Source organism: Loxodonta africana, chromosome 21, assembly GCF_030014295.1.
Source record: "Loxodonta africana isolate mLoxAfr1 chromosome 21, mLoxAfr1.hap2, whole genome shotgun sequence".
Taxonomy (NCBI): domain Eukaryota; kingdom Metazoa; phylum Chordata; class Mammalia; order Proboscidea; family Elephantidae; genus Loxodonta; species Loxodonta africana.
Window position 1 is genome coordinate 68,813,865 of NC_087362.1, and position 129,696 is coordinate 68,943,560.

Here is a 129,696-nt window from a genome sequence, read left to right on the forward strand (position 1 = left end):
ACCAGGGATATCATTGCTGATGTCGGATGGATCCTGGCTGAAAGCAGAGAATACCAGAAGGATGTTTACCTGTGTCTTATTGGCTATGCAAAGGCACGCAACTGTGTGGATCATAACAAACTATGGATAACATTGCAAAGAATGGGAATTCCAGAACATTTAATTGTGCTCATAAGGAACCTGTACATAGATTAAGAGGCAGTCGTTCAGACAGAACAAGGGAATACTGAGTGGTTTAAAGTCAGGAAAGAGGTGCATCAGGGTTGTATCCTTTCACCATACCTATTCAATCTGTATGCTGAGCAAATAACCTGAGAAGTTGGACTACATGAAGAAGAACGGGGCATCAGGGTTGGAGAAAGACTCATTAACAACCTGCATTATGCAGATGACACAACCTTGCTTGCTGCAAGTGAAGAGGACTTGAAGCACTTACTAATGAAGATCAAATACCGCAGCCTTCAGTATGGATTACACCTCAACATAAAGAAAACAAACTAGGAAGTAGAGCAGAAGCGCTAAACACGTTACTAGGCCAATTAACTGGGATGTCTTATAAAACCATGACCCTAAGCCTCCAAACCAAGGATCCAAATCCTTGGTTTGTACATAAGCAGCCCAGCAGCTAGTCTTTTTTTTTTTTTTTTTTCGGTAAATGTATCTATCACAAAACTTTTGCCAGTTTAACTTATTTGCAGCAGTTACAGTAATTGCCTGTGCAACCCTACCCTTAATCAGTGTGATTCTTCCATCACCATAAACCGAAACTCAGGACTCCATAAGCAATTACCCTCCCTTTCCCCCTCCTTCCTGCCCCTGATAACCACTAATAAGCTTTGGTTTCTATATATTTGTCTGTTCTTGTTTTTCTATAAAAGTGAAGTCATACAATATTTGTCATTTTGTAGTTGACTTATTACATTCAGCATAATGTCTTCAAGCTCCATCCATATCGTGGCATGTATCAAGACTTCATTCCTCTTACTGGCTGAGTAGTATTCCATTGTATGTATGTACCACATACCATGTATTGTTTATCTGTTCATCCATTGATGGACACTTAGGTTGTTTCTACCTTTTTGCTATTGTGCATAGTGCTGCAATGAACATTGGTATACAGGTCTCTGTTTGAATCTCTACTTTCAAGTCTTTTGGGTATATACCTAGGAGTAGAATTGCTGGCTCATATGGTAGTTCTATTTTTAGTTTTTTTGAGGAATCACTACACTGTTTTCCACAGTAAATATACCATTTTGCATTCCCACCAGCAAAGGATAAGGTTCCAATTTCCCCACATTCTCACCAAAATTCGTTATGTTCTGTTTTTGCTTTGAAATATGGGAGCTTCCTTAATTTGTACGAGCCGTGGTTTCCTCATCTGTAAAAGTCTTGCAAGCAGACATCTACTTCACTAAGTTGTGGTAAGAATTAAAGGAGTTAACACCCATAAGGCATTTACTACAGTGCCTGGCACAGAGTAAGCTCCCAGTAAATATTCAACTGCCTCACTCAGAGAAAACTCCTATTAGGTCTTTAGAACCCAATTCAGTTACCTCTTCCCTGCCCTCCCAGAGGGAGAGAATCACTTCCTCTGTCGTTGCTGCTGCTTCTGCACCTTGAACAAGCTTCTGGGGCTGCACTCATCACGTTCTTGCGATTTATAGGGTAATTTTCATAGCTGTTCATCCCCTTAATACCCTTGGCTCCTTCCTATAGCGTGGTAATAGGCCTTTCACATTCCCAGCACCCCAAAGCTCTGCCTGCACCCATATAAGTGGTGTCTTAGTTATCCAGTGCTTCCATAACAGAAATACCACAAGTGGATGGCTTTAACAAAGAGAAATTTATTTTCTCACGGTCTAGTAGGTTGCAAGTCCAAAGTCACAGTGTCGGCTCCAGGGGAAGGCTTTCTCTTTCTGTCAGCTCTGGAAGAAGGTCCTTGTCCTCTATCTTCCCATAGCCTATGAGCGTCTCAGGTACAGGGGTCCCATGTCCAAAGGACACACTCTGCTCCTGGTGCTGCTTTCTTGGTGGTATGAAGTCCCCACCTCTCTGCTTGCTTCCCTTTCATCTCTTGAGAGATAAAAGGTGGTGCAGGTTACACCCCAGGAAAACTCCCTTTACCTTGGGTCAGGGAGGTGACCTGAGTAAGGGTGGTATTACAATCCCACCCTAATCCTCTCAACATAAAATTACAATCACAGAATGGATGACAACCACACAACACTGGGAATCATGGCCTAACCAAGTTGACACATATTTTTGGAGGGACACAATTCAATCCATGACAGGTGGTGAGCAGGGGTTTACCAACTTAAATTGAGACAGATGACAGTGCATTGGAGAAAATAAAGCAGGGGACCAGGGTGGAGGAGACCAGGTGGCCTGGCAGAGGGATATGGCAGAATAGGCAAGGTCTGCTAGAGGTAGCCTTGAGTTGAGCCGTGAACGACGAGGAGCCAGCCAGGCAAACATTTGGAGACAGATCGCTGCAGGCAGAGGGAACAATTTGTGAAAAGGTCCTGAGGCCTGGAGGGCAACAATTGAGTGGCCAGGTGCAGGGATGAGACAGGTCTTCCTCCCTGGTTCCCATGACTCAGTTTCCTTTTGAGGACCCTCTGCCCCTCAGCTATTTTGAGAAGAGCCAGAGTCTGTCAATCAGCACTCTTTATTCTGTTCCCAGCAAGCACTGACATGCATGAGACCAAGATCGGCCAACCAGCACCTCTTTCAGGCCTTGGCTCCAGGGAGCAGGGCAGCAAGGGCAGAAAGCCTTGACACTGGTTTTTGGGATGCCACTCATTTTGCCAGGGGTCATTGGTGGTTCAGTGGTAGAATTCTCACCTTCCATGCAGAAGAGCCAAGCTAGATTTCCAGTCAATGTACCTCACGCACAGCCGCCAACCATCTGTCAGTGATGCTGAACAGGGTTCAGGGGAGCTTCCAGGCTAGGACAGACTAGAAAGAAAGGCCTGGTGATCTGCTTCCAAAAACCAGGCAGTAAAACCCTACGGATCACAACAGTCCGATCCTGTCACGCATGGACTCGCCACGAGTTGGAACTGATTCAATGGATGGCAGCTACAACAACTTGTTTTGCCAGTATGGGGCTGGTGCCCAGCTTTGCTGCCATTGGCTCCAGGAACTTCCCAGAGCACCCCACATTCTACACACAAATTCCCCTTGACCAGAAGAGGGGTGGTGCCAACTGTGGGTGCAAGTGACCTGCAGGGGCCGAGACTGAAGGTCCACCAGGCCATGTGCTCAGAGTTCATCCCTTCAGCCACTCTTGTAGGGAAGCCAGGGATGGGGCAAGAAGTAGACATTCGCTTCTAGGGGAAGATGTCACAGAAACACTGATGGGGGTAGGGGGATGGGTGGACTCTAAATCTATATAATAATATTTTTTCATTTTAAACTGGAGTACAGGTGTTCAATGAATCCATAGATCTGTGGCTGGCCAAGATGGGCTCCTGAATATAAAAATGGTGCAAATGGTTAATATGCTCGGCTGCTAACTGAAAGGTTGGCAGTTAAAGGCCATCCTAAAGCCCCTCGGAAGAAATGCCTGATGATCTACTTCTGAAAAAATGGTCACTGAAGACGTTATGGAGCGCAGTTCTACTCTGACACACAACGGGTCGCCACCAGTTGGAACTGACTAGATAAGAACGCTCACTGTAAAAAAAAAATCAGTGAAAATTTGAAAATTCCAAAGTAGGGTGGGCTGGGGTGGGGAGGCACAGACCAACCATCCGGAGAACAATGTTATTTTAGCAACTGTCCTTCCAGACTTCTTTTTTAAATGCACATGGACAGATTCCTTACAGAAATGGAATCTCAATACGCACAGTTTAATAACTTGTTTTACTGAAGTTAACAGGACATCCCTCCGCAATCCTGTATGAAGTTCTGCGCCATCTTATTAGTGCCTGCCCCACACACTTCCGTCACTTAATCTAGCCAGCCCCTGGTGGTAGATGTTAGGTTGCTCCTAGCCTTTCTCCTGAGCAACCCTTCAGTAAATGGCCTCAGGTACTCATCCCCACAAAGGAATCCAACTAAGTCCATAGGATGAGTGCCTCCAGGTACAGTCTCTGAGTCGATCAGTGTGCACATTTAAAGGCCTGCTAGTTCCCACTACCTTCAGTGGAATATTAAAAGAATATAAGAACCATTAAAATATTTCTCAGCAACTCTGAGTATTATCAGCCTTTATATAATTTTTCCCTATGTTAGGAAAAAAAAAAAAACTCATTGTTTCATTTCCATTTCTTTAATTAAGCGTCTGTTCACATGTTTATTGGCCATTTGCCTTTCTTCCTTTGTGAACTATTCCTACCGCTTGCCTTTTTTTTCAAAGAAAAAAAATATTCGTGAATAGAAAGGGTACTTGTACTGCCTTCAGGAACAAGATCGAATAAAATCATGCTTCCTTAAGCATGTCTAAAGGCACATTTGTCAGCATAATGAATGTACTTTGAAATCCCTCCTTTAGCAGAGGCTTTCCAGGATATTTTAATTTTTCAGTATGTGAATCATTAGCATCATGGCAGCTAAAATAATCAGTGCCAAGACACTTACAGTTCCTAAATCTAAAATAACAAAAGAAAAAAGCAAGCTATCTGGCATTGGAAATACAAAGTTACATTCCTGCAGTTAGCCAAAGCAAAGTTCAGCTTAACATTGTCCCTGGCCTCAAGTGAACTGTGTACAGACAAGGGGTCACGGAGGTCCTTCTTCCACACTTGAATTCCTATATTGTCAACAAAGGAAATTGGGCCAGAGACAAGCGACTAATGGGTTTTCTCCCAGAAAATGAACATCGGAAGTGTCCCTCCCAAAAGTTCATTCAACTATTCATTTCAATAACGTTCTGTGCCACGTAGAAAACCAACAGATAATGTTCCTTTCATTTTTTCTTTTCTTTTTTGTTCTGTAAGTAAAAGGAAGAAAATAACCACAGTTGCATTAATTTTGTCAGCAAGAGCAAAAGTCTAATTTGAGTCAGCTAAAGTGCGGCCACAGGTGGCCATGAAGTAGTAAAGTTTTAGAGGCTGAGAGAAAATGGGCACCCAGAACTATCGCATCTCGGAGTGCTCAGCGAAGTTGAGGTATAATGATAATGACAACAACAAGAGTAATAACAGCTCTTAAGGGAACTGTAACACCCTCAGGGCAATGAGTCTGATTTCTGCTCCTGGAAAGGCCAAAACCCCAAATCATTATCCCCAATGTCATTGGCACTTTTGAGCACCTTTCAGTCCAAGATTTAGGTCATTTCAGGCTAGTCTCAGCCTTCATCCATACAACATTCTTGCATGGCTGATAAATGTCCTTTGAGCACCCTCCCCATGCAAGATTCTTGAAGAAGTAAGTCAAGGAGAATGTCTCTCACTCTATGAAAGGTGAAACTAGTTGAGAAAGAGGAAGCTAGTTGAGCGGGAATGACAGGCGGCATGGGAGAAACTCTCCTTTCTCGGAGAAAGCAACAATCGTCCAAGGAAAGAGAGACTTAAGTGTTAGAACATTTTTGGTTGCAAGGAGTGGGAACCCAACACAACTCTTCCTGAGGAAAGGGTGGGGGAGGTGTGCAGGAGAGGGACCCAGATGCAGGGAAGGATGCGGGAGCAGTCTGGCATAGCCTGGATCTGTCACCTCAGCCCTTCTCTCTGTTCCTTCCTTTCTTCCGCCACACACCAGCATCTTCTGTTTCCTCCAACTACACGGCAGGAAACGTGGCTCCCCGCCCCCATCATCACCCACATCGCTTGGATGGCACGTTTCAGGCCAGTCACCCAAATCCCAAATTTTGCAGAAGGGCTGTGTTTGGTGCAGTCCGGCCTGGTGCCCTCCTGTGTGGGCCCGTCCTGGGTCAGGTGTCCAGCTGTGGCCAAAGGCGGGGGTTATCTGAATTTGGAACCTGAGGAATGGAGGGGCAGGAGCAATTTCTGGATGTTCCTATTGTGAGCCCTACAACTTGCTGTGGAACTTCTGAATTGAAAGTGCCTCAAGAAGATATTCATTCATCCTCCCAACAAACATTTGTCGAGTGCCTTCTATGCATCAGGCCCTGTGTTCGGCACTGTTCAGTATAAGGAAGAGAGCACCAAGCATCCCGCCCTCAAGGAATTTGCCACATATGGGGAAGGAGCATGTTGTCATTTTGACTCGCAGGGACCCACATGACAGAGTATAACCACCCCATAGGGTTTCCCAGGCTGTTACAGGAGCAGATCTCCAGGTCTTTTCTCCCTTGGAGCCACTGGGTGGGTTTGAACTGCCTACCTTTTGATTAGCAATCAAGTGCTTAACTGTTGCACCACCAGGGGGAGAACAGACAAGGGAAGATAACTTCAGGCCATCATAATGATGGAGGTATGTGCACAAAGTTGTAGGAATCCAGAAAGGAGAGTATATGAGGAGAGAGAAAGGATAGCCATGTAGAAGAAGGAGCCCCCAGTTCTGTGTGTCTGGCTCTTCAGAACCAATTGTAGGCATCAGGGCTGTTCCCTGAGGAGGCCATTCCCATGACCGAGTTCTTCTAAGTCTTTCTTTCACACCATCTTTACATTCCCGTGCCTGGCGACCCCACGCAGATATTCATTTCTCCCCTTGTAGCCTCAAGGAGTCCATGAGCTTTTACCAAGCCCATGGATGCATGTCCACACTCCCCATAGAGGCTTCTGTTCATGTCCCTGAAACGTCTATTTCCATTGCAAGTGACAGAAAACCTGAGCCTAAATGGGTAAGACAAAAGGGAATTTGGGTCCCCGTATCTGAAATGCTCAGTAGCGCAAGTGCAGGCTGATTCAGGGGCACAAAGGATGCCAGAGGGATGTTCTTTCTCCCTCTGTCTTTCCTTCACTCTGTCCCCTCCTGCACAGTGGCATCATTCCCAAGCATCATCTGTGGACAAGATGGTGTCCAGCAGCTTCAGCGCCTAAATGCTCCCAGGTTCATGTTCAGCATGAAAGACCTCACAGCTTTCTCAACAGCGTCAACAAAAGTTTCATTTTGTCTCATTGTCTCCAGTGAGATCACAACCCAACCCCATCCTTAAAACCAATTATGGCAGTCCAAAAAAGTAAGGATGTGCTGATTGGCTTGGATGTGAACCACGCTGTCCACCGCTGGAGCCTGCAGAAGGATGGGCACTGCCCAGAGCACAGGGGCTGAGAGTGAGAGAACTTGCTAAAAGATGGTGAACAGGCAGGGTGCTAGGCAGGCAAAATGGCAGCAATGTCCTCTCACCTACCTATCCAGGACCCTTCCTCCCTGATATCCTGCACTCTTGGCCCTGACTTTCCTGCCTGGGGCTGTGGCTTCTTACAGCTCTCAGCCTTTCCTACATGGTACCGGCTTCCTGACCAGACAAAAAATAGAAAACGTGGAGACAACAGGAGAAAAATCCTGTGTGAAAACGAAATTTAAAAATTTTCCCCATATTGATTATTAAATATTACACACCTAGTACATAAATTCATTTTCCTCTTAAAATTAGTCCATCACAGACTTTCAGTGCTGGTCAAGATAAAATAAGCCCAGTACAGCCTACCTCTCCCACGGATTACGAAGTAAAAACTCGAACAAAATACAAAAAGCAACTACCTGAAGACTGAAGCAAAGGAATACAGATTGGGGGAAAAGAGTCAAAAACTGGAGAAACAAATAATATGAGAATAAGTTCTTTCCCCCTATTTTCTCACCAAGCATTGACCCAAGGGGAGTGCCGAATGGAGGTGCAGTGGATGAGGCAAGCAGCAAAATAATTGAGAAAACCGTATCATTCTGGCCAGAGGGCCAGGAAAATGGGTGCTTAGGAGTGCGAATGCGTGGAAAGAATCCCCACATTTTTTTTTTCCTCTCTTTTCATTCCTGCCCTACACCAAAGGCTGACTTCACTCAGGCACGTGCAGCTGTTGCGGCAATACAACCAGCTCAACAGCAAGACACATACAGTTTTTCTTGTCAGGTAGCTGGGAAAGGAGCCCCTATGAGCCACAGAGCATGAAGGGACCTCAGAGAAGAGAGAACATGGGAACAATTTCCTTTAATTCTGTGTATGAACCAGCACAAATCTTGTGCTTAATCCTGTACTTCCCATATATAGGTCAGACCCAAAGCAACACAGCAAATGTTTTGAGAACTAAATTAAAATATAAATCACCACCCAAGTCTCAGACTAACCCATAAGTGGTATATACATGGGAGAAACCCAAAGAAGCATAATAAATGGCTTGAAAACTGAACTGATATTGGAACCATCACCAACAGAATGTGAAATAGAACTTATGGTGTGAACCCAATCACAGTGACTGCTTGCTAAAGCAACAACAACAAAATCCAGCATTCTCCAGAGAATTTTAACAGGACCCAGAGTCTCACAGCTTAATATTAAAAATGTCGAGGATACAATCCAAAATTACTCAACTCATGAAGAACCAGAAAAATGTGACCATCGATCAAAGGAAAAGACAATCCCAAGATTACCTAAACCCACCAAAAAAAACCCAGTGCCGTCGATTCGATTCCTAGATGTTGTAAATATCAGACAAAGACTATAAAGCGCTGTTATACTATGCTACATGACATGAAGGTAAACACTCTTGAAATGGGTTGAAAGATGGAAGTTAACTGAGGAATAGAAACTATAAAAAATAACCAAATGGAAATTATAAAAATATCTGAAATAGAAAATCAATTGTAGGGCCTCAATAGCAGAATAAAGATAATAGAGGAAGGAGTCAGTAAACTTGAAGATAAATCAATAGAAATTATCCAAGCTGAACAATCAAGAGAAAAAAAATTGAAAATAAGTGAATGGAGGCTCACAGACTTATGGGAAAATATCAAAGCATCTAACATTCAGGTCATTGGAGAATCACACGAAGAGGAAAAGAGACTGGTGCACAAAAGCATTTGAAGAAATAATAGCCAAAAACTTTCCAAATTTGGTGAAAAACATAGATTCGCAGACTTGAGATGCTCAGAGACCCCCAGATAAAATAAGCACAAAAAACCATAGTCAGATATAGCATAACGAAAGCAGCCACAGAAAAATGACATTTACATATAGATGAACAGTTATTTGAATAACAGCCAACTAGTCATCCGTGGAGGTCAGAGGACAGTGAAAACAGCATCTTAAAGTGCTAATAGATCAGAGAATTCTAAATCTAGTGAAACCATCCTTCAGGAATAAAAGCAAAATAAAGATTTTCTTAGGTGTACGAAAACTACGAGGATTTGTAGCCAGTAAATTTCCTCTAAAAGAAATGCTAAAGGAAATTCTTTGGTTTGAAGGGTAATAATAGTAAAGGGAAAATTTAAACTTCTGGAAAGAAGGAAGAGCAAGATAAATTGTAAATATCTGAGTAAACATAAAAAATATTATTTTCCCCTCTTAAATTGATCAAAATATGTATAACTATTGAAAACAAAAATTATAACAGTCTGGCAGAATTTTGATACGTGTAGATGTAATGCATATAAAAAGTATAACACAAAGGGAAAAAGGCAAAAGAACATATACGGTTTGTAAGGTTTCTACATTTTACTTCAAGTGGTAAAATATTAACTCTAAATAGACTGTGAAAGATTAATATGCACATTTGAATTGCTATAAAACCACTAACAAAGTACAAAGAGATACAGCAAAAAAAAAAAAAAAAGCCCACAGATAAATTAGAATGGAAAACTAAAAAAAAATAGTAATAATAATCCAAAAGTAGGCAGGAAAGGGGGAATAGAGGAACAAAAAACAGAAGGGACCAATACAAAACAAATATAACTGTAGACCTAAATCAAAAAATATTAATAATTACATAAATGTAAATGGCCTAAATATACCAATTAAAAGAAAGAGATTTTCAGATTGGACTAAAACAAACCACTTTAAGCATAAAGACGTAAATAGGTAAAAGTAAAAGGATGAAAAATACAAACTTGAACAGAAAGGAAGCTGGAGTCACTATGCTAATATCATATAAGGAAACTTCAGAACACAGAATATTAACAGAGACAAAAGGACATTACATAATGATAAAGGGCCCAATTCTCCAAGAAGTCATAACAATTTTAAATGTGTATGCACTTAACAACCAGCAGAGTTCAAAATACATGAGGCAAAAAAATAACAGAACTGAAAGGAGAAGTAGACAAATGCAAAATCATAGTTGGAGATTTTAACACCCTTCTCTCAATAATCAACAGAACAAGAAAATAGAAAATCAACAAGGATATAGAAGAACTAAACAACAATATCAACAAAATTGATTAATTGATATTTACACAACACTCCACCCATGGAACATTAACCAAGATAGACCATAATCTAGGCCACAAAATGAATTTAACTAATTTAAAAGAATTGAAGTCATACAGCGTATGCCCTCTAACCATAACAGAAACAAAGTAGAAATCACTAAGAGAAAGATACCTGTAAAATCCCCAAATATCTGAAAATTAAACAACACATTTTTAAATTGATAAATGTATCTGTAAGCACCATAAGCAAGGATACAGAAGAGTCACATCACCCCAAGATCTCCTTGTGCTTGTAGCATCTGAAGTCTTAAAAGTCTGAGAGCGGCCATGTAAGACATTCCACTGGTCTCACCCTTTCGGGTGCAAGGGAGAATGAAGAAAACTAAAGATAAAAAGGAAAGATTAGTCCAAAGGACTCATGGACCGCATCTACCACGGCTTCCACCAGACTGGGTCCAGTACAACTAGATGGTGCCTGGCTACCACCCCTGACTGCTCTGACAGGGATCACAATAGAGGGTCCCCAACAAAGCTGGAGAAAAATGTAGAACGAATTCTAACTCACAAAAAAAGGTCAGACTTACTGACCTGACAGAGACTGGAGAAACCCAAGAGTATGGCCCCCAGACACCCTTTTAGCTCAGTAATGAAGTCACTCCTGAGGTTCACCCTTCAGCCAAAGATTAGACAGGCCCATAAAACAAAACGAGACTAAAGGGACTTAAGAGCTCAGGGGCAAGGACTAGAAGGCAGGAGGGGACAGGAAAGCTAGTAATAGGGAACCCAGGGTTGAGGAGGGAGAGTGTTGACATGTTGTGGGGTTGTTAACCAACGTCATAAAACAGTATGTGTACTAACTGTTTAACGAGAAGCTAGTTTGTTCTGTAAACCTTCATCTGAAGTATAATAAAAAAAAATTTTTTTTTAATCTCCTTGAGCTGCCCCCTTTGTAGTCAGTGCCTCCCCCTACCCCAATCCCTAGCAACGACTGATTTGTTTTCTGTCCCTGTAGTTTTGCCTTCTCCAGAATATCATATAAATGGCATCATACAGCATGTAGATCTGAGTTCTTTCACTTTGCAAAATGCATTTAAAATTCTTCTGTGTGAATCAATAATTTGTTCCTTTTCATACAATAGTTTGGTAATCCATTCACTTGTTGAAGGACGTCTGGGCTGCTTCCTGTTTATTACTATTCTGAACAAAACCGTGACATATACTCACATACAGGTTTTTGCAAACATAGTTTTCAGTTCACTTGAGTAAATGCCTAGGAGTGGGATTGCTGGGTTTTATGATAAATGTGAGTCCCTAGGTCGTACAAATGGTTGATGCACTCAGTTGCTAATCAAAAGGTTGGAGATTTGAGTCCACCCAGAGGTACCTTGGAAGAAAGGCCTGGTGATTCAATTATGAAAAATCAGCCATTGAAACCCCTATGGAGCACAGTTCTATTCAGACACACGTGGGGTCACCATGAGTTGAGATGGTAAATGTATTTTTAACTTTATAAGAAGCTACCACTCAAGAAGAAACAAATAATGTGAATAACACTATAGCTACTAAACAAATTAAACCTGTAATTAAAAACCTCCCAACAAAGAAATCTTCCTGTCCAGATGGTTTTATTGGTGAATCCTATCAAACATTTAAGGAAGAAATAACTCCAATTCTGTACACTTTTTCCAAGAAAATAAAACAGGAGAGAATACTTCCCAACTCAGTTTTATCCTAATACCCAAACCAGAGAAAGTCTTTGGAAGAAAACTTCAGACCACTATATCACATAAGCATGGATGTAAAATTTCTCAACAAACTATTAGCAAATTTAATCCATCAATATATTAAAAGGGTAATACGTCACAACCGAGTAGAGTTTAAACAGAGGCAGATTACCCAAAAAGCAAGGTAAACGCAGGCTTACTTGTGCTTATTTACTAATCTGTAGTGAACAATTTCACCACACCGAATCCCTGTCTATCAGTTTGTCATACTGTGGTGGCTTGGGTGTCGCTGTGATGCTGGAATCCATACCACCAGTATTTCAAAAACAGCAGGGTCACCCATGGTGGACAGGTCTCAGCAGAGCTTCCATACTAAGACAGACTGGAACGAAGGACCTGGCAATCTATTTCTTAAAAAAAAAAAAAAAAAAATTGGCATTGTAAACCTTAAATCCCTGTCAAGGGTTGTAAATTTGAAAACAGGCTTTGATTCTGTAGGAAGGTGCTGTGCAGTTGGGAGATGCCAGCCATATCTAGAAGCAGAATGTTTGATGTGGTGAAAAAATGTGAAATTGTTCACTACAGATGATCTGGTAAGCAAGGTAAGCACTGTGTTTACCTCACCTACTGGATAATCCGCCCCTGAGTTTATGCAAGGAATCTCAGAAGCCAGTGATCATAATTTGTCAAAACCCATAGAACTCTGTACACCACAAAGTGAGAATTTTACTGCATGAAAATTTTTAGAAAACAACCAGAATGTCAGCACGTTGGGGAACCTTAGAAGGAATGTACAAGTAAATCTAACTGTATCACAAGTAGGTAAATTAACCACACTGAAGCTGGTGAAGAAGAAAGGAGCTAAGGCTGTTTTGTCCAGATTCTGTAAAGCTAAAGAAAAAAAGAACTGTATATAAACAAACTGTGCTCTAGAAGGTGACATTGTGTCTTAAAGTGATAAAATCAAAACCCGCTGCCATTAAGTCGATCCCAGTTCATAGCTACCATATCAGACAGAACAGAACTGCCCCGTAGGGTTCCCAAGGCTATAATCTTTATGGAAGCAGACTGCCACATCTTCCTCCCTTGGAGCAGCTGGTAGGTTTGAATCACCAACCGTTCGGTTAACCACTGTGCCACAAGGGCTCCTTTCAAAAAGGGGTGTAGGTCATGAGCTCTGAAACTACGTGTACAGTACGGTTGAACAAATAAGTAAATATACTGACACATTTTTTACTGCCTGATAAAAAAAGTTACAAACAAGCAAGGGGGAATGCGAGAAAGAATTTTGGGGTGTGGAATTGGAGTCACAGAGAGTATGAACTCATTTTTTAAAGCAGAAGATAGACAATAGATAGAGACACAGAGATATAGACAGCTAATGTATACACACACACACACGTGTCTGTCAGTTTGTCGTACTGTGGGGGCTTGTGTGTTGCTGTGATGCTGGAAGCTATGCCACCGGTATTCAGATACCAGCAGGGTCACCCATGGAGGACAGGTTTCAGCTGAGCTTCCAGACTAAGACAGACTAGGAAGAAGGACCCGGCAGTCTACTTCTGAAAAGCATTAGCCAGTGAAAACCTTATGAATAGCAGCGGAACATTGTCTGATATAGTTCTGGAAGATGAGCCCCCCAGATTGGAAGACACTCAAAAGATGACTGGGGAAGAGCTGTCTCCTCAAAGTAGAGTTGACCTTAATGACGTGGATGGAGTAAAGCTTCCGGGACCTTCATTTGCTGATGTGGTGTGACTCAAAATGAGAAGAAACAGCTGCAAACATCCATTAATGATCGGAACCTGGAATGTATGAAGTATGAATCTGGGAAAATTGGAAATCGTCAAAAATGAAATGGAATGCATAAACATCGATATCCTAGGCATTTCTGAGCTGAAATGGACCGGTATTGGCCATTTTGAATCCGACAATCATATGGTCTACTATGCTGGGAATGACAACTTGAGGAGGAATGGTGTTGCATTCATCCTCAAAAAGAACATTTCAAGATCTATCCTGAAGTACAATGCTGTCAGTAATAGGATAATATCCGTATGCCTACAAGAAAGACCAGTTAATATGACTATTATTCAAATTTACGCACCAACCACTAGGGCCAAAGATGAAGAAATACAAGATTTTTATCAACTGCTGCAGTCTGAAATTGATCAAACATGCAATCAAGATGCATTGATAATTACTGGCGATTGGAATGCGAAAGTTGGAAACAAAGAAGCATCAGTAGTTGGAAAATACAGCCTTGGTGATAGAAACAATGCCAGAGATTGAATGACAGAATTTTGCAAGACCAACGACTTCTTCATTGCAAATGCCTTCTTTAACCAACATAAACGGTGATTATACACATGGACCTCACCAGAGGAACACACAGTAATCAAACTGACTACATCTGTGGAAACAGGCCATGGAAAAGCTCAATATCATCAGTCAGAACAAGGCCAGGGGCCGACTATGGAACAGACCATCAATTGCTCATATACAAGTTCAAGCTGAAACTGAAGAAAATCAGAACAAGTCCATGAGAGCCAAAATATGACCTTGAGTACACCGCACCTGAATTTAGAGACCATCTCAAGAATAGATTTGACACATTGAACACTAGTGACTATACACCAGACGAATTGTGGAATGACTTCAAGGACATCATGCATGAAGAAAGCAAGAGGTCATTGAAAAGACAGGGAAGAAAGAAAAGACCAGGGTGGATGTCAGAGGAGACGCTGAAACTTGCTCTAGAACATTGAGCAGCTAAAGCAAAAGGAAGAATTGATGAAGTAAAAGAACTGAACAGAAGATTTCAAAGCGCATCTCAAGAAGACAAAGTAAAGTATTATAATGACATGTGCAAAGAGCTGGAGATGGAAAACCAAAAGGGAAGAACACCCTTGGTGTTTCTCAAGCTGAAGGAACTGAAGAAAAAATTCAAGCCTCGAGTTGCAATAGTGAAGGATTCTATGGGGGAAATCTTAAATGACACAGGAAGCACCAAAAGAAGATGGAAGGAATACACAGAGTCATTATACCAAAAAGAATTAGTCGATGTGCAACCATTTGAAGAGGTAGCATATGATCAGGAACCGATGGTACTGAAGGAAGAAGTCCAAGCTGCTCTGAAGGCATTGGCGAAAAATAAGGCTCCAGGAATTGATGGAATATCAATTGAGATGTTTTCAGCAAACAGATGCAGCGCTGGAGGTGCTCACTCGTCTATGCCAAGAAATATGGAAGACAGCTACCTGGACAACCAACCGGAAGAGATCCATATTTATGCCTATTCCCAAGAAAGGTGATCCAACTGAATGCGGAAATTATAGAACAATATCATTAATATCACACACAAGCAAAATTTTGCTGAAGATCATTCAGAAACGGCTGCAGCAGTATATCGACAGGGAACTGCCAGAAATTCAGGCTGGTTTCGGAAGAGGACGTGGAACCAGGGATATCATTGCTAATGTCAGATGGATCCTGGCTGAAAGCAGAGAATACCAGAAAGATGTTTACCTGTGTTTTATTGACTATGCAAAGGCATTTGACTGTGTGGATCATAACAAATTATGGATAACATTGCGAAGAATGGGAATTCCAGAACACTTAATTGTGCTCATGAGGAACCTTCACATAGATCAAGAGGCAGTTGTTTGGACAGAACAAGGGGATACTGATTGGTTTAAAGTCAGGAAAGGTGTGCCTCAGGGTCGTATTCTTTCAGCATACCTATTCAATCTGTATGGTAAGCAGATAATACGAGAAGCTGGACTATATGAAGAAGAACACAGCATCAGGATTGAGGGAAGACTCATTAACAACCTGCGTTATGCAGATGACACAACCTTTCTTGCTGAAAGTGAAGAGGACTTGAAACACTTACTGATGAAGATCAAAGACCACAGCCTTCGGTATGGATTGCACCTCAACATAAAGAAAACAAGAACCCTCACAACTAGACCAATGAGCAACATCATGATAAACGGAGAAAAGATTGAAGTTTTGCTTGGATCCACAATCAACAGCCATGGAAGCAGCAGTCAAGACATCAAAAGACACATTGCACTGGGTAAATCTGCTGCAAAGGACCTCTTTAAAGTGTTGAAAAGCAAAGACGTCACCTTGAAAACTAAGGTGCGCCTGACCCAAGGCATGGTATTTTCAATCACATCATATGCATGTGAAAGCTGGACAATGAATAAGGAAGACCAAAGAAGAATTGACACCTTTGAATTGTGGTGTTGGCGAAGAATATTGAATATACCACGGACTGCCAAAAGAATGAACAAATCTGTCTTAGAAGAAGTACAACCAGAATGCTCCTTAGAGGCAAGGATGGCAAGACTGCATCTTACATACTTTGGACATGTTGTCAGGAGGGATGAGTCCCTGGAGAAGGACATCATGCTTGGCAGAGTACAGGGTCAGCAGAAAAGAGGAAGACCCTCAACGCGGTAGATTGACACATTGGCTGCAACAATGAGCTCAAGCATAACAACGATTGTAAGGATGGCTCAGGAACGGGCAGTGTTTCGTTCTGTTGTGCATAGGGTTGGTATGAGTTGGAACCGACTCGACGGCATCTGACAACAACAATGTGTATATACATGGCTTAGAATACACGCATAAATTGCCTACCTCTGTCTGTTGACAGAGCCTAGAAGCAATAACACCCCGGTAGCAGCGGTGTTGATTTCTAAATACCATCCACTAATATTTTAGTCATCCCTGGAGAAAAGGTTGACTCTAGGGCTAGGGCAGGGAATACACAAGATGAGCCAGTGGAGTGGGAAAACAAGAAAGTGCTAAAAACAAACGACAAAAAACCCCCTGTGCATGACTATTCAATGCAATGTGGTATCCTGGATTTGATCCTGGGATCAAAATTGTTGCTGTTAGGTGTCATTTAGTCAGTTCTGCCTCAGAGCAACCCGAAGTACAACAGAATGAAACCCTGCCCGGCCCTGTGCCATCCTCACAATTGTTGTTATGCTTGAGCCCATTGTTGCAACCTCTGTGTCAGTCCATCTCATTGGGGGTTTTCCTCTCTTTCGCTCACACTCTACCAGGGATGATGTCCATTTCCAGGGACTGGTCCCTTCTGACAACATATCCAAAGTACATGAGATGAAGTCTCACCATCCTGGCTTCTAAGGAGTGTTCTGGCTATACTTTTTCTAGGACATATTTGTTCGTTCTTCTGGCACTCCACGGTATATACAACATTCTTTGCCAACACCACAATTCAAAAGCATCAGTTCTTCTTTTGTCTTCCTTATTCATTGTCCATCTTTCACATTCACATGAGGTGATTGAAAATACCATGGCTTGGCAGGGCAGTTCAACTCTGTCCTATAGGGTCGCTATGAGTTGGAATCGACTCGACGGCAGTGGGTTTGGGTATTTTTTTTTTTTTTTTGGCTGGGTCAGGCGCACCTTAGTCCTCAAAGTGACATCTTTGCTTTTCAACTCTTTAAAAAGGTCTTTTGCGGGAGATTTGCCCAATGCAATAAGTCTTTTGATTTCTTGACTGCTGCTTCCATGGGGGTTGATCGTGGGTTCAAGTAAAATGAAGTCCTTGACAACGTCTATCTTTTCTCCGTTTATCATGATGTTGCTTATTGGTCTAGTGAGGATTTTTGTTTTATGTTGAGGTGTAATCCATACTGAATACTGTAGTATTTGATCTTCACCAGTAAATGCATCAAGTCATCTTCACTTTCAGCAAGCAAGGTTGTGTCATCTGCATATCGCAGGTTGTTAATGAGTCTTCCTCTAATCCTAATGCTGCGTTCTTCTTCATATAGTCCAGCTTTTCAGACTATTTGCTTCGCATACAGATTGAATAAGTATGGTGAAATGATACAACACTGACACACACCTTTCCTGATTTTCAACCACACAATATCCCCTCATTCTGTTCAAACGACTGCTTCTTGGTCTATGTACAGGTTCCTCATGAGCACAATTAAGTGTTCTGGAATTCCCATTCTTTGCAATGCTATCCATAATTGGTTATGATCCACACAGTCAAATGCTTTTGCATAGTCAATAAAACACAGGTAAACATCTTTCTGGTATTCTCTGCTTTTAGCCGAGATCCATCTCACATCAGCAATGATATCCCTGGTTCCATGTCCTCTTCTGAATCCAGCTTGAATTTCTGGCAATTCTCAATCAATGTACTGCTACAACCACTTTTGAATGATCTTCAGCAATATTTTACTTGCATGTGATATTAATGATATTGTTCTATAATTTCCACATTCTGTTGGATCACCCTTTTTTGGAATGTGCACAAATATGGATCTCTTCCAGTCTGTTGGCCAGGTAGCTATCTTCCATATTTCTTGCCATAGACGAGTGAATACTTCAGCGCCGCACCTGTTTGTTGAAACTTCTCGATTGGTGTGCCATCAATTCCTGGAGGCTTGTTTTTTGCCAATTCCTTCTGTGCAACTTGGACTTCTTTCAATACCATCAGTTTTTGATCATATGCTACCTCCTGAAATGGTTGAATGTCCATCAGTTCTTCTTGGTACAGTGACTCTGTGTATTCCTTCCGTCTTCTTTTGATGCTTCCTGCATTGTTCAATATTTAGTCCATAAAAAAAAAAAAAAATTAGTCCATAGAATCCCTCAATATTGAAACTCAAGCTTGGCATTTTTTCTTCAGCTCTTTCAGCTGAGCATGTTCTTCCCTTTTGGTTTTCTAACTCCAGGTCTTTGCACTTCTTGAGCCACCCTTTGAAATCTTCCATTCAGCTCCTTTATCTCATCATTTCTTCCAATCACTTTAGACGCTCTGTGTTCAAGACCAACTTTCAGAGTCTCTTTCAACATCCATTTGGTTCTTTTCTTTCTTTCCTGTCTCTTTTTTGACCTCTTGCTTTCTTCATGTATGATGTCCTTGATGTCATCCCACAATTTATCCGGTCTTTGATCATCAGTGTTCAATGTGTCAAATCTATCCTTGAGATAGTCTCTAAATTCAGGTAGGATATACTCAATGTCATACTTTGGCTCTTGTGGACTTGTTCTAATTTTCTTCAGTTTCAACTTGAACTTGCATATAAGCAATTGATGGTCCATTCTGCAGTCAGCCCCTGGCCTTGTCCTGACTGATGATATTGAGCTTTTCTATTGTTTATTTACTCATATGTAGTTGATTTGATTCCTGTGTATTGCGTCCAGCAAGGTCCACATGTATAGTTGCCATTTATTTTCTTGAAAAAAGGTATTTGCAATGATAGGTTGTTGGTCTTGCAAAATTCTATCATGGGAAAATCTGAATAAAGCCTGTAGTTAAGTTAATAGTATTGCGCCACTGATAATTTCTTTGTTTTTATAAACATACCCTGGTTATATATGTTCTTATTAGTGAAGCTGAGTGAAGGGTGCATGGGAACTCTGTATTATTTTTGCAACTCTTCTGTAAGTCTAAAATCACTCCAAAATAAAACATTTAAACACACACACACGTAATCAAATACCACTAACACTTATTGGAATGACTAAAATAAAAAAAATAGTGACAATGCCAAGTGTTGGTGAGGTTGTGGAGCAACTTGAACTCTCATACATTGCTACTGGGAATGCAAAATGGAACATTCACTTTGGAAAACACTGTGGTCATTTCTCATAATGTTAAACATACTTTCCACATGCCCCGGAAATCCAACCCTTGGGTATTTACCCTAGAGAAACATATCGAATGTATGTTTACACAATAATATGTACATGAATGTTTATATAGTGGTTTTATTCATAATTGCCAAGAACTGGAAATAATTCGAATGTCCTTCAACAGGATAAATGCACTGTGGTCCATCCAAACAATGGAGTACTACTCAGCTAAAAACAAGGAAAAACTACCAATACACTTGACAACACGGATGAATGTTAAATGCATTAAGCTAAGTGAAAGAAACCAGACTCAAAAGGCTACAGGCTGCATGCCATTTACATGACATTCTGGAAAAGGCAAAACTTTAGGGATAGAGTAGAGATCACTGGTTGCCAGAGGTTGGGGTTTGCAGAGGGTCTAACCAAAGAGTTAGCTCAGAGGGATTTTGGGGGACGATGGAACCGTTCTGTATCCTGACTGTGGCAGGGGTTGTTTGACTCCATGTATTTGTCAAAACTCATAAAACTATACACCAAAAAGAGTGAATTCTACTATATAAAAATTATTTTTATAAATTAACTTTATTATTTGTAAATTAAATTTAAAAACCGGTCCACTATATATAAAAAATAAAGCCAAAGCCCTCTTGATTCTGCACCTTATTCTCCTCCTCTCTTCCCAAAGATAACCACTGAGATGAATTTAACATCTCTTCTTCTGATCTTTAAAACAAAAAACGTTTATGTACCTATATGGGTACCCATAGAAAATACACCATTTGGGCGCTTTTTTTTTTTTTTTTCCGCTTAAGTACTATCGTGTTGCACGTCTCTCCTGCCTCTGGGTTTTTTCACTTAGCAATAGAGGGGGTTTCAAGGGTCCCTTCAGAAGGTCTCTTTAGTATTCAGAAGCAGAGGCTAAGGTGTTGCCAGGACCCTGGTGACAGTATCTTTAGTTTTCTTTGGGCCCATGCCTTACACACACACACACACACACACACACACACACACCCCAGTTTCAGGGACCAACCAGCCTGTGACTCAGACCTAAGCTGATCACAGCACATTTTATATCCTACCCCCTGGCCTCAGGCATGGGGATAGGAAAGGCCTGAGACCCAATTCTAGCAACAAGGATCAGGCCCGAGATTGCAAGGCAGCTGGAAACTCTACACACTCCCAAGCTGGCGGGGCAGTAGGATGTCAGTCTGGAGCCACTGGCAGGGACCTCCTGCCTGAAATGGAGACAATCCCAAAGAAAGGAAAGCCAAGGGATGGAGAATGAGTGGGTCCTGAAGACATTGTGGGACTCAGGAGCCACCTCAACCAGAAGCCAGAGCCACCCTTAGGCTGCCTGGTATCACAAGCCAATGAACATCTCATTTTCTTTAGCCAAAGAAGTCGTGAGGAACACACGGGTCCTTGTCCCAGCTGCACAGCCAGGAACCAGGAGTTTGCTGCAGGTCAGCCATTCCCATCTGAACTGCCACCTCCCTCCCTATTGGTTCTGTGAGCGGCCTTCTCCCTCCATGTGCCTCAACACCCTGTCCTTGGGTTGAGCCCACCTCCAAAAGGCACTGATGAAAATACCATGAAACGCAAGTCATACTCCAGGACAGCCCATAGCACAAGCTTTGTTTACTTCTACTTTATTTGTCCAAATCCTTTGGCCTCTTGTCAAGGACTGGTACCTGTGCTTGCATGTTCTATAGGAAACATTGCTTTTGTTACTGAACTCTAGAAGGTGGATCATTGTCCAGGGAGCTCTGACTTGCCTATCACTTTGACACCAGTCTTTGAGAAAGACAGAGTAACTTTATTGCAATGTGCGAGCAAGGAGCTGGGAGGAAGTCCCTCAGATCTGGCTCCTGCGATTTGGGCAGCAAGATGGCAGCTGTGCAGGTGTTCTGGAGAGGGAAAACTCTAGAAGACAGCCAGGAAACAGGAGGCAATGAGGTTCTTGTTGGACTTCTCACTGCGAAATGGGATCCGGATGATGATTTTCCTTCCTCCAATTGCTTCATCCTCTGTTGAGGTCAATTAGCGGTCACAGCTGGCCCTTCCGTGCATGCGGGGTGGGTTAAATCTGATTTGGACTAGTTTAAGAACTAACGGAAATTTACTGGCATTTGTAGGGTCAGAGTACAGCTTCATGTTTAGCATTTAGGTGGTGGTAGTACATTTAAAGAGTTATACTATTATTTTTAAATTGTTATTGTCTTCGTTATCTGCTATAACAGAAATACCACAAGTGGATCGCTTTAACAATGAGAAATTTATTCTGTCGCAGTTTAGGAGGCTAAAAGTCTGAATTCAGGATTCCAGCTCCAGCGGGAGGTTTTCTTTCTCTGTTGGCTCTGGGGGAAGGTCCTCGTCTCCTTTCAACATCTGTGGGCCCAGCTTCCCTTGGAAATCTCCATATATCTTGGCATCGATATTCCCCCGGGTCTAGGAGGTTCTCAGGGCAGGGGCACCAGATCCAAAGGACACACTCTGCTCCTGGCACTTCTTTCTTGGTGGTAGTAGGTCTCTCTCTCTCTGCTTGCTTCTCTCTCCTTTTATCTCTTCTAAGATAGAAGGTGATGCAGGCCGCACCCCAAGGAAACTCCATTTACATTGGATCAGGGCTGTGACCTGAGTAAGGGTGTTGCATCCCATCCTAATACTCTAACATAACCTAATCTTGCCTCATTAACCACAGGCAGAGATTAGGATTTACAACACATAGGATAATTACATCAAATCACAAAATGGAGGACCACCACACAATACTGGGAATCATGGCCTAGCCAAGTTGACATACATTTTGTGTCAATCCATGACACTTATAAAAACTAGATTAGAAGACACAACAATTAATGTATGTATGACATATTGTTGTGGTTGTTTGTGTAATATAAAATATAGCATAACTTTTAAATTATCTGGAGAAATTGTGTATATTTATATAGCAAATAGATTGTTGTTGTGTGCCGTGGAGTTGATTCTGACTCACAGTGACCCTATAGGACAGAGTAGAACTGCCCCATACGGTTTCCTATGCTGAAATCCTTACGGGAGCAGGTTACCAGGTTTTTTCTCCCACAGAGCGGCTGGCAAATTCAAACTGTCGACCTTTTGGTTAGCAGCCAAGCTCTTAACCATTGCACCACCAGGGCTCCTATAGCAAATAGATTTAAAAAAAAAAATTACAATTTTTTTTATATTCTATAATCTATATTCTCCTAAATTCTTCATTCTATATTTTGCATTCTATATTCTGTATTCTACATTGTACATTTTATATTCTTCTGTATTCTGTATTCTAAACTTATATTCTATTTTCTTCTATAATGTATATTCTATATTAATTTTAGAATGTAAAGAATAAAGACTATAATAATAATTGCATATTTCTTCACTAGTTTATATTAAATCTCTGTAATCTAGAATAAGGGTCCTGGTTGCACAGTGGTTAAGAGCTCGGCTGCTAACCAAAAAGTAGTTTGAATCCACCAGCTGCTCCTTGGAAACCCTATGGGGCAGTTCAACTCTGTCCTACAGGGTTGCTATGAGTCAGATCGACTTGAAGGTAATGGGTTTTTTAATCTAGAATAAATTCTTAGCTCAACAATAAGGATAGCTGATAAATTTAGAGGAGGGAAGTGGTGGTTCTGTGGTAGAATTCTTGCCTTCCATGTGGGAGGCCCGGATTTGATTCCTGCCCAATGCAACTCAAACACTGGTGAGACACTTCTGAGAATCAGCCAGTGAAAGCCTAATGGATCACAACAGTCTGATCTCGTGCATGGGGTCTCCATGAGTCTGGGGCCAACTCAATGGGAGCTAACAATAACAACATAAACGTAGAAAACGTGGTCTAGAGAAATCTTTGGTTGATGAAATGGAGTTGTATAATTCTTTTTGCACCGTAAGTTCTGGTTATTAAAACAACATCCTTTGAATACCCCGCATAAAAACAAGCTTCAGGATTCACAGAAAGAGGAAACGCGGAGGTGCGCATTCCAGCAGTAGATGAACCGTATCAGCCTGGCCACCTCCAGGGCTTGAATCTCACAGGTGTGCATTCTACTGAATGTCAACTGCTTGGCAGCCATCCCAGGCGCTGCCCCCACCGGGGCCACCTGTGGCTCTGTGCCCTAGGGGCTGAGCCTCAGAAGCTCTGCTGAGGCGTTCAGAAGCAGACTCAATCCCTGGAGCATCAACCAGCCTCCAGATCCCTCATAAAAGCCTGGTTCCCAAGCTCCTTCATGCCCCTCAGTCCCAGATACACCAGGTAACCTGCCACACAGGTGCTGACTTGATAGCATTTTGTTTTTTAAAACAACAGATTGCAGCAGCCTTCTAAAGAGCTACTCTCTTGAGAGGGAAGTAACCCAGTATCTCAGGGGCACAGATCAATGAGGAAGCAAAATGTGAAATCAGGAAACCAGTCCACACACATTTGTACACCTGTTCCTCACTCCCCATCTCAAGGCCTGCCCAGCCTAGATTTGCCCTTCCTGGGCTTGCTGAGCATGGAGCCCTGAGGGCACAGTAGTTAAGAGGTCAGTCTGCTAACTAAAACGTCAGCCACTTGAATCCACCAGCCACTCCTGAGGCAGTTCTACTTGTCCTATAAGGTCGTTGTGAGTCAGAGGGCAACAGGTTTGGTTTTGGTTTTAGCCTACAGCCTTCTACTGTGTCCTAGAGGGTAACTGTGAGTCAGAATCTACTCGATGCAACGGGTTTGGTTCTTTTTGTGGGGGGGGCGGGGAGTGGAGGTTAGGCCTTCCTAACTCTTGTTTATAGCACCCAGAGCACGTACAAAGTTCTCCTACGGTCAGTAGACACTCCATGTTTGCTTAATTTAAATTAGATTTTGATGAGTTTTTTGGTATTAAAGTATAATCCAATTAGTCGTAAAAAATAAAACGTGGTGTGAAATTGTTTTCTGTTTCTACACCAGTTAACCTATTAAATTAGGTAGTAAAATCTTATAAATATCATTTGTACACATCATTCCACATTAATTTTGATTTGTAGATATAACTGCATGATTAAACAGAGGTAGGGTTAGAGGAACCCAAGAATGGTGTCGTCTCCTCCGCTGAGAACCCAGCACAGTGAAGACCCCACACCCAGCATCTCCCAGGCAGCTTTTTCCCCTATGCCGAAATCCTGAAATCTGTGAAATTGTTCCCAGAGAGCAGCTAATGGGGCATTCATATCTCTGCCCTCCCAGCCCAGATGAAACCTCTCTTGCTCTATCTGGAACTCCCCAGGTCAGAATTGCAGACAAGGTAGAATTGGGGGGCAAGGGGACTACGAATGAAGGGAGACCTCGCCTTGCCTTGAGGGCACGGGCTGAGGAAAAGAAAGGGTTAAATCTGCCTGGGGCTGAGGCAGTCTGGGGTGAGTATCCAGATGGCTTTTGACAGGACTTTCGTTGTTTTGATTTTTTTTCTTGAGTTAAATTTTTATGCAGTAAAATGCATAGACCTTAAGCGTATGGTTTAATTTTTGATAAATACATACCCCTGTGGAACCCACACACCCAACAAAAGAAAGAACATTTCCATCACCTCCAAAAGTTCTTTTGTGCCCCTTCTCAGTCAGTCCCCCACCACGTGGGCAACCATTGATCTGCTTTCTGTCATTATAGATTAATTTGCACTTTCTAGAGTCTCATATAAATGGAATCATAATCTATGTACTCTGAACAATGTGGAGTTTCATCCATGTTGATGTATCACAGTCCAGTCCTTTCATCGCTGTGTAGCAGCCCACTGTCTGGATATTTCACAGTTTATCCAACTCTTGTGACAGAGAGCTGGGCAGTTCCAGTTTTTGCTATTGTATTTAGAATATCTGTGAACATTTGACTCATCTATGAGTCGGAAATGACTCAACGGCACTGGGGTTTTCTGGGTTCTGGGTGAACATTTGTGTACAAGTCTTCTTTGGGATATTATTTTCATTTCTCTTGGATAAATACTGAGGGGTGGGATTATTGATAAGCCAAATTTTCAAATATTGATAAAATGGGGTAATTTCCATTCTTCTGATAAATCAGCTGGGCCTTTCCTCTGCTGAAATTATTTTGTCACATATGTATTGCAGATATCTTCTTTCAGTTCATAACTTGCCTCTTTTTCTTTAAGATCAAATTTATCATGCACTATCCCAATTTGCCAGAACCTGCAAAAAAATCTAACAAACTATTGGCAGTAATAAGAGAGCCAGGCAAGAGGGCAGCTTTAAAGAGCTACATCCAACACCAAGGACATTCTGACATACCAGGAGTGTACAATTAAAACTGTAATAGGAAAAATGATCCCATTCACCATATCTAGAAAAAAACCCATGAAGAAATGCACAGACTCAAGCCATGGTGTTTTCAATCGCCTCCTATGCATGCGAAAGATGGACAATGAAGAGAAAAGACAGAAGAATTGATGTAGAACTGATGTTTTCGAATTGTGGTATTGGTGAAGAATATTGACTATACCATAGACTTCCAGAAGAATGAACAAATCAGCCTTAGAAGAAATACCATCAGAACGCTCCTTAGAAGCAAGGATGGTGAAACTTGCTTACTTACTTTGGACACATCATCAGGAAAGACCAATTGCTACAAAAGGATATCATGTTTGGTAAAGCAGAAGGTCAGTGAAAATGAGGGAAAACCTCAGTGAGATGGATCGACTCAATCACAGCAACAATGGACTCACACATATCAACGATCATAAAGATGGCACATGATCGGGCAACATTTCATTCTGTTATATGTAAGGTCGGCATGAGTTGGCAATGGCAACGAACAACAACAGCAGATGAAGAACACTGTGAAACTTTACCAAAGGACTTGGGAAGACAGCCTGAATAAATGAAAAGACAAAAGACACTGTAACAAAGTTAAAATGAAATGACATACTGGGAGATAATATTAACTGCATCAATATAAGGCAAAGGATTCATATCTGATGTTAATTTCACCCATAAATCAGTAAGAAAAACAACATGACTGAAATAATAAGCAAAGGGTATGAACAGGTAAGGAGCCTTGGTGGTGCAATAGTTAAGTACTTGGCTGCTAACCGAAAGGTTGACAGTTTGAACCCATCCAGTGGCTCTGCTGTAATAAATATTACAGCCTAGAAAACCCTATGGGGCAGTTCTACTCTGTCATATGGGGTCGCTTTGAATCAAAATCAACTCCATAGCACCTAACAACAACATGAACAGGCAATTCAAAGAATACAAATAGCCAATAAACATATGGAAGGATGTCCAACTTCGCAAGTAAGCAAGGGAAATGTGAATTGAAACAACAAGATGGCATTTAGCAAAACTGCCCATGATGTTGGCAGGCTTCAGTGCTGGCAGAGTATGGAGAAGTGGGCACTTCAGAACAGCTGGAGGAGGAGGAAATCAATCAGGGTGGCCTTTGGGGAGGGCTGTTTGGCAGCAGCTCTTAAATATCAAGCATGCACACCCTCCACTCCCAGTCTTCTCTTACCTCTGTCCTAGAAAAACAAGTGTGCACAAAGAAACCTGTGTGTGAGGGCAGCACCAGAGCAGCTGGTGAGATTGAAAGTCAGCCCCCACACCACCACAAGGCCCACCAGCAGAGGAGGGGGCCCTCTGATTCACGACACAGCCAAGCAAAGATTGCCGTATAGCAGTAACGGGGAACATAGGGAATCTAAGAGCACTGACCAGGGAAGACTTCTCAGATGAGCGTGGCGGCCACATTTATGTTAAAACCATGATGCACCTGGAATTTATTCTAAGATTGCAAGGTTGGTTTAACATCTAAAAATCAATTAATGTAATATACCGTATCAACAGAATAAAAAACAAAAACCGCATGATCATCTCAACAGATTGGCAAAGAGGATTTGACAAAATCTAACACACTTTTTTGATTAAAAAAAAAAAACAACTAAGCAAAGTAGGAATACAAGGGAACTTCCCAGACCTCATAAAAAGCACAATGAAAAACCTACTGCTAACATCATACTTGGGGCCCTGGTGGCCCAGTGGTTAAGGATTTGGCTGCTAACCCAAAGGTGGGCAGTTCAAATCCAGCAACTGCTCCTTGGAAACCCAGTTCTATTCTGTCCTATAGGGTCGCTGTAAGTTGGAATCAACTCCAAGGCAACGAGTTTTCAATATCATACTTAATAGTGAAAGACTACATGTTTCCCCCTAAGATCAGGAATAAGACAAAGACATGCACCCTTGATATTTCTATTCAACATTGTACAGCAGGTTCTTGCCAGAGCAATTAGGCAAGAAAACGAAATAAAAGACACCCACATTGGAAAGGAAGAAGTAAAATGATCCCTTCACAGATGACATGAACTTGTATGCAGAAAATCCTAAGGAATCCACTTAAAAAACTCTTAGAACTAATAAATGAGCTTGGCAAGGTTGCAGAATCATGTGATCAATATACAAAAATCAATCGTATTTCTATATACTTAGAATGCACAATCTAGAAATAAAATTAGCATAAAAATTCAATTTACAATAGCATCAGAAAGGATAATATAAAATTTTTAAAAAACCCATTGCCGTCGAGTCATTGCCAACTCATAGCGACCCTGTAGGACAGAGTAGAACTGCCCCATACGGTTTCCAAGGAGCGCCTGGTGGATTCAAACTGTCAACCTTTTGGTTAGCAGCCATAGCTCTTAACCACTATGCTGTCAGGGTTTCCAAGGATAAAATACTTAGGAATAAATCAACAAAAGAAGTGCAAAACTCACCCATGTTTATTGCAGCTCTGTTTACAATAGCAAAAAGCTGGAAGCAACCAAGGTGTCCATCAACGGATGAATGGTTAAATAAATTGTGGTATATTCACACAATGGAATACTACGCATTGATAAAGAACAGTGACGAATCTGTGAAACATTTCATAACATGGAGGAACCTGGAAGGCATTATGCTGAGCGAAATCAGTCAGAGGCAAAAGGACAAATATTGTATAAGACCACTATTATAAGATCTTGAGAAATAGTATAAACTGAGAAGAACACATACTTTTGTGGTTACGATGGGGGGAGGGAGGGAGGGTGGAAGAGGGTTTTTTACTGATTAATTAGTAGATAAGAACTGCTTTAGATGAAGGGAAGGACAATACTCAATACATGGAAGGTCAGCTCAACTGGACTGGACCAAAAGCTAAGAAGTTTCCAGGATAAAGTGAATGCTTCAAAGGTCAGCAGAGCAATGGCGGGGGTTTGGGGACCATGGTTTAAGGGGACTTCTAAGTCAATTGGCAAAATAATTCTATTATGAAAACATTCTGCATCCCACTTTGAAATGTGGCGTCTGGGGTCTTAAATGCTAACAAGCGGCCATCTAAGATGCATCAATTGGTCTCAACCCACCTGGAGCAAAGGAGAATGAAGAACACCAAGGTCACACGATAACTAAGAGCCCAAGAGACAGAAAGGGCCACATGAACCAGAGACCTACATCATCCTGAGACCAGAAGAACTAGTTGGTGCCCAGCCACAACCGATGACTGCCCTGACAGGGAGCACAACAGAGAACCCCTGGGGGAGCAGGAGATCAGTGGGATGCAGACCCCAAATTCTCATAAAAAGACCATACTTAATGGTCTGACTGAGACTGGAGGAATCCCGGCGGTCATGGTCCCCAAACCTTCTGTTGGCACAGGACAGGAAACATTCCCGAAGACAACTCATCAGACATGAAAGGGACTGGACAGTGGGTAGGAGAGAGATGCTGATGAAGAGTGAGCCAATTATATCAGGTGGACACTTGAGACTGTGTTGGCATCTCCTGTCTGGAGGGGGGATGGGAGGATAGAGAGAGTTGGAAGCTGGCAAAATTGTCACGAAAGGAGAGACTGGAAGGGCTGACTCATTAGGGGGAGAGCAAGTGGGAGTAAGGAGTAAGGTGTATATAACCTTATATGTGACAGTCTGACATGATTTGTAAACGTTCACTTGAAGCTCAATAAAAGTTAATAATAAAATAAAATAAAATTATGGGAAAAAAAAAAGAAGTGCAAAACTTATTCCAAAAACTAAAAAACATTGTTAAAAAAAATTTAAAGAAGAGCTAAATAAACAGAGGAGTCTCTGGGTAATGCAAATGGTTAACATGCTTGACTGCTAATGGAAAGGTTGGGAGTTCCAGTCCCCCCAGAGGCACCTTGGAAGGAAGCCCTGGTCATCTACTTCAAAACAATCAGCCATTGAAATCCCTAAGGAATACAGTTCTCCTCTAACGCACATGGGGCCACCATGAGTTGGAATCTACTCAAAAGCACCTTTTTTTTTTTTTTTTAATAAATAGAAAGACATCCCATGTCAAAAGATCTAATGGATCAGAAGACCTAATCTTGTTAAAAACGCAATACTCCTGAAATTGGCCTACAGATTAAATGCAATCCCTAGCAGAATCCTAGCTGACTTTGTAGAAATTGACAAACTGATCCTAAAATTTATATGAAAATTCAAGGGACCAAGAATAGCCAAAACAATTTTAAAACAGAACAAACATACAGGATTTACACTTCCCGATTTCAAAATTTATTACAAAGAAACAGTAATCAAGACATTGAGGTACTGGCATAAAAATACAGACTAATGGAATAGAATTTAGAATTCAGAAATAAACCCTTGCCAGAGTGCCAAGACAAATAAATGTTGCTAAAACTGGATATCCACGTGCAAAAGAAAGAAGTTGGACTCCTACCTCACACCATATACAAAAATTAACTCAAAACAGATCAAAAACCTAAATGTAAGAGTGAAAATAAAACTCTCAGAAGAAAATGTAGGAATACATCTTCACACACTTGGATTTAGCAATGGATTCTCAAGTATTGCAACAAAAGCAAAAGAACAAAAGAAAAAATGACTTTTGTGATTTACAGGACATTATCAAGAAAGTGAAAAGGCAGCCTATAAAATAGAAGAAAGTATTTTCAAATCATGTATTTAATAGGAGACTTGTATCTAGAATATCTATAAAGTACTATGACAATGTAGTAATAAAAAGACTCAATTTAAAAATGTGTGAAGAATCTGAATAGAGATTTCTCCAAAGATGATATACAAATGGCCAATCAGCACGTGAAAAGATACTTAACACCATTAGCCACCGGGGAATTGCAAATAAAAACCACAATAAAATGTCACCTCATACCCAATAAACCAAAACCAAAACCAAACCCACCGCCATCCAGTCGATTCCAACTCATACAGACCCGATAGGACAGAGTAAACTGCCCATGGAGTTTCTGAGGGGGCCCGGTGGGTTCAAACTGCCGAACTCTTTGGTTAGCAGCCATACCACTTAACCCCTACACCACCAGGTTTCCTCATACCCACTACGGATGGCAATAATCAAAAACATAATACCAAAGGTTGGCAAGGATTGAATTCTCATAGTTAAAAGTTAAGGGGGGGGGTGAAAATTTTCTAAAATTGATTGTAGTGATGGTTGCCCAACTCTGTGAATGTACTGAAAACCACTGAATTGTACACTTTAAATGGGTGAATTGTATGGTATGTGAACCAAACCTCGATAAAGCTGTTGCCAAACAAACACATGCACAAAACTAAACTGTCAGCCCACATACATCGCCTCTACACGAATGTCCAGGGAAGGGTCTGGAAGTCACAGGGACTGATGAGAGACTTTCCTTTTAAATCCCTCTATGAGCTTATGTGAGCCTATAGGCATGAGGCGCCGTGGCTTAGCTGGTTAAAGCGCCTGTCTAGTAAACAGGAGATCCTGGGTTCGAATCCCAGCGGTGCCTGGCCCTCAAGTAAGCCACGTTTGGGAGCACTAGTGGTGTAGAGCTCTGGCTGCTAGCCAAAAGGTGGACGGTTCAAGTCCACCAGGTGCTTCTTGGAGACTCTATGGGGCAGCTCTACTCTGTTTTTATAGGATTTTTTGGTATACCACAACGGGTCTGGTTTTTAACCCCCTGTGAAGCACTTTGTCCATGTGATCTAAAGGTAAATGTGCATGACTTATTTAGTCCTCAGAACAACTCCTTGAAGTATCTACTATTATTATCCCCATTTTACAGGAGAGGAAACTGAAGAACAGAGAAGTTGAGAGTTGTGCCCAAGGTCACACAACTAGTATGTGGCACAACAGCCTGGTTCCAGAGCCTGTGTGAACCATTTCTGCAAATAAGTATCCAATTTTGCCAGCACTATTTGTGAAAGAGACTGTTTCTTCCCCATTGAAGAGACTTTGACCCCTTGTCAGAAGTTAGTTGTCCACAGGTGGATGGATTTATTCCTGGGCTTTCAATTCTATTTCATTGGTCTGTGTGTCTATCATTGAAGGGCTACCAGGCTGTTTTGATTACTGTAGAGTATATTTTGAAACCGGGCAGTGAGGCCTCCTACTTTGTTCTTCTTCAAGATTGCTTTGGCTATTGGGGAACTCTTTCCTTTCCATATCAAGTTGGTGATTAGCTTTTCCATTTGTTCTATATATTTCTTATTTTAATTTTTATCACGAGGATGTATTGGTGTAATGGTTGTGTAATCTTAAAACATTATTTAAATACTAATGACATGATCTAATCAAAATAATCCACTGGACATCATCCAAGGAGTCATCATGACTTTAATAAATAGACATACGTACTCAATCAATGGAAACGAAGCTTTCATCATATTCTAACCCATGGTGGTTATAATTCAAAGAAGTTGTCTCAGTAAGGCGAATCCAGGTGACCCACACCCCCCAAATACTCTCGCTTACCCACTTCCCTTAAAGCCATACGAGCTCCCAGAAGCTTTTGCATTAAAGCAGCAGTTCTCAGACTTTTTGATTGTGAAGCCTCTTCACACTCTTAAAAATTACTGAGGACTCTAAATAAGTTTCTGTTTATGTGGATTGTATCTATCAATATTTATCATATTTTAAATTAAAACTGAGAAAATTCTAAAAATAGTTATTAATTTTAACATAGTAATGAGCTTATTACGTTAACAAATATTTTTATGAAGCTATATTTCCCAAAATAAAACAAAATTTAGTGAGAAGAATGGCATTGCTTTACATTTTTGCCGATCTCTTTCATGCCAGGTTCAACAGAAGGCAGCATGAACCACATGCTCACTGTTGCCCTGGTGGCACAGTGGTAAAGTGCTATGACTGTTATCGAGAAAGCTCAACAGTTCGAATCTACCAGCCCCTCAATGAAAACTTTACAGAGTCACTAGGAGTTGGAATCAACTTGACGGCAACGGGCTTGGTTTTTTTGGCTTTACTGTGAAGTGATTTTGGTTGAAGTGTATGAACAAAATCCAGCCTTACACAGATAAGTAGTTGGAAAAGGGAAGAGTATTTTAAAGTCCTTTTAGACCATTTTAGACATTGTTTTTTGATGCTACACCAAAACTGAATAAAGAATGGCTTCTTAAAGATTAACTGCAATGTGCAATATGAAACCACATTAATGAATTTTTCATTCTGTTACTTTAAAACGTACTGGTATAGCTTGTTCTTTAAACGGATCATTCATTGGTCATTTGGAAAATATTGGTTCACCGTGTCATGCAGATCTTTCAAATTTTGAAATATTTTATTATCCAATGTAAAAAAATCACATTCATTACTATCACCACCTATCTCCTCAGAAAGGTTTTTTAAATATTGGAAAGCTGTCAAGCTCATGGTGGCAGATCAAACCTTCCCATTCTAGTTTTTGCTTGGAAACTCAAATTTTATCACTGGCAACAAATGCTGTCAGTTGCCTTCCTTGAAGTGACAGGTTCATTTTTATTCATTTTCAAGAAAATGTCTACTAAGTGCCTAAATAATGTCTACTAAGCTTTTTTTTTTTTTTTTTAAGCATAGTTTGCCCGTCAGTTATTTTCCTCAAGTAAAAACGGGGTTCCGTGAAAAACGTGTTCAGGTCACCTAGAAACTACCATTGTACCATTGTACCTCAGTATGTGGCCAAAGTGCTTCATGCACACAAAATGTTAAAAAGACATGTCCCCAAGGATGGAGATTCAATAAAAATTCATAACATTTTCTGCTTTGTTAAGGGCGTTAAGTAAAGCTGGCTTTTTGTGTGTGTGTGTGTCAAGGCATAGTAGTGAAGGACAAATACGATGCCAACCAGTGCCCCTTGGTACCACTGCCTTGATTCCTCCCAGGGTGCCAGCAGTTTTACCCACCATTGTTTTTGCACATTGGTGCAAATGTCAGTGCAGTTTAAAAAAAAAAAAAAAGGGACTTAACATCTTGGTACTATTATGAAAATAGTTTTGACCTTGTGGACCTGGAAGGGTTTTGAGGACTCCTAGGGGTCTGTGAAACACATTTGAGAAGTGCTGCCTTAGAGCATTTGAAAAATGGACTAGCTGTCCAAAAATCTCAAATTCATAACTCAACCAAGATAAAATGATGGGAAAAAAAACCTCACATGTACACGAATGACTATCATGTTCCAAGCGCCGTTAAGTACTGGGGACACAGGTAAATAAACAGGTGTAGTCCCTTCTCTTGGACTTTAATTCTATTTGAGGAAACAGATAATAGACAAACAAGATAACTGCAAACTGTGAAAAGGCTGTGAAGGGAATAAGCAGGATGATGTACTGGAAGCTAGCCTGGGGAAGGCAGGGACTCCTGTGCAGAGGGTGGCAATACTCTGAATGGAGGTCAAGAGATGAGAAGGACCCAGTCATGCAGATGGCCAGGGAAACAGCCCAGGCAGAGGGCACCGGAAGCACAAAAGCCCTGAGGCAGGAGTAGTATGTCATTTTTAAGGAACAGAAGGAGGGGTGGACTTGACTCTGGGCCTATTTCTCTCTCCTGGCTTTACTCACTGCCTGGGATGCTCAACCAATCCTGTGGCTTCAAGGCTATCTACTGCATGTATGACTGATGATCCCCAAATGCTTTTCTCCAGCAGACCCTTGCTGAGCCCCAGACTCACACCCCCAACCAACAGCTCTTGGACATCTGACAAATGCTCAAACCTGATCCTCAGTACTTTAGGCCGGGAGTAAATATGAACCAGAAGTAAACCAGCCACACAATGGCTCGAGCCCAGTTTCCAATAAACTCATCCCTAATTACAAAAAAAAAGAAAAAAAAAGTTTTTTTTCTTTTTTTAATTAAATTCAAGTGAATGCTCCTCTCAGCACCACCTGCTTCAGGCCAAAGCAAACCCCCTTTGAAGGAAGGCAATATCATCCAAGGAACCCTAGCAGCACAGTGGTTAAGTGCTCAGCTGCTAACTGAAAGGTGGGCGTTTGGAATCCACCAGCCACTCTGCAGGAGAAAGGGTGACAGTCTGCTTCCTTAAAGATGACAGTCTTGGAAACCACATGGGGCAGTTCTACTCTGTCCTACAGGGTCGCTGTGAGTCAGAATCGACTGGACTGCAGTGGGTTTGGTTTGGGATTTAATGGCATCCAGGGCCTCAAAGTATCACTACAAATTTTCACTCTGAATGTCCATCAAAAACAATCAAGCCTGTAAAGGGCGAGAATTGACACCCCCCCCCCCGGGCAAAAAAAAAGAAAGAAAAGAAAAGAAAAAACAATAGACCCCGACCCACTGGAAAGGTAAAGAGAAGAGCTGTTTCTGAGGCAGATGAATTTGATTATTTGAACTGCATTTCTGTAGCTCATTGGGACTATCCTTGTTGGATTTGCCAGTTTTGTTGAGTTTGACACGAGACTCCCGGGGAGCTTTTTAAAAATTCCAATGCCTCTCCCCACCCCAAGACCCATTGCCGTGGGGTGATTCCGCCTTTTAGTGACCCTATAGGAAACCCTGGTGGTATAGTGGTTAAGTGCTACGGCTGCTAACCAAAGGATCAGCAGTTCGAATCCGTCAGGAGCTTTTACTCGGTCCCATACGGTCGCTGTGAGTCGGGGTCGACTCGACAGCACTGATTTTTTGTTGTTTTGTTTTGCTTATAGGACATAATAGAATTGCCCGACGGAGTTTCCAAGGAAAAGCTGGTGGGTTCGAACTGCCGACCTTTCGGTTAGCAGCCAAGCGCTTAACTACCGCGCTACCAGAACAGCGACGCAATTGCTCTGGGGTAAGGCCCCACATTCCTGTATTTTACAGCCCCTGGGAATCTGCAACCACAGCAAGCGTTAGGGTTCAGCCTCACACCGGGACCTCGGGGTGGGAGGCTCTCAACTCCGCACGATGAGTGCCTTTTAGCACTTCTGGCCTGGAGTTTCCATACTCTCATCAGTCTGAGGGTATCACTGGCCGGATTCAAACCTTTACTCTCCCCGCTGGCGCCCCACGACTTTGGGCTTCTTTTGGTCTCGCCAAGCCCCAGTCTTCCAGCTGTAAAATGGTGGAAACAATACCCGTTAAAAGCAAACAAAGCCATTGCCTGGAGTCGATTCCGACTCGTGGAGACCCGACAGGACGCGGTGGAACTGCCCCTTGGGCTTCCGAGGAGCGCCTGGTGCGCCTGAACTGCTGACCTTTAGGCTGGCAGCCGGAGCACCGAACCACTGCGCCACCACCCGCGTCACTGCGTAGCTGGAGAGAGCAGTCCTTTGCCAGGCGCTAAGCACGGTGACGCGAGTGGGTCCACACCCGCCTGTGGCCACCTGAATGGTGTCCCGTCGGCCGCCTCCAGGCGGGAGCGAGCCCGAGAGGAGAGCCCGCGAAGCCGCGCCCGGAAAACGGACGGGAGAAATGACGTCGCTCCGCGCGGCGCGCCGGGCCACCCGCAGCCGCCTGGTAGACGCGTCCCCCTCACCCGCCCGCGGGGTCGCCTGGGACCCGCCGTGGAAGGCCGTGAACGCCCCCGCCGCGTGTTTCCCACGGCCCTTCCCGCTCCATGGCGACCAGGGAGTCCCGCGCCGGCCCAGGGAGGGCCGCCCCCTCAGCCGCCCGGTCTCGGCGCGGGACCCTCTCCCTCTGATACCCGCAGCTTGTCCCTGGAAAGTATCAGCGTGACCACAGGCCGTCCGGCCGCGACTCGGGACACCCAAGGGCCGGACTGTGGTGCTGGCCGGCGCCGCGCCCCAGCGCGCACCTGCCCGAGCCGACGCCCGGCCACAGATACGGGCCAGGCCAAAATGGTATTTCAGGCTCACGTTCACACCCCCAAAGTGAGGGGGAGCCGGGTGGGCGTACAGGTCATAAAGTACACGGGTGAGAAAAACACAGGCACTAGAGACCAGGCACCGCTGGGATTCGAACCCAGGATCTCCTGTTTACTAGACAGGCGCTTTAACCAACTAAGCCACGGCGCCGCCCGTAGGAACAGCGCGAGAATTCATTCCTCATCACTGTTGCTACCACCTGCGGCACGCATGCGTATTAGTCTTGCCGAAGCAGGCGCATGCGTGTTGTGGGACCGAGTCCTACCGGTTATCCTGGCGTAGGCGTGCGGACCCAGCGGCCGGAAATTCGGGCGGTGTTTAGGTTTCCTGGTATCGCGAGTCAGCTCCCGCGCACCAGGACTGCCCGTCTGCGGGTGGTGTGCGCGCGATACCTGGGCCTCTTGCCTGCCAGGCCTGGCGAGACCAGACCCGTAACCTCAATTGGGCCGCTTCTTCCTCGGACCGCGAGCCGGAGTAGAATCCCGGGGTACCGAGGGGCCCTGACGGATGCTGGGCGTCTCGGGGCCGCAGCCCCCGTGCTTTGGAGCACCGAAAGCGGATGTGCGGGGGTTTCTGCCGCCAGAGCAGGCGAGCCTCTCCCCACCTTGACTTCTCGCCCCTGCTGCGTCTCCGCGCTCAGACACATAAGCCGCTTCGTCCCAACGCTTTTCAGAGGGCACTTGGGCAAAAATAAAACCAAACTGCTCACCCGGTCACTCAGCGGTCCCTCAGCTGGGATTCTCATGCACAGAAATGTCAGTCGGTGCAGAACGTATGCACAAGAAGGTTCACGCCACTATTATTTGTAACAAAAAAAAAAAAAAAACGAGAAGCAACCCAAGTGTCCATCAGTTGGGGAGAAGAAAACATCTATGCATGTCTTCAGTCATGTGAAGGCTCCAAGACCACTGGACAGAGGTCGCTAGCAAAAGGACTTCTGTGCTCAAGGGAACCCAACTCCTGAGAGGCCGTGGAGTGGATTTTGGACAACGTTTTTTTATTCATACATGTAAATAAATGTGTAAATACGGACAACATGAGTCTCATGGGTCACCTAGAGTCATCAATGCCCAAATAATGGCTTCCAGGTTATGGGGCTCACACAGAGAATCACTGTATAAATCAAACCTGCAATCGAGTTTTTTAAATGGACTAAGGGGCATACTGACGACATTTTAATGAAAATCAGGTGAGCCATGTCAACTGGTAAAGCCGACCCTTCGCGTTCATTAACTGAAAGCTTCGCGCTTCCTGAAGGAATTGATTTATGTATGATGTGCTGTGGAAGCCTGAAGAGGGTTGCATGTGTGTGAGCATTCTGGAAATTGATTAGTCTGGGGTAGAGAGCATGAAACATCCTCTGACAGAAACGCCCACCAACCACCTTTCTCTCCTCTGGACCCATCCCCAGGCCTCCCTCTGCTCTGGGCATGCCACCATCTTGGAGCCTTATCCAGGGAGGCGCCCACAATGCCTTGCCACAGTACAGCCTCATCCACAGAGGACACATTCTTGTAGTCATCTGACAAATGCTTCCTCAGGGGCTGTTGGTGCCAGGCCCTGAAAGCTGCCTTAAGGGCAACTCCAGACACCAAAAAGAATGTGAGTACATAATGTGCTCCACAAATGAGACTGATGAACACCAGGACATGAAGCTTAGAAATAGCAAAAATGCTTCTAGAATTCACACGCACACTTGTTTTCCAAAGAAACATAGATTTATTCTACACGAAAACAAAAAGATAATGTTTGCTCCCCAAGGGTGCTGTGGGGCTCAGGAGGCAGCAATGTGCTAGGGACCCAGCCAGGGCTCGGCCCCTGCCCCAGTCCAGTTGGCCTATGCAGTTGGGCAGTGGCTCCAGAGAAAGGTCCCTGCAGAGCCCCACAACCTACGCGATGGGTGGACCATGCTCAAGTCACTCAGAGGGCACAGGGGCCATCAGTCATCCTTGCATTTGCTGTCCCCGTTTGCCAGGGAGTCCTCCCTTTCCAATGATGTTGATGCCACGTCTGCTGACGAGTGCCTCGCATCCATCCGGCAGAACACACATTTGGTGAATGTCTCAACAGAGGTGTCGCTTTCATAGATGGAGAAAGGTCTGTCACATCCTTCACACTGCCATGAAATATTTTAAAAGAGCGGAGAGGAAGTGCTGGTCAAAGGGGACCAAGGCATGCAGTTAGAATTCTTCCAGCTGACCCAACCATCTTGGACTGGGCCAAGGAGAGAGCTGTCTCCCCTGTTTGGTGTCTCCAACCCCACAAATGGGCAAATTGCAGGCCACAGAGAGAGAATGACCACAGCTTCCTCTCCCTTTCTTCCCCCTCTAAAGCTATGCAGGTACTGCCAGGTATCACCTGAATGGCCTTATGTCCCCTGTCATGAGGATAAGGCGTGCAGGAATGGTGAGCCACATGGCCTTGGGGATGACAGACAGCGGGCGTCCAAGCTCATCCACTGCTCTGTGCAGAGCACAGTTATGGGGCTGAGGAGCTGGGATCCCAGGGACACTCAGCTTTTACAGAACCATGAGAAGCAAGCAGGCAAGATTTATAAACAGCGGCGGTTTTAATTGGACAATGCAGGTACTGAGTGGCCTCCTTTCCTCTGTCCCTGAGGACAGACAGCCTGTTTCTGACCAAAGCACAGCGAGAACATGGACACGAATGGCACAGCTTGCTCATCTCATCTGCTTCCCACAAGCCAGAGAGCAACCCCACGGAGTGCGGACTCTCAGGCCATGAGTAGCAGTCTCAGGTATTCCCACCACAGCACCCAAATAAAAAACCCACTGCTGTTGATTCTGACTTGTAGCAACCCTATAGGACAGGGTAGAACTGCCCCATATGGTTTCCAAGGAGTGCCCGGTGGATTTGAACTGCTGACCTTTTGGTTAGCAGCCTGAGCTCTTAACCACTACGCCACCAGGATTTCCCGCTACAGCACAGTCCCCCTGAAATGAGCCTGAAGGAGAAGCACCCTGCCCTGGCACTGCAAGCCTCCATGCTCTTCCACCCTTGCCCAAAACAGGGCACTGAGGCCTTGTTCCTGGGTTGACGTCCTATGCTTCTCCTCTAGGGCAGACAGCAGTGCAGCTGCCAGGTCCTGGCATCCTGTGGTCCCAGGCACCTTGGGCCTGCAGGGGGAGGCTAGGCAAACCCCACCTGGGACAGGCCCTCTGGTAATTCTGGCCACTGAGGCTTCTCATATTGATTCAGAGCAAGTCAAATGCTGCGGGTCATCTTGGCTACAGCTTCAGGAAGGTATCTTCTTTCTTTCTTTGCAAGAAAGAAATCAGATCTTGAACCTACCTTATTCTACAGCATAACTTCCCATGGTCCAACACTTTTACCATGGGGCTTACAAGGAGGCAGCTTTCAGGCCCTCCTCAGCAGCTGGGAGAAGATTGGGGCAAGTATTGCCCTGGAGCTAGTCAGCTTCCAGAGTCTCAGGACCAACATGACCACAAAGTCCTTGAGGACCAGCTGGCCACAACGATGAGGTCCCTGTGGTTTCCACCCCTCACCTCCCCGCCCTGCAGCACCTGGAAGAGGCTCCTTGCCTGCTCTCAGCTGGGTCTTCTGAGAGAAGACAAGCCTGGGTGGTCCCAGGATTCCAAGGGGGAGGAGGACTCAAGAGTGCCTAACATGGGCTCCTCAGTCTCTCTGAGGTGGCAGCCAGACATCCGCCAAAGCGGTCCTGGCCAGGACTGGCCCTCACTAACAGGGGAGGAATGTCAGAATAGCCACTGTGGCTAACCCTGGCTGGGGATGGTGAAGGAGATGTGCTCACTACCACCAAACTCTTCCACTAGGAAAACGCAGGTGCCAGACCCTCTTCCATGGGGAATGAGGCACTGATGGCCCTGCCAGGATGTCCGCTGCTGGGACGTAGGAGGGTGGCCCCTGCCCCAACTGTGTGCCCAGCCATTCCTCTACTCCCCAGTACTCTCTCGGGCCTCACCTCCTCCCTTTCCCCCTCACTCACTCCACTGGCCAGGCTGGCTTTCCTCACATTTACCAGGCTCGCTCCTGCCTCAGATTCTCTTCACTGCCCTTGCCCTCTGCTGCGGAGTTCTTCCCTTGAAGACCTGCATGGCTCACTCCCTCACCCCCTTCAAGTCTTTACACAAATGAAACCTGCACTAACCGCCATTTAAAATATTGCTACCTTTGGCCCTTCCATTCCCCTTTCCTGTTTTATTTTTCTCCAAATTACTTTTCACCATGTGACTTACTACATATTTTCCTTGTTTCATTATTTGTTGTCCATCTCTCCTTTTAGAATTTAAGCCCTCTTAGGGCAAGAATTTTAGTCTGTCTCTTCTTGGGTATATCCCCAGTTGTTCAATAAATGTTAATTTAAAGAATGAATTAATTTATAGAGTGAATTAATGAAAGCTTCCACTGGGCTTAATTTTACCTGATACTAACCTGTGTCACCTTTAAGCCCTTGGCCTTTTTGTACTCGATTACCAAAGGAATTTGGTCAATTTCTTCAATATTCCATAGTCTCATGGTCTTATCCTGAAACAAGTTAAACAGCAAACCAGCAGTCACCAGACAGGCTCATTAGGCTGTGAGGAACTGGCAGGTGCGTTGTATACAGGTCGTATGTGCACAACCTCAACCTTCAGAGGAGTAAAATGAAAGTGGCCAGCTGTCTCCGTTTCTCTGGGACCATCCCAGCTCTAGCACTAAAAGTCCTATGTCCCACAAACCCTTTCCAGGATGCAAAACGTTCCATTTTTCAGCGATGAGTGTGGAAGTTTGGAGGAAAAGGACAAAACCTATAGAAAAAAACAAACCTGTTGCCATCGAGTCGATTCCGTCGAGCAGTGCCATAGGACAGAGTAGAACTGCCCCACAGTGTTTCCAAGGAGTAACGGCTGATTTCAAACTGCCGACCTTTTGGTTAACAGCTGAGCTCCTAACCACTGCACCACCAGGGCTCCTAAACCTATATCCCAAAACTAAACCCATTGCCACTGAGTCATTCCAAGGGGTCCCAAAAATAGGAAGTGAAAGCAAAGTGATTTTTACTTTCAAATGAACAGGCATAGATCATTTGCCTTTGGTAGCTGCTGTCACTGTCCCCTCCCCCCCCACCATCACTAATGTTGTCAACTGTAATTTGCAATTCACAATAATGGATCATCCATTGTTATATGACACCAGGTGATGCAGCTTAAGTGTGCTGTGATCATGAATGTTAAAACAGTCTATTTTTTAACTTTGCCTGTGGATTAACTGTTGAACTTTGTATCACAATAGTGCTACTATAATTTTTAACATTGTGAATATTGTGATCATATTTTCTAAAAGTTCAGATAATGAAAATGAGATCAATTACAAAACCAATGCCAGCATGACCCAGACATCATCAAAAAAAGAGGCTAACCAACTGTGCTTAATGACAGATGGGAAGACACGTAAAACAGATTGTTGTTGTTAGCTGCCATCAAGTTGGCTTTGACTTATAACAACCTTACGTACTGTATAACAGAATGAAACATTGCCCAGTCCTGCACCATCTTCATGATCCTTGGTAGGTTTGAGTCCATTGTTTTGGTCACTGTGTTAATCCATCTTACCAAGGACCTCCCTCACCTTCACCGACCCTCCACTTTACCAACCACGATGTCTTTTTTTCTAGCAATCAGTCTTTCCTGATGATGTGTCCAAAGTGAGACAAAATCTTGCCATCCTCCTTTCTAAGGAGCACTCCAGTTGTTTTTCTTCTGAAACTGATTTGTTCATTCTTCTGGCAGTCCATGGTGTATTCCGTATTCTTAGCCAACACTACAATTCAAATGTATCAGTTCTTCTTCTGTCATCTTTTTTCATCACAATTGAAAAAACCATGAGTCAGGCACACTTCAGTCATCAGAGTGACATCTTTCCTTTTTAAAAAACAGCTTAAGAAGGTGAATAACCAGAACAAAGCATACTGCACAACGTGCAGAAAAAAAATTGGGTTTGGGTAAGGTGGAGGAGTCCCTGGGTGATGTAAATGGTTAACACACACCTCCCAGATCCTCACAGCCTAAAATTGGCAGGGTGAGTCCACCCAGAGGTGCCTTGGAAGAAAGCCCTAGTGATCTACTTTCAAAAAAACAGCCATTGAAAACCCTATGTACCAGAAACCTACTCTGACACTCATGGGGTTACCCTGAGTCAGAATCAACTCCACGACAACGGGTTTTATGATGCAAAAAGGGATGTGAAAGCACATATGGAGATGGCATCTCACAAGTCTGGGATGAGATGGGCAAGTACTTGTAAATCAATCAAGAGCTTTTCCATCTCCCAAAAAATACACCAGTTTGCAAGAAAATGAAATAAAAAGGCATCCAAATTGGAAAGGAAGAAGTCAAACTATATGCAGGTGACATAATCTTGTATATAGAAAATCCTAAGGAATGCACTAAAAAACTATTAGAACTAATAAACAAGTTCAGCAAGGTTGCAGTATACAAAATCAGTACACAGAAATCAATTATATTTCTATACACTTGCCATAAACAATCCAAAAATAAAATTAAAGACATCGTGGAAGATGGCAGAGTAGGAAGCTCCAGGAATCAGTCCCTCTTCCGAATAGCTATTGAACTGGTAGAAACTATCTGAATCAACTGTTTAGAACTCTAGGGTCTGGTCAAACATTTGTAACTTCTAGGGAGCGCTTGATGAAAAGGATGGCAAATTTAGGCATATTTCAAGCTTTGCTTAAGGCTACCCTCCTTCATTCCTCAGCCCCGTGGCAGAAAGTCATGGGGATGCCAGCTCACGTTCCTGGTGTGGCTTGCTGGTGCCAGGGTGGGCAAGAAGGACTTTGTCCTCCAAGAATTGGGGCTGTTTGTTTTGATTGCGTGTTGCTGCTTTTGATTGCTGAGAGGCCGGCACAGTGTTTCACACAGTGTTCCAACTCCCAGGGGACTTCCTAGGCTGCATCTGTTGAGGAGATTTAAAGACACAGTACTTTTTTTTTCTTTCTTTCTTTCCCTTTTTAGGAACCAGACATTTAAGGAAATCTTTGTCAGGTCACTGGCTGACTACAGATGTAATGAAACAAACTTCAGTGACCACACACAACAAGGAATATACAATTTGCAAAATTAGTTTGGAAAAGTCACAAACAGCTGGCTCCAGTCCTCAACTAGCAAAAATTAGCAACTCCTGAGGAATGGGAGAATTTGATTGTCAGAGTTGCCACAATGTAAAACCAAGAATGTCCTGTCTTCAAAGAAAAACGATTAAACAGGAAAAGAAATAGAAAAACATGGCCTATTCACAGGATAAAAAGAATTTGACAGAAACCATCCCCGAGTAAACCCAGGCAAGGGAATTTTTAAATCAAAGATGTTAACTCAATGGTTTTAAATATGTCCAATGAGAGATGTAATGTTGCTAGTTTTGAAGATAAAGGAAGGGGCCACAGGCCCCTTGTGGATGGTCTCCGGAATATGGATGGTCTCTAGAAGGTAGAAAGGCAAGGAAACAGATTCCCCGCAGAGCCTCCGGAAAGGATTTTAACCCAATGAGACCGTGTCAGACTTACATCCTACAGAATGTAAGATAATGAATTTGTGCTGTTTAAGCTGCTAAGTCTGTGGTAATATATGATAGCAGCAGTAGAAATACACTGAGTGATCTTACATTTCCTAATTCACCAGTTTCAAGTTAGTGTCCTGTGGGGGAACAAAACGAGAAATTTCGGTAACAGGTGAGTTGGTCCCTTACAGTGTAAAGCTGAGTCTGTCAGATCTTGCCAACAGTCATACTTCTTACAGTATAGCAAGCAGTGTGTTAAATCATGGCAACACCAAATTCTCCTCCTGGCTCTTAGGTACTTTGATTTGAAAATTGGAGTTTCAAATTATCTTCTCGATTTCCATGAAGATTAATAAAACTGCAGAAAATGTAAAACAAAATGTATTGATCTCTTAGCCCAATACAAAGTAGACTGTGTTCATCTACGTATTCAGCAGACAATGAAATGTAAATTTTGACAAATTGCATTCCGTATATAAACTTCTTACCAAAGAAATTTTTAAAAATCCTACCTGCTATGTACACAATGCTCCTAAAAAGAGGTGTGATTTGATTATCTGTGATACTGAATCTTTCATAATAAAGGTTTTTGATCCCTTTTCACCTTCCTCAAAATATGCAGAAGCACTTAATGACATTTTTACACTCTAGAAATGGAAGGAGGTATTTTCATTAGACACGTGCCTAAAAGATGGTTATTATCATTGCTGGCCTTAGAAAAGGTGTTAAAATGTTGGCCTGCCATAAAATCATATTTTAAAGTGTGGAATGTGAAGAATGTCCTCTAATTTGGAAATATATTGAGGATGAGAGTGGAAAAAAGGATTACAGTAAAAAAGAAATTTATATATTGTTTCATGATCTTTGAAGAGGTCACAATAAGACTGAAAAAGGATGAACTGACTGGACCTGAGTTGTTCAATGTTATGTGTAGGTTGCAAGAAAAACTCACACAGTGAAAAAGTATAGTGATTCACTTCTGGAAACAAGACTGCCTTAGTACTCAAAAGGAAGAAAAAATCACCAGAAAAGGGAAGCCAAGTTAAACAGAACTTTCTCAATTTCTTTACTAAAACTGTAACTTACCTGGAATTCAATTTCACAAGCTCAAATTGCCTCTGTGCTTTAAAACCATTTTACCTGAGAAAGAGGTTTAACTTATGATGACAACCAATACGTTTCAGAATGTTTAAAAATGATGGATATTTTACGCACATACAGCCTATATGAAAAGTTTATGGCAGCAAAGGACCTGATTGACAAACAGCTGGTCTAACAAAACACACCTGTAAATTAAAAGTGGATAGACATTTCTGGAACGCTGAAAACTAATTCCTACCAACATAAAAACCTGTTGTTGCTAGTAAGGAAAAGAGGAAGACCCTCAAAGAGATGGATTGACACAGTGGCTGCAACAATGGGCTCAATGAGCACAACAACTGTAAGGATGGCGCAGGACAGGGCAGTGTTTTGTTCTGTGAGTCGGAACCAACTCGTCGGCACCTAACAACAACAACAGCAACAAAATCTTAAGTTATTCCATGCCCAAACACTTCTGTTGAGAGGATATTGAATTTGATGTCCTCACATTGGACTGACACCAGGAATCAGTGTAGAATGGGATTGGTAAGAGCAGAACTCCAAGTCCACTCGAATTTTCCATTTGGCTGTCTTCGCTTCTACCAGTACATAAAGGAAGGATGTCCCAAAGGCTATAGGCAGTTCAGAGAAGTATTATTGGAAAGGGAAGCAAAAAAGTACAAATATCCTACTGTATTATGGGACAGAAAGAACAAATCATTGTGAATTTTTATGAAATATAATAGCTATTTAATCAGTCCTATTTTATTGTGTTTATATCCTCTTTTTTAAAAGTCATGCTTTTATATATATCTTAAGAAACACAGTAGGATAAAAAAAAAATTAACTATCCAATAAAAGCTTTCTAAAAAGTCAAAGTAAGTTGCTATAACAGAGGACAGAAACATTAAATATTTTTATTTTTTCTCATACATATCATTTGTTCAATTAGTCCTACTATTAATTACTACTAACTGCCACTGTTAACTTGCTATTACTGTTTTGTTTAAATAATAGCATTTATGTAACAGAAAAGTAAAAAACACAGAATAACATATAATTTCAAATAAACACCTGAATTTCATATTTTTATGTCAAAGTGGCAACACATTGGCATAGAATTCCTTAGTATACATTATTATGGTTTTTTTGTTTGGTAAGGCTGTGTTCCTAAATGTGTGTTTCTCCTAAACAGAGAAAAGACCAAAGTTGTCAAAGATTTTATTTTACATGGATCCACAATCAACACCTATAGAAGCTGCAGTCAAGAAATCAGATGACGCATTGCAATGGGCAAATCTGCTGTAAAAGACCTCTTCAAAGTGTCAAAAAGCAAAGATGTCACTTTGAGGACTAATGTGTGCCTGGCCCCAGCCATGGTATTTTCAATCGCCTTATATGCATGCAAAAGCTGGACAATGAATAAGGAAGACCAAAGAAGAATTGACATATTTGGTGAAGAATGTTGAATATACTACGGACCACCAGAAGAACAGAGCCCTGGTAGCACAGTGGTTAAGAGCTCAGCTGCTAACCAAAAGGCCGGCAGTTCAAACCCACCAGCTGGTGCTTGGAAACCCTATGGGGCAGTTCTACTCTGTCCAATAGGGTTGCTATGAGTCGCAATCAACTCAGTGCCAGGAGGTTTGGTTTTGTTTTTTGCCAGAACAAACAAGTCTATCTTGGAAGAAGTGTAGCCAGAATGCTCCTTAGAAGCAGTGATGGCAAGACTTCATCTCACGTACTTTGGACATGACCAGTCCCTGGAGAAGGACATTTGGGCGCAAAAATGAGATCACATATAGCAACAATTGTGAGGATGGCACAGGACTGGGTAGTGTTTTATTCTGTTGTACATAGGGTCACTATAGGTCAGAACTGGCTGGAGGGCACCTAACAACAACAACAACAAACACTGTGTTCCAGGTTGGCTCTCTAAAAAGTTGGTCACACTAGACAGAGACTTGCCCACAATCTCATGGACCCAGAAACCCCCAATCTAGAGAAGGACATGGATCCAGTAAATGTGGGGAAGGTAGGACCTGACTTCCCTGGAGCTCACACTTGGAGGACACCCCTCAGGATATCCTGGGTCAGCCTTTATATGCTATTGAGACAGGAATCCTAAGATGCAGTGATATAAGGAAGGAAGCCCCACCTGGAACTTCAGGTGGTCTCTGCTGCTTGTCCATGAGCTGATACCTTCCCTCCAAGGCCCTTTGTTGGCTTCATCTCTCACCAGTCTGGCCAGACCCTTGCTCCCACCAAACTCAAGTATCAGTGATACAACTCAAATATCTCTGGCAGCTCTTCACAGGAAGAGATGGAAGGACCTGCTCTTCACCTTCCCAGGAAGCTCCCTGAAGGGGGATGGCTGGCCAGGCGTGGGCTTCAGACTAAGCCTGCCCAGGAATTATACGTGGCAACAACAGGCCTGTTATCACCAATTCTGGAAAACACAACAGAGCTTTTAAGTCACTCAACGGTTGGCCACTTTTACCTTTGAAGCAGATAGGATCCATTTCTTGCTGTTGCTAATGGCAACATCCATCACCCAATCACTATGGCCCTGAAGAAAAATAAAATTTTAACAAGGACCTAGATTAAAAAAAAAAAAGTCTTTATAACTACAAGAAAAACAAAACTCAACAAAAGTCAGAAACCCAATGTTGCTTGCATTTAAGTAAGCACAATTAATTGTGCCCCCTGGTTCCATCAATGATATTTAAGGTGGAATACAAAGAGTAAAGGCTTGTGATTCGTGTGTACACTATGGCAATGTATGTGTTTTTAAAAAATAGAACTGAGGTGTTCAGCAGGCTGGAAAAAAAAAAATCATTATATCCCCAGCTAGTCCCAGTGCATCTCTTGTGTGGGAACGTTTTTTGTTTAGGAAATACCAGTCCTGTGAATGATGGGGGTTTGGCTGCAAGTAACTGTAAAGCAAACCCACCCACTGTAGCTTAAGAAAATTGTCCCCCCGACCCCCACCTTACCCAGTTGAAAAGGAACTCAGAGGAGATACATGCCCATGCTGGTTCAGACACTTAATGACGTCAGGGGTCTGCAACAGCATCCTTACTATTCTTATAGACTTTCCCTTATGGAAAGGCGTAGAAGTTGAGTCAGCGTGGTGTGGCAAGAGGGAAGGGAGCAAGAGAGGTTAGGGTGCTCTGATTAAGGAAAGGACAAGAATTTGAGGGCAGAAGAACAGAGAGAGAGAAGAAAAGAGAAGAGGAACTAGGACAACCTGATAGAGGTACAAACCGACTTTTAAACACAGAGAGTTTGAACATTCAATTTTAGGATGTTTACTTTGCTGTGATGTTAACTCACTTCACCTCTGCAAACTCTAGGGAAAGATGGCTCAGACAGTCTGGACCCCAGGGGCCTGAATGGTACGGTGCCCAAGAGAACACACTGTACATTTGGGCCAAGGGGGACAGAGAGACCAAGAGTCCTGAATGCAAGAATTCAAAGTTAGAGATGACCATGAGATCGCAAGACCTAGGACTATGCAGAATTCTTGGGAGGGAGGCAGGGGCACCTGGAACAGGACCAGTGAATTAGCTGATCCTGTGACTGCCTAACCTCTGAGTTATTCCTGTGTTAGATAAATCCATCACTTTATTATAGACAACAGCCACTTCAAGTTGAGTCTCCTCTAACTTGCAGCCAAAAGCACCCTGATGATGCCCCATTTTGGAGCCCCACAGCTTTCTGTGCTTCAGTCATTAGGGCATTTGTCCCTCTGGTATTTCTGCTGTTCTTGAATTCTTTCCCACCTCTGGAGCTTTACATTTGGTGTTCCATCCACGTGAAATGCCCTTCCCCAAGATCCTCGCTCATCCAGTTCCTCCTTGCCACCGGTTCTCAGCTCAAATGCCATTTTCTCTGAGAGGCCCTCTCTGTTCACTCACTCTGGATTCGCCCCTGGAGTCTACTTCTATGATGACACCCTGTGGGTTTCTCTATTTCACTCATCATTGCTGATGATTAGTTTGCTGGTTTCTTGTCTGTCCTTCCCACAGAGGTGTTGGCTCCCTTCGTGGGCATCTCGATCTGCCTCACCCACCACTGTATCCCCAGCACCTAGCAACCAGCACCCAGCCCGGAATGACTACAGAATGATGCTCAGTGCTGTACCCATCCTCTATCTGACCCACTCCTACCTTCAAGGAGAACTTCCGGCAGCCTTCTCCTACATCCCAAATAGCCACAGTCTTATCGAAACCTCCAGACACAAGGAAAGAGGCTGCAACACAAAATGAGAGTCTTGGGAAGGGGGTCGTCTTCCCCAGCCAAGTGCTTCCTCCTCTGGTGAAGCCACAGTTGGCTGAGGATGCGTTTGTAAGGTGCTCCTGTGGCTCAGTCTGAGGGTGCTGAAGCTCCTTCCTGGTGTGGCACATTGGCCCCCAACCAGCTATTTGTCTCTGAACCCAATAAAGCTGAGAGAAGCTGGTAGGGTGCTCCCGGGTGAGATTCTGAGGCTGGCACGGACGTTGGATGCTTCTAATGAGGAAAAGTTGTTCAGAAACGTCCTGGTATTTCTCAAGATTAGCCCTGATTGTGCGTGCACTGGCAGGGAACCCCCTCCTCCAGGGACACACTAAGCAAGCCCACTCCTCACGGGGAAGGAGGAACATAACATTTGGCTCCTGGGAGTTAAGAAGAGTCAGTGCTTTCTCTGGGGCTCGCCACCTATGGCAGCTACCTGTCATTGTCCCTGCTCATATCCATACCCTTTCATTTGGCAACAGCTCCCCAAGTTTCCTGTGGGGAACCACCCTCACCTACACTCACTCCTGCTTCAGAGGAGATTGACCCTGACCTCTAGTTCTGGAGGTAGGCACTTCCCCCAGACCTGGCCACTCTGAGCCCTTAATCCTCCACTAAAGTGACTGGATCAGACAGGCATGTGCCCCAAGTTGAGCCAGTGGAAGTTTTCCTCAGGAATTGCACTGGCACCATCTGAAAGGGGGTCCCTCTTTCTCCAGGACCAATTTTACCAGGGCCACCTTTGTCTCCTTGGAGGGAAAGGCCAATACAAGATGGAAGCTGAGCTGAGAAAAAGAGTAAAGAGTTGGGTTCCTGACTGTGTTTGAGTATCTGGAACCAACCACGCCTAAAGTCAGACCTGCTTCTGGACTTTTCCATTATTTAAAAACAAAAAACCATTGCCATTGTGATGATTCCAACTCATAGCAAGGAGCAGCTGGGGAATTCAAACTGCTGACCTTTTGATTAGCAGCCAAGCTTTAACCAATGTGCCACCTGGGCCCCTCTCCATTATACCAAAAAAACACTCCCTTGCCATCAAGGCGATTCCAACAGAGTAGAACTGCCCCATAGGGTTTCCAAGGAGCACCAGGTAGATTCAAAGAAGCAGCTGAAGTCTTAACCACTATGCCACCAGGGTTTCCCTTTCCATTATAAAAAAAAAAAAAAAAATTTTTTTTTTCAGGAGCTGATAAATTCATTTTGCTGCCTACGCCACACTGAGTTGTGTTTCTGTCACTTATAACCATGTGCCCATGGATCTCCCTCTTGACTTTTTTGTTCTCATGGAAAATAATCCATATTCACTGGTAGCATCATTGGAAATCACCTCTCTGGGTTGTACTAAGGAAAGTCCACATGAACAGAACTTGAGAAGCTCTGGCCCAGCAATCCCATGGTTACAGATCCTTCTACATAGTAGTTACTCACCGTCTCTGGCAAAATGACAGGAGCTCACAGACCCTTCGTGGCCCTGCATCAGAGTCACACAGGCTCCACGGTTTCGAAACTCCCCTGTATGGACATCCCATATTTTTAAAGTTTTATCCCAAGAACTTGTACACAGAAAATGGCCGCTGAAGGTAAAACAGCAGTTTGAGATTGAGTTGGTATGTGCCCTGAAACACAGATGGAAGGAGTGCACACATTGATGCCTCACTCCTGGAGGATCTGAGGGCATTCAGGGAGGCGGGAGGAGGCGGCACTGGGTCTGATCTCACGTGACCTAATAAACAGCATTCCTTTGATCACTGCTTACCATGGGCCAGATGTTAATTGCATCGGACTTTCTCCCACCTCTCCAGGGTTTCTCAACCATAGCAATTTTGATATTTTCTGCTGGATAATTCTTTGCTGTGGGGGGCTTCCGAGTGCATTGTAGGGTGTTTAGCAGCATCCCTGGCTTCTACCCACTAGACACCAGAGTGCACCCCCCCATTTGTTGTTGTTGTTGTTCTGTGCTATCAAGTCGATTCCGACTCATAACGCCCCCATTTGTAACAACCAAAAATGTCTTCAGACGTTACCAAAAGTCCACTGGGGGCCAAAATTGCCCCCAGTTGAAAACCACTGCATTGTGGAAAGAAAGAGAGCAACTAAAAAAGCCATCAGAGGCAGTTGATGGGCTAACCAGCCTTTTCAGGTTGGGTCCTGGATGGCACTTACAAAGTAGTTCTTTCCTGTTCATGGCAAAAAGACAGAAACTTACAAAGTCAAGAAGCTGAGCGAATCCCAAACAGGATAAACCCAAAGATACCTACACCAGACATCTGACACCCATCCTCACCCACAGGCCACGGCTGGTGGTTTCCCCTGGCCTGCCTGCTCCTGCCTTTGCCTGTCTCCAGCCTCCTGGAAGCACCCATGAGGAAGCCGGAGTTGCCTCCAGTTGGACGCTGGCTGGCAAGCTGAAGGTGCGAGGTAAAGTGTGCGCACTGAGACCATGAGGGCACGAGGGGAACGTTCCACCAGCCTCCTGGCTGCAGGATGGAGCCCAGCCTCCCTGGCCCCTCCTCACTTCGTGATGGTGAGCAGCGTGGCCTGGGACATAACATCCCAGATCTTGATGGTCCTGTCCGATGAGACGGAAGCCACCTTCTGGCTGTCATGGTCAAAGCAGCATGCTGTCACCGACCTTTTGTGAAGATCTGAGATACAGGGAGAAGAACTCATTATTGTGCAAAGGCACCAGGTTGCACATCCGGTGGCACGTGCTTCACATGGCCTGGAATGTTCACTATACCCCCCGTCAGCAACCACATTACAGAAACATGACCTTGATGCCCATACGGAACTATTCACTTGCGCGAACATTTCCTGGGTGCCTACTACATGCCAACCTTTGAACAATGAACCTGGCAGGCCTGCTCCCTACCCTGCAGAGCTCCCAGCCTGATGGGGAGACACGCTTGGGCAGGCAACAACTCGCGAAGACTGCACGGTACATCACGGCTCCCAGCCAGCAGGAGCCTCGTTCATTCTTGAGAGGTCAAGGAAAGGACCTAAAAGTTAGCAAGAGAGGCGGGGAAAAAAGAGTGCTGCCTGCAGAAAGAGCAGCATATGCGAAGGCCTGGAGGTGGGACGGAGCAGGTAGAGGTGTGGTGTGCAGCTGAAACTTGGAGTGTGTGCATGAGATGACCATAGGGTAAGTGGAAAATGCACGCTGTGGGGCAGTACACACATCATGGCTCTAAGCCAAAAACCTGTTGCCATCAAGTCGATTCCGACTCATAGTGACCCTACAGGTCAGAGTAGAGCTGCCTCATAGAGTTGCCAAGGAGCGCCTGGTGGATTTGAACTGCCGACCTTTTTGTTAGCAGCTGTAGCACTTAACCACTACGCTACCAGGGTTTCCATCATGGCTTTAGTTGGTAAAAAACAAACAAAAAGACATGTGGGAAATAGTAGGTGTGTGCGCAAACACACACACATGCACATACACACACACAGAGAGTTCGAGAAAGCTGCCCGGCAACATGCTGTTAATAATAGGTACTTCTGGGGGTAGACAGGCAGGGACAGAAGCTCTCACTTTTTACTTCCCATGTTTACCTAATGTTTTTTACAATGATTTTTTTTTAACTTTTTATTTTGAGATCATTGTGGATTCACATGCAGCTGTAAGGAATAGTACAGAGAGATCCCACACACCCCTCACCCAGTGTCTCCCGATGGTAACATCTTGCATAACGACAGTACATTTACCCTTAAAAGTACAGACAAAAGTGTGAAGAAGGATGAGCCTCCACTCATTAAAAGATTAGGCTTTAAATGGCCATATGAGGTTGGAAAGGAGCACTGTTTCATTCATTACAAGCAGGAGACTGAATAGAAACTCATGATAATCTATCTTGGAAAAATGGTCTGTTCTTTTATCAATCAGTGTCCCAACCTTAACGATGTGGTTCATACAATTACAGTTTCATCAAATAGAGCAATCAAAAGTCATTATCAGTCAAATGCCAAGTGGCTGTGACTGCGGCTAAGGGAACCGAGCAGACAGTCTGTGCAGCCTCACCTTTGACATGTGACACTGTAGTGGCGTTTACCGCATCCATTATACAGATTCCAAAATCTACATCCAAGGCAGAGACCACGTATTTACCATCAGGAGAAAGCTTACAGGAGACTATGAAGTTATCGTGCTTGATCTTCCACTGAAATTAGCCAACAATCAAAAGGTTGTTTTCATTCTAGACCAACAGAACTTTCTGTGATGATAAAAATATTCTATACACACACTAACCAATATGGTAGCCACCAGTCACATGAGGCCATGGAGCACATATAGAAACTGGATTTTTAAGCTTAATTTTAACTAATTTCTTTTAATTAATAATTAAAATGTTCTCTCTTGACTCTTGACTCCTGTGAGGGAGACCACACCAAGGCTACGTCCGGGACAATATACAGGGACAGAGAGAGCACATAGCGGAACTGGTGGCAAGGATCCAGTAAAGACCCGGTTTATCCTGTTCAGTTTGGATAAACAGGTGTTTATTGAATGTCGGCCCTCTGCCTGGCATCAAGGATAAGACACTACAGTCCCAGTTCTTTGGGCAGCTCACAGTCTCCTGGGGGAGGGTGGAACCAAACCACAAAAAGGGGACAATAATCACTGAACAACATAGGAAAGTGGGACCTCTCACAATATTATAAATGACAGTATTACCATTGTGAAAAAAACCATTGTGACAGTTTTAAAATAAGCCCACAAATTCTTCAACCATCCTCCCTGAATGAGGTGGAGTCTCATCTCCAGAGCCTTAAATGTGGGCTGGACTTATAGAGACTCACTTCTAATGAGTAAAATACGGCAGACAAAGGAACAAATATTGTATAATCCCACTTAAATGAAATATCTAGAAAAGGTAAATGTATAGAAACGAAGGTTTATTAGTGATTATCAGGGGTTAGGGGACGGGAGAATGGGGAGTTATAGCTTAAGGTATAATGAGTTTCTGTTTGGGGTAATGAAAAACTTTTGGAAATGTATAGTGGTGACGGTTATACAACATGATGAATGTAATTAACGTCACTGAATTGTACACTTAAAAACTGTAAACTGTCTATGTTTTATGTGGTTAAGGGGAAAAATTTTTGTTATACAGTATATATTTTTGCCACAATAAAACTAAAAAAACAAAACAATATGGTAGACGTGACTGTTTGTGACCAGGTTATAACAGGCACCATGTCTTCCTCCTTGCTCTCTCTTGGATCGCTTGCTCTGGGAGAAGTTAAAGGCCAAGTCCTGAGAATACCCAGGCAGCCCTTTAGAGAGAACCACATGGAGAGGAACTGAAGCCTCCTGCCAACAGCCATGGGAGCGAATCACCTTGGAAGGGGACCCTAGTCAAACTTTCAGATGGATACAGTCCTGGCCACCATCTTGACTACGACCTCATGAGAGACTCAAGCCAGAACTTCCTGCTCCCATATTTCTGACCAACAGAAACTATATGAAATAATAAATGTCTGTTGTTTTAAACTGCCTATGTTGGAATAATTTGTCAGGCAGCAGTAGGTAAACTAATTCGGCCATATAGTTGGCAAATGGCATAGATTGCTTGTGTAATAAAAATAAATAAGAGTACTTTTAAAGAAGAAAAAGAAAAACACCCCAAATGGAAAAACTGGTGAGAGACAAGAGCAGAAAATTTACAAAAGAAGAAATAAACTTTTGGGAAAGTGCTCCAAGTCAGGAATAATCAATGTAAGCCTTATTTTTCAGCCCCGAATTTGGCTAAAATATTAAAAGTCATGACATTCAGCACATGAGGGTGAGAGATGGTGAGCTCTCATGAGTGCCTGGGGTATAAATTGGCCCTGCTTTCTGGAAGGCTACTGGGCAATTTAATTTCTATATATTGTTTAAATTAATAATAAAAGCTGGCTATACATCCTTTTAAAATTGAAGCATATGTATTAAAAATACGTGCAAACTTTCCTCACCAAAGCATTGTCAATAACAGAGAAAAGTGAAAAGTCTCAATGCCTGTAACAGGGAATGGTGAAATATGGTATGGCCTGTCTCTAAGGAGGAATCCCGTGGATCCATTAAGGCAGATGTATACTTACTCACGATTTTTATTAAGTGGGGGGAAAAAAATCGGGGTCCAAAAAGTAGGTGTATGGTGACACTATTTTTGTTAACAAAACATATAGGTGTGTATTCGTATGTAAACATGTCTATAGGAAAAGACCCCATGATGTTTACAATAATCTTTCGTTTTTAATTTTTCGTAATTGTCTTATTCTGCCTTTCTAAAAAAAAATTTACAATGAATATAAATGACCTTTGAACTAGGAAAAAAGGTTGCGTTTTAAGGAGAGAAAAGAAGTGGGGGCGGAGGGGGGGAGCGCTAAGGAGCTGTTGAGTGCAGGGCACAGGGATGGAGAGGGAGACCCAGAGGAGGTACACGAGCTGGGCGGGGATGCCCGCGCGTGTGCGGAGGAGAGGGCGAAATCCCGGTGATTCCAGTTCGCTGACCCTTTGGTTAGATAAACTGTGGTCCCTCCAGGATGGAGAGAGGACAGGTTGGGAAAGCCCAGAAGCCTTGCTCTTTGGCCACCTGTCTTCGTCTATTGGCCTACGCCCCAGTCCCCGCCTAATCAAACATTTTTGATTAGATAGGGGAGAGTCCCTATTCCTGTGCAGTTGCCCCAGTCCAGAATGCCCCTCCTGCTTTTTATGCATCCAAACCCAATTCAGTCCACGTTCTGCCTGTTCCAAAACGCTTTCCTTCCCCAGTTCCCGCCTCTATTGTCAGCATCTTCCTAAACTGCAAACTTTGCAAGCACGGGCTACTGTAGGGTGCTGTTCACATCAATGTCGTGGATTCCTGAGAAAATGCTCCTTTCCTCAAAAACTCGGGCTTTTGTCATCTCCCTCACCCCACGCCCAGCCCAGGGCTGTCAACGCCCCCTGCCGACCAGTGCGGGACATACATACCAGCAGCTTCCCTGTCTCCAGGTCCCAAGCCCTGACTGTTTTGTCGTAGGATGCTGCAATAATTCTGGAAATAAAATGCACACGTAAGGCTCTTAATAACAGAAACAACTATGCCTGCCGTTTCCATGAGGACTTCGTAGAAATATTTTATAATTTAAAATCAAGACTACAAGTAATACCCTAATCTTTCAAAAGATGCTCTGGAAAATGTATTTTATGGAAATATTTTTAAATGGCCTAGTATTGATTATAAGATGACTATAATCTTCACTCCTGAAGGAAGAGTGTAGGCCCATTTTCACAATGTCCACCTGCCCACCTACATGGTTCCTGCCACCAAGAAACCCCCTCCCCATGAAGACAGAGCCTTGGAACCCAAAGCAATGTGGCTCCACGAGGTGGGGACAGATGGGTCTGGCTAAAAGACAGCTACACATGTCGTTTCCACTCTCCAGAGGCTTCACCAGACCTCTGACTTCTGTAAAGCCCCTGGGACACTGGATGGAGCTATGTGACACGGACAGAAGAGATGGCCACGGCAGAGCTGTGGCCCCGACAATGTATTTGCTTAAGAAATCTAAGCTTAGAACTCATTGAAAGACAGATAACCCAACACCAAAGGCACTATAGCACAGTTACCTTCCTTAATCCTTCAGGCACTTAGATTTTTTTTTGTTTTTAATTTAAGGTTTTTAAATTTCTTCTGTTCTGTAATTTACTGTCTCCTTCTAAGGGGACACCTACAACTCACAAGGCTCCAGCACTTCCCTCTCTGCTCACCTGTCTTTTTACAGGAAAAGGTTTCATAGACAGCTCATTTCATTCTGAGACATTTTTGGTACATTTAGTAAAATAATATACAGGTACCTTTGTCTTCTTGTATTGCATGTTTCTGTGGTAACGTTTGTCCTCTAAGTAAGACAAATGTCCATGGAACAAACTCCCATAGCAGTTTCCCCTGCTGCTCAGGGTAAAAGCAAACCCTTTTAAAGGAAATGCTTTTGTCTTTTACAGGCTGATCTCACATCTGTGTGAACGGATTTGAGCAAACGCATCCCGTAGGCCCTACTCTGTGTGCCTCTGCTTCCCAGCCCTGACTCTCCCCAGATGACAGACTCAGGCAAGGCTCTGGGTCCCTGGGCCTTTGTTTGCCCTCTGTGACCTGAGGGTCTGGACTAAATCGCTAAGGCCCCTTCCCGCTACAACAGTCATATGCCTGACTACAGAAAGGGACTTCATGAAGAAAATTCAGACTGGCTTTATATATTCACCACACACAAAAAAAATTCATCTTTTTTAACACTTTAAAAAAGTGTTAGCACACCTACTTAATTCTCACAGCAAAAAAAAAATAGATGGGAGTGTGGTTGCCTGTTTGCTTAAAAAAAAAAAAAAAAAAAAAGCCTGTCACGGGTATGCCTGGGCTCTGGCCCACCTCCTAACTCACATTTCCTGACCTGTGTAAACCAAGGGAAAGGTCACCTTTTGCTGTCAGCCGTGATGCTGCACTCTAAAACTGGAGCTCTGGGCCCAGGCTCAAAATTCCGAATGACAACTCCATCAACAGCATCCTCAAATAAATGAGAGAGACAGAGGTCACTGTGGCGTTTGCTGACGTTGTGAACTGTGTTAACATCAGCTCTTAGCTTGTCTACAGCAGCAAAGTATGAGAGCTCCAAGGCCTGTGACTCCCACTCAGCTCAAAAGGACAAAAGGACCTTCCAACATCTCTCATCAAGAGCAGGAAGGATACCCTCACCGTCCATGGAAAACTCCTCCATAATTCCACAGCCACCACGTGGAAACTGGCCACTTTGGGTGCAGGGCTGCAAACCAAAAAGGCTTTTCAGAATCTAGCAATATGTTTGGCCCTGCAGTTCTACCCCAAGGGGTCTCTCCTGAGGAAATGGAATTGCAATCAAAGATTTATGCATAAAAATGTTCATCTCACATTATTGGTAATGGCAAAAACACTGGCAACAATCTAAGTGCCCATTTAAAGGGGAATGGTTGAAACGAATTACAGCATATCTAACAGCGGGGACCGGCAACTGGTAAAAATCATGCTGATGGTCAATAACTACAGAATCTGTTGAGAACAAAGCCCGTTCTAATGCAAGAGGAGTCACTGGGTGATGCCAATGGTTAACATGTTCAGCTGCTAACCAAAGGGTTGGCAGTTTGAGTCCACCCAGAGGTGCCTCAGAAGAACAGCCTGGTGATCTGCTTCTGAAAAATCAGCCATTGAAAACCCTATGGAGCACAGTTCTACTCTGACACACATTGGGTCGCCGTGAGTTGGAATCAACTAATGGCAACTGGTTTGGTCACCAGTGCAAAAGGGTGCCTGTTGTGGCAAAGATGAAATCTTTTTTAGTAAGAAATGTGCCAGCAGGTTTTCAGGGTATGCAGACAAAGTGGAAAGCCCTCCTTTTTTGTAAGAGAAAGAATTACTAGAAAGGTCTTGCACTGTTATGTAAAAATACAGTGGAAGGCTGGGGTGCTTGCTGGCTCTAGACAAGGGTAGGCCTGTGACAACACCCCCTGATATGCAGAGACCACTCTGCATTAGGATTCCAAGTCCTTCTGTGAGGGAAACGACTCTGTGTCGAGGTCAAAGGTTGCCAAGACTACCCCCGGGTTCAGTGATAAGCCAGAAGGACTCACAGAACTCAGTATATAGTAAATTTATTATAGTGAAAGCAAAATTAGTAAAGGTAAAAAGTGCATGAAGCAAAGCCTGGAGGAAACCAGGAATAAGCTTCCAAGGATCTTCTCCCAGTGGAGTTCCACGGGACACATTTAATTCCTTCAGCAGTGACTTGTAAGACCACATGGGAAGTGTTGTCTACCAGGGAAGCATGCCTGAGCCTAGAAGTCCAGGGTTTTTATTGGTCACATAGGCACTCTCAGCATATACCAAAATTCTAACCCTCAGGAGGAAAGAGGTGCTCAGCGTCAGTCACATCACTTGCACACATGGTCTAGGCACAGTGAGCCACCTCTACCATTTAGGGAAAGTCTCATATCACTGTGAGAACTGTTTATCAGTCAATTTCCTGGATGTCAGTCAGGGGCCAAGCTTTCTAAGGATAGCTGTCTCAAGCCTTATCTTAGTCACCTAGTGCTTCTATAACAGAAACATGAGCAGAAATACCACAAGTGGATGGCTTTAACGAAGAGAAATTTATTTTCTCACAGGATGGTAGGCTAGTCCAAATTCAGGGTGTCAGCTCCAGGGGAAGGCTTTCTCTTCCTATTATCTCTGGAGGAAGGTCCTTCTTGTCAGTCTCCCCCAGGACTAGGAGCTTCTTCACGCAGGAGCTACGGGTCCAAAGGATGCGCTCTGCTCCCAGTGCTCCTTTCTTGGTGGTATGAGGTCCCCACTCTCTGCTTGCTTCCCTTTTATCTTTTGTAAGATAAAAGGTAATGCAAGCCACACCCCAGGGAAGCTCCCTTTACACTGGATCAGGGATGTAACTTAGTAAGGGTGTTATAATCCCACCCTAATCCTCTTTAACATAAAATTAAAATCACAAAGTGGAGGACAACCACACAATACTGGGAATCATGGCCAAACTAAGTTGACATATGTTTTTGGAGGACACAATTCAATCCTTGACAAGCCTGCTATGTGAATTCTCTGCACAGACTCAGATCTCAAGCCCTGCTCTCTAATACTTGAAACAATGAAGTCACGTCTGGATATACCCCCAGGCCCTAATCAAAGCCCGCTGGTAGGAAGGATCTCTTAGAGGAACTCACCAGGGGTAGGTGACACCTAGACTGGTGACCAGAGCTCAAGAGCCTAAGGGAACCAACCTCCCTGGCTGGTGTATTACTCTAGGGAAAAATATGTGATTGCAAACTAAGAAAACAGCCCTCTTGGGGCCTGGGATCAGGCCCACTACAGCCTGCACTGGGCCCGGAGACAGCCAATGGCAGCATTAGAGTGGATCCTTGTCCATGGAGCTATGCAGGTTCAGTACTCAATAGTGACACCACATGGCCAAGAGAAGGAACAGTGACCATGTTCAGGTAAGAGGGCTCCTTCTGCGCTTGGCATTTGGAAGCAGGACTCCACCCCTGTGGACTCAGTCTAAGTGGGGGGATACAGGTTTCACTTTGAATAAATGGGGGAGCTCTAAAAAATAAGGAATCCCTGGTGGCGTAGTGGTTAAGTGCTACGGCTGCTAACCAAAAGGGCAGCAGTTCAAATCTACCAGGCGCTCCTTGGAAACTCTATGGGGCAGTTCTACTCTGTCCTATAGGGTCGCTATGAGTCGGAATCGACTCCACGGCTAGAAAATATAATTAGAAAAATAAAGGAGGCGTGACAGTATTGGTACCCTAAGTTCATGATGGTTACATAAACAGTATTTCTGTATAGCCCCAATTTTATGAATGTGTCTGTATGTGTTTGTGCAAGAAAAAGGAAAATACACATCAACATTTTCATAGAAGTTAGCCCTGGGGTGGCTGAATGATCGTTTTATTTTTCATCTTTGTGTTTTATGCCTTTCTGTAATAAAATCATATTACTTTTGTAATATGAGAAAAACTACTAAAGCTTTTTTTTTTTTTAATGGCCGAAAAGAAATGTGCCAATATATTAGAATGAGATGGAGTAGTGGGATTAAGAATGAATTTTTTTCTCCACTGGTCCCATCCCATCTGGAGCAAGGGAGAATGAAGAAAACCAAAGGCACAAGGAAAAGATTAGTCCAAAGGACTAATGGACCACAACTACCACAGCCTCCACCAGACTGAGTCCAGTACAACTAGATGGTGCCCGTCTACTACCACCGACTGCTCTGACAGGGATCACAATAGAGGGTCCCGGACAGAGGTAGAGAAAAATGTAGCACAAAACTCAAACTCACAAAAAAGGACCAGGCTTGCTGGTCTGACAGAGGCTGGAGAAACCCCGAGAGTATGGCCTCTGGACATCCTTTTAACTCAGTACTGGGGTCACTCCTGAAGTTCACCCTTCAGCCAAAAATTAGACAGGGCCATAAAACAAACAATAATATACATAGCTCAACCATGTATAGGAGACTAAATGGCACATGAGCCCACGGGCAAGGATAAGAAGGCGGCGGGTGGGGTGCGGGGCAGGAAAGCTGGACAAATGGAAATGGGGAACCAAGGTTGAGAAGAGGAGAGTGTCGACATGTTGCAGGGTTGGCAACAAATGTCACAAAACATGTGTATCTGTAAACCTTCATTTAAAGCAAATAAAAAACATTTTTTAAGACCCCAGACGCCACATTTCAAAGTGGGATGCAGAATGTTTTCATAATAGAATTATTTTGCCAATTGACTTAGAAGTCCCCTTAAACCATGGTCCCCAAACCCCCGCCCTTGCTCCGCTGACCTTTGAAGCATTCATTTTATCCCGGAAACTTCTTTGCTTTTGGTCCAGTCCAATTGAGCTGACCTTCCACGTATTGAGTGTTGCCCTTCCCTTCACCTAAAGCAGTTCTTATCTACTAATTCATCAGTAAAAAACTCTCTCCCTCCCTCCCTCCCTCCCTCCCCGCATCGTAACCACAAAAGTATGTGTTCTTCTCAGTTTATACTATTTCTCAAGTTCTTATAATAGTGGTCTTATACAATATTTGTCCTTTTGCCTCTGACTGATTTCGCTCAGCATAATGCCTTCCAGGTTCCTCCATGTTATGAAATGTTTCACAGATTCGTCACTGTTCTTTATCGATGCGTAGTATTCCACTGTGTGAATATACCACAATTTATTTACCCATTCATCCATTGATGGACACCTTGGTTGCTTCCAGCTTTTTGTAAAGCAAATAAAAAATATTTTTTAATGATTTTTTTTTAAGCTTCTACTACGGATTGAATTGTCTTCTCCAAAAAGATATGCTGATGTCCTATTCCCAAAAAAAAAAAACCTTGTTTAGAAACAGGGCCTTTGAAGATGTTATCAGCTAACAGGAGTCACACCGAAGTAGAGTGGGTCCTGATCTAATCTGAGTAGTTTCCCTATAAAAGAGGTCAACAGATTCAAATAGACACACAGAGGGAAGTGCCATGTGAAAATACATCTATAAGCCAAGGAATGCCTGGGCAATGAGAAGCTAGAAGAGACAAGGAAGGACCTTCCCCTAAGTGCACAGAAAGAGCATGGCCCTGCCAAAACCCTGATTTCAGACTCATGCAGAACACTGAGACAATAAATTTCTGTTCTTATAAGCCATCCAATTTGTGGTACTTTGTTTCAGCTGCCCTAGAAAACTAATACAGCTCCTTTATACATTTACGGACTTCCTGAATTATTCACAATGGTTTGTAATTGTGAAAGGTGGTTTTTAAAAGCTTACATCAAATGTTTGGGTTTGAGGTAGGGTTGGGAGGTGGGATCAGAGATGAGGGTGATGATTGGCGGGTTCACGGGGAAAGTTGGGGGATATTTTGGCCGAAACTCCGCAATAAAAGAAGGCGTAGGGTAATGGCTTAATCATCCACTGAGGGAAAGCCACAGCTGGGGGTCTAGAAGGAGCCAGTAGAAAAGAAAGAAGACAGGGAGAAGAGAACCAGAGGGGAGGATAGTCAGCTCCTTGTAGAGGGCAGTCAATGGCGCCAGCCAAGGCAGGGACCCCAGGGGAAAACTGGCAGTTATAGGAATAGGGTTGAAGGGGTGAACTTGGGCAGAAAGAGGGGCGTGAAAGAAGGGAATAGGGCTATGAGCAGGTCAGACATTATTTCCTTGAACTTATTTCCTGGAGTGGGAGAAGGATTTAAGGCTCATGGGAAGGAGGATATAAAGCAGACAGAGACGGAAGTGGCTTGCCTCATGGACCGGGCACTGAGGAAGAGGGAACAAGGGAAGTGAGGCTGTGGTGGGGAACTGAGAACATCTCGATGGGTGGTCTCTCATGTTGGGATAACGACCAAATTGGCACCAACTGTCAGGAAAGTGGAAACAGGCCGATATCAAGAGCCTTAGAAACAAAAGCCCGTTGGCCAAAACAAACAGAAAACTCCACAAGTCCTTCCACTGACTCAAAAGGCGAGAACAAAGTGGGAAGAATCTGAAGATGGCTAACCCTGGGTGATGATAACCAGCAGAGGTCCGTTCACCCTGTGGGCTTCTTTGTCACCCAGAGGGTTGGGAAAGCGCTTAAGGGTCCCAGAGAAACCAGTCATTTTCTCAACAAGGAGACCAAGGAGTTGTTGTTGTTGTTGTTAGGTGCCGTCGAGTCGGTTCCGACTCATAGCAACCCTGTGCACAACAGAACGAAACTACTGCCCGGTCCTGCGCCATCCTTACAATCGTTGTTATGCTTGAGCACATTGTTGCAGCCACTGTGTCAATCTACTGCGTTGAGGGTCTTCCTCTTTTCTGCTGACCCTGTACTCTGCCAAGCGTGATGTCCTTCTCCAGGGCCTCATCCCTCCTGACAACATGTCCAAAGTGTGTAAGACATAGTCTCGTCATTCTTGCCTCTAAGGAGCATTCTGGCCGTACTTCTTCCAAGACAGATTTGTTCATTCTTTTGGCAGTCCATGGTATATTCAATATTCTTCGCCAACACCACAATTCAAAGGTGTCAACTTTTCTTCGGTCTTCCTTATTCATTGTCCAGCTTTCACACGCATATGATGTGACGGAAAATACCATGGCTTGGGTCAGGCGCACCTTATTCTTCAGGGTAACATCTTTGCTCTTCAACACTTTGAAGAGGTCCTTTGCAGTAGATTTGCCCAATGCAATGTGTCTTTTGATTTCTTGACTGCTGCTTCCATGGCTGTTGATTGTGGATCCAAGTAAAATGAAATCCTTGACAATTTCAATCTTTTCTCCATTTATCATGATGTTGCTCATTGGTCCAGTTGTGAGGATTCTTGTTTTCTTTATGTTGAGGTGTAATCCATACTGAAGGCTGTGGTCTTTGATCTTCATTAGTAAGCGCTTCAAGTCCTCTTCACTTTCAGCAAGCAAGGTTGTGTCATCTGCATAATGCAGGTTGTTAATGAGTCTTCCTCCATTCCTGATGCCCTGTTCTTCTTCATACAGTCCAGCTTCTCGTATTATTTGTTCAGCATAGCTATGGTGAAAGAACACAACTCTGACGCACACCTTTCCCAACTTTAAACCAGTCAGTATCCCCTTGTTCTGTCCGAATAACTGCCTCTTGATCTAAGTAAAGGTTCCTCCTGAGCACAATTAAGTGTTCTGGAACTCCCATTCTTCAGTGTTATCCATAGTTTGTTATGATCCACATAGTCGAATGCCTTTGCATAGTCAATGAAACACAGGTAAACATCCTTCTGGTATTCTCTGCTTTCAGCCAGGATCCATCTGACATCAGCAATGATACCCCTGGTTCCACGTCCTCTTCTGAAACTGGCCTGAATTTCTGGCAGTTCCCTGTCAGTATACTGCTACAGCCGTTTCTGAACGATCTTCAGCAAAATTTTGCTTGCGTGTGATATTAATGATATTGTTCTATAATTTCCACATTCAGTTGGATCAGCTCTCTTGGGAATAGACATAAATATGGATCTCTTCCAGTCAGTTGGCCAGGAAGCTGTCTTCCATATTTCTTGGCATAGACGAGTGAGCACCTCCAGTGCTGCATCTGTTTGTTGAAACATCTCAATGGATACTCCATCAATTCCTGGAGCCTTGTTTTTTGCCAATGCCTTCAGAGCAGCTTGGACTTCTTCCTTCAGTACCATCGGTTCCTGATCATATACCATCTCTTGAAATGGTTGAACATCGACTAATTCTTTTTGGTATAATGACTCTGTGTATTCCTTCCATCTTCTTTTGATGCTTCCTGTGTCATTTAATATTTTCCCCATAGAATCCTTCACTATTGCAACTCGAGGCTTGAATCTTTTCTTCAGTTTCTTCAGCTTGAGAAACGCCGAGCGTGTTCTTCTCTTTTGGTTTTCCATCTCCAGCTCTTTGCACAAGTCATTATAATACTTTACTTTGTCTTCTTGAAAGGCCCTTTGAAATCTTCTGTTCAGTTCTTTTACTTCATCAATTCTTCCTTTTGCTTTAGCTGCTCGATGCTCAAGAGCAAGTTTCAGAGTCTCCTCTGACATCCATCTTGGTCTTTCCTTTCTTTCCTGTCTTTTCAGTGACCTGTTGCTTTCTTCATGGATGATATCCTTGATGTCATTCCACAACTCATCTGGTCTACAGTCACTAGTGTTCAATGTGTCAAATCTATTCTTGAGATGGTCTCTAAATTCAGGTGGGATATACTCAAGGTCATATTTTGGCTCTCATGGACTTGTTCTGATTTTCTTCAGTTTTAGCTTGAACTTGCATATGAGCAATTGATGGTCTGTTCTATAGTCGGCCCCTGGCCTTGTCCTGACTGATGATATTGAGCTTTTCCATCATCTCTTTCCACAGATGTAGTCAATTTGATTTCTGTGTGTTCCTTCTGGTGATGTGTATAGTCACTGTTTATGTTGGTTAAAGAAGGCATTTGCAATGAAGAAGTCGTTGGTCTTGCAAAATTCTGTTATTTGATCTCCGGCATTGTTTCTATCACCAAGGCTGTATTTTCCAACTACTGATCCTTCTTCTTTGTTTCCAACTTTCGCATTCCAATCGCCAGTAATTATCAATGCATCTTGATTGCATGTTTGATCAATTTCAGACTGCAGCAGCTGATAAAAAATCTTCTATTTCTTCATCTTTGGCCCTAGTGGTTGGTGCGTAAATTTGAATAATAGTCATATTAACTGGTCTTCCTTGTAGGCGTATGGATATTATCCTATCACTGACAGCGTTGTACTTCAGGACAGATTTTGAAACGTTCTTTTTGACGATGAATGCAACACCATTCCTCTTCAAGTTGTCATTCCCAGCATAGTAGACTATATGGTTGTATGATTCAAAATGTCCAATACCAGTCCATTTCAGATCACTAATGGCTAGGATATTGATGTTTATGCATTCCATTTCATTTTTGACGATTTCCAATTTTCCTAGATTCATACTTCGTACATTCCAGGTTCTGATTATTAATGGATGTTTGCAGCTGTTTCTTTTCATTTTGAGTCGCGCCACATCAGCAAATAAAGGTCTCGAAAGCTTTACTCCATCCACGTCATTAAGGTCAACTCTGCTTTGAGGAGACAGCTCTTCCCCAGTCATCTTTTGAGTGTCTTTCAACCTGGGGGGCTCATCTTCCAGCACCATATCAGACAATGTTCCGCTGCTATTCATAAGGTTTTCACTGGCTAATGTTTTTCAGAAGTAGACTGCCGGGTCCTTCTTCCTAGTCTGTCTTAGTCTGGAAGCTCAGCTGAAACCTGTCCTCCATGGGTGACCCTGCTGGTATCTGAATACCGGTGGCATAGCTTCCAGCATCACAGCAACACACAAGCCCCCACAGTACGACAAACTGACAGACACGTGGGGCATCAAGGGGCTAGGGGGTGGATTTTGTAGAGGGCAGCAGTAGAGGGAGGGAGTGGATGTCTTTTGGGGCCTGGTATGGGCCAGGCAGGCCGTGGGCTAGCCCTGACACACAGCTGGTCCTGGGAGGCACAGGGAGGCTCAGGAAGTCATGTAACCATCCAGAGTCACGTAGCTAGTGGGTCCCAAATATGTGGTCTCAACTCATTTTGACAGTCCTTAAAGCCCTATTGCCTGGTCTGTTTGGATTTGGCACCCACTGATGACACAGAAGATGCCCCTATAAGGTCACTGGAGGGTGAGGGGCTATCCTCCACCCAATTACCCAAACCAGAGCCTGGGAAGCAGCCTTGACTCACTCCACTCTGTTCTGCTCCTGAAAAACTCAGAACTGACTGTCCTCCCCCATGGGCCAGAGCCCCAGCTACATGGCTGTCTTCAACCTGGCCCTTGCTGGCCACTGCCACCCCTAGCCCTGCTCCCTCCTCACCACCTCCTGACTGACCAGGAATGCCCCCCAAATAGGCCTGCCAGTATCTGCCGGGTCTGCCCAGAAGGCTCCAGAAGAGTTCGAGGCAGCTGCCTCTCTGCAACCGTGTCTGGCCATCTCACTTCTGCCCCTTGTGCCTCTGCCCTCTAAACTATGGGGCATTGCTCTGTGCTCAGGCCTGCCTCTCCCAGCCTTATAGGCAGGTCCCAGGCCTGGCCACTTTTCTGTCCACCCAGGCCTGGCCATACAGTCTCTGTGGATGCAACTGAGTTTTCCAGATAAAGAGATCACAAGAAATAATATAGCTTAGAGACCCCACGTAGGCCAGAGGCATGGCTCGGACACGCCCCAAAAAAGGTGAGGAACTCTCAGGCCAGTGGTCTCTACCCCCTGCTCCCACTGTTTCCAAATGAATAGGCTGGCAGCAGTTACACTAAATTCATCTCTCCAGCAGCTTGACACTGGGCAGGGGAGCTCACTTTGCTCATCCTTCTTGCACTTTGCTCGGAGCCCTTTCAAACTTTTGGATCCTTGAGTGTCCTGGAACTCAGTACTGGGAAACTGTCCTCACAAGACCTTTTAGCTCCAGGAGGACCTGACCCTGGCCACCTACCCACAGCTTCACAGTGCAGTCATAGGAGCCACTGAGGATCTTTGTGTCTTCTACACAGAAATGGCAGGAACTCACCATCTGCTCGTGATCTCTCAGAATTTTAAATGGGATCTGAAAAAAAAAAAATGGATGGAATGAACGCATTCAGCAAGATTGCAGGATACAAGACCAGTATACAAAAATCAGTTGTATTTCTGTACACTTGCAATGAACAATCCAAAAATTGAAATTAAGAAAACAATTCTATTTATAACAGCATTAAAAAGAATGCTTAGCCATACATGAGAGTTAAGATTCTGTGTCAACTTGGCTGGGTCGTGATTCTCAGTGTTTATATGCGATCACTCCCATGGTTGAATCTGCTATGAATAGCCAATCAGTTGAAAGGGAGTTTCCTTGGGGCTGTGACCTGCATTCAAATATAAGCAGACCTTCTGGCTTTGTTGCTCACTCTGGATCTTGCAGCTGTCTCCTGTTTGTCTGACCTCCGGTTCTTGGGATTTGAGCTATCAACTTACTGCCAATCTTGGGATTCGTCGACCTTCACAGCCTGTGAGCAGAAGCCCTGCTCTCTGACCTGATCAATCTTGAGTTTGTCAGCCCCCATGGCTTCTTGAATCAAGAGAAGCCTCTATTCTCATCCACAGACTTGGGACCTTCCAGCCTCTACGATCGTGTAAGCCGTTTCCTTGATATAAATCTCTCTCTCTATATATATATTTATACACTTTACTGGTTTTCCTTCTCTAGAGAACCCAGCCTAAGACACCATAGATGTAACAAAAGAAAAGCAAAACTTATTCTCTGAAAACTACAGAATGTTGTTGCAAAAAATAAAAGAAAACCTTACTAAATGGAAAGACATCCCATAGTCATGAATCAGAAGAGTTAATATTGTTAAGATGACAACACTCCCCAAATTGATCTACACACTCAAAGCTATCCCTAACAAAACCTGAACTGGCTTCTTTGCAGATATTAACAAGTTGATACTAAAATTCACATCAGAACTCAAAGGACCCAGAATAGCCAAGAGGATCTTGAAGAAGAATAAAGGTCTAGGACTCACACTTTCTGACATCAAAACCTACTACAAAGCAACAAAAATCAAGACACTGTGGTGGTAGCATAAAAGTAGACATATAGATCAATGGTAGAATTTAGAATACAGAAATAAACTCTCACATACGTAGAACTGATTTTCAACAAAGCTGCCAAGACAATTAAATGCAGAGAGAATAGTCTTTTCAACAGATGGTGCTGAGACAACTGGGTATCCACACCAAAAAGAGTGAAATTGGACCCCTATTTCACACCATATACACACACAAAAAAAACTCAAAATTGATGAAATACTTAAACATAACAGCTCAAATGACAAAAATCCTTAGAATAAAACGTGTGTAAATTTTCATGACCTTGGATTTGGCAATGGAGTCTTAACTATGACACCAAAAGTACAAGCAGCAAACAAACAAAACAGATAAATTTGACTTCCCTCAAATAAAAAAGTTTGTGCTGCAAAGGACACCATCAAGAAAATGAACAACAACAACAAAAAAAACCCATTGCCATCAAGTTGATTCTGAGTCGTAGCAACCCTATAGGACAGAGTAGAACTGCCCCATGAGGTTCCCTAGGAACAGCTGGTGTATTCTAACTCCCGACGTTTGGGTGAGCAGCTGAGCTCTTAACCACTGTGCCACCAGGGCTCCAAGAAAATGAAAAGACTCACAAAATTGGAAAAAGTTCTATAAATCATATATCTGATGAGGGACTTGTATCTAGAATATAAAGGACTCTTACAACTCAATAAAAAGACTAATAGCCCAATTAAAACATGGGCAAAGAATCTGAATAAACATTTCTCCAAAGAAGATGTGCACGTGATTGATAAGCATATGAGAAGATGCTCGGTGTCATTAGCCATTAGGGAAATACAAATTAGAACCTCAGTGAGATATCACTTCTCACCTACTACGTACCATTACCCTTGAGTCAATTCCAACCCATAGCGACCCTACAGGACAGAGAACTGCCCCATAGAGTTTCCAAGAAGCAGCTAATGGATTCAAACTGCTGACCTTTTGGGTTGCAGGTGAGCTCTTAACTAGTGTCTTAGTCATCTAGTGCTGCTGTAACAGAAATATCACAAATGCATGGCTTTAACAAAAAGAAATTTATTCTCTCACTATCTAGTAGGCTACAAGTCCAAATTCAAAGCGTCAGCTCCAGGAGAAGGCTTTCTCTCTCTGCCAGCTCTGGAGGAAGGTCTTTGTCGTTAGTCTTCCCTTGGCCTGGGAGCATGTCAGTGCAGGAACCTCAGGTCCAAAGGACATGCTCTGCTCTTGGTGCTGCTTTCTTGGTGGTACTCTCTTTTTTTTTTTTTTATCTCAGAAGAGATTGGCTTAAAACACTACCTAATCTTGTAGACCTCATTGATATAACTGCTGCCGCAGGGAAAAAAAAATTTTTTTTTTCCTTTTAATCCATCTTATTACATCAGAGTGATAGGATTTACAACATATAGGGAAATCACATCAGAAGATAAAATGGTAGGCAATCTTACAAGGGAATCATGACCCAGCCAAGTTGACAGATATTTTGGGGGGGACACAATTCAATCCATGACAACCAGTGTGCCACTAGGACTCCTTGCACCTGCTAGGATAGCTGTAATGAAAAAGCAGATGATAACAAGGCTGGGGAGGATGTGGAGAGATGGGGACATTCACACACTGCTGGTCAAAGGGTGCAGCCACTTTGGAAAAGAGTCTGACAGTTCTTCAAAAGGTTACTATATACTCACTGCCGTTGAGTCGATTCCGACTCATAGCGACCCTATAGGACAGAGTAGAACTGCCCCATAGATAAGACCCATAAATACCTACGACCTCACAAAAACTTGTTTGTGAATGTTTATAGCAGCATATTCATAATAGCCAAAAAGCAGAAAAAATCCAAATGTCCATCAGCTGATGAATAGATAAATAAAATGTGGTCTATATCAAAATGGAATGAAGTAGTGATACATTCTACAACATGAGTGAACCCTGACAACATGCTAAGTAAAGAAATCAGTCACAAAAGACCTCAAAATGCTGGATTCCAGTTATATGAAAGATGCGAGACTGACAAATCTATGGGGACAGAAAGTAGATTAATGGTTGCTTTTTTTTAGGATGGGGGTAGGGAAGTTGAGGGAAAGTGGGGAGTGAATGCCAAGGGGTACAGGATTTCTTCTGGTGGTGATAAAATGTTCTAAAATGGATCGTGGTTGCACAAGTCTGTGTATACATTACAACCATTCATTTGTACACTTTATATAGGTAAATTGTATGATATGTGAGTCATATCCCAATAAACCTGTGTAAAAAAAGAGAAAAGAACAAGCCTGAAAACCTCAAAATGTTCCCTTCTGACCCACCACTGTGGGCTGTGGAGAGGGGAGCGGGGATACTGGGATGAAGGGATGAAGGGTTCCAGGGCATGAGGGTGCTTGAGGAGATGTGGGGACACGGAGGTGAGGGGGTTTGGGGGTCCGGGGATGCGGGGCCCAGAATGCGGAGACAGGGTCAGGGAGAGGCGGGCTCCCCCAGAGGTGCAGGGATGAAGGGGTGCGGATGGTGGGTAGAAAGCTCAAGGTAGTGTGCGGGGTTGCAGGGATGCAGGGATGCGGGAGGGTGTAAAGGCCAGTAGGAGTGCGCGGGGGGGGGGCGTGGGAAAAAAGGGGGCACGCTGCCGGAAAGCCCGAGGCGCAGGGACTCGGGGACGTGGGAACTTGGATTTGTCCGGCAGGGGGCGTGGGGATGCGGGGACGCGGGGACCTGCTTGCTTGGGTTTGTCCGGCAGGGGGCGCGGGGATGCGGGGACGCGGCTCAGCCGCCAGGGGGCAGAGTCAAGCCGGCTCCAGGCGGCGGCGGAACCCAGGGACTGTCTCCCAATCCTAGGGACTTGACCCTTCCCTCTGTCTCCCGCCCCAGGACCTCGGTCCCCGCTCTCGCCGCGGCCCGGGGGCTTCAGAGAGGCGCCCCCAGCTGTCGCCGCTGCGGCAGCTGCTTCTGGGCCAGCGAGGCGAGCGGAGGAACACAGACAGAGACGCTGTGGCCCCGGCCGGGGACGCCCCGCGCTTTCCGCGGCCCCTTTTGGCAGGCTTTTCTGTGCAGAGTGCGTCGCCGTCCGTCAGGGGCTGGGCCCCCGAGGAGCTGCGGGCACAGGCTGCAAACACGGGACGCACCCCCGGAGACGCGGAGGACAACGCCGGCTAGAGCCTGGTCTAAGCGCCGTCACGGCGGAGAGCTGGCTGTTCCTTCCTAGACGTGGGGCGGTTCCACTCTGCCCTATAGGGTCGCTTTGAGTCGGAGCCGACGCGACGGCCACGGGTTTTTTTGTTTGTTTTGGGCGTTCATTTATTTAGTCAACAAATGTATCTCGAGCGCCTCCCCTTGTCTCGATCTAGGTGCCGCGGCTACAGCGGGAACCGAAGGGCGAAGACCCCAAACTTGGAGTGAGCTGGTGGGCACCGCTGGGAATTAAATGGGTTCCTGTCCTCCCGAGGCGGGGAGGAGGGCGTATAGCCATCAAACAGTGCGTGAGGACAAGTGACAAGTGCGACTTTAGAAGGCGGTCAGGGAGGGCCCCCTGAGGAGGAGGGGGTCTGACGGGACTGTAGGGGCGTGGAGAGTGGGGCAAGGAGGACACAGGGCAGAGGCCCTGAGGCTGGACCTGTTTGAAGGCCAGCGTGGCCCAAGGGGTCAGCAAGGCACAGGGGAAAGAGATGAGAAGAGCAGATTCGAAATGGCCTGGAAGGTCATGGTCAGATATCCAGACTTCATGTTAACTGTGCCAGGAAGCCAGGGGGAAGTTTTGAGCCAATTATTAAAAAACACTTGGGCACCTGTGTGTGCATTAAACCAATGCCAGGGAACATTATCCTTTGAGAATATTCTTTAGCAAACCATCTGCAATCTTACTTGGGGATCATTACTGTTTTTGCATTATGCACCTTTATTTTAAAGGATCAGTTGTTAACATTTTCAGGTTACATGGCGCCATTAACCTCAGGATGTAAACACCTCCAAATTGTATTGTTTTCATTCATTGCTTCCCTGTTTATTGCAGACGGCTCTTTCTCTTGAGTACTTAATTCTGATTTCTGTTGTTTGCTTGCTGAGTGGTTCCTTGAGTAATTTTTTTTTTTTTCTTCTTCTAAAGAGAGGCATCCTTCCTGAGTCTTTGTAGCCGTGAAGAAAACGTCTTTCTGTTACCTTTATCAGCGATTAGCAGTTTGGCAGGGTAGAGAATTCTCAGGTCACACACTTACCCCTCAGCACTTCACAGAACATAACCTCTGTCAGCCTGGCCAATCATAAAAGCCTCAGGTGGAAAAAAATCAGAAACCACCCAAATTTGCACCCAGAGGAAACTGATGTCCTTCCCATGGAATACTATACATATCCATTAAAAAACGACAAGGCATGTGTTTATGTACTGATATGGAAAGAGCTGTAAAATACACTTTAAGTAGGAAAAAAAAAAAGATGCAGAAGGGATATAAGGTATGCTACCATTTGTGTAAAAAGGGGGGAAGAAAAAATATATATACAAGGTTAAGTTGCTACAAAATCATAGAAAATTCTATTAAACAAAAATATCAAAATGTGAAGCTATTGTTTCTCGACACACCCTCCATCCAGGTCTATACCCTTCTGAAAATGGTGTTTCCATCTCTCTAACCCTTTGCTGAAGAATTCTGTGCTCTTTGATTTATACCACGTCAAAATGGCAGTTTTGGCATCCTCTAGGGACTCAAATTGTGTTCCTTTTAAATGTTGAGTTTTGGGAACAAAAAGAAGTCTGAGGGGGCAAGATCAGGGCTGGAGGGTGAATGGGGTAAGGTTTCCCAATGAAATTCTCATAGGACAGCCCTTGCTGCCCTTGAAGAATGAACAGGTACATTGTCGTGATGGAAAAAAATTTCTCGGTGCAACTTTCCTAGCCTTTTTCTCACCAATGCAGTTTTTAATTTTCTTAAAAGTTCATAATAAGCCTCCACGATCGTCCTGTGTCCTTCAATAAAATCTATCAAGATTACCCCTTTGGAATCCCAAAAAGCAGTTGCCGTAACCTTCTGAGCAGTCTTCCCTCACTTGGCTCATCTTTGAGGTCTTCCCTATCTTCCTTAAAACATTTGATCCACCTTAAAACTGTTGTCTTATGTGGGGCAGCAATCCCATAAACTTATTACAAAGCTTCAGTGATTTGGGAAGATGTCCACTTGAGCTTTGTTAAAAATTTTATATTAGCCTTGACCTCAAAATCATTTTTTTTCCATGGCACAAAAAGAATCCTTTTTTTTTTTTTTTTTTTAAGGCACCCTAATGAGAACTCATAGCGATACTATAGAACAGCGTAGAACTGCTCCCTTAGGGTTTCCAAGGCTGAAATCTGTATGGAAGCAGACTGCCACATCCTTTAGGGTTTCCAAGGCTGAAATCTGTATGGAAGCAGACTGCCACATCCTTCTGCTGTGGAACTGCTGGTGGGTTTGTGGGTTCGAACCACTGACCTTTAGGTTAGCAGCCAAGCTCTTAACCACTGCACCACCAGGGCTCCTTCAGGACTAAAAGCATAGCAAAATACTGGGGACACACCTTTGCATTCTTTTCAAACAGCTCCTCCTTTGGAGACCCCTTTGCACCCAATGGGGGAGGGGGTAGACTGGTTGTACCAGCCAATTGCCACTCCCTGTGAAGGGGTGGATTGATGAGTAAACACTATACGTACAGGTTTACAGTAAGCAAGGTAACAAACCAAACCCCATGCTGTCAAGCTGATTCCCACTCATAGTGACCCTACAGGACACAGTAGAACTGCCCTATAGAGTTTCCAAGGAGCAGCTGGTGGATTCAAACTGCCAAACTTCTGGTTAGCAGCTGACTCTTAACCACTGTGCCACCAGGGCTCCAGGCAAAGTAGCATGGCCTTAATTGTGTTTACTTACTAATCCGTACGGCATGATTTCACATGGGTGAAAAAATTGGTGAAATTGTGCTCTACAGATTAGTACTAAGTAAGCACATGTAAACTGTGCATACCTTGCTTATTGGGTAATCCGTCTAAACCGCTGCCTCTGACAGCGGAGAGAAGCTAGCATCTCAGTCTGATCCCTGGCATCTCTGTCCCAGTGGAGAAGGCCTTTCTCCCTTTCCTTGCAATGCAGGCATTGGCCAGGTGTGGGTTGTATTTCCTGCCAGTCTTGCACTGAACCTGGCCCTCTCTTTCAGTCTGAGCAGGCCAGACTTCCCTCAGCTCAGGGAGATTGCTTCATTGTTGCTTTTCATATTTTCCTCCTCCTGATCCTTCTGTGCCTCTCCAATACCTGGTATATGTATATGGGCTCTTCCGGATCTTTCCAGTAGGTCTCATCTTTTCTGTCTTAATTATTGCAACTTTGTTTTTTCTCTGCATTCTGAGGGGATTCCATGAGCTGGCCTTCTCATTTTCTGTTGCAGTTCTCTGCTCTGATTTTAAAACCTCCATGGTGGAGTTTTGGTTTGGAAATCCTGTTTTTCCATCCCCAAGAATTCTGTTTGCAAATTATTTCACCTTCCCAGCCGCCAGCCTTTGTTTTATCGAGGCAACCCCCTCTCAAACATCACTGAGAGTACAAAGTAGAGTTAGGTCTGATTTTAACCCTCTATGTTTTCTGTTGCCTGCAGAGCTGTTTCAGGGACCGGAAGGGCTCCTCCACCCACTGGGCTGCATTGTGTCACTATAGGGCAGCTTGGCCGGAGACCTTAAGATTTGGGTCCAGCCCGGTCCCCAGCTTTAGAAGAGAGTCCTCGTTCCCCAGTGGGATCTGTCTCCCCCGGCCACCCCGCTTCTCCTCCCGCTGAACCAATGGCAGCCACTCCAAGTCCCTCTTGCGAGCCTTTGCCCACTAGGTGTGCGTGGGCGGGACCGAGAAGCCAGGCGGGTCCCCCACGGGTCCCCTCGCCCGCGCGACCTCCCCACGTGTGGGGAACGGGCCGCTGCCCTCCCCCAGGGGTGGCGCTGACCTTGGAGAGGGGTTCCTGGTCGCCCCAGAACAGCCTCTCGGACACCGGGTGCTTCTCGGGCAGCGGCGAGGTCGTGCCCACCGCCAGCGGGTCCAGGGCGCTGAGCAGCCGCATCTGGCGTGCCTCCGAGATGGGCAGCTTGAAGCGGCCGTAGGCTCTAGCCACGGTGGCCCAGGGCAACGTGCAGGGCCGCCGCGCGCCGGCGGAGACCGAGGGCAGCAGCCACGCGCCGAGGAGGTACGGGGGCGCAGTCTTCCCCGTCCCGCCCGGGACTTTCAGGGAGCTGGGGGAGCCCGACCCCCGGGAGGCCATCTCGGAGCCGGCCCGCCGCTGGCCTGGCTGTGAACGGTGGGGCCGCGCGCCTGCCCCGCGGATCCACGCACGCACTGCCCACCCGGCCACCTGGGCCTGTGATCCCGGGGCTCCTCGCCTGCTGCGTGAAAATGGGTCTCCCGAGGAACACGTTTTAAAAAAAACGGGGGAGGGGAGGGAGGGAATTTGGGCTCTGGGCACAAGAGGAGCGAGGCCGAGCGTTTAACACCCGTGGCCTCATCCTCAAGGCCTCCCTCCCTCTCACAGGGTGATCCTTTGCCTGCAGGCAACGACTATCCAATAGGCAAAGCAAGCACAGTGCTTACCTTGCTTACCAGATCACCTGTAGTGAACAATTTTACATTTTTTCACCACATCACAGATTCTGCTTCTAGGTATGGCTGGTGTCTCTCTTCCAACCCCACAGCACGTTCCTACAGAATCAAAGCCTCTTTTCAAAATTATAATTCCTGACAGGGACTGATCACCCAGTAAGCAAGGTACACTGGGGCTTACTTATTCCTACTTACTAATCTGTACTGAACAATTTCACGTGAGTTTCATCATTCAAAGATGTGGTGAAACCTACATGAAATTGTTCACTACAGATTAGTAAGTATGTACAAGTAAACCCCTGCTTACCTTCTTTATTGGGTAATCTGCCCCTGGTTGCTGATTAGTGGCTCCTGGCTAATTCACTTTGTGTCCAACAATAGAGAATGGTAAACAAATTATGGAATGACCTTGGAAATAGTTGCAGCTCTTAGAGGCCAATACACAGGATTTTTAAGAACATGAGGAAGATTGTCACAATGTTAACAAAAATAACAGAGGAGAAAACGTTACCTCTAGCAGGGTAACACCCCACAGCTAGAAAAAGAATAAGAGGAATTATTTCAAAATATTAAGGGTTGTCATCTCTGGGTCGTAGAACTAGAAGTGATTTTGTCCTCTCTCTCCTTTTAAAATTGTTCTGATTGATGACGTTACTTTCATAATGCAAAAAACAAACAAACTACTTTTTTAAAAAGTCTCAACAGTGCAGATGAGGCAGCCTCAGAGCAGGGACCCATGTCGCAGAGGAAGGGCCTAGAGCTGGTGTGACCCAGGGCTGGGTGCACATCCTCCCACTCTTAGTCTCTAAAGACGCGTTCCTCTCACATAGCATCTACCTGACTGGTGGAGGCCGCCTGCCTGGCTCTGTGCCACCCGTGGGGTTTCTGGCCACTGCCGTCCACCACAAGACAGAGAAGGCTTAGTTGCAAGAAGAGGTGCCCAGAGGGCGAGCAGCTGTCTCCTGCTCATACCCTTGTCCCTAAATACATCCGGACGGTCCTTAACTGGCCTCGGCTTTCTTCACAACCCAGCCAGAGAAAAACCTGCACTTTGTAATTTCTTTTTTAAAGTCTTAGGATAGAAAAAAATCAAAAAGAAAATAGAAAAATTCCACTTTAATTAAACTGTACAGTCTGAATTTTTACCCCTGACACTAACTGAAGTTAAAAATATAAATCAATTCCGGCAACTTCCAAGGTAGCCTTTGAAATGTCAAGGTTTTCAAAATTATTTTACAGGGGAATTTACATATAAATACAATCTGTACAATGAATTAACTGAACAATCGATGATCTTCCATCACGGAGGAGATCTGAATTGGGACAGGCCAGGGTAGAATTAAATTACTGCCTCCTTAGTGGAAGACGTTTCAGCCTGGAAGAGAAAAAAAAGAAGGCACAGGAAAGTCAGATACAAGCTGAAAAAAACGAACAGCTCCACAGAGCTGAGGATTCCAGGCTCTCGCCTGAGTCTCCTGGCATGTTTTCACCCCCATCACACAGGGGACGGCCACACGTCATGAACACACTGTTTAATCTTCTTCGGTTACCCCAAAACACAAAGAGACTCACCCACATGCATTTCAGTTAGGAACCATTTATAAAGGCCAGCTCTAACCCTGGCTTCACTCATCCTCCTCATCCGTCGTATGACCTTGGGGAGGAACTAAAAGCATGGTCAGCCCAGGGCCAAAAGCTCCTGAGTTGTCAGTCTTAAGTCTGTTTCACACATACAAGAATGTCCATGGTGGCTCTATTCATAACAGCCCCAACGTGGAAAACCCAGTGTCCACAGGGGTGGAGCAGATGGATGCACTGGGTATATTCACACAGAGGAGTACTCCAGGACAGTAAGAAGGAACCAGCTACTGCTGCCTGGATGATGCAGAGGCATCTCACAAGCCAGACAAAGAGTTCATACCACAGGACTCCTGAATATAAAGATCAAAAACTGAAAACCAAGATTAAAAAGTGGCAAGAGTAGTCAACAGCAAAACAAGTCAAAGTGCAATGACCCTTGGGCAGGGGGAGGTGATAACTGGGAGGGGACATGAGGGGGCTTCTGGGACGCTGGTCCATTCCTTGATCTGGGTGCTTATTCCGTGGTGTATTCAGGCAGTGAAAGTGCATGGAGCTGTGAACTCATGACCTATGCACATTTATGTGAGTGTTACGCTGCCATAAGAAGTTTACTTAACTGATGATTCCACTTACGTGAAATTCTAGACTGGGCAAAACTCATTTATAGTGCCAGAAGCAGATCAGTGGTCTCCTCGGGTGGGGCTGAGGCGATAGGCTGTAATTCCAACCACAGCCTGGTTGCAAGGTCACTGAAGAAAAGCCCCAGGGGCCCTTGCCAAGTGTGAGACCCCCACCAGCTGCCAGAGATGAAAGTAAGACCCACTTGAGTCGTGAAATGTAACCCAGCACTGCCATTTCAGGGCCTCTGTGAAGACTGAAATGCTCATCTCCTTTGACCCAGCAATACCACCTTTGTAATTTTGAACTATGAGAATGTATTGTCCATTATAAAAAAATAAATAAAAAAGAACACGGAGGTGGCACTTGTCTTCCAGACAGCAAAATATACTATATGGCTACAGTAGTTAAAACAGGATAGACAAAAAATACAAAAAGGCTAAGGAACCAGAATAGAGAGCCCAGGTAGAGACCCAAATGGGCACAGGGAGGTAGAATACCATCAAGCTACACTTCCCCTGAGACAAAACACTGGGTGTGCTGAGGCAGCCAGGCTCCACCTGCTGTCTCCCCTTCATCCTGGGCTCACGCCTGAATTTCCCCTTCCCAGGCCTTGGGTGGGCAAGCGGGGCCATGAAACCTGGCTCTGGCCCATGGATTGTGGGTAGAAGCGGCGACTGTGACTTCCAGGTGGGGCCATAACAGCCTCCAGCACCATCCAACCCGTTTCCCTCCTCTGAAGGCCATGTGCTGACATGGAAGCAAACTGGGATTGTGAGTAACTCCACATTTCATTTCTCTTCATTGTGTTAAGCTACTGGGATTTGAGAATTGTTTTTAATCGCAGCTAGTTTACTCACCCTGACGAATAGAACAGACTATCGATTCGGAAAAAAATAAGTTAAGATCCCTACCTCACTCTGTTCACAAAACAAAAACAAAAAGAATCAAAAAGCTAAGCAAAAAACTATAAAAGCATTAGAACAGTATATATATAACCTTGGGTAGGGAAGGCTTTCTAATGACAAAAATGTAAAACATACCAACAACAAAAAAAAACCCTGATAACTAAAAATGGATAATTGAAACTTCTGTACAATGCATTTACAAATGGTAATAGTGGCAAATGTTTTGTTATATATATTTTACCATAAAAAAAAAAAACCTGTACAACAAAGACAGTTAAAAGTCATGTGTTACACTCGGAGAAAGTATTTGTAACACACTAAAAGACATAGGATTAACATGTAGAATTATTTTTTTAATTTTTAAACGTTAATCTAAAAATCAGTAAAACAATCCAACAGAAAAACAAGAAAAGGACATGAGCAGGCTATTCACAAAAGAGTGCATAGCAAAGGCTAAGAAACACAGGAAAAGATGCTCAACCTCATCAAAAACCAAGCCAAACCAAACCCCTTGCCATTAAGTCAATTCCGACTCACAGTGACCCTACAGGGCAGAGTAGAACTGCCCCATAGGGTTTCTAAGGAGCAGCTGGTGGAGTCCAACTGCCAGCGTTTTGATTGGTGGCCGAACTCTCAGCTACTCTGCCACCTGGGCTCCTCAACCTCATTAGTAATCAGGGAAATGCAAATTAAAAAGGAATGCCATTTTTTTTACCCACCAGACTGGCAAACAGTTTGTAACAACAAGTGATGTGATAGCAAGGAACTTTCATAATTTTGATGATCGAGAAGTACTTTAAATATCTGTAAGGTCTGAATTTTCACAGTGAGAATACACTCACATATTACTTAAGTAATTAAAAGTTAACAATTTTGTTTAAAAGGCCCAGTTAAAATATAAAGTTGTCATTTCTGACACTTGCCTTTAGACAAATACATCAAGATTTCAACGAGCCATTGAAAGGTTTCTGCAAAACCCCCTGCCTCCCACTGCCCACCTTCTCAGGAGCTCCTGGGGTGACATGTCTGTGGTCCCCTCTTCATCACTCTGGCTGTCACTGCTGTGGGTCCCCTCAGAACTACTACTTTTCTCTGACTTCTTATTCTTTTGTTTGCCTTTGTGTTTATGCTTTCTGTGTTTCTTCTTCTGTAAAGAAAAAAGAAAAAAAACAGGTGTTTCCCCCCTAATTCAGTGCAACGAAAGACTAACAAGGCATTTGGCTGCCGGAGACATTAAAAAACGAAAAACAAACACCTCCATAGGAGTGAGTGTTAGCCTCACATGGGGTAGACCAGGAACGAGAGAGCTGTGTGCATGAGAGTGTACACACACTGGCAGAGCGACCCTCAGCAGCAGACATAAGAGTGTTAGCCTTACATGGGGTAGACCAGGAACGAGAAAGCTGTATACACCTGAGTGTACACACACTGGCAGAGCAACCCTCAGCGGCAGAAACAACAGAACCAAGCAGCTGTAGGCAGGACCCTGATCTTATGTGCGGTGACTCAGGCCACCCCCAAGAGCATGCTGCCCTTATTTTGTTGGATACCTGAGAAACCACATAGGAGGATGGCAAGCACCCTGGAAAAGCACAAAGAAACTGGCAGGAGGTCACAGAAAAGCAGACGCTCTGGTGAGAAACGATGGAATTTGGTTTTCAAACCTGTCAGCGCTATTTTCCTTTCACTACAAGAGAGCTTTAGTCATCCTCCACACTCAAGTCCTCTTCTCTGACAGCCAACAGTGGAGCAGTTTCTACTCTAGTCTACGACTAGCCCAGACGACTTCAGAAATTGAACAATAACATTAATCATATTGAAAGTCTTGCCAGAACCCCAAAGAAGACACGGATGACATCAAGTTAACCGTGCAAGAAACCAGAACATTTTGGTAAGAACTGAGTGTTATAACTGAAGCTTTCTGACCATCCTCTAGTGATTGACAAGCCAGTCTTCACCTGTGGTGGCATTTCTGCTCTAAGCACACACCCCACAATGAAACCCCAGATGTCTTGGGACACAGCCCTCATACGCACAGTAGGGTCAAGGAATGGAAGTGGCTTGGTAGGGAGGAGGTTCTTATGTTGCCTGGGTGTCCTGTGGAGCAGGGGCCCATCCATCTACCCATGGGTCCCCTGAAATTGAACAGAAACACACAGAGGTCAGAGTCCACAACACTCACACTTAGCAGACCCTCAAGGGATCCTTGACATACAACAGGCTCAGTGTCCCTGACGTCTGAAAAGTGAGGTGCGCATCAGCCTGGCAAGGAAGCAGCCTTCCAACTCTCCCAACACTCAGAACAGAGAAGCTTTTGTTGACATACACGGGGTGGGGGTGGGGGGGAGCGGGGGCTCTTACACTGCAAATGGTATCTAGGGTTTTCCTACCCAGCAAATTCGCCTGCTCTTACAGATCTATTCTAAAGAATCAGAACACTGACAAAGAATTGGGAACAAGGAAGCTTTCTCTACAGAAGCAGGAAACTGGGAACACCGTAAAAATCCACCAAGAGGGAATAAATGATGAGATAGTGGTGATGCAGCCCTTTGCGAAAATTTTTCTAAGCATCATAGATGACACGCAAAAATGCCCATGAATGCAAAAAGCAGAATTCCAAACATTCTATACCATATACTCCAAATATGGAGCCCTGGTGGCTCAAACAGTTAACTGCTCAGCTGCTAACGGAAATGTTGGCAGTTAGAACCCAGCTAGTGGCTCTGAGGGAGAAAGACCTGCTTCCATAACCACTACAGCCTAGAAAACCCTACAGGGCAGTTCTACTCTGTCACATGGGGTTGCTACTGAGTTGAAAAATCTACTCAAGGAAACCTAACAACAACTATGCTCCAAGTAAGGTAGAAAATGTGTGTAGGTGCAGAGACAAAAGACTGAAAGGAATACCTATGCCAAAATGTTACAGCTGTATTCTCTGGGTTGTATAATTGGGTAATTCATTTGTTATTCAATTAAACTTTTTGAGATAACTGTAGATTCACATGCAGTTGTAAGAAATAATACCGACAGATCTCCTGTGTCCTTACCCAGTTTCTCCCAATGGTAACATCTGACCTATTTTCAATTAAGTTTTGTATATGGTGTGAGGTACGAGTCCAACTTCATTTGTTTGTACATGGAAATTCAGTTGTCCCAGCACCATTTGTTGAATAGACTATTCTTTCTGCACTGGGTGGACTTGGCACCTTTGACAAAATTCAATCGGCTATAGGAGTATGGGTTCATTTCTGGACTCAGTTCTACTCTATTGATATATATGCCTATATTCATGCTAAAAACATTGTTGGGGTTTTGATTGAGATTGTATTGAATCTGAAGATCCCTTTGTGTACTACTGACGTTGTAACCATATTATTCTTCCAATTCAGGAACACAGGATTCTTACTATTTATTTAGATCCTCTTTTTTTTCTTTGAGTAATATTTGTAGTTTTCAGTATACAAGTCTTTCACCTCTTGGCTCAATTTATTCCTAGGTATTTTATTTTTTAGATGCTATAAATAAAACTGTTTTCTTAATTTTCCTCATGGATTGTTCATTGTTGGTGTATAGAAACACAGCTGATTTTTTTGTGTTGTATATCCTGCAACTTTATTGAGTTTGTTTATAAGCATTAGTAGCCTTCTTGTGGATTCTTTGAGAGTTTTTTATATACAGGATCAAGTCATTTGTCCATAGTTTTCCTTCTTCCTTTTAAGTGAGAACGCCTTGATTTCTATTTCTTACCTAACTGCTCTGGCTAGAACTTCTAATACAGTGTTGAATAGCAGTTGTGAAACCAGGCATCCTCGTCTTGTTCCTGATCTTAGGGAAAAAAGCTTTCAATCTTTGACCATTGAGTATGACATCTGCTGTGGGTTTTTCATAAAGGCCCTTTATCATGTTGAGGAATATCCCTTCTATTCCTAGTTTTCTGAGTGTTTTATAGTGAGAGTGTTGGATTTTGTCAAATGCCTTTTCTGCATCAATTTAGATCATCATGTTTCCCCCGCCTCTTTTTCTATTAATGTGGTATATCACAATAATTGATTTTCTTGACCCTTGCATTCCTGAGATAAATCCCACTTAGTCATGCTGTGTAATCCCTTTAATATACTGTTGGATTCAGTTTGCTAGTATTTTGTTGAGGATTTTTACATCTATAATATTTATAATATCAATAAGGGATATTTGTAGTTTTCTTGTGGTGTTTTTGGAATCAGAGTAATGCTAGCCTCAGAGAATGAGTTAGGACATGTGCCCTCATCTTCTATTTTTTTCAAATAATTTGAGTAGGAATGCTGTTAATTCCTCTTTAAGTGTTTGGTAGGATTCATCAGTGAAGCCATTTGGTCCTGGACTTTTCTCTGCCAGGAGGCTTTTAATTACTCTTTACTTGTTATAGGTCTGTTGGGATTTTATACTTCTTCTTGAGTCCCTTTAGGTGATTAGTATGTTTTTAGGAAATTGTCCATTTCATTTAGGTTATCCAATTTGTTGGTATACAGTTGTCTGTAGTTTTCACTTATAATCTTTTTTATTTCTGTAGGGTTGGTAGTAATGGCCCCATTTTCATTTCTAATTTTAGTTATTTACAGCTTCTCTTTTTTGTCAGTCTAATTAAAGGTTTGATAATCTTATTGATCTTTACAAAGAACCACCTTTTGGTTTTGTTGATTCTATTGTTTTTCTATTCTCTATTTCATTTATCTAGCTTTAATCTTTTATTATTTCCTTCCATCTGCTAATCTTGGATTTTTACTCTTCTTTTTCTGGTTCCTCAAGGTGTAAAGTTAGGTAATTAATTTGTCAGTAAATACTGTTTTATTATTTATATATATATACTCAATCATTACTCTAGGATACTTAAATGGCCTTTTTTCCTATTTCTTTTTTTCCCCCCCTTTTTGTTTCTTATTGTTCACAAATAAAAAAAAAATTTCTTTTACTACAAGTGAACAAATTAAAGTATTCTGCTCTGAAAGAAAATTTCTGAAAAACTGAGAATTTACACTGAATATCAACATTTATTTTAAGGCAGAGAGAGATCTGTGTACACCCCCTCCTGGCTACAAGATACTCCTTCCAGTTGGCAGTCATTCTGGGGGCTTATCTAGAAGACAGAAGGAAGCACATCAGATCTCATACACCAGTCTTAGGACACCCACAAGTCACCCACCTTCTCTTTCCTTCGTCTGTGCTCTTTCTTAGTTTTGTGTTTTTCTTTGTTCTTTTTATGTTTCTCCTTTTGAGGTATCTCAAGCTTCTGACGAGCATCTGAAACAAAAATGTACTAAACACATGAACTATAATGGAAAAATAAAAGCTAGTTATAAAAAAAAAAAATGAAGTTACTAAATTACTGAATTACAAGTCTAACTTCGAGGCAGAACCCTCCCCTTTGATTTGCTTCTGCCTCACCAGGGAACAAACAGATTAGCATACCACATTGTAGCTCTATACTGAGGGAGTCCCCAGAAACCTCAACAGAAGACTGCTGTGATTCAACCAGCATCATGCTTAACCTCATCTGCCAGATGAAGTCAGATAAGATAAAGTCAGACCAGGATTCCCACAAGTCTTTTGTAATGTGACATCCTCAGGTAAGCTCAGAGACAGACCAGAGTCTGAAACTCGGCTCTGTTGCCAGCTCTGTGATCTTCAGCACATTGCTTAACCTCTCCAAACCTCAGTTTCCCCATGTGTAAAATGGGAATAATAAGACTCCCATGCCTCTTGGGGATATAGGGAAGATGAGAACGGACAGTGAACACGAATCCCATAGCCCAGAATCTGGCATGTAAATATCAGCTCTTCTCACACCATCTTCTCCTTACAAAGCACATTTTAGGAGAATTTATCTTACAAATAGAAGCACTAAAAAACTAGCATTTATCAAAACGACATAATGTGGGCAATCGTTAAGAATGGTCACACAAGTTGCATGTGCTTAAATTCTCCATCTCCAAATTCGAACCAAAACGTTCTCAAAGGTACCTAATTTCCAGGTAACCAAATCAGCAGAAATTCACCATAACAGGAGCAGTGCGAGTCTTTAAACCAACTTTTTTCACCTGAATATAAGTTTAAGGATGTTTCAGAGACATGGATATTCTCTAAATGTGGTCCACAGGTACACGTAATTTTCTAGTCCTATACTTGGTCATATTTTCAAAATTTGACCTTCTTAATCTTTTTTTTTAAATGCTAGTTTTTAGAAAACCATTTCTCTCAACTACCCATAGACCAAATCAGGTTACTAACTATCACCAGGACACTGAGCACCTTCTAGGAAAGGCATATAGATAATTTTGTTTTCAAGTGCTGGTACACCTATTTTAAACTAGAGACTGAACAACTAAAGCAAATAAGGAATACATTCACTGCAATTTTCAAAACTTCACACTTTTTACTTCTTTAATTTATAACTAAATTAAAATTATAAATGTTTCGACTGGTGTGAATATAATTTTTTAATTTAACCAAATATTTATAGGTGGGCACTATAGGAAACTATAAAATAGGTAACAGAATTATGTATCATTTATGTATCTGGATCATGCTATCAGATGTTTGCTAATCCAGCCTTCAAAGAGATGATAAATGAGTCTAAACATTTTAAAATTAGATGTCAACTTAACATGGCACTAAATAGAAGTGACTGACAGATATTAGCGGAGGGAGGGTGGGCTGTCTTCTGAAAGAACTACAGTTTTATTTTATTTGCTACATCAGCCAGAGTACAAGAGACTTAGACTACTCTTCTTCCTGCAACCCGATCCTCACATGTTTATCTCCTAGATGTTTACTTTCTATAGAAAAAAAAAAAAAATTTCTATAAGTGACAAAATTTATGATGCTTTAGGACCCTACTCTAAACGTTAAAAAAAAAAAAAAAAAAAAGCTTAAAGGTCTCTGAGTCTGTAAAGCAACAACTACCATTTAGGCATTAAGTGGAGGCAACAGTTTTCAAAATGTGGCTGAAAACGGATAACCCAGAAACAACCACATCTATTTGGTTGGCCTCCTGTTGGATTAGATGGGTGGATGTCCTATCTCAGAGGAGACACTGGTCCCGATGCAAACAGAAGAACCAAGGAGCTCTCGACTCACTGGGGCAGAAGACAGGAGGCAGCCGCGGGCCAAACTCTTCTCTTTCCTCTATGTGCATCTTCTGTATCGGGAAAGAAGGTGCAGGTGCCTGGGGTGCCGGCTCGCTAGCTGAAAAACAGCAGACAATTTCATTTATGAAAAACGGCAAATACTAATTTCATTTATTTGCCAAGTATCAACGTGCTTGAGTTTTTAATTAATGTCTATTGCTACCAGATAACGTGTGCTCTTGTTCACTACCAAGCCTGACTAGCTTCCACAAGATGCTTAGACCACAGGAGTGAACATGGTGGGCCCCATCTCTGCCCTCATGGCACACAAGGACACTTACAATTAAGTGCACCAAGGGCTGAAATATAGGGGTGGCAAGAGGGCACACACTCCGGATCACCTGAGACCTCAAGGGTTAAAACATGTCCTGAAACATGAAACAGACCACTTGAGAAGAAAAAAAAAAACTTACAAGCAAACAAACAGGGAGGTAAGTCTATGTCCCATCTCAGAAATCAGGCGAATTTGACTCAAAATAAATTATCATTCATAACTTCTCAGCAGATTGCTATATTTCCAGTGTAGAAAAAACGTAAAATATAAAAATGGAAAAATATGCATCAAAGCATTAACAGTGGTTATCTCTGGGAAGCACAATTACAAAGGATTTAAGCTTTCTACACATATAAATCAACTTTTTCTTTTGTTAACAGAAGACTAGAAAAGGGCTGACACACACGATCACTTAAGATAATATTTTATGATCCTATATATTTGTTTATAGGTGGTTCAAGACCCTCAAAAATTATACACAATCCACTGCAGACTGACAGAAGCAGGCAGGACACACTGCGATATGGGAAATTTTGCCCACCCGCCCGAGCATCTGAAGTCTCCCCACCACCTCAAGCTCCAGACGGCCTCCTCTCCTAAGCCCGAAACTCCTGACTGGGCCAAAGAGAACCCGTAGTACTAGCTTCATCTAGGAACCACTGCGTGTTAGACTCACAGTAACGAGAATGACAGCCTCCTTTCCTGAGCCTGAAACTCCTGACTGGGGCAAAGAGAACCCGTAGTACTAGCTCCGTCTAGGAACCACTGTGTGTCAGACTCACGGCAATGAGAACAGACACCATTTACCAACGGCCACTTCCCCCTGATGGCTGTTACAGAGTACACACTTGGCCCTGCTGAGAGGAAAGCAGCAAGAGCCCTGCACATTTCATGACCAAATGTTTCCTAATAATCCTGGCAGCTGATAATCAACCAGGTAAAAAAAAAAAATACTCTTTTTGAAAGTTTTACTACTACTTTATTAGTATGTGCTACTACAACTTGCCCTTCTCACTAGGGGAAGTAGTAGAATCGGTATTATCAAACACAGCTATCTTAAAAATATACCAAAGATTTATAGCAGACAGAAAAAAAGAACTCTGTTCCCCCAATTAAATCTATAAAAAGATTAAACATCATCAGTTGCTAATTTTCCTGGTTTAAGATTCCAGGCTAAACAAAGAGGCAACTTTTCTAAAGACATCATCCTTTTCTCCTCTAGATCCCAAGTCTGAACTACTGACATACTGTGTGCCACTGGTGACGTTTCTACCAAATCGGTCTCTTCGGAATGCTTGAAGTCAGCCTCCCCGACACCCGCCTGATCCTCCTCACTGTCGCCCTGCTCGTCCTCGGAAGATGAGGACTTCTCATCTGAGGAGCTGGCAAAGATGGCCTTGAACAAGTCCATGGATGGGCGGCTACCTTCTACCTCGGTCTGTGAATCTGCACCCTTGGTCACCATCTGTATTAACAGTGAGATAAGAGTCAGGAACAAAGTAGCAAGAGTCAAAGGAGCTAAACATTCGAGAATACACACACACACACACACACACACGTATTTACGTTAAAGGCCCACGTACATGGGTATTCATACCCATATACTGCCTAACTAAGGAAGGATCTAACTAACAGTGATCTAAACACCGAATGTTTTGTGCTGTTTCTGAGTCAACAACAATGGTATGTACCAGTTGGTAGAAGCAGCTGGAGCACCCAGTAGAAAGAACTCTCATGGAGATTAGTCGTTAATCGGAATTGCGCAGGGCCTTGAAAAATGTATTAGGGACTAGTGCAGTGCCTCTGCCCTATATTCATGAGAGAATAAGACTCTCAAAAACACAGATTTTCCCTGGACACTTTGTTTACACAGAGCTAAAACCATTCCCAAAGCCCACTCTTCAGACAAAGATTGGACTGCACTATAAAACATAAAATAATACTCGTGAAAAGCATGCTTCTTAGTTCAAGCTGACACAGGAGGCCAAATGGGTGGCTCCTGTCCAGAGGCAGGATGAGAAGGCAGGAAGGGACAGGAGCTGGATGGCTGGACACAGAAAAACCGGAGTGGAAAGGGGGAGAGTGCTGTCACGTTATAGGGTTTGCAACTAGTGTCACATAACAATGTGTGCACAAATTTGTGTATTATGAGAAATTAACTTGAGCTGTAAACCTTCACCTAGAGTATAATAAAAAAACAAAACAATACACAAATTTCATTTTTGACCACTGCCAGCATTATTATGTACTCTGCTATAATCCTCTGTAAATACAGTCAAAATCTACCCAAGCCTTCACAAATCTAATACTAAAGTAATGAAAATAGTCTTTAAAAAAAAAAAAAAAAAAAAAAACTAGTTGCTGTCCTGTCAATTTTGACTCATGAAAACCCCACGTGTTTCAGAGAAGAACTGCACTCCATAGGGTTGTCTATGGCTGTGACCTTTTGGAAGCAGATTGCCAGGCCTTTCTTCCAGAAGATAGTCTACCCATGGGAAAACGTGGAAGAGAAACTGTGGGTCCTCTCTAGAATGGAGAGGGAGGCATAAACACATGAATAAAATCATCAAGGAACTTCCCTTTGGAATTACACATCACCCTTTCTAAAAAGGAGCCCTGGTGCCACAGTGGTTAGGAGCTCAGCTGCTAACCAGAAGGTCAGCAGTTCAAACCCACCAGCCACTCCTTGGAAATTCTATGGGGCAGTTCCACTCTGTCCTATAGGGTGACTATGAGTCAGAATATACTCGATAGCAACAGGTTTTCTTCCTAAACCAAGCCCATGTTATGGACATTCAGACTAACAAAAAAAAATAGGCAGTAACTTTGTATAAACTCAAGTTAATAGATATGAAGTAAAGGTATGAGAAAGACATAGCTCCCAGCCTCAAACAGCTTATCATAACTGGATGGGACCCTGAGGTAATCTAACAGCAGCGATGTGAGAAAGCCCCAGAGCCAGCCAACAGAAGTCACCTCAGTCCTTCCATTTTACCCCTGCAGAACCCCAGGCCAGAGAAGGCAAGAAGCTCTGACAGGGATCACAACTAGAGGGCCCCAGACGGAGCAGGAGAAAACTATAAAACAAAATTCAAAATCAGAAAAAAAGACCAGACTTACTGGTCTGACAGACTGGTAGAACCCCAAGACTATGGTTCCCAGACACCATGCTATCCCAGAACTGAAACCACTCCTGAAGTCCGCCTTTTGGCCAAAGATTAGACAGGACTATAAAACAAACAATAACACACGTGAGAAAAGTGCTTCTTAGTTCAATCAAGTATAGGACACCAAATGGACAACATCTGCCCCAAAGCAAAGACGAGCAGGCAGGAAGGGACAGGAAAGCTGGACAAATAGACACAGGGAACCCAGGTGGAAAGGGGGAGAGTGCTGACACATTGAGGGGATTGCAACTAATATCACAAAACAATTTGTGTATGCATTTTTTAATGAGAAACTAATTTGCACTGTAAACTTTCACCTAAAGTATAGCAAAATTAAAAAAAAAAAAAGACACACTCCTGGTTCACACCAAAGGGGGAAGGCCTGGATTCTACAACCCAGTTCCCCTCACTCTTGGTCAGTAGTCCTTCCCTTACAACACACCACCTCGAATTTCTGGAGCAGGGTGACAAATATCCACATGAGGAAAACCAATACAAGATAGTAAAGTTTGTAGTTTTAAAGTAAACTCTATTCATACGGAAAAAAAAAAAATTAAAGAGGAAAAAGTGATTAAAAAAAAAAAAAAAGTCAGGGATGTGCCCAGATCCTGTTTTCTAAATACCATTCCCTTCTAAAAGGAACCAGGTCGCCTTGGATAAAGGGCTGATTCCAGAGCTGGAGCTGGGAAAGAAAAAGATGAGCCTAGAACATCTTACTGTGCCCAGAATGCAAGAAAGTGCTCAAAGGATAAGAGGGACATGTCGAAAGAAGACAGAAGTCTACTTGAAGAAGCTCCAACTAGTCGAACCTGAGACCATTTGAGTATTAAAATAAATAATGATAGTAGTGGATTATAGCCCTTTCAATAAACTAGGAAACCCTGAGTCCACAGTGATAATAAACAAATAAATAATTTGATAAGGAACAGAGTATTTACATATTTCAAAGTTCCTAAATACTTATTAAACGTAATTAATAATAAGTTAACACAAGTACAGTCGTCCCTCTACCGGTGGGCGATTGGTTACAGGAGTCCTGCGGATACCAAGATCCGCGGATGCTCAAGTCCCTTATATAAAAGGGCATAGTATTTTTCTTTTACATAGCACAGGAATGAACAGTGCTTTGAAGTGGAATAGTGATGGTGGACCAGGTTAGGGCAGACGAGGCACCGGATCACAGCAGGCACTTTCAAGGACAGCTGCATCCGGACCTCCCACACCAGACCACCCTCCGAGCCAGGGGTCCTCAGCTAGGAGGCCCTGGGTGACACTGGATTCCACACGCATACGGTGCAGAGTGCTAGGTCCTGGGCCTGCAAGCTTTGTTCTCGCCTTCCTGACCGAGACCTCTATTGCTGACATGCTCTCCAGATCCTCGGTCAGACTCAGAAGCCCCCAAACTAAGTTTGAGACCCCATTCCTCCTATCCCCACTTGTCCACTTTGTGTCAGGGTGCAGCTGCCTCCGTTCCCCTGTGAGCTTCGTCCTTCACAGCCACATACCAGCCCTTAAGCTAAACCACATCTTGAACCCTGTCCTGACTTTCACTGCCCTCTGCGCTGCCCCAGGTCCTTGAGCTCTTTCTTTCTCTTCCCTCCCCCCTTCCCCCAATATTTTAAATCTGCAGTTGGTTGAACCTGCAGATATGGAGGAAAAAGAGTAACTTTATAGTGGAAAACCCTGGCAAACGCCACCTTAATCAAGTGAGCAAAGTGAATTTCATCAGAAATTAGACCCACTGACATCAGGTGCCACCGGAAAAGTTACAATGAGAAGAATACAGCATCCCTTCTCAGGCATTCCTGCCAAAGATTCATGAGCTGAATCAAATCATGAGGAAGCTTCAGAGAAGCCCCAGCTGAGGGGCTTACTACAGACTGACTGGTCAGTAATCTTCCAAATCACCATTCATGACAATCAGAGAAAAACTGAGGAGCTGTTCCAAACCGAAGGGCAGAGACTGAGAGAGAAGTGACAGCTAAATGCGACAAGTTATGATAAACTGCATCCTTCTGCTATAAAGCACATTACTAGGAGGACTGGTAGAACTTAAATGGGGTCTGAGGATTACACTGTAGTAATGTGTCGATTTGGGTGGTTGTACTGTGGTTATGTAGGAGAATGTCCTTCTTTGAAGGAAACACAGACTTAAGTATTAGAGAGTGATGGGGCATCTGGTTGGCAACTTACTCTCAAGTGGCTCAGGAAAAAATTCTCTGTACTGTATTTAATTTTTGAGATTGCTTCAAAATTAGAAATATATATACACATACATAAAAAAAGTCAGGAGAGAGGGACTGACAATGAAACTCAGAAATCATGGCAAGAATTCCCAAGAGAAGTCATGAATCTGATGTCTTCATGGTAAACAACAGATACCAGTGTCACATGAGGGGACAGTAAAGTGACAGCTGGCTAATATCCATGTTCAAAGACATTTCTGTCTTTTGATGAGGTCTATAACCCTAAATGTACAGGCACAGTTACCATAACTATCTGAGATATTCAACTCTTATTAGATAGCTACAGGAGCTAATCTTCCCCGCCCCCCCACCCAGTAGAAGCTGTACTGGAATTAAATAACAACACACACCAAACACACAAGGTCTGTATTTCCCAAGCTCTCCACCCTCCACCCAAATTCTGCCAAAAAGTGTGCACACTCATAATGGTGCTAACTCTGAGAGTTTTCAAGAAAGAAATAATCCAGACAGGGGAAGAGACTTTCCCAAGGTCACATGGCCTAATAAGTAAAAAAGCAAGAATCAAGACTTTTTCCAGACAAAAATATCCAAATACTCTAGAGGAATCCTGGCGGTCATGGTCCCCAAACCTTCTGTTGGCCCAGGACAGGAACCATTCCCAAAGACAACTCATCAGACATGGAAGGGACTGGACAATAGGTAGGAGAGAGATGCTGATGAAGAGTGAGCTACTTGTATCAGGTGGACACTTGAGACTGTGTTGGCATCTCCTGTCTGGAGGGGAGATGGGAGGGTAGAGAGGGTTAGAAACAGGCAAAATTGTCACGAAAGGAGAGACTGGAAGGGCTGACTCATTGGGGGAGAGTAAGTGGGAGTATGGAGTAAGGTGTATATAAGCTTATATGTGACAGACTGACTTGATTCGTAAACGTTCACTTAAAGCTCAATAAAAATTATTAAAAAAAAAAAATATCCAAATACTATTCAGCAAAATTTTTGAGAAATCCAGAAGGCTTTCTAAGCTAACGGCCACATTCACAGAGCCAGGATCCTTGAATGAAGTTTCTACACCCTTAAAAAATAACAGTAAAATCCAAAGGAGAGGTTCCAGTTGGGTGATGGCAACAATTTCCAGGCAAGTGCCTAAAATTCTGAGGAGGGGAGCCCTTCTCTCTGACCGCAGAAGCTGTGGTTCCAGGAATTTGGAGTGACTCTCACTGCTTTTTTATTTTTTACGCCCTCCTGCCATTTACCCCAGACAGAGATAAAGTTACAGGAAATACAAGGCAGAGCAGGGAAACTAAAGCCCTGGCTTTCCAGCCAGAGGAACAAAGAGGGGAGCCCAGAGAATCAAAGTATTAGGAAGGTCATGAAGAGGAGGAGCTCAAAGGAGTGATCCCATAAAGTGGTTAGGATCTTCCGGTTCACCGTCAAACTGTGCATGCAAGGGTCTAACCTTACACAGTAAACCAAAGGCCTGATAACAGAATTATGGGATTAACCGCCATCCAGGTCCCATACTGGTCACTGGGTGATGTACACTCAGGAAAGATCTGAATAGTACTATAAAGGCTCTGAAACAGAAATGACAGTAGAATCACAGAGGACGGGTAGAAACTTGCAGCATAAACCTCACTTGATCGATTGTCTGCTAAAACAAAACAAGATCAACATTCTCCTTAGAATTTAAAGAAGACTCAAAGTCTCATAATATTCAAAATGCTTAGAATACAATCCAAAATTACTTGGTATATGAACAACGAAGAAAATCTGGGAAGGGAAAAGACAGCAGATGCCAGCCCTAAATGACAAAAATATTAGAATTACCAGGCAAAGACTTTAAAGCAGCTATTACAACTATGTTCCGAGAATAAGGGGAAATGAATGAAAAGATTTAAAAAAAAAAAAGTTTCAGCAAAGAAATAAAAGATACAAAGAAGAATCAAATAGAAATTTTAGAAATGAAAAATATAATAACTGAAATCAATTCATTAGATGGGTTCAATAGCAGAATAGAGGCGATAGAGCCAAGAGTCAGTGTACTTGAAGACAGATCAATAGAAATTTTCCAGTTTGAACAACAGAGAGAAGAGATTGGAAAGAAATGAACAGAGGCTCAGGGACCCTGGGACAGTGTCAAAAGGTCAAACGTGTGTCATCATAGTCCCAGGAGAGGAGGCTCTGGTACAGTGTGTGTTTCAAGGGAGAAAGTTCATGACCTCTGCTTACACAATTAAAGCTATGATTGAAAGTTGTGGACTACACAGCAGACTACAGCCCACAGGCCAAACGCAATGCACTGTCTGTTTTTGTAAGTAAAGTCTTATTGGGACACAGCTACACTCAGTCATTTACATTTTGTCCATTGTTGCTTTCACACTCAACAGCAGAGTTGCATAGTTGTAACAAAGACTATATGGCCAATAAAGCCTAAAATATTTACTATCTGGCCTTTCCCAGAAAAAGTTTGAAGACCCCTGTTACTGAGTAATGAAAAGGAGGTGTCATCATAAAGAAAGACAAAGGCCACAGTCAGCCAGGCAAAGCGACCCTGGAAGCCCGAGATACCTTATTCGAGAGTGATTCCGTTACATGCTCCTCCTCTTTATTCACTAATGGACTGGGCTCCTGTTTAGGTGTACCAACTTTTGATCTAGTCAAACTTAAAAATTCACTAATGGAATCTTCCTTCTTTTCTTGTTTAGATGTATCCCATCTAGAAGGTTTTCTTGATTCTGAAAGGTAGGAGGATACAGACATAAAATCGGAATTAGCAAACAAAAACGTACAGCACATCTCTTTAATTCACTCAAGAACATCAGCATCCTACTGTGGGCCAGGCACTGTGCGAAGTGTTGGGGACGTGGCAAGGCTGACACAGCCCCAACCTCAAATAGTGTACATATGGGCCATTACAACATGAGCTATTTTATGAACATGAGCAGTTCTCTAAATGGATAGAGAGTTCACACGATCCGTATACTTAGGACTAGACAATGCTTTACTTCTGTCTTCCCAGTAGGGTAAGGGCTGAGGCCCTGGCCAACATGTAGACCCAAAGAAGCCTCTACTCACTGTCAGGACCTCGGTGCTGTTGTACTTTTTCACCTGATGCTTGAGTTGCAGGCAAGGAAGCTGTCTCTGGGAGTGTCAGAAAGTTGAAAACTGAGTATTTGTCACGTTTCACTCTTGGTAATCCAACTATAGTTGAACTGGGGGTTGAAAAAAAGATATTTTAACAACAGTTACCAGGATATAATCCACCTCCTGTCAAGCTTTCCATCTCAAGTTTCTCACCAGCTCTTCTCCTTGGCTTAAAAGGTCCCCTAACCCAGGGGCCCTGGTGGCACAGTGGTTAAGAGCTTGGCTTAAGAGCTCGGCTGCTAACCAAAAGGCTGGCAGTTCAAATTCACCAGCTGCTCCTTAGAAACCCTATGCGGCAGTTCTACTCTGTCCTATGGGGTCACTATGAGTCAGAATCAACTCAATGGCAATGGGTTTGGCTTTTTTTTTTTTAAAGATGTTTTTGCTTCTCAAAGCTGTTAAGAATTTAGAATGGTTGACTTTAGGACCCATGAGTTTTTCCTTATTACAGTAAGGCTAGAATTTTACTTTGAAAATTGATTTTCAATTAAGAAAAAAAGTTACATTGCTAAAAATATATCTATATTTTCTGACAAAATCTATGATTCAACGACATGTGCTTTTTGCAGTGTTTATTCCCAAATAAGAACGTGTTGAACTTTTATAAAGAGAATTAGAAAGCTTAAGTAACATATTAAATGTAAGCTGTATGAACAGCATTTAAAAGATGGCAAATTACACAGGTATTGCTTTTGTAACTTGACATATCTGAGTTTCAAATCTTCAATATGTTATCTGGAGGGTTGGGTTTTTTTGTTTTGTTTTGTTTAGTAGCAAATGAATAGAAGTTAATCTGCAAAATTTTCAACTCCAAGGATTGATAAATTCTTCTACAAGAATGGAATTTATATGAGTATGTAAGGGGGAAAGTTAGTTTTAATATGAGAGAATAAGCTTTGTACTGGTAGAAAGGCAGGTTATCCAACTTACTCTGGATAAGGGTCAGGGACATTAAACCTCTTACACAGAAGCTTGTCAGGGTGCCACTCAAACGTGTCTCGGGTAAGCTTCCCAAACATCTTCATCTTCACAGCCGACTGCTTGTCGTTGACATCATTCTGGGAAAACACATTCATTCTGTTTCATTAACGGTCACTCAACTGACTTCACTGCTCTTCCACTTAAAACTCTCAAGTGATCTTCTAAAATTACAAAACAACTCATGCTGTAACATTTTTGGTAATGTACTTGGTAGATGCTTGAATCTAAATTATAAAATCATTTCTTAGTCTACTACGCCAGGTATATTTTGATAGTTTCATGGAGAGGTTTAAAATATTTGGCTATACAGTGTTTTAATTTTAAAATTCACCAGATAGGGACAGGATGGTGGCAGACCTCTTGGTCTCGAGGGACTTCAACTTGATCTGAATCATCTTCCTCCTTGGCATGAGTGAACCTGGAGGACAAGGTTGAATGGGAAGACACATACAGCTGGGATGCTCGAGCAAACTCATCCCGCTCACGGCCTCGCTCCCACTCGGTCATACTGGGATCCAGACATCTTTCCAGAGCGTCTATGGTACAGAGAACAGGAAACTGTTTCACTTCTAGGAAAAGCAAGGGGCTCAAAGGAGAACATCTGGTGGGTACAACTCTAACCCTGTGTATTTCACCCCAGGAAACACAAATCCTACCTTTGAATGCCGACCAGTGTTGACTTTAAGGGCACCTTGGGGGTGGGCTGGGGGTGGGGTCCTTGGCAGGTAACATTGCTCTCTCCCTTAAAATGGTGCCCTTATTTAATTGTCCACAACATATAACAGAGAAAATCCTTTTGGGGACTAATACTTGGTTAAATCCCCTGAAGTGAGCAACATGTCACCACTCGCAGCTATATTCTCATGCTTTGGAAGAAAAACTCCTTCCCTCTTTCTTTTAATTTAACAAATAAACAGTAGGGCTGTTTCTCAGCAGGGAGTGAAAGGCACAGTAACTGGACTTTACATTTCCCCAAAGACCTACTTTCAAAAAACAACTCATCTAATTTCCTGATACCGTCTCACAGGGACTGCTCCGTGTGACAGCAGTTCCCCTCTCATCCTTGTCAGGTTTACTTCCTAGATCAGAGTGATTTTTCCCCCATGTAGTGATTCAACTTTTATAACCAACTAATCTTAAGTCAAATTTTAGACTTAATTTGATTTAGGGTTAGGTTAGGTTATTAGGATCTCAAGATAAAGTTGGGATGACATTGTTCCCTTGGCGTGGAACACAACACTTAAAGAAGCCAAGCATTTGCAAACAGTTAATGGACTGTAACTTAGCATTAGCCATTGCCAAGGCAAGTTCTGTACTTAAACAGACACCTCTGGACCTGAGATGTACAAGGATTAATTGGCTAATTATTCTTTCTTTCCAAGGTTCAAGAGGCAAAGCCTTAAAATTCTGTACTGTTGCAGCAGGACAAAGTAGAAACGGTGGCAAAGCAGGACACTTCTACCTTAAACCTGGAGCTAAGGTGAGAACAGAGAGAATGCTACTCCTAGTTGAGACATGGGAGACCCCAGGCTAGCACCCACCTTTGTGACCCTGTTTCACATTTACTAAGAAAGCTTCATATCGTTTTTGCTTTTCTGGATCTTTTGCAAAAGGTTTGAAGTCGCTGGCTCTTGTGGCGGCTGTCTTTCCACTCGATGCCATGTGCCAAGAGCAGTGTCCAAGGTCTGGAGAGGAGGGCTGGGGTCTGCCACTCAGGGCTTTCTGGGCCAGGCTCCTGGCCTTGAGTTGAGCTGCTTTAAGATCGGCTGCCTGCTTCATTTCTTTGATCCTCTCTTTATCTTTTTGAGACAGAAACTCCAGAACTGAAGTAGTTGAACCTAAATAAAAGCAATAGAAAAAAGAGATGAAAAACATCACATGGCAACTGTATATCTATTTCTTGGTACAAACGTTTTCAGTATCACAAATTTAGATCACTGGAGATGAGTATTTTCACATTTAATATTTCATTTGCCTTCATATTATACCTGTGAACTAGAGAGTAAGAAAATAATGAGTCCCCTATCTTACAGCTGGGAAAATGGAGGTTAATACTTGAACGTTTATAGAGGGAGTCAGTGGTTCTAGAATGATGAATGACATCCTGGGCTCCGATCTCCAGGCTGCGTGGCCACCATTTCCACAGTCACGGCCAGCACATGCCCTGGCTCATTTGTTCATGTCACAGACGCTCACTGAGCACCTACCCCATGCCAGGCACTGGACGAGGGGCTGGGGGGATGATGCAGACGAGGGCCCTGCTGTCACTAGTCAGGGGGTATACACTGAAGAAGCCAAACATCAACACCAGAGAGTCACTGTGAGAGGAGCGCTATGAAAAATAAAAATTGGGTGATGTGACTGAGGGTGACTAGCGGGGTGGGCTGGCAGTCGGGGGTGGAGGGAAAGAGAATTAGCTGATAGGTGATAAGGAAGGCCTGGAAGGTCTCAATAAAGAGGTAATGTTCGAGATAAATCCTAAGTAATAAAAAGGAGCCAGACTTACAGAAACCTGGGGGAAGAAGAGAGGCAGAGGAAATAGCAAGGATAGAGGCCCTGAGCTGGGATCATACGCCACAGGCTTGGAGGCAGAGACGGCTGTGAGGCTGGCCTCCAGGGGGCGTGGAGGAAAGTGGTACAAGGTGTGGCCCAAAGGGTAGGCAGGTGCTGGAGTGTGAGAGATACTAGAGGGTCTTCAGGGAGGCAGTGATACAATTTGGTTCATGAGCTGCTGCCAAGGGGAATGGACTGTAGGTGGACAGGTGGGTTAATGAGGCGACCACCAAGGAGGCTCCTGTAATAGTCCAGGTGAGAGAAGAGGGGGCGTCAGGTCAGGGTGAAAGCAGCGGAAATGCAGAGAAGTGGATGGATGGATTCCCCACGCATGTGGGAGGGAGAGCAGAAAGGACCTGATGATGGACTGGGTGGGGTGGGGGCAGGAGGAAAGAAAGAGAAGAGCTAGGAATTAGGATCCCTGCATTCTGGCCTCAGTGGTGGGTTAGTGGTGGTATCAGTTACTGAGATGGGGAAGACCACGGGAAGAGCAGCTTTGGGGACAGGAGTGGGGAACCGAGAGTTCCATTTTGGTCTTTATGTTTGACGTATTTACTAGGCTCCCAAAATGGCAATGATGTGTAGCATGAACCCCTCAAGTCCACCCCTCACAGGGGGTCCTTGTGCTACAACCACAGGGGGTTCGCCACATTCTCATACTTCTAGGCTCTCAGGAGAAGAGCTATTATTGTACTTCGGTCCCTGAGGAAAACAGGACACTTTCCCAGGAGAGAGTGAACATACAAATGTCCCTGGTCTTAATCACATTCCTGGATAAATACCAAGTATTTAAAAACAGCTGAGCTTAAGAGAAGAGTTTGCATGTTAACAACACAGCCCAAACTGATGGTGGAAAAATGACGGGTGGCAAGAAGTAAAGGATGTGCCATTCCCAAAAAAACAATTTCATTCCCACAATTTGGGATATAAAGTCATGTAGACAATTTCAGTGGGAAGACAACCTCCCACTTTGATTCTGATAACTCAGATGACTGTAAATGCAGTGTTCTCATTCTTTTCCATGGCTCTCGTACCTGGAATAGGCGTCTCTCCTAGTAAGTCCCCTCGCTTGGAGGCATTCAGTTGGTGCCTACTGTGTGTTCCTGGGTCACATATTGCCTTTCCAGATGACTCCGATAATATCTGAAGTAACTGGGAGTTTTCTGAGGTTGCAGCTACCATGGGTCTGAAATAATGCACTGGTCGATAATCTCTTGGCAGCTCAGGTGGTGGATAAATCTTAAAAAAAGAAAATACAGTTTGCAGGAAGATCATATTTGACTCACCCAAGAAAACGTGTGACCTCTGAGCTTCATCAGTCCCGTCCCTTCCCCGGTGAGCGTTCAGTACTGGGAAAAGCCCAGCCAGCTGCCATCCACTTTGTATCTGGAGGGTCACCAGAACCACACTGTTCCAGGGGTCAGACATTTTTAATATCCGTCCTGTCCACTTATACACAGAGCTGTTTACATGACGACAACAACGATGATAACAGCTAACACAATACATTGGCCCACATGCAGAACTGGCTCACTGTAAATCAGAAAGTTTAGAAGAAGTGGGACTCAAGGCTTAGAGAAAAGCCATGACTTTGGTGAGTTAGTTTTAAACTCAGAATTCTTTTTCTGGTTATGATTCTGTTCCAAATTGAAACTTCAGGCCCTTTTTTTTTTTTCTTTTTAGTTTATTTATTTTGCAAAACATACACATTTTTACACCAATTCAACAGTTTCTACATGTCCCATTTAAGGACACTGATTACATTCTTTTGAGTTGTACAACCATCCTCACCCTTCTTTTTTGAGATGTTGCCCACCCCATTAACATGAACTCACTGTCCCCTAAGATTCCTGTCTAATCTTTAGAGTTGCTATTATCAATTTGGAGCCCTGGAGGCATAGTGGTTAAAGGCCTCAGCTGCTAACCAAAAGGTCAGCAGTTCAAATCCACCAGCCGATCCTTGGAAAGCTTCTAGGGCAGTCCTGCTCTGTCCTATAGGGTTGCTATGAATTGGAATCAACTCGATGACAATGGGTTTGGTGGGTTTGGTATATCAATTTGATCCCATATAGATAGTTCTTAAAAGAGCATTATGCTCAAGGCAGACATTTTTTACTAGTTAAAGAAAACTATTATTCGGTTTTAAGACGACTTCAGAAGATATTTTTGGTTTAAGGTTTAAAGAATATCTCAGGGCAATAGTTTCAGGGGTTCATCCAACCATCATGGCTCCAGGAAGTCTGGAGTCCATGAGAATTTTAAATTCTGTTCTCCATTTTACCGCTTTTGATCAGGAGTCTTCTATAGAATCTTTGATCAAAATGTTCAGTAATGGTAGCCAGGCACCATCCAGTTCTTCTGGTTTCATGGCAGAGGAGATAGCTGTTCACAGAGGCAATTAGCCACACAGTCCATATCCTCCTCCTATTTCTGACTCTTTCGTCTGTAGTTCCGGGTGAATAGTGACCAATTGTTTGCCTTGGACGGCTGCTCGCAAGCTTTTAAGACCCCAGGCACTACACGCTGAACTAGGAGGTAGAACAGAAGCACTGAACATATTATTAGGCCAATTAACTGGGATGTCCCACGAAACCATGATCCTAAACCAAGGAATCAAATCCCATGAGGCGTTTGGTTGTAAATAAGTAGCTGCTTGTTTGTTTTTTGTTGTTGTAAATATATCTAACAACTTTTGCCAATTCAACTTTTCACAGGTGTACAACTTATTGACACTAATTACAATAATTGGCTTTGCAACCCTACCCTTAATCAATGCAATATTTCCATCATGGTTAACCCCCTTCTTCTCGGTCCTGCCCCGGTAACCACTAATAAACTTTGATCTCAGTACATTTGCCTTTTCTTTTTATATAAGTGAGGTCATACAATATTTGTCCTTCTGTATCTGACTTATTTCAGGCCCTATTGTTTGATTAGAGATATTTCTAAAAGCTGACTGAACTGAAATTGAAATATATTTGGGAAAGTCAGGTATTTTCAACACTGACAGGCATTAATGATGGCAGAACAGACAAGGTACAACAATTATTAGATATCTTAAAATTACTGTAAAAAGACCCAAACCAATTAATGCACTAAATGGCCTCCCTGCTCTTAGCCTAACAAACACATGTTTGTGGACAGTCCTATTTAAGCCATTTACTTGGTTTTTAAGCCATCTGAAAGCTGGGGTTGAGTCAACTTTAAAGCCTGGAACCAGGGAAGGACGTACCCCTCAATGGCTGTGGTTCTCAAACCTGGCTACACACAGGACTTGCCTGGGGTGGGACAGGGGGTGGGGGGGCTAGCAATACTGATTGAATGCCTGAATCCCACCCCAAAAAGCTGGGTATAATTAGACTTTCCCACACTCCCTAGATGGCTGTAATGTGCGGCCTGGGCTGAGAACCTGGCACTTAAGACAGCCCATGAAAAAGCAGTATTGTCATAAATCTGGTCAGCATGGCTGGTCCCTGCCGAGGCACAGGGTGCAGGGGGGAGGCACCCTCAGGGGGGACTCTCTACAATTCCTTTTACTAAAAATAATTGTGTTCCATCTATCTATTTTGGTATCATCTTAGCCTGACCACCTTCTCTGAAACACCTGGACTCCCAGATCAGCCAGCAGACACTCTCATGTTACTGCTGCACAAAACACCAGAGGAGGAGGGCAGAGGGGTGTGTACTTGAGTCTTCTTTATATGCCCCGTTAGATTCAAAGCATTTCTCCCCCACACTAACTCACTGCTCGGTCTTGCCTCTAGAGCCAGAGGAGGGGTTTTGACCACATGTTTAGAAAACTTGCCTGTCTGTGAAAGACTGGGTGAGCCCAGCCCTCTGAATCATTCACACCCCAAGCCCCGCTCCAGCCAGGAGCCTCCTCAGGAACCCCAGGACTCTGTCTCTCCATGTATGGCACTCTGAGGCTTGTGGACTGCTGTGGTGGTTGATGAACAGGTTTCAGCAGAGCTTCCAGGCTAAAATGGACTAGGAAGAAAGCCCTGGCAATCTACTTCCCAAAATCAGCAATGAAAACCCTGTGGATCACAACGGTCTGATCCATAGCCCATCATGGGGATGATGCAGGATCAAGCAGCATTTCATTATGTTGTGCATGCGGTCGCCATGAGTTGGGGCCAAGTTGACAGCAGTTAACAACAACAGCCCCACTACAATGCATTTGCCTGTCTGGCACCCTCACAGGATGGAGCGACTTGAGGGCCAGGACTTAGTCCTGTTTATCCTTAAATCCCCAGAGTCAACTGAGTACTTCTCAGCCTCTTAAAAACTATGCTTCCTTTTCATAAAGGTAAAAAGCTCACATTTTCCTTTAATGTTGCTTGCCAGGTCTAGTAATAATAGTAGCTTACAATGTGCCTGACACTGTTCTGAATATTTTCCACACATTTAGTTCTCCAACAGTGCTATGCAGCAGATACTGTTATTATTCCTGTCTTACAGATGACTGTTCTGAATATTTTAGATAAACTCACTAGTCCTCCAACAGTGCTATGAGGTAGGTACTGTTATTATTCCCATTTTACAGATGGGGAAAGTAAAGCAAGTGAGGTGCAGTAACATGCCCAAGGTCATCGTAGTGAGAAGCAGAGCTGGGCTAGAGACACAGGCAGCCTAGCTCTAGTACCAGTGCTCTTAGGCATCAGGCCAGGCTGTCCACTGTCACATTATCTATCACAACTAAATAAATCAAAGCCACTGTAATACCAAATAGGATTTTGGGGGCTGCACTGCCCCCTGGGCTCCCCTCTTCTGGAGGGTAACAGGCCTAGCCTTAGAGGTACTTCACAAACGTTAGTTGAACAAAAAAAAGTTGACACAAGTGGGGAATGGTCTGAAATGCCAACAAGGCAAAGGCCAGGCACTGCTCCCGAGCTGCCCAGCACCCACAGCTAACTCCAGGTGTGTAGTTATGACACCTGTGCTGTCCACAGTGGCTCTGATGACTGTCAAAGGAAGAGCACCTGCCCGGCTAGGGCAGCTGCTTGGCCTAACAGCAGATTTTCACACACGGCTTTAACAAAAATCTCACAAATACAAAACGATCTGGAATGGCATGCAGAGTTCTTCACTGGACTTGACTCACACACACGGGCTTCTCTCCCTTTCATTCGGCCCCTGGCAAGGGGTCCGGGGAACCCAGCCCACACTAGCTAATAGTCAAGATCATGGGTTATTATGGGTTTTTAAAAGTTTTATACAGTATGAATTGTTGAATGGGAATCTAATTTGCTGTGTCAACTTTCACCTAAAACACAATAAAGCATTTTTTTTTTCCTTAAATTACATTCCCCCTAGAATTATATCAAGTTCATTCTAATACCTATTCTAATGTATTTCTTTTTGAAGAAACTAACTGCTCACTTGAAGTTGGGATGTAAAAGATTAGCAATTCAAGGTTTTGAACGTAATGTAGCCACTGACTGACATTTCTAAAGTAGTCTACGTTTTCCTGGACAAATACGAGCAAGTTACCAGGCTGTTGCTTTTTGAAAACACAATTTACTTATCTTTTTGTTAATATAATAACATAGACTACATAGCAGCAAACATTTTAAACACTAAACCATTAAAGAGAGAAAAAAAAAAAGGGTTTTCTTACTTTCTTAGAAGACAAAGATTTAGAAGCCAAGGAAAATCCATCCAAAATTTTGCCAATGTATCGAAGATCTTTCTCTGATTCTACAAAATGATGTCATTGATTAATTCCAGAGGCAGAGAAGATTAGAATGAGACAGAAGACATCAGAAGCTTATCTCCAAGAACATAAATCCTACGTGTCCTGCATGACATCATTCAGAGATAGCAGTAAAAGATGAAGAAAGAACGTTCTCATGCTTTCACGCCTCTGTTGACTCAGTGACTGGCGACAGGGCCCACACCACCCTCTGCTGATTAGGCTGCCCAGGACACCAGGGTATGGCTCTACAAAACAGGTACTTCCACATTGTTTTTAGAAAAAGTACCTTAGGTCTTATGCTAAGGGTCACCAAAAAATATACTCTGTGCAGTCGGAGTCCTCAAGGAAAACAGCGAAAAGGACAAGTATGGATAAAATTATAATCATAACTATGACAGAATCATTTCTAAATGTAGGTAAAAACCACTGAAGACTACCTACCAATTTCCTTAACAACTATCCACATAAGACACAAAAAGCAATAAAACCAAGTCAGTGTGTAATCAAATCTTAGTGTAAATTAAAAGGTACTTTTTATCTTTTTCTCAAATGAAATTTTAACGAGATAAAGATCACAAATACAGGAAACTGAATGGCCAGGGTCCAAGGACTCGGAGCCAGGGATCTTCCACTGATCTGATCCTGGAGTCAACTCTGGCGACAGAGGCCCCTCAGTTCTCAAAGACATCCCACACACAGTGGTTATGTCAAAAGTCCCCCATACACAGACTGCATTTTCTGTGGCTAAAAAAGTCCCTTCTATGGGATAACCATGAGCACTTAAACCAGCTAGGTGTTTAGCCCTGATCCAGGTGCCTCCGCCTGCCCTGCAAGGCCGGCCTGAGATCTTCAGCAGTTGATAACAGACCATCACCATGTAACGACCTCCCCCACAAGATGGTTCTTTGTACCTGACCTCATGCTGAACATCTGCCCCAGCTTCTGAACTTTCCTAAAAATCTGTCATTTGGAATTAAATTTCACATTTCTGGAATTTTGTATTCTTTTAAAACCCGGCAATTTATATTAATTCTTTTTAGATTATAAAAAATAATGCATAGCCTTGGCAGAAGCATCAGAAAATATAGGTAAACAAAAGGAAGAAAATAAAAGTAGCCTAAGATCCCTCTGGAGCCCTGGTGGAGCAATGGTTAAGCACTTGGCTGCTAACCAAAAGTCAGTGGTTCGAACCCACCTAGTAGCTCCGCAAGAGAAAAGGCCTAGCCATCTGCTTCGGTAAAGATTACAGCCTAGGAAACCCTATGTGGCAGGTCTGCTCTGTCACAGAGGGTCATTAAGAGTTAGAATTCCCACATCAAGATCCCACCAGCCAGGGTACTCCTAACAGTAATCTGGTGCACACCCTTGCCACTGTCTCCTGTAAACCCTCGGTCCTTTCTGTGACCATGATGACAGAGACCTCATGTTTACACAGTGCTTGCTTGGTGCCAGGCACAGGCTACACCTTCACATACATTCAATCTCTATGAAGTAGTTATGCCACCGTCATCCCCATTTTTCAGACGAGCACGCTGAGGCAGAGCGAGGCCAAGGTCACAGCTGATGAATGGGGAAAGCAGAACCCAGGCAGTTTGTCTCCAGGGTTTGTGTTCACGATCACTGAGTTAAACATCCTCTAAATACTGTTTTGTACCTGCTTTTTCTCGTCTAGAACTGTAAAGTGAACCTTCTCAGGGGTGATGCTCATGTTTATATATTCTTCTGCCATCCTGAGACTGTTTCAGCCGGTACATTTTAGATGTATTTTAAAAGAGTTTGATCAAACTTTTATCTGTCTACAGCTAAAAAATGTCTGAATAGGTTATTTTCTACCATGTCTCAACTCCTGTATCTGATTCAGGTTGTTATTATGACCATAATCACAAGAACAGTAGCTGCCATTAATAGAAGATACCATTTGGCAGGTACTTGGCCAAATACCTGCCAAATGGTATCTTATTTCTCACAGCCCGAGTGGACTTTATCCTCACTTTACAAATAAGGACTCTGAGGCCCAGAGAGGTTACAAGCCTTGACCAAGGTCAAAGAGCTGGCCAGTGGAGAGTTTGGATCCAAATCCAGGTCTGAGTGACTCCAAATCACATGCTACTAAGACCTAGTCTATATCATCTCCTTCTTTTCTGGAATGAAGAACTGAATACTGTTCAGAACCATGGGATCTGAACCACCATTGACTGACTGGGGCTTGAAATTCAGGTTGTGTAAGACCTCACCATCTCCTATTCCAACAAGAGCCCGCTGGAAGCCAGGGACTCGAGTCAGGAGACAGGCTGGCATTCAGCTCCATCTTGCTGTAGGCTCTCAGTGTACCTGCTGCCTGGTCCCCCCACCTGACCTTCTGACCTGTAGCTTGAGTTGACCTACTTTGGCCACCTGCCCAATTCCTCGAGCTCTGACTGCTTTCCTGTGACCCACGGCCAGCTCTGACCTGCAATACGAGTACCTGTCCACACACTGGCAGCTTCCCTGATCCCAGGCCTCTCCCTCCTCCTCCCCACCTGGGCCCTGTCTCAAAAGCTGGCTTTGGCCTGGGCCTGTGGTCTAAATCCTGCTTCTATCTTATTTCCCACACTAGGTCTCTCTTCCTCCCTCACCCTGCATCTTTGACCAGCAACCACCTACTCCGTGGAGGCTGATATTCCAGTATCAATCTTGTTATTCCTTCTTCTTGATATTCTGACATTTGGTTTGCGGGTCTATGGAATTACCTTTCTGGCTTTTATATTGCTTGGGCGCTGTCCAGCCATATAGCCCATCTCCAGGCTCTTCGTCCTTCAGAACGGTGTCATACTTCGATAGAGTTTCTGTGGCATATATATCATCATCTTCCTCTTCCAGGGCACCCACACCAAAAGCCTTCAGAAAACAAGGTTTCAAACTGAGCAATCACAGGTTTCCGAGTATGTCTGCACTGAAGAGACCACCTTAGCACTTCGAGGACACCAGCAGGAGAAGTTAAAGGAGCCCCAGAATAACACAGGCTCAGGTCTCTTAGAAAACAATGACAACAAGATAATACCAGGCCTCCAGCACTGGAGCTGTCCTCTAGCCCCGGCAGCCACGGGGTCCAAGCAAGGGAAGAAGAGTGGACGCCACGCCCTAGCAGCAGTGAGTGTAGGGGCAGAAATGGGGGCTCCAAAAGGTGAGAGGCAGAAGTGTTCATCGACCGATCAACATGGCCTGAGCAGTGCTGCGGCCAAGGCCTGCAGGCCACGGCTCATTGGATGGCCACTGTAAGAACGTTTCATCTTCTGTGAGGAATGGCCTCCAATCAGTTCAGTTTTTGTGAAAAGGATTGGGAAAAAACACATACTGGGAAGGAAATGTAACAGAGTAACCATTTTCTAAATGCATTTTAAGAAAAAAACCTCTGAAATAATTTGAGAAGATGTGTAATTCATAAAAGCTCTCCATCTCTCCAAAGGCAAAAAGCAAGTCTCCTAAGTAAAAACTAAACCTGTGTTCACAACTTGGGCCTTGCAGCCTAGGAAATAGTCTAAGAGGTAGGAGAACTTGGACCTAACCTTAGGCAGACTGCGATTTGACTATTAACTAAATCAAAGGGGTAAGAGGGGTTTTCTGCTCAGCCCCACGAGTGTGTGGAAAGCAGTCGTCACCCCAGGGAGCACACAAACTCCACCAAGACCCTTCAGTCACAGGGTTTCAGGGGCACATTATTAAAATCAGGAAGGTGTGTGCTTACGTATCTTCAGAAAAGACCCTAAGGAAAATATAACCACTTCAAAGCCTTCATTTATGCAGTGAGAAATGACTGCCTGCTACAGGGCACATATAATAAGGAAAATACACCCAGTTTTAGTGGTTCCACACTTATAAAACAGAAACGTTTTACCTGGCCTGAAATTCCCAACTTTCTTCCTTTACTCAGTCCCACATCTCCAAGAAAACTGCTGGCCCTCTCAGATCCCACACTGAAAAGATTAAAATGTTCTCCCGAAGTTCCAAACAGCGCTTGGTGGGGATCCAGGCCCTTGTACTCCAGTCCGTGTACGTTATCTTTAGGTGTAAAATCCACAGGTGTGACATCTTTGGGTGCAAAGGTGACATTTTCAGGCAGGTAGTCATCATCTTCATCCTGTTTCAATGTTTAAAGAAGAATTAAGGTGAGTCACTGGTGGCCCAAAGTAAACTTGGGAAATACTGTTGTATAATGCAGTGATTAATTACAAACAGCAAAATTACCTTCATTTACACTATGACAAATGCCTAAATCAAGTCCTGAGGAAATCATACTAACACAAACAGCTCCATTTTAAGACTCTGAACAGACTGGGGATATCTATGGTGCTGGCCTGTTGCTAAACACATCATCTGACTAGAGTATGGGTATTTCATTGCCATGGAATTTGACTGATTTTTAAAATTGCCTCCGACCCAGAAACTTCATGATCATAAAGTAACAAACGCTGTTGTATCAAATTGAAAGTGGTCACCCCATACCATACCTCAGATCCTTCAGAGTCTCCAGGGGGTAAAGCGCAGCCATAGATCTTTACTCCAGGATCTATAAATGACATTTCAAATGCATTAGTCATTAAGTGCGTGAAAATATAGAAGCCCGACTCACATCTTCAGAGGTACATGGCTGAGTATGCCTGTGCTCGTAAAAGGTGCTATAGCCTTCAGGTCAAAGAATGGTCACTCCAGGAGTGTTCTCCACCAGTCCATTCTCCACCTACACTCTGGCAATAGTGTGCTCAATGAGTTTTAACCTCTGCTGGCCTAGCCTCCTGGAGAACCCAAGAGAAATGATCACTGCCCTCAAAGAGTTCACAGTCTGACTAGGGAGGCCAAGGGCAGGAAACACATAGGAAAAAATGATGTTAAACTATGGCATAGATACTGTTTTACCAACACAGCAAAAATTAAAAAAGTATTGACGAGGGTAGGAAACAAGAACTTTCATACACTTCTGGTGGGAATATAAACTAGTTCGATTCTTCTGGAAAGCTACTGCGCATTACACATAAAAGCCTTAAACAAGCAGGCACACTTCTTGACCCAGCAAGAGGTTTCTACTTTCTTCTAGAAACATGTAGCCCTTAAAAAGTATGCTGTAGAAGTAATGATAATCGAATACATACCAGGTTTTTGTCGGCGTGGTCTTCTCTTTACTCGGGGACCAACTCCTTGTCCTTCCTTCCAACCCATTTTTCTTAGCAACTCAAAACCAACAGATAATCTAAGACAGAAAAGCATTAAAAATGAATACCTTTGGGTGATGTCAGAGAACAGTACAAGATAGCCAGCTTTTGAGTTCCTGCCCAGCTCATACACCTGTCCCGTCTGAGACCTTCCCCTCACCTGTGTTAGAACTGCACGACTGCCACTCCAGCCACAGTGACGGGGCACCTAACCTAGGGAAGTCATTCAGATGCCCCCTTTTGTGGGCATCTGGACTGAGCACACAGAGATTCTAGATAGTCTTTCTGGGGCATGTGGCCTGAGAAACCATGAAGGTCTGAGTCTGCCACATCAGGTCATGTGCCCAGGAAAAAAACAAGGAGGTTCAAAGAAAAAATTGAGTAGAATGAGGTGGATAGGATAGAGTCCCCAGGCCCATGAGAGAGGGGGCAGGAGGGCAGCCACCGCAGTTCCTAACAGCACTCCAGCTGCGGTGAGTCCGGCAGCGTGGCCAGGGACAGGACCCCTTCAGTTCCAGCAGTAGTGCAGCACCCCTACGACAGTGTCCCCTAATTCACACAAGCTAGCCTAAGAAGGGTGCCCTTACTTCTAACCAAACTATCCCCCAGAAAGCTAATCATTCAAAGAGGTGAGGCCAAGAACAGAAAAGTCAGAATTAAACCTTTCTCACTTTGCTGGTGCTATGAGATCATCAAGCAGAGTGGCCCCAGGAATGGGGGCGGTAGCAGCTGCCAACTGCCTGGCCTTTTCTCGTATTCTGTCTTTGGTTTTGGAGGCAAAATCATCTGTGGTCACAATTGCTTTCGGTGCTATCCCAAATTCACTGAGATCCTTAAAAAAATTTAAACAGAATTACTTAGTGTTTCTATTGGTTACGTGATTAAGCATGACACATCACAGAGCTTTATTTCTTTTTTAAAAAAAAAAAAAGTTAAAACTACAAAATTGACTCAGGGATCAGAGAAGTGGCTGACTTCACACACTAACTTAGAGCCACACCCTCACGTAAGCTCAGGTCAGTGGCTGAGCGGGGCTACAAGAGGCACTACTACCAACCTGGGAAGGAAGGAGGAAGGAGGGGCCAAATTCTTCCTGACAACTGTTCAAAGGTCAGCATGAAGGGGACAAACCTTAGATTCACGAACAGCAAGCGTTTGTGAGGATCTGTGTGACAAGACTGGAGTTAAGTGCTTCTGCGTTCACTGGCGCAGATACTGCCGGTGGCCCATCCGACAGCCATTCTCTTCCTCCTTCCTACAGAGTGCTACTGCTGTACAGGCGCCTGCCTTCCTCTGGACAGACAGGTGCTTCAGCAGTGGCTGGACCTCCCTAGCACTGTGGCAGGGGCAGAGGGAGGAGAGGGTCCTGTCTTTTCTAAGCCAGTCATTTTGATCCCTTTCCCTCACCGGGAACTGCTTTAGGAGATGGTGTGTGAAACAATTTGCCCAAATGGATGTGAGGGAAAAGTGCACTGTAGGACTTATGTGCAAGATTACTTTGCTCTCAAGAAAAGACACCAAGAAAAAAGTCCTCCTTCCATGGGATACTGCCCTGGCTGTGCCACCCGGAGCTACAGCACCCAGGAGGAGAGCAAGAGTGAGGACAAGCTGATATTGGAGGATGACTGAGAGGATGGGGCCTGGGGCCTCACGGACACCTAGACTTCTTGCTACAAGAGATACGTTTCCTTATAGATGTGCTTCCTTATGCCAGCCAAGTAAGAAGAGGGACCCAACCCTTCCTTCACCAAAGCATCCTGATGTAAGCATTTTTTTAATCTTCACTACCAATGAATCCATGACTTGGTACTAAGGTGACAGAGGCTTAATTTTCAAGCAAAATGAAATACACCCTGCAGGCTGGCAGGGTTAGCTCAGACACCCTCACAGCCTCCCGTTTTCCCTAAGAAGTTGATGGCCACTGTGTTCTTTACGGATGTGCCCCAGACACCTGCATGTGGCTTCCTTTCATTCTTTCTCTAGCCTGGTCACTCACTGTTCCTTAAACTACAGAGTTACTATGGAAAGCTCCAGACTTGGAACGTGAGGTACTGCACAATTGGAGCAATCTCAGGGCTTTTCAAGTCATTCTGCTCATATACGACTTTCTCCTTACACTCCTGACTTTAGAAACTGGCCGAGCATAAAATGCTACTCCAATGGGCAAGAATCCACTTGTGTACAGGACATCATAATCCAAATGCCTAAAAGATAAAGCCTTACAAACAAAGAGGAAATCACACACGGGACTTTCTGGGGACGGAGAAGGTGCCACCACAACGAGCCCCACACATCCCTCTGGCTAACAGGCAATTAAAGTACTGGACACCCACCTCTTCATCCATAAAATCTTCAGGACCAAGAACAGATTTGTCTGCTCTATTCTGTCGTGAAGATACGAAGGTAGAGGGTGTCCATCCTTGAAAGAAAAGGGTTTAGAACATTACAATCCTAGTCAGTATTGGTTTATAATAAAGTAATTACGTAACATATAAAGACTTGAAATGCCCAATAACTACACACTTTGTAGCTACTTCCCACGGCTACTTCGTATGACATCTTGTTCTTGATAACTGCTCCCTGAGTCAATGAGTTCATCTTCCATTCACAACTGAGCTATATAAAGCCATTTTCTTCTGGTGAAAAATGTTTTTGTGCTAAACCATGCAGTATAATGGACTGCTTTTTGTATGGTCTTTCTAGCCATGGTATTGTAATTCCCACACAGGTGATTGGGCAGTGTGATAGGGTAATTGTGGCCCACCAAGGGGATTGGTCAGTTTTGCCATCCTGCTAAGCTTGAAATGAGCCACCCCAGAGGTGGGAAAGAGAAGAGCCCACCACCACCAAGGAAGGAGACACTGGCAGAAGACAGTGCAGTGGGCTTCCTGACCCACGGAACAAGAATGCTGAGTGTCTTTGGGCAGAGACTGAAGGCCAGAGAGAAGCCTACACTTGATCCATGAATTTGGCACTTGCCGGCCTCCACAACCGTGTGAGCCATTTCCTTTATACGGTTCCTGAGTTCTGTGAGATGATGCAGCAAATCAGGGAACCCAAAGATGCGAGGGAGAGTACTGAGGGGAGAGGGAGTAGCTGATGTTAGAGATGATGGAGCAGTATAGCAGCTTGGAAAGGGTGGACATTTGGGACATCTTTAACCTCACCTCTGCCTCACAGGAACCAGCTTGGTGCTGATCCTTGTAAATCATTCGTGTAACCATTAAAAAGCACAGTACTTTAAACACCATGGAATTTATTACACTGAATAATGTGAAAAATTGAATTTACTTTTTCCCAGGTTGAGAGCATTTACTAAGCAGTGATGCTGTGGTCCCCAGAGCTCCACCCACAGCTCTCTCTGACCTCACACCAGCTCCTTAACTGCTCTGATCCTCAGAGGACTCATCACCAAAACAGCTGTGACGTCTGCGCTCCTTAGTCACTGAGTCACATGGGGACCAAGAGATATCCAGTGATTAACTGAATGGATCAGTGTGAGAGTACTCTGCGCACAGCAAGATGCAATATGAAATGGAAGTCGTCACACTATTTAATCATCTGGTTAGGGTGTATCCATTTAAAAGACAGTGGAAGAAAACTCACCTTCAAGTTGTAATCAACAAGCAGCACACAAGTTGATTCTGGAAACATTCCAAACACTCAAAGGACACAAAAGCTACAGTGTATACACTACAACGTTTAAAGGAGAAGTTTCAGAAAGGGGGAGGGGGATCTTACGCTATCTCAATCATTGGCTTTAGCAATATAAACCAAAAAACCAAACCCAGTACCATCAACTCCATCCCAACTCATAGCGACCCTGAAGCACAGAGTAGAACTGCCCTATAGGGTTTCCTAGGAACGGATGGTGGATTTGAACTGCTGATCTTTTGGTTAGCACCTGAGTTCTTCACCACTGTGCCACCAGGGCTCCAATACAGTGGCTATAAACAGGAAAATCATACCTTCTTTTGAGCCAACTGTATTGAAATATCCAGCAGAGAAACCTCCACTAAAGGCTCCGTGAAATCGCTTATACCTTCCTTTTTCATCTCTGACAGTCTGGTCTTGAAGAGGAATTGGTTTCTTTGGTCTTTCACCTGAAAAGAATGTTTTTGAATGAGAAAGAAGAAAGGGGATGGTGGGCTAGAAAACATTTAGGGAAAATCTCATTTCCTTAAACATAATTTTTCACTTTTTGTAACTTCAACTATAACAATCTTAATTAAGTTGCTAATCCTATACTTTAGTAGCTTACATGCTTTAAAAACCAGTGTATTTTATCAAGCTTCTTCATAGTCCTAAGATAATTAAAGACATTCCTTATTTATGATAAAAATATATTTTGACAAAAAATGGCCTGCTCTTTCCCCTGAATTCCACAATGAAAGCCAAGTTATTGAGGGTGGGGGGACAGTATCAGGCAGTTGGAGTTGAAATCTCCTAGCAACGAAGAACGTAAGACTCTGGGGTGGCATGTCTCCTGCAGAGGTCTGGGACAGGAGGAGTACTTTTACGTTTCTTCTAGGACTACACAGCATTTCCTGACTCCAGAATTTTCCCATAGTTATGGTATTATGGGAAATATTTCCCAATATTATGGTATTGCCCATAATCCCCAGGTCTTAAGAGTTTCCTTATTTCTGCGATTCTCCTAATTCCACAGTTACTGTTCGTTAAACTTGTTCCTTTCCCTCCTTGCTGAAAAGTGCTAGGCTGCTACATCACACGAGCCAAAGGAACCAAATACATTTTAGCCTAGTCTAAAAATTCCTTAGGTTTAAAGTTCCAGGTACTGTAACACAAATTACTGTCTAATTTTATGAACCTCAATTCAAAATTCTGACTTTATTTAAATTAAAAGTAATCATCAAATTATTTTCAAAGGTTCACTACATAAAGTAAGTTATACAACAGTTAATACAGGGGGGTTGAGAGTCAGAGTGCTCTAGATTTTAAAGCCAACTCCGAGACTTTGGTCAACCTAAACTCTCTGTGTCTCAATTTCTTCATCTGTAAAATGGGGATGACACTAACTGTAACAGCTATTTCATAGGGCTGTTATGCAAATTAAATAAGCTAATGCCTATAAAGTACTTAGCAAGAAGAGGACACACAATGAACACTTAAAAAGTGCTAGCTGCTATTGCTATTATTACTATTATTAGGTACAGTAGGTGAGATGGGTCCTGAAGTCCACATGTACCAATTACTTCAATAATTAAGTCAGTTCCTGCTTCTGGAAGATAGAACAGAAAGTGAAGGAACTTCCTGCCTCAGTCCTAAATTCTGACTCAGAGCTGGTGAAGCCTTTAGGTCATTCCTGGAGTACAGCTCACAGCAGGGCAGTCAAGAGGTCAGGCTCTGAAGCCCAGGACTTCTGGGTTCAAAACCCCCTACCCTACTAACTGCTAGCTTTGTGTCCTTGGGCATGTTACTTAGCCTCTCTAAGTTTCAGTCTCCACAACTGTAAGATGAGGGTAATAATGGTCAGGAGCTGAGCTCGGTGCCTGGCCACGGTGAAGCTCCGTACACAGCAGCTAAGTTTCATTTCACTCCAAAGGAGCCAGTTACAACTTTGGCCCCACAAACCAAGATTTGCACCATTTCTTAGAAATGCATTACATACGCTCCATTCCAGCATGAGCACCTGGCACCATTCTTGGCTGAGGCCCAGTTTCTCGACCTCAGCACAAATGACGGTTTGGGCAGTATAATTCTGTCTTGGGGATCTCGTCCTGTGCATTGAAAGGTGTTTCATAGCATCCCTGGCCTCTGCCCACTTGATGCCAGTAGTACCCTCCAAGGTGTGACAACCAAAACTGACTCCAGACATTGCCCAATATCCCCTGGGGGACAAAATCATCCTGGGTTGAGGATCACTAGACTAAGGTTTGAGAGGGTAGGTACTACCAGTGCTAGGTATTATTCTTGTCCTGTTCTCAGGGTGACTCTGATCTGAAAGAGGAGATAAGATCCACAGACAACTAAGTGGAACCTGTGGGCCAAGCAGGGTGGCCAGCTGGGTCCCACAGGGTTCCTGAGGAGGAGGCGCCACCTCTAACCACAGGACAGGGGAAACTCCAGGGACAAGGTGGCATTTTAGCCAGGCCCTGTTATAATTACTGCCACTCACAAGGAATACTCCCCTTTTTTCATATACACTATCTCATTCACCATACCTTTACAGATAAGGACACCCCCATTAAGCAACCGGCCTCAGGTCCACAGCTGATAAACACAAAGCTGGAACCAGATCTCAGCTCTGTCTGCCTCCAAGCCAGGGATGCCACTCACATTGTCTTTCACTCATTCCCCAACTAGAAGCTTACTGAGGGCCTTGCCAGGGAAGCAGCCCTGTTCTAGAGTCTGGGTCTAGAAAACTAAATACAACTCCATTGCTACTCTCAGGGTGGTCAGAGCCCAGCAAAGGAGATGGCTCCATGTTTGAGAACCCTTTTGACAATGTGCAAGGACCACAACATCTCAGCCATCCCTAGGGAGGAGCAGAATTTTGATAGCTGCAGATTGAGATGTAATTCCCAAAAGAGGCATTAACTTCCAGGAGCAAATAGAAGAATCAAAGGGCAACATAAGGTGTACTGACAAAGTAGTCTAGTCTGACTGGAGGTCAGGGAAGGAGTAGATGACAGAAGCAGAGGTGCAGAGGCCTTGAACGTGGTGCTGCAGGGCCACTGGTATGTCCTGTGGGTGGTGGAAACCATGCCAGTTTTAAGTGAAAAGTAAGAGCATCGAGGAGAAGTAAGGTGGTCCTAAAATTAATCTGGGTACAGAACGAGCTAGAGATGCGGAGTCTTCCAGAGACAAGTGAACGTCTCTAAGGAAAGAGGAGGGAAGTGCTGGAGGCCCTTTCTTCCAGGTTGGAGGGCCTATGTGTCTATAAAGTTTGGCCACTGCCTCTAGGCTCCCAGGTCATTTCCTTTTTCTTTCTCGCTCTCTCTCTCTTTTTTTTTTTTTTTTTACTGTTTTTCATTATTACTATGATTTATGATTATAATTGTCATTTTTTATTGTGATAAACTATATAAGACAAAACATTTGCCAATTCAGCAATATTTAAATGCACTACTCAGTGATGTTGGTCATATTCATGTTGTGTAACCATCAGCATTAACAGAAGCTCAAATAAAAAAACCAAACCAAACCCACTGCCGTCAAGTCCATTCCAACTCCTCATAGCGACCCTATAAGCCTGGGTAGTCCAGTGGTTAAAGTGCCCGGCGGCTAACTGAAAGGTCAGTGGCTTGAACCCACCAGCCACTTTGCAGAAGAGAGATGTGGCAGTCTGCTTCCATAAAGGTTATAGCCTTGGAAACCCTCTGGGGCACTTCTACTCTGTTCTAGGGGTCACTGTGATTCAGAGTCTCACAGTGACCCCCTAACCCTATCAACCTTTCGGTTAGCAGCCAAGCACTTAACCACTGTGCCACCAGGGCTCCTTGTAACAGAAACTCAGCGCCCCCTAAACGACAACTCCCCTTTTGGTAATCCCTGGTTTCTATACATTTGCCAGTTTCATGTAAGTGGGATCGTACAATATTTGTCCTTTTGTGACTGAGCAAAATGTCCCTCGGCATAATGTTTTCAAGGTTCATACGTGTTGCAGTATGTATCAGGACTTCATTTCTCCTTACGGTTGAGTAATATTCCATTGTATGTACATTCCACATTTTGTTTATCCATCATTTGTTGGTGGACATTTAGGTTATTTCCACCTTTTGGCTATTGTGAATAGTGGCACAATGAACATTAATGATTAAGTTTCTGTTTGTGTTCCTGCTTTCAATTATTTTGGGTATATATAGGTTTTTTTTTTTATAGACCTAGGATTGGGACTGCTGGATCATATGGTAGTTCTATGTTTAATTTTTTGAGGAACTGCCAAACTGTTTTCCACAGCAGCTGCACCATTTCTCTGGTGAATTCTTAACCAATAAATGTTTCTATCAGGGTCAGCAACATTAATTAAGGTGTGGAGTCCCTCCTCCACCAATATTTGTCTAACCTGTCACTAAAACTTCAAAGCAGGGAGTAAAAGTGGCTATTGGTCTAGTATCTTACATTGTAAAATGCAGTCAGAGTGCATTTAAACTTCAAAGTGCTTAGAAAGCCATAAATTAATTCTCAAAAACTGAGAAGTGAAAGGATGTTTTTAGGCCAGAAAAAAAAAAAAAAATGACAAATCAAATGTCCCTTTCTTCCACTTCAAAAGTATGGTTTGGCCGTTAGGCTTCATTTCAGGTTTTGTGTGAACAGGAAAAGTTAGAAAAATACAGGTCACATAGTTGGTTGACTTATGACAATCACTTTGTAAGGGAACAACTGTGACAGCAGCAATGCAGAAAGGACACACGCCACTGCCTAACACTGCTGTGATAACCTCACCCGTGCACGCTGCTCTGTCTTCTCCCCGTGTAGCTGAAGTCTAACCCGTTTTCAAGTAACCCCATCCTTCTTTCTCAAGCTTCTCCTGTTGGCCTGTGTAGGTCATTTCCTGTCTACGTCACATACTTTAACACTTGTCAACTTGGACTTTCGTTCGCAACTAGACTTGAAACTCCTCAAATAAAGGATTTTTATCAACAAACTCTTTGAGATCGTGGGGTAATGTGCTTGCCAATAAAGCTAATATGATCTTGAGCTGTATCAAGGACAGACAGTCCGAATGAGGGACGTACCAGCAATGTCCTGCTCTGGTCCCTTTGGAGAAAGGCTGTGACAAATTAGGGTATCTTTAGGACGATGAGAGGACTTTAAACTGAGTTTCTTATAGAACTGGGGACATTGAGTGTTGGGAGGAGATATCTTAGAGGAAATGCAAAGGCAGTCTTCAAACACATAAAAGACAACCAGGACGTGCATCAAAGGCCTCTATCAACAAAGCAAAAAGACAACCGACAGATTGGGAGAAAATTTTAGGGAACCATATCATCTGATAAGAATACATAAAGAACTCCTACGATTGAAGAACAAAAAGATAACCAACCCAATCAAAAAATGGGCAAAGGAACTGAATAGACATTTCACCAAAGAGGATGTACAACAGTCAACAAGCACACGAAAAATTCTCAACATCATTAGTCATCGTCGTTGTAAGTTGCTGTCAAGTTGATTCCAACTCATGGTGACCCCGTGTGTGCAGAGTAGAACTGCTCCACAGGGTCTTCAAGGCTGTGACCTTTCAGAAGCAGATCGCCAGGCCTGTCTCCCAAGATGTCTCTGCGTGAGTTCAAACCGCCAACCTTTCGGCTAGCAGTTAAGTGTTTGACCACCTGTGCCACCCAGAGACTTCCCCCCATTAGTCATGACCAAAAACCCACTGGCACTGATGAGATGCAAATCAAAACCATAATGAGATACCACTTTACCCCCCATTAGATTAGTTATGATCAAAAAAAAAAAATTGAAAATAACAGGTGTTGGCGAGGCTGTGGAGAAATTGGAACCCTCACCCATTGCTGGCAGGAATGCAAAATGGTACAGTTTGGAAGTTCCTCAAAAAGTTAAACATAGAACTATCATATGACCCAGCAACTCCACTCCTAGGTATATAACTGAAAGAACTGAAAGCAGGAACACAGTATTGTTCTCAATAGCCAAAAGATGGAAACAACCTAAATATCCGTCAACAGATAAATGGATAAACAAAACGTGGCACATACACATGATGGAATACCACTCAGCCATAAAGAGAAATGAAGTTCTGATACATGCTACAACGTGGATAAATCTTGAAAGCATTGTTGAATGAAATTAATCAGTCACAAAAGGACAAATATTGTATGATCTCACTTGTATGAAATAGGCAAATGTATGAGTCGGAATCGACTCGACGGCACTGGAAAAAAAAAAAATAGTGACCAAAGTTGATCAGTGCCTACCAGGTGTGGGAGGAAGGGGATAAAAAGGAGTCTTAGCTTAGGGGGCACTGAGTTTCTGTTAACAGTGAAATTATTTGGAAACAGTGGTCATGGTTGCACAACATGATGAATGTAACCAATGCCACTGAATTGTACATGAAAAAATTGTTGAATTGGTAGATGTTTTGTTACATATATTTTTACCACACAAAAAAAAGAGTAGCTTCTCTCCACCTTTAGTTAGCAGTGTGTAGAAGTTGGGGTCAGTGTATCTGCAGAAGTTTCTAATGATTAGAACCGTTTGTAGGGAATAAAAAGGGCATCTGTGGCACTGTTCCAGAAGAAGCACAGCCAGGATGTGGTCTGAGAAAACAACCAACATAAGAGAGGATAGAAGACTCCACCAACAGGAGGACTGCAAGTAATTTCTAGCCCAAGGACCCACCATGCTTCTTCTGTTTTTCCAACAGGGTCCAACACTGCCGTTAGCCCTTATTGGACAGTCAATATGTACTTTGCTGAGTGAATCAAGCCATTAAGTGGGTCAGACCAGAAACATGGGAGAGATTCTTGAGTAGTCTTGCCCTCATCCCTACATTCAATCCACCAGCAAATCCCAGCAGCTCTCCCTCCAGAGAATACCTTGACCCAAGCCACTGCTTACCACCACCAACTCTCCAGTCCAAACCAATGTCTCCAGACCTCTTTTTACCGCGATAGTTTCATAAACTAGTTTCTTCATTCTTGCCCACTCCCAACCCGCCTATTCTCAGTATCGGAGGATAGAAGAATCTTTAAAATATACACCCTTTCCTTGTGTAGTACTTCCCAATGATTCTCCGACACACTTAGTACGAAATCCAAACTCCTTACCATAGTAAGTAAGATCCAGCCCCTGCCTGCCCCTCTGACATCATTTCCTTTTTCCCTTGGGGCGCTCTGACCCACCCACACTAGTCCTGCCTACCCTCCAATCTGTCAAATTCAGGGCCCCCAGGTCACAGCATTTGCACTTGCTGTTCCCTCTCCCTGAAATGTTCTTCGTCCAGATCTTCCCACGACTGGCTCCCTTCTCTGTTTCAAGTCGGGCTGAAACGTTCTCTCCTTGGAAAGATATTGCCTGACCACCACCACCCCTGCTCTCACGCGTGCCTGTTTAATCATATTTATATCTCCCATTCCTCTGGGTCTCTCATCTGTGCCCTCAGAACGAGAGCGCTCCGAGAGCGCAGCCTACACCTCCCTCGTCGCCGTGTTCCCAGCGTATGCAGCAAGCCACCCCTTTCCCCGGAGCCACCCAAGGCCGAGCCCAGGGCTGTGCGTTCTCGTCCCGAATCCTGGACCCCTTGTCTGTTCTCCGCACGCCTCGCGCCCAATTCGGACTGCACCTTCTTCTAGCGGCTCCAGGCCTGTCCCGTAGCTGACCAGGTCCTCATCGCTGTCACTGTCCAGCGCCGCCATCTTGCTTCTTTCCGGGCCCCGCCCCCCGCTACGGCGGCCTCGATGGGCCAAAAGCGCTTCAACTTCGCGAACGAAACTGGCGCCCTAGGATTAAGGCCCGCCGGCCTCGGAAAGGGCCCGCCTAACCGGTTGCTGCCTCACTCCTTGGATCTGTGCTGGTGGTTGTTAGGTGAAGCCAGGCAGGAGTTCAAGACGTGTCCTAGCTCCGCGCCGTGGGGGTCAGGAGGAGGCACTTGAGAGAGGCTGGGAATTACCTAGCCCTTTTTTTTTTTTTTCTGCCTGGGTTTTTCTGGGTTCTGCCACCACTGGTCCTATGTGATGTGACACCTGCCCTCAACTCCTGCCCTCCTTCCCCTGGTAGCTGCTAGCTGCCCCCTTTCCCCCGATCAGCCACCGACCGGTAAAGTCCCTGTGCGCCAAGATATGCCCGTCTGCCCCGCTGTTGTTTAACTTATTGGTGGAAGTGGGAAGGAATACAAGATACAGAACTAAGTGTTGTAAAGCCTGGAGCCGGATGGGATAATCCATATCTATATATGTATGTATGTATGTTTCTATGATTTCATTTTACTTGGCTCCACCACCAGCACCCACGGAATCAGCAGTCTGGAAATCAAACGATATATTGCATTGGGCAAATCTGGTGCAAAAGACCTCTTTTTGCAGTGTTGAAAAGCAAAGATGTCCCTTTGAGGACTAAGGTGTGCCTGACTTAAGCCATGGTATTTTCAACCACCTCATATGCATGCATATGCAAGCTGGTCAATGTATAAGGAAAACCGAAGAAGAAACAATGCCTTTGAATTACAGCATTGGTGAAGAATGTTGAATATACCATGGACTGCCAGAAGGATGAGCAAGTCTGCCTTGGAGGAAGTACAGCCAGAATGCTCCTTGGAAGCAAGGATGGCAAGACTACATCTCACATCCTTTGGACATGTAATCAGGAGGGCCAGTGTCTGGAGAAGGACATTATGCTTGGTAAGGTAGAGGGTCAGCAAAGAAGAGGAAGACTTGAGGAGAAGAAGTGGCATAGTGGCTGCGACAATGGGCTTAAACATAGCAACAGTTGTGAAGGTAGTATTGACCCCGCAGTATTTCGTTCTGTTGTTCATAAAGTCGCTATGAGTCAGAACCGACTCGATGGCACCTAACAACAATGACAACAACATCTACGTGCAGCCAGTTTCAGGAAGCAGGAACTCCAGGGTCTGACTGGAAGCTGGGTTTTAGAATACATGGCATCCTTAATGACCCTGTTTTTACAACTGCCTGACTCTGAAGCCCTGCGCATGCTCTGAGAAACCCACATGGAGGGAATTTTCAACAACCCTCAGGGGGTTATCCTGCTCAACCAGCCTGTATAACCTGCTTTCATCCCCTCTTCGGAGGATACCTTCGGATTGACAATCGTATCTACTCACAATAAATATATTCTGTTACACTAATTTTTGGTGTTTCTCTGTGCGTTTAGGTTTTCAACACAGTTCAGCTAATAAGGGATGAAGCTGAGGTAAAAACCTGACCCTAAAGCCCAGGTTTTCAAAATGGGGGGCAGAAGGCCTCTGGAATCAGAATCACCTGAGATGTTGTTAGCAGATTCCAGCCTCTCACCATCCCACCCCACCCCCAGGCTTCAGGAACCTCTGGGAGTGGGGCTGTTCCTTGAGCTTTGCAAATGCAACCCTGCCTCCTGGCCTTTGTACTCCCTGGTAAAGGTTAGTTTGGAATGCTCTTGCCCCAGGTAGCTGAGGACTCATTCCCTCACAACCTCAGATCTCTGCTCAAGTGTCAGTACCTGGGTGAAACCTCCTCTGACCCTACTTAAACAGTCCCTATCTGTTGCGCTCCCTATACCCCTTAAAAAAAAAAACCCTTAGCCTGCTTTATATTCCTCCACAGTACTCATCACCTTCTAACATACTACATGATTTGATTTACTTATTTATTTTGTTTCTTGTCTGACTATCCCCATAGGATGTAAGCTCCCTTTGAGAGCATATATTTTGGCCAGGTTTTTGTTGTTGTTTTGTTTTTCTTTGTTGTATTCTCAGAGCTTAAAACAGTGCTTGACACGTTGTTTTTGCAAGAGTGAATGGCTAGGTAACTAAGCCATGGTACATCTGTAGTGGTTTAAAACACGGCTTCAAAATTGCTTGACAAGCCTCCCATGGAGAAGGGAAGTCAATGTCCCCTCCCTTTGAATCTGGACTCTGTGACTGCTTGACAAAAAAAAAAAACAGTCAAAGTGACGATGTACAATTTTCCTGGCCCAAGCTTTTAGAAACTAGCAACTTCAACTTTCTGTTTCTTGGGATGGTCAGTCCTGGAATCCAGCCTCACGCTGTGTGGAAGCACAAGCCACATGGAAAGGCCATGTACCCATCCCACTATCCAGCTAAGGTTCCAGCTAACAGCAAGTGTCGACCACCAGATACAAGAGTGAGAAAGACTTCAGGATGGTTCCCAGCAACCATCTGACTGCAGCTGCATGAGACACCCCAGGTGATAACTTCCTAGCTGAATTAAGTCACCTTCTGGAACTATGAGAGAGTATAGTAAGATGATTGCTCTTCTTTTAAGCTGTTAAGATTTGGGGTAATTTGTTATGCAACAGTAGGTAACCAGAAGGATAAATATGATGGAAAATACTAATGAGGAATTATCTCCAACATACGTTCTTAAATGAGAAAAACAGGGGTGAGGCAGAGCGTACAGGATACTGCCAGTTGTTTTAAAAGAAAAATTGTATAGTTGAGTTGTGGGAAACGGCAATGTATCTACAAATATACTATAAAAAGCACAATATATCTCCAGTAAACTCCCCAAGAAACCAGTAACAGTGGTTGCCTCTGAACAAAGGAAATCATGGTAGGAGGAATACATGATTGTATTGTTTGAATTCTCGTTTTTAATCACATCTATGTTTCATTATTTCCAAAACATTTTTGTCAGTGGCTTACTTTTCGTTTTAAAGGTTTTTGTATTTATTACACCTTTTCCTGCCTACTAAGAGCTCAGCTGCTAACCAAAAGATTAGCAGTTCAAATCCACCAGTCACTCCTTGGAAACCCTATGGGGAAGTCTACTCTGTCCTATAGGGTCACTATGAGTTGGAATCAACTTGATGGCAACGGGTGTGGTTTTGGTTTTCTGGCCTCCACATATTTAATGTACTAAAGGAATCTTTCTCTGTGTTTTGTCCTGCAGGACCCCAGGGTCATCCTTTGAACACCAAATGTCATCATGAATGTAAACATACATATTGAAACCAGGCAAATCATGCAAGTCCATGATTTTATTTCTAAAAAACTCAAACTCATGTTCTTATAGTTTATGGCTTCTAAACCAAAACCAAACACGTTGCTGTCGAGTAGATTCTGACTCCTACCTTATAGGACAGAGTAGAACCGCCCCACAGGGTTTCTAAGGAGCAGTTGGTGGAGTTGAACTGCTGAGCTTTTGGTTAGCAGTCGGCTCTTAACCACTGTGCCACCGGGGCTCCTATAGCTTCTAAAGTGGCAAGGAAAACCCAGTAAATTCATTATTGACCTTTTCACCTAATCAGATTCCTGACAATCATGAGCATTTGGTAAAACAGTTAATAACCAACCCCTCAGACTCCTGCGCACTGAAGCTCAGGAGACTAAGGACCTTTCAAAGTCCCTGCAGCTTCCTCAAGGAGTAGCTCTCAGCTGTTTCCTGGATGTCTTCAGAAGGGGGCTACTGGGTGTTTCTTCAGTGACCACGGTCCCTTACAACCTAGAATCAACAGGTTTTATACAAATCAATAGCAGCTATGCAAATGCAGACATTTTAGGATCTTATCAGGAAATTAGAGATAGGAAGATGGGCTGGGTCATCTGGGTAGGGAGTGATTTCTCCTTCCTGGTCTGCAATTCCTTGTTGGCCATATGGTGGTCCTTCATGACAAGGAAGAAACCCTCTCTGTGCTCGGTAATCAATGTCACTCATTGTGTGTGTGTGTGTGTGTGTGTTTCTCCCATTGGAAGAATAACATAAAATATACAGAAGAGTGCACAAATCATAAGCACCCAGTTCAATGTATTTTCACAAAATGAACACACTCGTGTAACAGCATGCAGATCAAGAAGCAGAAAATGTCCACAACCCCAAAGTCAGTACTCCCAGCGTGGACGAGTTTAGCACTTTATATAAAATGGAATTGTATAGTATTTCACTTCTGGCTTCTTTTGCTCGACAATATTTTTGTGAGAGCCATCCATGATGTTGTTCACAATAGCAATTGTTCATTTTCATTGTGTATAGTTTTCCATTGTACTTAGCCATTCTATAGTCCATGGGCATTTGCGTACAGTGAAACCTGTGAGAGCAGGGAACTCGACGGGACCGCCTGGTTTTTCCAGGTATCATAAGTTTTCCGCCTTTGACAGGGTGCAGTCTTAACTGCTTTCCTATTGCTCTCTATTAGTGGAAGACATTTGAGTTTTCTTTCTCTGACAGGTTTCTGCTTTACATGGGTTCTGGCTTTCTCAGGTTTTACTGTAGTTTCTATGAGGGGCTATTTTGAATAGTGCAGCTATGAACATTCTTATACGTGTCTTATGGTGTACAGATAAATGCATTTCTCTTGGGTATCTACCTAGACGTAGAATTGCTGTATCATAAGGTATGTATGTATTCCACTTTAGTGGATAATGCCAAACAGTTTTCAAAAGTGGTTGTACTGATTCACGCTCCCGTCAGCAATGTATGAGAATCCCGATTGCTCTGCATTCTTGTCAACACCTGGTGATTTTTGTTTTTCCTTCTAGCCATTCTGTCATTCATTTGTTTGTAACCTATAATCACTTCTCCCCTGTCTGCCAAGATATTTTTTTTCTTTTAAATCCCAGGTAAGAGTTTAGTGTAGCATAATTGTTGAGAGTCAGGAGCTTAGCATCAGAAAGCCCTGGCTCTGGGACTTAACAGGCTGGTGACCACTGAGCCTCAGCTTCTTCATCTGTAAAATGGGATGCTACAGTAGCCTCTGCACAGTTTTAGGGTAATAGACAGTGATAATACAAAGTGCTTAACATAGTGCCCAGCATGTACTAAGTATGCAATAAACAACAGCTATGCATATGAATGCATCTCACAGTTGGGGAAGCTGAGGCCACAGGGGGTAAAAGGCCAAGGTGACTGAGTGTCAAAGGCTGCTGAGCCTGGGTCTTGCTTTCTCTGGTTGGTGCTCCTCCACAGAACCATATGGCCTCAATTTCCTTCTACAATTTCTTTTCTTTTGTAAAATTGGGTCCATAATTTACAACAAATTTTATTCACTTAAAGACTACCTTATAATTTCTGCATTTAATTTGGCAAATTTCATCCGATTTCCCCAGTTTGTCTGTAGGTCTGGCTGTGTCCCTGGACAAGGCAGTGCTCCCTTGTCAATGAGCAGATCTTGGGAGGTGAGACTGACATTTTACTCAAAGGAACTAGATCCCTGAGTGGTCAACAGCTGACCTCATCCAGATGGTAAAATGGGAACTTGGCAAAATAGTTGTTGTCAGTTGAGATTTTAATTTTTTGTCTCGGTCAGAGATTCCCACTCCAGCTTTTTTGTCAGGGGCACAGGGGCTTGGGGGGGTCTTGTCACACACACCATCAATGGGGCTGACAAATAGGAAGTAAGCAGTTACTCCCCCTCTGGTTCTCATTTCCTGATCACAGTGGGATCAGAGCTATGGGGCCCAGGGCCCCCTGAGATGAGCCATAAGAATGGCCACAGATGGCTGGTCCTGCCCCACCTCAAGGGGCAACACTCAAGATGGTTCAACATGGCTAGAGGGTGTCTCTCACAGAGAGGTGCTCCTTTTTCCCTGAAGATGCCCAGGAGATAGTCCTGGGAGGTCTTAGTAGGATGCTGCTTTCTCTTCTTGCTCTTCTTCCTTTTAAATAAAAGAAGCAGGCTCCAGCAGGTAACGGTGTCTGGCTAGGTTAAATCACAGAGTTTGGTTTTCATTGTATTCACTTTTATACTTATCTCCTCTTAGGGCAAAGGCAAAGTATCACTGGTTTTCCACTTACGGTTATGACACGGTTGCATTTAAAAAAAAAAAAAAAAACTTTGAACAAAGTGAGCAATCTTAAAGAGAAAATATTCTTAATAAAAGTACAAGTGGCACATACATATATAACGAATTGCAAGGCAATTTGAGATTAAGGTGGTAGAAGGAGATGGCAAAAATCCAAAGGTAATAGGAGGTCAGCACGGCTGAGCTAAAAACCCAGCTTAGCCACCAACGGCAAGTGTGCCCTTGGCTGCTGACCTGACCTTGGTCTTCTCATCTGTCCAATGGAGATTACTTAATCCTTTTATTTGCAGAAGGTGTCGTGCTAATTAAACATACTATCTATAACTTTCTGGCCAGAGTAGAGGTTCTATTAATGACAACATGATTATAATTATTACAAATAGAAGAGACAGACTCCCCCAATCTCTAAAATGAAAATGGCTGTTTTGAACTCCCAGCCAACTTGTAGTTTTCCAAGGCAATTAAGTATAGGGGATAGAAGTTTGCTGAAATTACTTTAGAACTCGTTTCTGACCTTATGCAGAGCCCTGCTGACACAGTAGTTAAGAGCTCGGCTGCTAACCAAAAAGTCAGAAGCTCAAATCCACCAGCCGCTACTTGGAAACCCTATAGGGTCGCTGTGAGTCGGAATTGACTCAACCACAACGAGTTTGGCTGGCTTTGGCTCTGTCCCTCAGAGTGAAGGGAAGCTATTGCATCCGCCAGGGAATTTCCCAAACACCTGTTCCGGTGTTGAGTCGTTAGGACTCTGGAGGTTCTTTCTTAGAATTAAAGACAAGCCTTTTCGAAAAATGCCTTTTCTCGGGCAGTCTCTCTGGGCTCTACAAGGGTGCTCAGGGCTTGGGTCGGCAGTGACGAGGTGAATTTTTTTTTTTTTTTTTTTACTTTTTCTTGGTTGTGGGCGCAATGTGTGTTAAGTCTCCAACAACCGCTAATGCCCACACCTCCCCCCCCCCTTTTTTTTTTTTAAGAGAATGAGGCGCTTAGCTTGTTTTGAAAGTAGATTGTGTTCGGTTCTATCTGCGGCACCTACAGACGGCGAGGGCCTGAAGGAACTGCGCAAAGGTTTCCCTTTGCTAGGAGTGGGGGTGGGAGGGGTAGTGACTGCAGGACTGGCGGCCGCGAGGGGCAAGGCCTAGCTGGCTGGGGAGCTCTGCAGAGTCCAGGAGGGGCATTCTGCTGGGCATCCCTAAGGAGTCTTCGGATCAGCTAGGGGCAAGGGGAAGACAGGTGCGAGGCCCGTACTGGGAGGTCTCCTTTTCGCTCCCCACTCCCTACCTAAGAGCTTTAACACACCAAAACCAAAACCAAACCCAGTGCCGTCGAGTCGATTCCGACTCATAGCGACCCTATAGGACTGAGTAGAACTGCCCCATAGAGTTTCCAAGGAGGGCCTGGCGGATTCGAACTGCCGACCCTTTGGTTAGCAGTTTGTCGAAATACCTTCAGCAAGCCCAAACGAGCGTGATCAAGCCCATTTTACAGGTGAGAAAACTGAGGTCTGGAGAGGTGGACCCTCGCGCGGTCCACAATCCCCAGCCGATCTGCCCTCATCCCTGCAGCGGGGTAGGGTGGCAAGTGCGTTGACCGCCACGCAGATCCGACAGAGTCGTCCCGGCCAAGTCCTCGGTGGCTCAGCAAACTCTTCCTTGGCGTCCCGGACTCGGCCTCCGTGTCCCTTCCTGCTTGCGGGAAACTTTTCTTGACTGCCCGGCCCAAGGTCCAACGTGGCGTCCGGCCTGGTCACTGTCCCCGCGGCGTCCGCAATCCTCTGGGAGGGGTCACGATCTCACCCGCGACCCCCACATCTACCCCGAGGCACCCATCCCTCCAGGCGAGAAGGCGGGTCCAGCGAGCTGCATTCCGAAGTCTCGCCCCGTCTCCTGGGCCACCTCAGTGTTCACAAGGTTGAGACAGCAACGACACCCAGATTAGGACCCTGAGGCTCGGAGTGGGCGGGCGACAAGCCCGGGGCGGGGGCCGAGAGACTCTGG

The 129,696-nt window shown here is 43.8% G+C and overlaps 2 protein-coding genes and 2 non-coding genes across 8 annotated transcripts; 1 reads left to right on the top strand and 3 right to left on the bottom strand.

Moving 5' to 3' along the window:
* The first annotated feature begins 31,348 nt into the window (after positions 1-31,348).
* Positions 31,349-31,422, top strand: TRNAT-AGU (transfer RNA threonine (anticodon AGU)). Its single transcript has one exon. It is a non-coding gene; the product is annotated as a tRNA-Thr (tRNA).
* Positions 31,423-36,806: 5,384 nt separating this feature from the next.
* Positions 36,807-36,880, bottom strand: TRNAT-AGU (transfer RNA threonine (anticodon AGU)). Its single transcript has one exon. It is a non-coding gene; the product is annotated as a tRNA-Thr (tRNA).
* Positions 36,881-38,487: 1,607 nt separating this feature from the next.
* WDR88 (WD repeat domain 88) lies at positions 38,488-71,094 on the bottom strand. The gene is made up of 10 exons (XM_023555552.2): positions 68,112-71,094; positions 58,080-58,168; positions 56,598-56,661; positions 53,661-53,799; positions 52,161-52,290; positions 51,074-51,261; positions 49,537-49,619; positions 47,865-47,933; positions 41,165-41,257; positions 38,488-38,846 (listed from the first exon to the last, which is right to left on the bottom strand). Exons 1-10 carry the CDS (start codon positions 68,253-68,255, stop codon positions 38,670-38,672), a joined length of 1,176 nt encoding a protein of 391 aa, XP_023411320.2. The 5' UTR covers positions 68,256-71,094; the 3' UTR covers positions 38,488-38,669.
* Positions 71,095-76,644: 5,550 nt separating this feature from the next.
* GPATCH1 (G-patch domain containing 1) lies at positions 76,645-121,686 on the bottom strand. Of its 5 annotated transcripts, none has more exons than XM_023555638.2 (20): positions 121,571-121,686; positions 114,267-114,401; positions 112,632-112,717; positions 110,970-111,130; positions 110,239-110,336; positions 109,600-109,658; positions 108,987-109,229; positions 107,842-107,989; positions 105,035-105,114; positions 100,449-100,653; positions 98,403-98,699; positions 97,219-97,397; positions 96,811-96,938; positions 95,845-95,948; positions 95,305-95,471; positions 88,611-88,827; positions 87,039-87,146; positions 85,105-85,202; positions 80,924-81,072; positions 76,647-78,193 (listed from the first exon to the last, which is right to left on the bottom strand). In XM_023555638.2, the coding sequence occupies exons 1-20, from the start codon at positions 121,641-121,643 to the stop codon at positions 78,163-78,165; spliced, it is 2,766 nt and encodes a 921-aa protein (XP_023411406.1). In that variant the 5' UTR covers positions 121,644-121,686; the 3' UTR covers positions 76,647-78,162. The 5 variants fall into 5 exon arrangements, with proteins under 5 accessions (XP_064130166.1, XP_023411406.1, XP_010594419.1 ...); XM_010596117.3 differs by having other exon boundaries at positions 76,648-78,193; positions 95,812-95,948; XM_064274096.1 differs by lacking the exon at positions 110,970-111,130 and having other exon boundaries at positions 76,645-78,193; positions 95,812-95,948.
* Positions 121,687-129,696: the final 8,010 nt, after the last annotated feature.

Excerpts from the sequence above, each read along its gene's own strand:
- WDR88 (XM_023555552.2), bottom strand. The coding sequence starts at position 68,255 with ATGCGTTCATTCCATCCATTTTTTTTTTTTCAGATCCCATTTAAAATT. Across the intron at positions 56,662-58,079 it reads ATCACGGCTGACAGCAAAAG|AATTATTGCAGCATCCTACG; the intron begins GTGACCTTTCCC and ends TTTTATTTCCAG. Across the intron at positions 41,258-47,864 it reads GGATCCTATCTGCTTCAAAG|GATAAGACCATGAGACTATG; the intron begins GTAAAAGTGGCC and ends AACTTGTTTCAG.
- GPATCH1 (XM_010596117.3), bottom strand. The coding sequence starts at position 121,643 with ATGGCGGCGCTGGACAGTGACAGCGATGAGGACCTGGTCAGCTACGGG. Across the intron at positions 100,654-105,034 it reads AATCTTTGTCTTCTAAGAAA|ATTTATCCACCACCTGAGCT; the intron begins GTAAGAAAACCC and ends TCTTTTTTTAAG. Across the intron at positions 95,949-96,810 it reads GTCCCTGACCCTTATCCAGA|TTCAACTATAGTTGGATTAC; the intron begins GTAAGTTGGATA and ends TTCAACCCCCAG.